Raw genomic sequence first — 144,179 nt, 5'->3', positions numbered from 1 at the left:
AAAGAGATTAATAACATTTGTAATGTTTTACTTTTACAAAGACAAGGCAAGAAATGGGCCTGAATGTCCACGGAGAAGAAAGTCTCAGTTCACTGCGGTGTGATGAGTTCAGGCATCACCTGAGGCATCTGTCAGTGTCCTCGGATAACGAGAGAGGACACGGGAGTCATCAGTGTTCTATTTCTGAGCATTTTTCTGAATGAAGCCAAAAACACGAGATGAGATGTGTTTGTTTAGCTACCTCAACAATCATTTAGCTACGTCTTTGTCCCCTACTACAGTGCTGTGAGGTTCAAAGGTGCCGATGCCACTGAGATGTGAAGTGTCCTGTTTTGGGGGACTTATGAAAACTTTCCCTTAACTCTTGCTCCAGTGCTGCGGAAATGCACCTGAAATGCACACACATGTGCACACAACACAAGTGCACATTCACACACCCACCCTCCTGGGCACATTCACACACACACACAAACACTTTGCCTACTGCAAAAAGTATACCCCCATAGAAATGAGCAGGAGTATATTAGAAACAGGGAATTTCATCTACCCTCTTGGTGCCTGTAGCCAAACCCTCCTGAACACAGGGAGACGTGAGTGTAAATAATGCCTTAGTGTTAGATTAAGTTTAAATCATGAGGAGAACCCACTGAAGGAAACCAAGCCTAAGAATGCCCAAGTCAGCTTCCAGAGAACTGATCAGACAGAGGAGGAGACGGCTCTAATTCCACCTTGCATAAGTTGTTACTTTTGTCATTGAAAATCATATCAAACCACAATTTCATGACAAAAAAATAAACGGCCACAACAGTAACTTCGTGAATGCCCAAGGCGCACTGCTTCTGACATCTTTCTGGAGAAATTGATGCCTGAGCCTTGCTCAGCACTTTCTTACCAAAATGACCAGTTGCTTTTTGAACCCAGACCCAAGCCTCCTGTTATGTAGAAGGACTTTCCTTCTTATCAGACTTTCGTATTAACCACCCACTCAGTAAATGACCTCCTTCTAGAACAGGCTGCCCAGGAGCCCACAGAGCTGAAGCTGAAGCACAGGGTGGTCAGGCACCCTAAAGGCAGGCAGGAGAGGAAGGGAGACGAAAGAGAGATGGGTGGGGACAGGCGGGGGAGGGAGTCAGGGACTAGCAGGCAAAGCTCCCTAGAACACCTTTGGCTGCTCCGCATTTTAGAAATCCAGAGAGGCGTGTTGACCTTCCTCTCAGGTCACCAGTTGCCTAACCTCTGGGCCCACTTTGCTTTCCATGTGGCTGCCCATTTCTCTTAAGCCAAAAAAGGGTACCGAGCATGCTCAGCACAGGAGTCACATGCCTTCACTCCAATTCACCTTAAAATGTGTTTGCAAGTTGCAAAAGAAAGTGCAATTAGCACGAGTATGATAGGAATTTCTAAACCCAGTGCCATTCAAATGTGGAAGAAATTACTAGTTCTATAAGAGGTGAGTCATTCTACTGGATTCCCTGGCCCAGCATCCCAAAGGAAGTAAAGCGACTAAAATGGGGACATGCACTCGAGATTTCAGACTTAAAATGTTCAATAATGCAGTGAAACTATGATACAAAGATTCAAACAGTTCAGAGTCCTTTATCAAAATATTTCTTTTCCAGAAAATAGCTTTTAGGTCACTTTTTTTCTGATGTGAAATGCCAAGAATAATCATTTCAGGATGAAGAATTTTAAATCTATTCTGCTACTTGCAAAAGTAAAATAAAGGGCCAAGTGGTCACTGTGTACCCACTGGCTTCCTGAAGATAAACCCCACCTCACAGCAAGTGTGTAGTGACTAGGCCATCAGGGTACATCCTTGGCCTCTTCCCACAGAGCCAGCTCTCCCTAACCAAGCCCAGTTATGGTACGTTGAAGAAACTTTTAAGTCTTCTTACAAAAATGTGTTCGAATACTTGATGGTTGTATTAACATGTTCTAGAAATGATGTTGGAAATTGCCATGTAAGTCATTTTATTATGAACTACTGCGGAAATAGCAGGACTTCTCAGGTAACTGAAACCTAAACAATCTTTGCCTAATAAGAGAAATTTTAAATGTTTTCCTATAACATTCATTATAAGGGAAAGCACAAAAATCCAATGAAAATCTCACCTTTATTTTTTTGACTGTCATTTCTCCACTTAATTCCGAACTATCGCCCTTGGCAATAGCACAAAGAGTTTGACTGCAATCATATATTATCAATTTTCCTTTGCTTTGAGACATTTAATGGTAGGTTTTCTACCCTTCAACTCTTCTAGCTCAATATTTAATTTACCATTGCTTGGGATTTCACTCACCCTCCAGACTAAATTTTTAATGTTAATTCTCTCTGTTCATCTCCACCCTTCTAGTAACTCATCAGTTTCACTGTATACAGTATGGTCCACATTTTTTTTTTTTAATTATCTCCAATATGAAGGAGAATTTTTTATTTAATTTTTATAATTTATTTTTTTAAATGGATTTTGAGAGAGAGAGGAAGGGAGAGGGAGAGAGAGAGAAACATAGATGTGAGAGCAAAACATCAATCGCTGCCTCCTGCTTGCCCCCCACCAGGGATTGACCCTGCAACCAGGACGTGTGCCCTGACCAGGAGGAATTGAACTGGAGACCTTTCTGTGGATGAGATGATGCCCAACCTCTGAGCCACAGCAGCCAGGGCACGGTCCATAGTTTTTATACCTTTCTGTATTCCATGAGTTCCTTGCACCTCTCCTAGAGATAAGACTAGGTGAGTGAGTCAAAAAATCTTCCATAAAACACATCCACCTCTGTACTTTGGGGGTACCTGACTAGGAGACAATTTATAATTTTCATGCCAGTTTTCTAATTCAACCCACTACTCAACCAGTTCAGTGAAAGAAATAGCTTATCCTTCAGCAGTAGGTAGGCAAACCACTGGGCAGGTCCCCTTACCTTGCAGGTGTGGATTTAAGGGTGAGCCCGCATATGTAACCTACCAAGGAAGGCTCTGTCACGTGTGACCATAACAGCCATTCTGACTTACAGGCATTGCCTTGTGATCAGGCCTCCACACCTAAAGAACAGTCATGCCTGCCCTTTCCCTGCCTTGCCCTCCCCCCTGCATTGGGATTGGGATGGAAGGCCTCCACGTGGCCCCTGGACCTCTCTGGGGCAGCCCCCCACCCATAGAACCACATTTGATGGCTCTGCGTCTCTTGATGGGAAGCATAGGCTCTGGAAGGCCAGGCCTTTGCACACTTTACACAACAGTTTAGCCTAATGGTTTCCTGAGGCCTGATTCTTGACAAACTCGAAGGACCCCTGAGGCATCTGAGTGAGAAATCTCAAAAGAGAAAAGGGCATGGCCCATCCTTCTGAACTGGCCTGACTCCACTACCCTGTTCTGGAGGGAAGCAGCAAGATGTGATGACTTCTTTGTAAAGTTTCCTTTACACTAAATCCAAGAATTCCACACTGACCTTCCCAGGTCTCCCTCAACACAAGGAAAATCCATATGACCAAACAGAACTACAGCATGGAACCTGATGCCTTTGGAAATTAGAACAAGCTATAAACATCGTCAGTGTTATGCAGTTTCCCCGTTAAAATCTAAGGTTGGTTGGTTAATGACTACTCACTGTCAATGACTAATGGGATAAATGGGGTAGATTTTGTTACTTGAGGTAACTTAGCTGTCTTAAAACTCTCTCAAGCAGCAAAATAGATCCAGAGACATGGAAGCAGGAATTCAGGAGAAGACAACTTGGTTCTCTTTGACAGAACCAATGGTCCTATTTCAGAACCTCCCAGGTCGGTATAATTGACTATAGACAGGCTTTCCATATTATGATGGAAAAGTCTGATGATCCCTTTGAAGCTATTCACAAAGTACATTCAGGTACAAATTTAAATTTAAGTCAGAAATAGATTGCTGTAGGTACACAATATACAGTCCAATTTGTGTCTAAGTTCCAATAGTTTTCTTAAATAAGACAATGCAATTTTATATTTGGAGCAATATTGCGATTCCCAGCACATTTTCTGGTGTATTATCTCATGTCATCCTCATAAGAACCTGAAGGGCTAGACAGGCAGACACTGCCAACCCTTTTCTTATTTAAGTGGAGATAGAGGTTCAAAGAGACACAGGGTCTTGCCAAGGTGCCCAGATCACCTGCCAGCTTTCGGATGACTGCTGCCACCTCTGGTACTGAGAAGAGTCTGTAACTGATCTAACATATTTAACTTCAGGTTCTTTCATTTGGGTATTGAATATGTTTAATTTTTCTGATGGCTGCTCCTTCAGAGACAACCAAATCTATTCATTGAAAGAACATGGGTAACTACTATATGGGGGATGTGAAATCACATGATCTCCAATCTCAAAGAGTTTCCAGTCAAGGCAAAGCACAGACGTGTTTAGGACCTACGGTAACCCAAGGCACCAGGTGCTGTGGGACAGAGCAGGAGGCAATCTGCCGAGAACACGGGGAGGAGGCTGCATCTGGAGGGATTTATTGCGGGAGAGGCGGGCATCCAGCTCACGGAGAAGGCCTGGGAGCCTCCCAGGGGGTGCAGAAGTGGAGAAAGGCACCTATGCCCTAACTGGTGGTGGGGCCGAGGTGTGGCTTTAATGCAGAGAGCACGTTAGGGAGCGGCCCACAGCAGCAAGAGAGGAGGGAAATACGGCTGCACCAGCACATGGGCCACATGGGGAGTAACTGCGCACAAGCGGGCCACCGGCAGGGCTCAGTGAGGACACCTCTTACTTGCAAGGCAGCAGCGGGTCATCCTGAAGGCGTGTCATACATTTTAGAGTGAAAGCAGCACGTGGAAATTATCTGGGTCATAGGAAGATAATATGAAAATAAGGGAGGAAGTCCTTAAAGACTCACAATCGCAGAGTTTTAAGAAGGACATTCTTGGAAGCCTACAAACCATTCTCTAACTCATAGCATGAAATAGTTTGTGAACCAGAAAAACCACCACAATTTGAAGAGATTTAAAGAAGTAATTTCTAAGCGATTACGTGAACATCTATTTGGTTATTCGAATCATCCCTCCAGGTTGGATTATTTCATTATTCATATTATAGCAGACTTCAGTAATTGGTGGGGAATATATATATATATTCACTTGGTTCAATAGGTCGTTTCCCATGACCTCTGGCCTGTTGACCTCTCTGTCAAACAGAGAAGTTAAAGATGGCCACCGAAAACCACGTCTTAGTAACCTCTCCTCATCTGACTGACTTCTGCAAGCAGCTTTCCCTGTACAATCAGGATGTCCCTGTAACAGCCTCCCCAGCCCCCTAGGGTCCATGGCCCACCAGCTCCTTTCTGGGATGCAGACCTGAAGGCCAAACCTGTGTGCTGGGGCCTTTTCAGCTGCCACCAGACAGCTGCCCCTGGCCTTGGGACCCGCTCCCGCAATCTCTGCTTGTGGCTGTGGGTAAGTTACTAACAGACTGAGGAGCAGTTTGTTCATCTGTAAAATGGGGACAAATGCACCCGCCACATAAAGAACTGTAACAATAACTGAGCTGTGAGCTGCACAGCACTAACCCCTGTGCCCGCAATGCCACAGATGCCCCCAAATGCTGGTTTTCTTGTACATAAAAAATCAAGAGGATACAGTCTTAAAGAAATGCAAAGCCCTGGCTGGTGTTACTCAGTGGTTAGAGCATAGGACTGCAGACTGAAGGGTCTCGGTTTGGTTCCGGGCAAGGCCACGTAGCTCAGTTGCAGGCTTGATTCCTGGTCCTGGTTGGGGCACATGTGGGAAGGCAACCAGTCGATGTGTGTCTCTCATATCGATGTTTCTCTCTCTGTGTCTCTCCCTTCCACTCTCTCTGAAAAGCAATGGGAAAAGTATCCTTGACTGAGGATTAAAAAGAGAAATGCACAGAAGCCAGGAACAGGATGCTCTGCAGACAAACTGGGAAGTGGGGGAGGTCTGTCCTTTGGTTGGTCCTACTTTCCCTTTTCCTGCGTGCAGCCTCAGGAACCCAGTGCTCTCGTGTTGGGGTGCCATCTGTCCCTGTGTTGAAAGGAGACCCTGATTCCTAAGAATAGAGGGTGGGAAACCAGGGAGACAGAAGAAAGGAGCAGAAACTGCTTTGTTGCATCATATAGGCCAACACCTGCCACGCTCAGGTGCATCGCTGAGGCTGACCAGGAGCCCAGGGGAGCAGGACACACCAGAGGAGCGAGTGGCCTGCAGCAGCATCAATGCGGGATGCGGTGACACAGAGGGGCCACGAGGAAGAGGCCTGGAGGGGGCATGAGGAAGTGAGGCAGAGAAAATCGGGGAATAGCAAAGAGCAGGCAACACAGCAGAAAGAAAACAGTTAAGAAATCATGTGCTTATATTTTGAAATGCTGCTCTCCTTTCCTTCAGGAATGCACAGGCCACTCACATTGGTCTGAGTGCCCCTTGCTTGACTTGGACAGCAGTCTGAATCTGCCCAGCTGCTCCACAGGCAAGAAGGGATTGAATGAAGGCAGTCACAGGAGATCCCTGCTGGGTGCTTTTGGGGGAACAGAGCAGACAGTGAGTTTTATAGCGCTCTCTGCTGGCACAGACGGCTTTGCACATGACGGTCTGTACTTTTATGAATGAAAAACATCACATCAGCAAGATAATTATTCAAAACAAACCAAGACAGGCTTCTTAAATTTAATTGTTCACAGAATAAACAGAAAAGGACATTTATAAATAGGTATGCATTCATGGGCCTGCCCCACCCCCCCAAGTACTCCTTGAAAAGGAAATGAACTTGAATAGACAGAATTTGCTTTTCCCAGGTCATTATTCCAACTAATATTATCGAGAAGTATATCAGTTATGGGGGGAAATCAAATAAAGTTTTTCATGATTTTTCAAGGCTGCATATGAGCCACTACAGGCACCACCTGTCGTTTCATCCCGGGCCAGCGGCTGTTTTCTGGAAAGACACAGGTAGCAGGTGTGTTCAGCCCGCAGGCCGTCCTCTGCTCTGCTGTGAGTGAGCAAGGCTGTGCTCCAATAAACGTTACTTATGGGCATGGAACTAGAATACAGTTTTATGTCACAAAATATCACTCTTCTTCAAAATTTGTTTAACCATTTAAAAATATTTTAAAAGCCATTCTTGACCCACAGGCCATCAGAACCAGGCTGGGGCCATATTTGGCCCTCAGGCTCTGGTTCACCCACCCCAGATGTAATCTGTTCTTTGTATTTCCTGCTAACTTCTATTTATAATGTTCGGAGAATTTTACTTTTGTCATTCACTTCTGGCTACTAATACATTAAGTCTATGAGAATGGATGCTTTAAAATTTATTTTATTTTAATTGCAATAGAAATTCACTTGTAGGGAGGGAAACACTGTTAAAGGTCTCTTGTACAAAATTCATAGTTAAAGCATTCCTCTCTTGGAGTGAATCTATTTTAATTTCTCTCTGCATATATTTCTGAAATTAAATGAGCTGAAAATCTAAAGATCTAGCCCTGGCCAGTGTTGCTCAATGGTTAGAGTGTGGGCCCTCTCACTAAAGGATCCCTCGGGTTTGATTCCCAGTCAAGGGCACGTACCTGGGTTGCAGCTTTGTCCCCAGCAACTCCAGGCCCCAGTTTGGTCCTTGTGGGAGGCAACTGATCTATGTGTCTCTTTCACATATCTGTCTCTCTGTCTCTCTCTCCCCTCCCTCGCTTCGCTCTAGAAAATCAATTGAAAAAATATCCTCAGGTGAGGGTTAGCAAGAGAGAGAGAGATCTGGAAGGTTTTAGGCCAGTGAATGACAGTACCTGAATTTCCTGTCATTTCAGCCTCTTAAAGGTGCAAACTTGAAAGTGAGGCCAAAGTGGGCAGTGACTTCCCCAAGACCACACGCTGGACCCAGGCCTGATTTGCAGGAGGTTCCCTGCCACGTCCCCCACATTCTTGTCCCTCTTCCACCTCTACACTGTGCAGCAGGTTCATGGGAGGCCAGGTGTTAGGGACATTGTGTCATCCACACCTGATGGTGTCCTTGGGAAATGGTGTTTAGCGTCATCCTCATTGCATGGGTTGGGAGACTGGGGAGGCCCTGAGAGGCACAGAGGCTTCCCCAGGACACGGAACTGGGGGGAAAGGAGCTGTGAGCTCAGCTTTCCCCTCCCAGCAGGGCCCTGGCCCATCCCCAGGGAGCTGTGGGAGGGCTGGGGTGCAGGTGTGGACAGGACCTGGCAAGGAGGGTGATCTGGCAGAAGCCCAGAGGGGCTCTGGGTGGCTCTGATTGGAGGAAGGGGCCCAGGTCACGGAACCTTGAGGGGTGACCTCACTTCCTTGGTGACAGATCCCCAATAGAAATTAGAACTCCGGTAACCGGGTACCCACATTCTAGAGAAAACTGCCTTTCCTGCTCACTTGACTGGAGTCGGTCAGGAGACTAGGATGTCTCTCTGTTGCTACGCTTGCTTCCGAGGCTCTGGGCACAAAAAAGCCCAGAGTGAGAGATGTTTCTCTTTCTGTAGAAATCGGCGCAAGGGCCACAGCAGACACTCCTCGCCCTCTGGCCCGAGGCACCCTCAGGTAGCCAGGGGCAGCCCAGGGCAGGCCCATCCAGGCCAGGCCCCAACTGGGATCCCACCTGGGGGGCCCCACACATCTTACCCCTCATCCTGGGTATGTGTGTGTGTGTGTCGGGGGTGGTAAGTGGTGCTCATCATGGGCAGGAGCAGGTTGTTAGGTGTCAGAAGCCTCGAAGGACTGTCATGTTCATGTCCCAGGTCATGGCTGACAGGAAGAGAAGCTGAGGGCTGGGGACCAAGCTCCTTTACCTACTTTTTACTCAGGAGTCCTCCAGGCGTCATCCTGTTCCCTCCCTGCCTGGAGGTCTCTGCAGATGCCCCTCTGTGCCTGATCTGGGGAGTAGCATTTGTGGTCCATCTCCCCCACTGACAGTGCCCAGGGAGGCCTCTGACGCTCCTGGCCCAGGACTGGGCCCTGTCTTTGCAGAGCTCCAAGGAGGGTGTCATAGAGGAGCTGGCTGACGGGTTCACTTATGCCATCAACCAGTACCAGGTGCAAGGGCACCAGGCCAGGAAAAGCGTCCAGTTCCAGTGCCAGTGCCGGTCTGAGGTGAGAGGTGGCCCACACCCAGGGCCCCCAGGTGACTGAGGTGGGACCAGAACCCAGGCTCAAATCAGGGGCCTCAGTATTTTCAAAGGCCCACTCCCAAAGACATCTGTACCTCCAGCCCTCCCGACCAGGTCCCTGGTAGGGTAGAAATCCAGTCTTGATGTATCTGCTGGAATAGTGTAGAAAATATTCTTGCTGTCCTTGCATTTTGCTCCTTTCATTGTTTAACTCTCTGCCCCAGGGATCCTGAGTAGCAGTCAGCTCGACTGTCCTTGGAGACCTTCTCCGAGACTCACACATCATCACACTTGACTGGATGGTTTTAAATAAATGGGAAGGGATGAAGGTACTGGATACATTTCTTTGCCGCTTGTCCTCTCAGAGAGCATGGCCAACCAGTGTAGGAGTCAGGTCAGGAGCTGTGGCCTCACTCACCGCCCTCTATTCCCATAAAGGAGCAAGTTTTATTCAGTGACCCAGCATTTCATTGTGGTTGGACTGTGACATGGTTCAGTTGTGCTGCTAGCTCAGCAGGGCTGCTGGGGACATCCTCACTGTGTGCTAATTGACAGCATGCTAGTTTGCTAGGCCCCTCATAAGATAGAACCGCAGGCGGGGTGGGGGGTTCCTGATGCCTCCTGGCTCAGTACCCTGCTTGGTCTTTGCAGAACTCCCAGGAGGACATCATTGAGGTGCTGGTCCAAGGGCCCACTACGCCACCTACTGGGTCAGGATGCAGGTGCACCTGTCCGAAAACCCCATCCAGCGCTGGTCTGAGGTGAGAGCTGGCCCAGGGTGGTCTCCTCACCCAGGACCCCAAAATGACTGGGGAGGGCCAAGAACCCAGACTCATATCTAGGGACTCCCCCAGGTCTCTCCCAGGGCTTTCCCACTCTAGTGTCCACAGTCCCATGACAAAGGAATCCCACCAGCTACCCAGGAGAGTAAAAAATCACTCCTCACATGCTTGTAGAAATGTTAGAGAGAGAAAATCTGTCGTTTCACTTGCCAGGAGGCCACGAGCACATTTACATTTGCTGTTTTCTTGTTTGAACTCTCTGCTTGGGTATCCTGGGGAGCAGTCAGCTCCACTGTCCTTGGAGACCTTCTCTGAGCCTCACACATCATCACACTTGACTGGGTGGTTTGTCAAAAAGATGGGAGGATCAAAGTATTGGATACCTTTCTCTGCAACTTGTCATCTCCCAGAGCTCAGCAAAGCTTTGTAGGCCAGCTGGTCTGGAGCGTGGCCTCACTCATCTCCCTATCACCCCATAAAGGACGTAGTTTTCCTCAGTGACCCAGCCTTTCGGGGCTGTTGACTGTGACATGGTTCAACGGTGCTACTAGTTCAGCAGGGCTGAGGGGAGCATCCTCACTGTGTCCTAATAGACTGTATCAGTTTTCCAGGGCTGCCCTGAGATAGACCCACAGAGGGGGTGGAGGGTTCCTGATGCCTCCTGGCCCGGTGCCGGGCTCTCTCTCTGTAGGGCTCCAACAAGGACATTGTCCAAGAGCTGGTCGGTGGGTTCAACTACTCCACCTCCCTAGACCAGGGGAAGGTGCATCAGGCCACAGACACCATCCAGTGCCGGACTGAGGTGAGAGCTGGCCTCCAGGGTCTCGGCACCCACAACCCCGAGATGACCTGGCAGTTCCCAGAACCCAGACTCAAATCTGGGGGCTCCCCAGGGCCTCCAAGGGCTCTCCCTAGAGTGTCCACAGCCCCATGCAAAGGAATCCGGACCTCCACTCCTCCCTCCAGCTACGCGGGAGGCTAGAAAGACACTCCTCATGCATTTGTAGGAATATTAGAGAAAAAAGTATATTGTTTCACTTCACAGTAGACCACGAGCGCATTTGCATTTTGCTGACTGTGTTGTATAAACTACCCGCCCCAATATTCCTTGGAGCAGTCAGCTCCACTGTCCTTGCTGACCTTGTCCAGTCACGGAGGTCATTTGTCACAGGGATGCAGCCTTTCAGTGCTGTGGACATCGCCCTAGTGCAGTTCAGCTGCCAGGTCGGCAGTGCTGCCGGGAACACTTCAGTGTGTCCCTGTGGACTGTGCTAGGTGCTCGGGCTGCCAGGACACAGGACACACTGGGTGGTGTGAACAGACATTCATTTTCTCACAATTGTAGAGGTTAGAAGTTAGGGCTGAGGACATCAGCAGGGCTGTTTCCCTGAGGGGTCTCTCCCCAGCTTGTAACTGGCCGTCTTCTCTCTCTGTCACTTGGACTCCCCTGTGTGCTTCTTTGTGTCTCCCCATCCTCTTCTAAGGACACTGGTCATATTGGATTAAGACCCACACCACTGAACCCACTTAACCTTAACTATGTGCTCACATACAGGCACATTCTGAAGTTCCAAGGGTTCCAAAGTCATGGAATTTGGGGGACACAATTCAGGCCACATTGTGTAGTATCTCCCGCTGGAGACAGACCCCCCTGCTGGTGGAAGGACATGGACATATAAATTTTTTTTGTTAATCGTCACCGAATATATTTATTTCATTGATTTTTAGAGTGGAAGGGAGGGAGTGAGAGAGAGAGGGACAAACATCAATGTGAGAGACACATCGATTGGTTGCCTCCCACACATGCCCCGACCAGGGCCAGGGATCGAACTTGTAACCTAGATACGTGCCCTTTATTGGGATTTGAACCCACAACCCTTTGGCTGGAGCTCCAACCACTGAGCACACCAGCCAGGGCTCACATGTAAAATGTTAAGATCTGCAGCCAGATTCCAAATGAAAAAGGCTGTAGCCGTGAGACTGACAACGGCAGTCTCTGATGGTGGCTGCCGCCTTGCTCCCGGCCTAGCCTGGGGGTTTCTCACTCACGGAAGGTTTTACCTATCCGATGTCAAGTTGTCCAAGCCCATCGCAGTGTTCCCCATTGGCAGTTGCCTCCCGGGGACTTTGGCTCACCTGGCAGCTTTGCGCAGGCCGCCTCGGTTTGCTCCGTCCTGAGTCACCCGCTCAGATTCCTGCCTGGTGATCCGCTTCCTCCAGTCAGGGGTCTCCAGGCATTTGCCCCTTTGCAGAATCTGAGGTCTCCATAGTGAGGGTCTCACAACGCCCTTTAGTGTAAAAGGAACAAACATAAGTGTCTTTTTTGAGGTCAGTGCTTTTCATAGGCTATGTCTACCCTGTACACTGTCCAAAACTGGGGAGGGACAAGGTTCCCAGACCCTTTCCATCCATGTCAGGAGCAGGTAAGTGTCAGGTAGCTGAGAGGGAAAGTCATGCAGCCCTAGCTCTGGACAGTTCTCAGTTCTCACCTGCATGACCTTGAGCAGACATTTGACATCCCTAAGCCTCTGTGTTCTCATCTCTATAATGGGGATGTTTCTTGAGGACTCATGGGGACAATGCTCTCTTCATATGGACTATTAATACAAGGAAGTCTGATGTTCCTCAGCTAAAAAAAGAAAACATGCCCAGAATGTTAACAATTGTATGAACATCCCCCCTCCACCCACCAAACTTAAATGATAATTTTATTTTTTTTCCAAAAATTTTTATTTTTTTATTTCAGAGAGAGAGAAAGACTGATTTGTTGTTCCACTTATTTATGCATTTGTTGGTTGATTCTTGTATGTGCCCTGACTGGAGATTGAACCTGCAACCTTGGCATATTGGGACAATGCTCTAACCAACTGAGCTGCCAGGCCAGGGCTTTAAATGGTACTTTGAAAACCTAGAACCTCATTCAGCCTGGGCACTGCTGTCCCTCCCCTTGCACACGCCCCTGAGGGGCAGGGACTTCCTGGGTGGGCTCCAGAATCCCCCTGGGATTCACGGTGGTGCCACTGACTGAATGTCCCTTCTTGTCCCACCCAGTATGCGGCTGAGTTAACTTTTAACCTACGTGAGGCCTGCAGGATGCGGGCCCTCCAGGAAGGCTGCCTGGAGAAGGTGGCGGCGTCCATGGTACCAGCTTTCCCCGCTGGAAACATCCCCCACATCTGCAGCTTCATGCCCATGCACCCGGCCTTCTCCAGAGCCCAGCAGGTCCTGGATGAGCTGTTTACTAGGTGAGCACACGCCCCCTCTTGTGCACACTGGTGACTCAAAGACCACTTGAGTGCTGTCCAACACAATCACAGCGTTACTTGATTGTCAATTGTTTCAGGAGGACTTTGAATCCCCTGGCAGCTTTTCACCGGCCACATGGGTTGGCTCCTTCCCGAGTCATCTTCTCAGATTCCTGCCTGGTGATAGCCTTTCTCCACTGTTAGCTGTGTATCCTGAAAATATCACCACATCTGTCTGAGCCTCAGTTTGTTCCTCTGACAAGTGGGGTGGTAGAGGAGAAATCTCATAGGGTTCTTGTAGGGACTACCGTGGGGACAAGCCATGGCTGGTCTTACCTGCTGCCTGGCTCTGCAGAAAGGGCTGCTGGACATGCTGTGATTGTTTGTGTCAATTATTTCTCTCTGTCCCATGAATAGTCCCCTGACTCACCCATCAGCAGCCTGTGGCATCTGAGTTTGGAAAAGCACAGGGAAAACAGCCTGTCAAGCAGTTTGAGATTTCACCTAGCTGGTCCCAGTCCTGGTCCTTGGTGTAACCAGATTAGGGACCTCTGGGGATAGATAGCAGGGGGGCCCAGGCCCAGTCAGGTATCTGGGATGGTTCTGGTTGGAGTTCATTTACAATCCCTGGGCCTCAGTTCTAGTCAGGGAGTCAGACAGTCACATTGCATATCATTCGCAGGTCCTGTCCACCATCCATCAGGTCTGATGCCATCCAGGTCTTCTCCACATCTGGAGGCATGCCTCCTTATAACGACCAGGAGAACACACCGCAGAACCAAATCAAAAAGTGAGTGGCCTTTGCATCCAGAGAGAGAGCCTCCTGTGTCAGCAGAGTGGGCACTGTGGGTTGGGAGAGCCTGGCAGAGCCTTGATCTTACACATGTGCTAATTCCCAAGAGAGGCCTGAGCTCTGGTGGCTTCTCTGCAGGAGGAGAGGAGTCAAAGAGGACTGTGGATGGGGTCCCTGCCCTCGCAGAACCAAAGGGGAGGCTGGGCTGACTTGTCCGCTAGAATCCCAACCCCACTGCAGTCCCACTGTGCTGTTCCTGCCCCGCTCCACAGTCATCTCTCCTGACCACCATCACCAGGGTCAAAACAAAAGCTGTGCTTGCTCCCAGCCTGGCCAAGGGATATCTCACTCATTTACATTTATACCAATCCGATGTCAAGCTATCCAAAGGCAATCACAGAGTTCCCTCATTGGCAATTGCCTCCTGGGGACTTTGACTCACCTGGCAGCTTTCCACAGGCCACATGGATTGGCTCTGTTCCAAGTCATCTGCTCAGTTTCCTGCCTGGTGATCGCCTTTCTCCAGTCCGGGGTCTCCAGGCATTTGCCTCTTTGTGGAATCTGGGGTCTCCATAGTGAGGGTTTCACAATACCCTTTAATGTAAAAGGAAGAAACATAAGTGTCGTTTTGGAAGTCAGTGGTTTACATAGACTGTGTCAATCCTGTACACTGTCCCCAAATTGGGGAGGGACAAGGTCCCAAACCCAACACAGTCCCGTCCCGCTCTGCTTGCCCGCTCCACATGCATCCCTCCTGACGGCCATCGCCAGGCTCAGAACAGGACTGTGGTGCGCAGGCTGCTCACATGCCGGTCTCAGTCCTCAGCCAGATGCCCAGGGGCACGGAGGGCTGGGCTGGGCAGTGTACAGGGTCTTCAGCAGAGATGTCAGTGGGAGGGAGGGACTCACACAAACTCCGTGTTAAACCTGCAGGATCATCACGCCTGCTACTCCCAGGATAGCCACACAGGGGTCAGGGGAGTCATGGGCTGGCCCCTGGTTGGGCAGGGACAGGCACAGAGACTCAGTCACAAAGAAGGGTGCCATGGGAAGGCAATGAGCAAGGAAAGACCAGGACTCTAACTCTACTGCCCACCTGACTCTCCCCAGGGCCATCACTTCTATGATGGGATCCTGCCCAGACCAGGTGCTGGGCTTCGGCCAGGCCCTCAGCTGTCCCTGGTTCGAGCTGAAGCAGGCCCTGGTGCAGGTCCGCCTCTCTGCCTCACAAGAGGTGGGCCCCACTCACCTCCTTTGGGTAGAGCTGGAGCGTCTAGAGCCCACTGAGGCAATGCCACAAGGTGAGGGGACCCCAGTCTGGGATGATAACCTGGGAGAGGAGGCTCATGGGCCGGAGTTCCCTTAAAGGCAGTGGCATCTCTCCTGTCTCTGGGAAGGCACAGCAAAGGGAGGCATGTGCTTGAATCTGTCTCTTTCTCCTGCTCCAGATCCACCTGCAGAGCTCCAGGGCACTCTGGAGCCAGAAGAAAGACCTGCTTGTGTGCCAGCGAGAGGCCTCGCCCTGGCCTGGCCTTGCCTGAAGCACTACCTGATGCCACTCTGGAGGTGGCTGCATTGTGCCCTCCAAGCCTCCTCTCTTGCTGTCCTAAGAGTTCTAGGCAATTACCCTAAATAAATAAGAGGAATACACCCCAGCAATATATTTATAATAGCAAAGTATGATAATCTCTGTTTATATAAACTATAATTCATTAAGTACTCTGGAACAAATAGAAATAAAGTTGTGCATTAAAAATATGTGTAGCCCTAGCCAGTTTGGCTCAGTGGTGAGAGTGTCAGCCTGAAGAGTGACGGGTCCCAGGCTCGATTCTGGCCAAGGGCATGTACCTCGGTTGCAGGCTTGGCCCCAGTTGGGGTGCTTGCTGGAGGCAACCAATAGGTTTGTCTCTCTCACATCGATGTTTCTCTCTCTCTCCCTCTCTCTCTCTCTCTCTCTCTCTCCACTCTCTCTGAAAAGCAATGGAAAAATATCCTCAGGTAAGGATTTAAAAAAATTATAATAAAAATATATGTAGACAATACTTACTCATGTACAAATACAAAATATAATTTAATACATATATACAGTAGATTTGGAAGGATGCTCACTATACAATACATTTTAAAATAACTTCTAAAACATTTAACATTTCTGGTAATTAAATATAAAGTGATAAAATTGAGAAATAAAATTTGGAAATGGGTACGCCAGCATGTTAGTGTTAGCAAACTCCAGCAGTGGGCCTCCTAGAAGGGTGGCTGCTTTTCTTTTTACTTAGTCTAGGTTCTGGGTTTTGTAGAACGATCATATATTCATCACAAGACATTCTAAAAACTAAATACTTTTATATATTACACTTTGAGTCTTTCAAGTTCAATATTCTCGCCATTATTAATGTCTTTCTAAACTTTCCCAAGCACCATTTTATGTCTTGAAATGGTCTCACTAAAAGCAAAAATTACTTGATGGGCTACATTCTGCTTCCCTCAATGTTTAGTTTGTTATTTGAGCAGCGATAACCACTGGAGTAGCTATTAACAATATTTAAAGTTACCAGAGATAGAAAGAGCATTGCTTTGGTTGCAACTAAAATAATTCCAAAGACTCCCTCCACTAAACAGTTATTCACCCTTTTCCTTCCTCAGTGAGCCCGATTTTAACAGATGGTTTAACTCAGTTCAGGAACATGATGGTTCCACTGGCCCAGGGCGGGATGGAAACGAGGTCACATTCCCAGTCTTACGGGAAGGGCCCTCATTCCCTGGCACAACTGGAACCATCTATAATTAAAATTAAAACCAGCATGTCAAAAAATTTGAAGCAGAAATATATATATTGGAATGCGACCTGCAGGTGAGTACTTCCAAAGAAGGCTGCTTGAGAGGGATCTTGCAAAGGTGTGGCCGAGTCGCCCAGAGGGGCCACTCTCCGTTACACTCTGGCTCTGGGGGGAGACACTTCCTTCCCTTCATGGCACATTTGTGTAGAATGAAAACCAGCTGGTCTATACCAAGCCAACACTCCCCAGGTATCCAGAGAAAGAAACCTAAAGCTCTAAGTGACCTTTAAATTTTAGTTAATGTAAATTTAATTTTGAAAGCTATATGTGGATAACGGTGACCATAGTGGACAGAGTGACTCAAGGCACTAGCAAAGAGATTTGGAACAGTCGTCCCTGAATTCCAGGAACCTTCCCTCCACAAGTCCATACGGGAGAAACGGCAGGGCCATCAGTGCTCACAGCAGGCACGGGAAGGTCACGGTCAGCGTCCCGACGGCCACTCCCCTCACCGCCCCTCGTGGGCCGAGCAGCCGCCTGCAGCGGCGATTTGATGCCAAACTGCCCATGTCCCTCGCAGTTGGGACAGTTCTGGCCACGGGCTCATGAAAGAGTCTCATAGATGATTTCTGAGGTAATATTTTCCTTCCTGATGAAAAGCACAATAGTGAAGACATTTTTCCTTTTAAAAAAAACCCACACGAGTTTTTGTTGATTTCAGAGAGAGGAAGGGAGAGAGAGAGAAACATCAGTGATGAGAGTCATTGACCGGCTGCCTCCTGCACGCCCCTGACCGGGGATCGAGCCTGCAGCCCGGGCATGTGCCCTGGCCGGGAATCGAACATCGACCACTTGGTTCATAGGTCAACGTTCAACTGCTGAGCCTCACTGGCCGGGTTCTTCTCTTTTTGATGCTGGGAGCTGTTGCCACCTCTTGTTGCTCGCAGCCACCTTGTGACCTTGAGGGAACAGTGAAAAGAGAGAAGCCGACCTGACATCACGGAGCAGCTGATCAATCCTGGATCCGCCTACCTGTGGATCTGTTCTTTTGGGAGAAAAACAAATCCCTATTGTTAAAGCCCCTTTAGTCAGTATTGTGTTGCTTGCAATCCTCAGCTTCACACTGAGTGAGATCCTTAGAACTCCTGAGGGTGTGATACCCTAGTAATAGCCCAGTTATGAATGAAGGAAAGGAGCCTAAGGAAGGCCCAATAACATAGGCATTCATTTGCGCAGCTTTGCCGGGAAGCTGCAACTTACCACGGCCCAGGGAGCCACTGGTCTGGGGAAGGGACTGGGCAGGGGAAGAAGAGGCGCGTGCCCGGTAAAGTCCGGATGACACAGAGAAGCACTTGCCCGTCAGTCACACCTGGGAACAGGTCCCTGGCTAAAGTGAGTGAGGCCCCTGCTAGCAGGGGAAGATTTGAGGTACTTAATCTCCTGAACAAAGGAGTCAGCTCTCTTGGTTCCTGTGGGACTCTTAAGACCCTTGTTGCAGGGGGTTCACTCCCCTGGCTCCCCTGGATTTGCCCACATGGGCCCCACACAATGCACTGATGGACTGCAACCGGCCTGGTGTTACACCGGACTCAATCCACCATGGATTGGAAACTCTGGCCTATGATTCTGCTTCTAGCTCTACCAAATGCCCAGCTACACATCTCCTAGGACTGGATTAAGGGAAATGGGACTTTGGAAAGCCAAGGATGTAATCCCACGGCAAATAAAGCTTTCTACCACCCTCATCCTCCAGCAGGGGCCTCCAGAAATGATTATTCCAATGGCACCCAAAGAACCCCACTCCCACTAGCAATGGAGAAAGGCCACCATGCATTTCTTCGATAACAGGTGGGCAAGGTTGCGTCATTTCATAGTATTTCAGGAAATGTTGAAGTGTGGGAGCCGAGAGCACAGAGGAAAATGGGAGATGCTTGAAAGAAGGTCGGCAGTCTTCCAGCTATTCCACAGGGCAGCTTTGGGTCACAAGACATGTCACAGTCCTAAGCTGAAGGGGAGGATGATGCCAATGAGAGTCCCCAAGTGTGACCAGAGGAAAGGGGTGAGGGAGAGACAAGGCTGGAAAAATAAGCTAAGGTCAGATCATGGAGGGCCAGGAGGGACATGCTAAGGATTTTGGTCTTATTTCTAAAGGCCATCGGATATCATTGTAAGTTTTCAATAAAAGGCATGATCATATTTACATTTTCAAAAGATCCTTCAGGCTGCAGGTCGAGAATGTTTGGAATGGGGCAATACTAGAGGATGACAGATCACAGAGAACACACCTATCAAGAGCCCATGATGTCAATATGACTTAGTGCTCTCAGTGCCAACCTTGGACCCTTCAAATGAGAATCATTTTGTCAGGACAGTCAATGTTGAAATCTCTGACACACTGGGTTCCCCATGGAGCTGCCAGGTTAAATCTAGCAGTTACAATAAAGTAGCAAAATATGCCACTTCTTTTCTCAGACCAAGAGACTCTAAGAACAAAGTGAGAGAGCTTGCCAAATACCAAGATGTACTAAAGTGATAAGGAGAAGGGTGTGGAGTCAGCTTAGAGATAGAAACATGGGTCAGTGGCACATAACAGGCTCCAGAAACAAACTCACCCACATCTAAAAACTTAGAAAACAACAGGTGGTATTGCTGACTACTGCTGCAGACTAGGGCAGTCACTACGGAAAACAGTGTGGAGGGTCCTCAAAAAATTAAAAATTAACTGCTGCTTTGGATTTAAAATTAAAAATGGATCTGCAATCCCACTCCTAGGAATATATCCAAAGAAACCCAAAACACCAATCAGAAAGAATCTATGCACCCCTATGTTCACTGCAGCATTATTTACAATAGCTAAGATCTGGGAGCAGCCCAAGCGCCCGTCAGTAGGTGAGTGGATAAGAAAACTGTGGGACATTCACACCATGGAATACTATGCAGCTGTAAAGAAGAAGGGGCTCGTACCCTTTGGGACAGCATGGAGGGAGCTGGAGAGTATTATGCTGAGTGAGATAAGCCCGGCAGACAAAGACAAAGACCATATGATTTCACTTATATGCGGATCTAGTGGACCAAATGAACTAACAAGGAAATAGAGACAGACTCAAAGATAGAGACAGGCCGACAGATGTTGAGGACGGGGTGTGGGGGTTGGAGGCTCAGGAGGTGGAAAGACTGAACAATAAAAGAGAAAAGAAGAGAAAAAATTCATGGACACGGTCAACAGTGTGGTGGTTGCGGGGGGTGGGGGGAGGGATAAATGGTGATGGACGGAGACTTGACTTGGGGTGGTGAGTGGACCATCATGTACACGAGCTGTGTTGTGGAATTGTGCGCCTGAAACCTGCACAGTTTTGTTAACCAGTGTCACCCCAATACATTCAATAAAAAGGGGAAACAAGAGTAATAGGTTCTGAGCAAGGAGAAAGGGCTCTCATCCCGTAATCAACTCATGTTTATTGAGAACTTGCAGCATGTTAACCATGTGGATTCTTTAGAAAAATACCAAGACGTATGTTATAATACCAAGCCAACATTATTTGTAGAAAAATTGAGAAGATTAAGTTGATTATTTCACCCTTCATTTATCCATCCATCTTGGTCCATTTGGGCTGCTATAACTTAATACCACAGACTCCGTGGCTTATAACCAACCAAGATTTATTTCTCCGAGTTCTGGAGGCTGGAAGGCCAGGTTCAGGCGCCAGCATGGTCAGGTGAGGGCCCTCTCCCTGGTCCACAGCCGGTATCTTCTCCCTGTGTCCTCACAGGGTGGAAGGGCTGAGGGGTCTCTCTGGGGTCTCTTTTATATGAGCGTTAATCCCATTCATGAGGCTCCACTGTCATGACCTGACCACCTCCCAAGGCCTCGCCTCCAAATACCATCACCTTGGGGGTTAGATTTCAGCAGATGAGTTTGGGGGCGCACATTCAATCTATAGTGCCTCCTCCACTCCACCCCCTCATCCTTTCCCCCTCCATCCCCCACTCCTCCCTTAGTCTAAAGTATATTTTTATATCATTATTTTCTGAATCGCATTTGTCTTACTGGGATGCTTGACTGTGGGACTACGCACTTCGTCAGGAAAACTCCACTGGAATATGGTTTTACCCTATGGCCCCAGCAAGACAAATAAATCACATTGGGACAATATAGTCCAACTTCAGCGTGGGCTTTTAACATTTTAACTCCAACACTCCCTCTCACGCTACTTGTTATTCTTGTCTAAGTTGTGTTCTTGATTTTACACTCCCAGTTTCTGTTTTGAAATTTTATATCTGATGCTTGCTTAGATTTTTCTGAGGTTTGACAGAATTAGGTGGGACCCAACAAACAGCATCTGCGTCCCCCAGAAAGTCAGCCAAGACTTTGTGGTGGTCATTAGAGTTCACTACAGACAAGCCGGTGTTGGAGACTGTGCTTGAACAAAGGGACCCCAAACACCCACCTGATCGCACCCCTGCAACCCGGCACCAGCCTCCCATGGGGGCCTTCTCTGAGTCACCTGCAGGAGGACCAGAGAGCCCGGGGCCAAAAGCCCAGGGAGGCAGGAGCCCGGAGGTTCGGCTGCACAGGACGTGTCTCTTTTCAAGCCCCCAGTCAGGCCCATCCCCAAGGGAGCGACTGGAGTGTGAAGGGAGGCCTGGTCTCTCTCCCATGTGGCTGGGCTTGGCAGTGCCCCAGTTCGTCTGGGAAGGGGGGGTTCCTCAGGCAACAGACTTTGAGTTCTAAAACCCAGACAGTCCAGGACAAATGGGGACAAGTCTGTCACCATGGGTGCAGAGCTCCCTCCCTGTGCAGGGGGCATCAGAGATGGGGGAGAGCGTGCCTGTCCTAGCTTCCCCTGCATTTCGTCTTCTAACTTTAGGCTTCTGGAGCCTTAGCTGCACCCTCATCCCCTGGGAGCTCCTGAAAACACCGCCGGGCTGGCCCACTCAGAGGATCTGAATAAATTGGCCTGGGCTGGGGTCTGGGGGTCCGCAAGTCTAACAGGTTTCTGGGGATGTGCTCCCTCTGGCCTGGGCTGCGCTCTGAGGACCACTGCTCCAACATAGCGAGAGGTGACACTAACGTCCCCACTGTCCCTGCTCAGGAGCTCTTCAGGGCAGCTCCCCATCCTCGTGAAGCTGATCCCCAACTCTTGCTCATTTTTTTTCCTCCTGGGCCTGCAATTTTACCCCTCAGAATGTTCTAGAAGTGTCGGCAGAGTTAAATAATTAAATTTATGGACTAGATATGAAATAATAAAATATAGTAGTAGAAACTGACTTTTGATTTTATTTCCTGCCCCAGATTATGACGTCAGGTCTCTGGAATGTGATTAAATAGCAACAGTGGTTTTCCGATAATGCATGCTCAAAGCTATTCCAATACTAACATTCCAAAGGCAGAGAAGCCTGCAATTCAAATATGTTCATTCCCAGAGACAAGGAATGAAATTGCTGCAGATCCACATTATAAAGTTCAAACTCAAACCCTCTTCCCTGTGAGCTGTCTGAAGGCATCGGGGTGAAAAGGCATCGTCTTCATTTCTCATTTGGCTCCATCTCAGCCATGGGTCTGTGACGCTGTGAAATTGGGTCCAAGGGGCTCCCAGCACCTGCTGCCTGGACTGCTTCTTGAACTGCCTTCAGGACCTTCTAGAGGGATTAGTTCAGCCCCCAGGCTCTGATGTCTTCACTTCTGAAGGGGTCAAGGAGCCCCTGGGACTCAGGAAGCACAGCACTGGCCTCGCTCAGCACCTACAAAAGAGGATCCAATTTCCATCCTGTCTCGGTTGGTTCGGGCCATTGTGACACATGCCACAGGTTGGGTGGCTTTTGAACAACAGAAATGTGTTTCTCATGGTTCTGGTGGCTAGAAGTCCAAGGCCAGGCAGAGGTGTGGTCGGGTGAGGCCCCGCTTCCAGGCCGCAGACCTTCCTGGGGTCATTTTTATAAGAGCACTAACCCCATTCATGAGGCTCCACTGTCTTGACCTGCTGGCCTTCCAAAGGCCCCACCTCCTAATGCCATTGCTTTGGTCATCAGCACTTCACCACAGGAATCTGGGGGCACCAATGTGCAGACCGCAGCACATTCCCCAAGCAGTTAATTCAGGAAAAATTATATACTTAGATTTGCAGACCCCTGCAGAGACCCAGTGATGTTTGGGTGAGAGTGACGTCTGGCTCCTAGCTCTTCTCGATCTCAGGCTCTCCACTGGTGCTTGCAGCCCGTGGTTTAGGAAGACACTGCGTGGTGCACACAGGAACTGGAGACACACACCATGGCTTAAAGTTCTGCTATCACTCTCTTAAAAATCCTGACTTTTAAACCAAGGGTCTGATCTTTACATGGACTGGGCCACATAGTGGTGTAGTCTGTCGACAGATCACTGAGTGAACAGGCCAAAAAGAGGGTGACCATGCTGGCCATGGTGGCTGATCTTGATTATCAAGGAGGATATTTTTTTGCCATGACACAGTGCAGGCAGAGTGTTTCTGGAACTCAAGGATCATCAGCATGGCTCTCAGTACAGCAAGTCCACTGACCAAAGCTAATAAAAAATTATAGCAACCCCAGTGAGTGCTCGCACCCTTGAGGATGAAGACCAGCCCTGGGACCACTGGGCTCTCACACCCTTGAGAATGAAGAGCAGCGCTTGGACCACAGGGTTGTAACACCCTTGAGAATGAAGTCCAGCCCTTGTGGGTGAAGATCAGCCCTGAGCCCACTGGGCTCTCACACCCTTGAAACTGAAGACCAGCCCTGGAACTAGTAGGCACTCACACACTTGAGAATGAAGACCAGCCCTGGGACCACTGGGTTCCCACAAACTGGAGAATGAAGACCAGCTGGGGGACCACTGGGCTCTCATGCCCTTGATAATGAAGATCAGTCCTGGGGCCATCGAGCTCTCACACCCTTGAGAATGAAGGTTTCAGTCATGCCACCTGATCGACAAGTCTTGGCAGCTGAGACGCTTTCAAGAAAATGGAACTGGAATGAGAAGGAAGATAATGGATAAACCAGGCCTTGCTGCTAGTAGGACGGTCATAGTCACTGTTGGTCTAAAAATAAAGGCCTTTCAAAGTAAGAAGAAAAAAAAAGAATAGCTCTTAGGCAATCACTGCGTCCCAGTTAGGAGACAGAGGCAGTGGGTATTTAGGAGAAAGGGAAGGGAGCAATGGCGTCAGTAGAAGGAAGACGCCTCTCCCGGTGCAGGTTAACATTCACAGTGATGCTAATTCTAAACGACGTCTTCAATCTTCAGTCCAGTGGTCTTCAGTCCAGTGGTCACAATGCCTGCTTTCTTATCTTTGCAAAGAGTTCTTTGGGACACAGTGTGGCCCTAGGCCCAGTCCAAAGGTGATTTTGCCCTGTTTCAACATCCAGGGTTTTAGGTGTAAGACAGGCAAGGGGATGGCAGCCTTGGCACCATTTGGAAGCATCGGAAATAAGTGACAGCACAGAGGGAAACCCCTGAGCCAGAGGAGAGGCGAGGACACTGGCCTTGAACAGTCAGAAATCTGAGGGACGGTTTCAGTTTCCACAGGCCTTGAAATGAGGTATTTAGCCAATTTAACATACATTTCAAGTAACAGAGCCTCCACCTAATACCAAAGGGTCAAGCAGCAGAATTTGCTCTGTAGCTCAGACCAGGGGAGCTTTGTGGGCTGTCCAGAAAGCGATTTCGTTCATGACACTCCCGTAGGGCAGGTAAGTGCTGAGTGTGCTCCATGGCGGGGATCCAAGTGAAGCCTCTGGCTTTGGCTTTGGAAGATATTTCAGTAGGCCTCGCCTTCTGGAGCTTTAGAAGCTGAACTGGGATGCGCCTCTATTTCTGTTGTAGTTATCTTTTCTCCTGTAACACACAGGTAGCTAACCAAAGCTTCTAAAGGGACCTGCCGTTCCCTGCTCTCAGGGTCCCAGCCATGAGATTGCTGTGTGGGGACCAGTGTGGTGGTGGAGGCAGGGCCTCTGGGCTGGTGCAGGCCCCTGAGGTCTGGGTGGGGCGTGGAGGGAGTCGTATGTCCCTCACTGTCAGAATCCTCCACCTCCTCACCCTCGGTGGTTACTGATGCCACCCCCAGTGCCTCGTCTCTTCCCTGCCACCTGAAACCCCCTCAGTTGCCTGCCCCGAACCCCCCACCGGCAAGTATACAGCCCAGTGAGAACAGCCAGTTCAGATCCTTGAAAATACTTGGCACTGACTGTCGAGGCTGACTGAAGGGGAATGGGAAAAACACTCACGGGAGTGTCCTGATGGAAACCCTAAAACAGGCTGAGAAAAGAGAGCACATGTCCTATTCCTTAGTGATGTGTGGGAGGAAAGTCAACTTTTGGGATCTGTTCTTTATGTACATGATAATTTGTGTTTCATTTATGCCTGAGTCAAAGCTGCCCTCTGCCCAAATGAATCAGACTTATTTTAAATTATTCCATGATTCCCTTTTCTTCCCAGTCCCATGACTAAGCAGTGCTCTAACCTCGGTCCCTGCCTCACAGTCACCCCAGTTGCTGAGCGTGGTTCTAGTGCTTTAGCTATGTGGACATTGTAACTCACTCACCCCAGAGCCCACTGGGTACAGCAGTGTCAGCTCCTTTGCAGCTTGAAAGTTTAAAGCACCACCTGCCTCAATGTGCTTGGGAATATAGGGTAGATCTTTCTTCCCAAAGTTTCAGCAGGTGCCTGGAGGGGAGATTAAAAATGAGCAGCCAGGCAACAGGCCATGATGGAGGGAAGAAAAGGAGAGATGTCTGGGCCACTGTCCAAGAAACTAGCTTTGATGGAAGCCAGGGTGGGGGACCTGGTTGTTCCTTAGAGAACTGTGTAGGTTTACACATATCTCTGTCTCCAGGAGCTTCTGGCCCCTAGACAAAGGGGACCTGGAGGTGCAGAGCCAGATAATGGCTGTGCATTAACTCCTGACAAGCTCACCTGGGCTCCAGAGCAAAGTGGTACCTCGATCTAGGGAAGGAAGGAGGGAATCATCCTTTACATCTGGCTTAGGCTCTGGGAAGGATCTAGAAGGACTAGTGACTCCAAACACAGTGGGGCATTTGCGAGTTTAGGCCCACCCAGGAGTCTGGTGGAGACCTCACCAGTCAAGCATGGAGTATACCCAAGGATTTGGCAGGCAGAAGGCTTAAGGTCACCACGTGGGAGTGTTTTCAGGGTCCCAGCTTTGTTAGTTCTTCCATCCATCTGGTCTTTCACCTGGTCTCCATGCATACCCTGCTTTCAGCATGAAGCAGACATCCCTGAGTGGACGGCTGGTAAAACTCGCTCTCCTCGCTGAGGCACAGCCTCTGGGCTGGGGTAGCTAGGACTCTGGTGGGAAGAGTTTGCTGCTAATGTGTTTATAGAGTGAATGTATTTCATTCAAATCTGTGTTCCTCTAGGAAGGATTAAAATAAAAACTTAAAAAAAAAAAGCCAGCCTGGAGGGGCTCCGTTGGTTGAGCATCACCCTGTAGTCCTGTGCACCCCAGGGCTGTGGGTTTGATGCCCAGTAAGGGCCCATATGAAGGCAACCGATCGATGTTTCTCTCTCACATCGATGTCTCCTTTCTCAAAATCATCAAAAAAATATGTCCTCAGGTGAGGATTATAAATGTGTGTGTGTGTGTGTGTGTGTGTGTGTGTGAACTTAAGTGTAATAGAACCATGAGTGAGCATGTGTGGAAGAGGGGTTTCCTCTTGCCCTGGAATTGCCCACTGTGTCCAGTTATGGACAAAGAGGCACTAAGCACCAGCCCCTCAGCAATGGGCCTGATCACTCCCTTAGGGCTTCTACATCCTAATCTCCACCCCCAACACTCACACTCAATAGTGGGGGGTGGCAGAGTGGGAACCGACAGAGGGGGAGTAGGGTGGGGTCAGCCCTGAAGGGGGCATGGAGGGAGCTGCCTGGAAGGTGGAACCCAGGAGTGAGCTCACGGGACTTTCAATGAATGTTTGTGGGAGGAAGGAGTGAATGGCTGAGCGACTGGCAAGTGTGAGCTCTGGAGAGCTGTTCCAGAGGGGTGAGAACCATGAGAGAGGCTGAGAGCTCCAAGGAGTGACTGGCCAGCGGTCAGGTCCTGCAAAAGCCTGCATGGGACACAGCTTGCAGGTGCCGCTGCTCAGTTTGGCTCAAAGCATTCTCGGTGGCAGCTCCTGCTGAGCGGTCGGCTAGGACAGACTGCAGATCCTCGGGAAAGGGGAAAGGAGGCAGGAGGGGACACTTGTACAGAAGAGGTTTGTTGAGGAAGGAAGGGACATGGAGGCAGCAGCTGGACAAAAAACCATTAGAAGATTGGGCCCGGTGAGGATATTTACATGCCTTCCTCCCACCCTCACCTTTGAGCATCTATTCTGAGAGGCCTCCAAGGCCTAAACTCCAGATCTACCTCTCCCTGGTGGAGGAGCCTTGGAAAAATCCAAAGGATGACTTTAAGCTGAGCTCCTGTTGTGATATAAATCCCGTATCAAAATGGTATTCGACTTACAGGAACTTAAAATAAACACAGGTCCAGAAAAAATCCGCTGCATGGTGAACAGGAAAACCTCACTTTCACATTCTCTGACCTTGTGGCAAAGGGAGCTGTGGATTCCAGGGGCCAGGAGACTGGGGGCTGACACAGGGAGTCCCAGGAGCCCAGATAACCCGACACCCGTCAACACTGCCATGGATGAGCAGTGAGGACAACTAGGACTCAGTTCCACTTTTTCTCATATTATTACAACCCCACCCTTGTGTCCACCATGAGTAGCTATTTAATACAAACCCCAAAGCGCCCCTAAAATCGACCCCATTTCCTTCCCAGCATATGAACTCAAAAGGAAAAAATCTTTATAAAACCAAAACCACCAGGTTTAGTACGTTCAAGAAGAGCACCTTTAGTAAACAGGAAACTGTGTGTCAGGAAGCTGGCCAAATACACACGGGAGCAGGTGAGGCTCCCCGTGGCAAAGTTCAGTGGAACATAACTATAGGGTGTCCCCCCAAAAAGTTCCACAGGTGAGACTCCTGATGGGAGTCCTTTCAGGACACCGCGGGCAAACGGAAAGAAGGCCGTCGTCAGAGGGCAGATGGGTGGTTTTAAGGCTCAGGAGCTGCTGGTCCAGGAGAGCGTGGTACACAGCCGTACTCCATACTGTTCCACACTGTATGTTGGCCCACCCGGCTCTGGGGACACTGGCCTAGTGCTCTTTGACTTGTTCCCATGACTGAAGTCCTCACGGACCCAGCTGGCATGGGGAGCCAAGCGGGGAGGCCTGCCCGGGCTCCTGGCAGGGAGCCCCTCCATGGCCCTGTCCTGGACCCATCATGCCGGCTGTAGTAGGTAAAGTCCTGGAGCTGGGAGTTGCTGCCACCACCGCCAGTGGCAATGGCTGGGGCTGTGGTGGATGCTGCGGGGGAGCCAGCCTCTCCTCCTTTGGGGGAGCCAACAAGAAGCACCTCGTGTTCAGTGGTCGGCTTCGGGGGCCCTGGGCCCTGACAGGAGCTAGCAGTCTCTCCCACAAGTGGGGTTCTCTCCTGGGCTAGGCTGTGGGAGCTGGGGGTGTGGGGCTTTGTGGGTGTGGCTGCTTGTTTCCTTGTGCCCTGAGGTCTCAGAATCCCTGGATTTTCAGGGGGCTGCAGTTTGCAAGCCTCTGGCCCACTGGCCAGAAGTAGGGTGGCTGAGGCCTGACAGAAGGCCCAGCTCAGCGACACACTCTGCATGGCAGGCATGTGGGAGGTTGGGGGCACTGTGGCCTGCTGGGGTCTGCCCAGAGACAGGCTCTGGCAGGCTGGGCCTGCCTCAGGGGGCACTGGGTGGGGCCTCAGACTCAGCAGGTCTCAAGTTGGGCTTCACATGCTGCTCCAGTTCCAGTAGCTTCCTCTTGGAGGTGCTGACAACCATCTTGATGGTGGGGCTACAGAGCTGGCGGGCATCCCAGCCCCTTCCCTCCTGGCAGGTGGCCCGGGCTGGCCTCGGATGGTTGGGACATCGGCCTTTCTGAAGAGGTAACATAGCAGGTCATCCCGCCAGCTGAGAGTGTCCTACAGAGAAGAGAGGAAGAACTGAGAGGCTGGAGAAAGGCCAGGGGAGTCCTGGTAGAGGCTCATTCACCCAGGACACCCCTGTGCAGGCCATGTGGCCAGGACTGAAGTTTCTGGCTCCTGCTTGGCCTTTCCACACACACTACCCATGGTCAGGATGGTGGGGCTGGGGCCATACACGGATCAGGAAGAAAAGCCAGGCAGCCCCCTAACTTCACCAGCAATAAAACAGACCCAGAGAGGGAGAGGACTTTCCACAGACGCTTCCACTGGATGGGACGGTCAGGGCTGGAGGCCTGAGCACAGCAATGGTTTTCATCTGTTCCTCATTCCCACCAAGCAGAGCCTGGAGGAGCCTGGTGGAGGTGTCTCCTGAGGCAGATGGACACCATGAGAAGAGGAAAGGCAGTGAGTGCATGCAGAAGAGGAGTTGGGGTTCACCAAGGATGGAGTCAGACCCCGGCCCGCTGGACCCATGTCAGGGAGCGTCTGTCTGTGGGACGGCTCAGCAGCACAGAACCACCTGCACCTACCAGCAACTCCTGGCCCAGGAAGACATCTGGACGCTCAACTTGACAGAGACACAGTCTGCTGTTTTGCGTGCAGGTTGGGAGTCACATATCCAGGGTTTTTGTACAGTGAGACCTGTGGTCATTAATATCAACAGGTAGCACGTATCAGCTGCTTCCCATGTGCCAGGCACTATGCTAGAAACCACAGGTGTAATCGTGAGAGAATGAAACCATCCCCCCTCCCTTCCCCAAAACCTCATTCAGTTCTCAAAGCACCCTTGCAAGGCTGTACTAGGACAACCTGTAATAGGTAAGGCAACGGAGGTCACAAAGGTCAAGCAGGTCCCACATTGAGAAAGGGACAGATTGAGGACTGGAACCCACAGCTGTCTGACTCTTCAGCCATCTTCCCACCACCCAGCCCCTCTCTGCACATTTCTAAACCTTTGACACCCAGCTTCATGAGTCTGCCCTCTCTGACCACCCAGAGGGCCCATCTTCTCACACCCCTCCCCGCATGAACACTCACGGAGTGGAGGCCTGGCACGGGCACCATTGTGACTTCCACATCTTCAGGCCTGTTCAGGGAGGGGAGGGCGACAGGTTAGTGGGGTGAGCACAGTGGGGAGATGGAGGGAGGTGGGGGCGGCTCTCAGGAGAGGAGCATACGTTTCCACAACCAGCTCCTGCAGGGAGGATGCTTTGTTCTCATTTAGGCTGAAAAGGACAAGCCATCATCTGGGCACTTGGCAGGAATGCAGATTCTCAGGGAGCCCCCCTCTGCGCTCCTGACTCAGAAACTGCAGGCTGGCCTGGGTCCAGGCAGCCCAGGGGAGTGTGGCTCAGGCCTGCATGTGGGAGCCACGGCTTCAGACCGTGACCTTCCTGAGGGCAGGGCTTTGGTTTTTCTGCAGCTCCAGGCGCAGAGTGCTTTGTAGACAGAAACAAATGGAGAGCAGAGACCAGGATACATATTTCCTTTCAGGCCGATACAGGACCAGGCACAGGGCGAGTCTATGATAAAACTTGCTGATGAGCCGGTTTACTCTGTTGTTTTGAGAACAGGCATCCCCCGGGCTGCCTACACATAGGACACGCTCCAGAAATACCGACTGAACAGATACTTTGAATTCGCTGTGTCACTGGGCTCTACTAACGCAGGCCACAGAACTTACAGTGTGGCCAGAGAAAGTCCCACTGTGTGTGTTTAAGGAAATGAGACTGTAAGGCACGCATTTCATCCATGGGGTGACCCAGAAGCGGTGACCCCACCGCTCCTGGCCAGAGCTGTGTGAGGTGCCCCTGCGGCTGCAGGAAGCTGCCCTGAGCCGGGAGGGTGTCCCCACAGCTGACGGCCGGGGGCAGAGCTGCAGCACAGACCTCAGGGCGCTCGAGCTGCGGCCACCTCCGGCTTGCGCCTTGTTTTTGTATGGCCTGTGAGCTAAGAACACTTTTACATTTTAAATGATTAAAATATTTACTATCTGGCCCTTTACAGAAAAAATCTGCCAAACTCTGCTGGTGAAGGTTCAGAATAGGTAGGTGTTCAGGGCTCTGCCGCACACCTAGTGGGAGATGCTAACTCTCAAGTGGGTGCTGACCACATCTTCAGGGGAGCTCCAGGGGTGGGCGCACACCCTCCCACCCCCATGTTGGCAACACACTTCTGTTGCTCACTTCACAGGGGAGGAAACAGTCTCCTGGTCTGGGCTGGCTGACAGCACGCTGTGATTTCCTGGCTAGTGGTTCTGTTCCCCATCTGAGCCAGGCTGCACCACCCCCAGTCCCATCCCTCTCTGTGACTTTGTTGTTGAGGTGCCTACCTCTGGTCCTGGTCCATCTGAGGGAGTGAGGGAGGAGAATGCTCCCAGGCCTCTCAAAGCGGTGGGGGAGCCCTGGTCACTCTCCTCCAGGAACTCCTCCAGGCTGAGCATCTCACTGCTCTGCTCAGGGAGGTACAGGGCTGCACCCAGGCCTGGGGCTGGGCCGCACCCCTCTTCTGGATGCCCTGCTGGAGGAGAGGTAAGTTCCGGGGTGGCGGTACTCATGGCAGCTGAGGGCAGTGCGTCCTGGGGTGCTGGCATCCCGGGGCAGGGTGGCTGTGTCCCTGCTGCGAGTCAGGTCTTCACTGCTGAAGCTCTTCGATCTGCAGCGGAGCTCATCGGAGGAAACTGGGTCAGGGGAGGGGATACAGAGGAACACACCTCAGTCTCCTAATCTCGCTTGCCGGCCTCCAGTGGGCTCTGTGCTGCCTCTGGCTCCCTGAGCACAGAGAGAGCCCTGCCTAGGAACCCAGAGCACACTTCTCCCACGCTGGCATTGTGGGCGTCCAGGGCATTCTGGAATTCTCTAGAATTTACACTGGCATTTAAAAACAAAATAACTTGGGGTAAAAGTGGAAAGTTCCTTCTAAAGCTTAATTTATCAACAGCTGTAAGTACCATGCTCATTAGCCTGGGACAGTGCAGACCACTTTCTGCACCAATAAACAAACTTTAAACATCAAAAAGAAATCAAAGTCACTCACTATGTCTTCTGCGCACCATGTACTGGAACTGCTGGCACTGTCCCCATCCCGAAGCTGAAGTGACTCAGACTCAGAGAATGGGTTGCTTTCCCAGGTGCACAGAGCTGGTCAGTGGAGAAGGGATTTGAACCCAAATCTGTTCAAACCCCCAGGCCTGAGCTTGAAGTTGCGTGATGTGGCCCTATGAATGCAAACGCAACGTGCTTTGAAAAACCTCACTAATTGTATTTTTTAAATCATACAAACAATATACACCCAGAACCAAAGATCCAGGTCCGCTGAAAAGCACACAGCAGGCAAGGTGGACTTACCCTCAGGCTAGGAGGGGAACTGTCACTGGTCCAATTCCAGCTGCTCTCTAGGCTACCTGGCCAGGGCACTGAAAGGAAATGACAACACTTAACCTACAGGGCTGATGCCAAGTACAGCCCAGACTAAACCATCCAATCTGGAAACAACTATATAACCAAATGACCCTGCCCAAGTTCTGGCAAATGGCCTCAGGAAGGACAGCCTTCGAGTTGCTCTCGACTCTCCCAGGAGGAGTCCAGCCTCACCTGAGTGCTGGGTACCACGCACAGTGGGCTCTCAGGAACAACAACTTCTATCTATGTGTGTGAGGTCTAGGGCTGTGGCCTCAAACAGTTTTGTTAATACAGAAAATCTCACATAGAACTCCAGTATAGACAAAAGGTCTGCTCTGGGTAAGCGACGGGTTGGGGGTTGGGGGGAGCCCACCATTATTACCGCATGGAGCTTTCTGGAACACAGGTGGAGACACCCTGCCTAGACCAGGGCAGTGCCGCCTGGTGAGGGCAGGAGCCAGGACATGGCAGGTCATGTGTCCACGTGTGGACAATGTAGCCTGTGCCGTGCACAGGCCACTTCCCCTCCGTGGTCCATGGGGGCGGGACAGGGCCCTCAGGAGGAAAGAAGTCTGCACTCTTCTTGGTTGTTCGCTGCTCTTCAGCTCCTCTCTGTCCCACGTTTACATCTGTCCCAGAGGGGAAAGAAATCAACCTTCACAGTGACGATTTGGGGGAACCATACTCACCCTCTGCTCCCTCGGGTCAGAGGGTGAGCACCAGCTGCAGGGAGGGGGCACCACCCCCACCAAAGGCAGGCTGTCCCTTCCAGGCCTGCAGACCTCCCCTCCCGGCCCACTTCTCCAGCACACGCAGAATCAGGGGCCTGCCCCAGGTATCATCAGTGTCTGTCCTGCTGCACACCCACAGCTGGGGGACAGGGACACGCTTCATCGTCCCTGCTCACAGCTGGTGCAGAGCTGAGCTGCACTGAGAACCGGGGACTCACCAGGAGATGCTCTGCTTCCCGGCCCACCAAGCCATCTGCTCTGGATTGACCGGGTCCACAGGACACCCAGGTCCCAAGTGCCGGCGGGCCCCGCAAACAGCAGGCCTCTGGAAAACACCTGTTAGCAACGGCGCGTGGGGCTGAGCCCCAAATGCTTGGTTTTCCTGAAGCGCATAGAAGCAGAGCAAGTCCCCTCTTTGAGAAGGGAAAGTTTCAACTAAAAAATCCACCTTTCTCTTTGAAAAGGACGTGTCACTGAAAGGCAACCGTGATACAAATCAACGGGATCCGAAAATGCCTGTTCGTCCGAGCCCTTGCTGCAAACCCCTCTGCTGCCTTCTCCTTTCCTCAGCTGATGAAGCATGAACCTGGCTGCTCGGGAAGCTCACGAGAGGGGACGCGACTCCTCCGTCCTGTTACCCTCCACCCAGGGCCAGGAGGGAGGGCTCCGTGGTGTCCAGCAGTTTCACCAGAGCCTGCCCTTGCCGGAAGCTGTAAGTGTCTATGTCTGAGTGATCAGTGCCAGCACCATTCATCGCTTCAGGCAATGGAGAGGGCAGGAGATGATGCTCGCTCCTACGCTTACTGTTGATCACTCCAGAAGCTGAGTCCAGTGTGAACTCTCTGAGGCTTTGTTTTAATTAAAAATTTAGCTTCCCACCCTTCTAGGAGTTTGTTTTTCAGAAATTACAAAAACCAAAGCAACTTAATTTTTGAGAAGGCTGGTCTAATTCACCATTTCCCTTCTGCAGAAATTGACAACATGCCTAAATCAGATGGCAAGTGTTTCTAACAATTTCTGAGATCGAATTTACAACTTGGAGCTACTCTGGGCACCTAAACTCCAGGTGAGGATAGCGTGACCTCCATGCAATCAGTGCGCTCTGCATGGGTCACATGACCTTTCTTCAAGCAAGGGCAGCCAGAGCCTTCAGAAGTAGGGCACTTGGTAGGTAGTGACTTCCCCATCACTGGAGGTATGTAAGCAGAAGCTGCATGCTTAGGCCCATAGGAGGGCAGGGAAGGAGTGTTGAGGAACTGTGGGTCCCCTATTCCCACTTCAACATAACAGCTCCACTTGCACCTATTTTGTGTATGGACTTCCACACAGAACAGCTTGAAGGACAAGTCCTGTTGATGAAAACAGGTCTGAGAACCCAGGCTGAAGGGCACATGCACCAACTACTCACTGTGCTGCCTGTGGCTGGTGAACTTGAGCTCCAGGGACTGCTCACAGAGCTGCCATCTGAATTCTAGCCTATGGTGAAAATAAGGCTGAGTCAGGGGACCTGGACCACCCATGGGGAAACTGGGGTCCTTTGTCAGAGGCCGCCTCTGATTCCTGCCCAGCACCTGAGTGGTGGCTGTGTCCAGCGCCTGGAAGAGGGAGACGTGTGGACCCTTAGGACCTGCCTGTACTCTCGTCTGTACTCTCCCTCCCCCATTGCTCCTGCTGGGACAGCCTGGCTCTCTGCCTGTGCAATGACTGGGACAGCAAATGGAAGCAGTGTCTGGCCTGAGGATAAAGCAGCAGAAGGAGCTGATACTTAGTACCCTGGGAGCCCCACCAACCGGGAGGGGGGCTGCACCTAAAGCAGAGGCTGTGAAAGCAAAGCTCTCCCGGGGCCTTGTTCTCTTCAGGTGGCTGGAGGAAGCAGAAGGAAAGAATCCACCACCTGAGGGAGGATGCTGGGTCCCTAGAGAGGGAGCCCTGCACCAGCAGCTGCTAACCAGAAACAGACGGAACCCATAGGCCACCAGGCACTGCTCTTTCCCTGGGAAGGACTACACTGCCCTGTGCTGACAGCAGCCCTGGATTCCCTCGTAAATGACACCGGGGTCTCCCCCATTTTGCAGACAGTTCTGCGTCCACCTGAGCATGAGAACCATGCTGCCAGGGAATCACAGTGGGCAGCGCTTTGTTTGCAGTGTGACAGGCCCTCGGACAGGCTCTGCAGGCATATGAACAAGCGTGGGCTCTGGCTCAGGGTGGGATCCAGGTGGAGACAGCCTTTGGGTGAGCCTGGAGGGCCAGGCCTGGAGTCCCACAAGCTGCTGCAAGTCTGAGGGGAGGTGGTGCTCCCAGCTCCTGCTCCAGCCAGGCAGGGTTTCTGAACCACAGAGCCTGGGAGACTGGGGCAGACTGCTGACTGCTGACAGTGGACACCTGAGCCTGGCTGCCCAGCCATACATGGCACAGTTTCCTTGACACCCACCAGTAAGGGACTGCCATTCTCAGTGTCTGGTCAGGAGCGCAGGAGGACTGTCTGGCTGCCTGTGCTCACCCAACTCTTCTCCCAGGGGTGCTTCTGATTTGTAAACAGCAGGGACCAGGTCCTGGAGCTAACCTAGGCTTGCCTTGGGGGCAGGGCCCTATCTTTTCTTGGCTTGTCAAACCAGGGTTCTGCAGGCCATACTTCCAAGAGTCCAGTGGGTGATAGCATTATGAAAACTAATATCCCTTCATGTTCTCATCAGTTTCTAACACCCCAGGGGCAATCATTTTCAGCTCTTCCTGCTGTCTTCAGATATTTTCATCTCTAAGTTATAAGCAGAGTGTCTCTTTCAGTTTTAACCTTTATTTTTCCCTTTCTGTTTGCATATTTTAAGTGCTTTTCCCCGACTGTTCCATTTAATAACATCCAGGTGGAGTTCCTGGGAGCATCAGGACAGCGCTGCTCTGCACAGTGTCCTGCTCCAGGCATCTTAAAGCTTTTGTCTCTGACCATGACTCTGTCACCTCTCACACTAGTTTCTCTCTGGTGTTGCAGGTCCTCCTCAGGTGTCTGGGGTCCCTGAACCTTCATGGGCTTCACCTGGCAAGATGGGACTAGACTGTTCTGCTGGGAATTTCTCCACCTACTCAGGTGACTTGAGGAGCATTTGACTATCACATCTAGAGGTGTGAACACGCATGGCTATGGCATCCTGGGAGACGTTCAAGTTGTAAACCCTTCCCTGAGTCCCCCCATTTTTCAGTTTAGGACACCTGCCCTCCACTCTATCACCCGACCTCCAGTTCAGAGATGCTGCTAGGTCTCTTCCCTGGAGAATAAACCTCCAGTGCTGCCTGAGTTTAGCCCAAACTCTGGCTCACCTCCTTTCTGGAGCTCCTTGGTGCCACCAATTCCTGCACGGCAGAGGTGGGTTCTGGGCTTTCCCACTAGGCGCTGAAGACTGGGCCTCCAGATGGTGATGTTATCTGTGCAAAGTCACACAGCTGCAGGCAGAGCTGAGGTCAGGACCTGTGTCTGTGTGACACCAAACCTGTCCACAGCTTAGCCCATCTGCTGACCACCCTTCAGTCTGAGAGACCCCTCCTGCCTCTGGGAGCTGGGGTCTCCAGGAATGACCTTGGGCCCCAGATGCTCATGCATCTTGGTTCTGGAGGGACCTGTGACTCACCTGGGGTGTCGCCTGGTCCCAGGAGATGGGGGTGGAGCTGGAAGGGGTAGTAGTCATGGCTGAGGATGAGCAGGCCTGGGAGCCCAGCTCTGATGGCCGGGGCTTCATAGTGGGGGAGCCAAGGCCTCCGTGCGGTGAAGGCTGCCTCTGTGCAGGGCCACTGGCTTTGGTATTAGGTCCCTTGGCCTGGGGCAGAGAAAGACAGTGAGAAATGGGGTCGCAAGATCCCATGCCAAGGCGGGGCTGTCACCCCGAGTCCTGACAGCAGAGGCAGCAGGGCACACGAACCGCAGGGAGAACAGCTGGGCTGCGCCTCGTGGGCTGTGGTCTGCACAGGAGGCTCAGGCTGCAGGCCTGTGCTGGGGTCCCTGGGAGGCCGGCCTCGGCTCCAAGGATAGATCCCACTGTGAGCCCCGAGCAGCTGGGAGAAAATAAAAGAACAAACTCAAGAGGCTCAACAAAACATTGAAAAATCCAACACATTAACTATTGGGCACACCTGCTGTGTACCTGTGTGTCACTCGAATCCCTGGATTAAAAGGACCTTGACAGGTAGGTGTCTGCTCAGGACCATGGTCAAGGCCCTCAAGGCCCAGAATGTGCACCCTGCCAATAGGCATCCGTTACGATCTGAGAGAGGAGTTTGTTGCCACCCAGTAACTTGTCTGAGGTGTCTCCATCTGTGCATGGTGACACCGATGTCTCCATCTCTGCATGGTGACACCGCCTGCAAAAATGACATTTACCTTGTAGTTGTGCTTTTCTGCCGTCTCTGAATTTCCTACTGTGAACACATACTCTCCTCAAAGTTAAATAAAACCCTATTTTAAAAAAAAACATTGAGGGATAAACAAAAAGATCTTCACTACCCAATATCAGGAAAGGGGACGGGCTCTCCAAGTACAAGTCATAAGTTTCTGCAGGTGGAGTTCCTGGGAGCATCAGGACAGTGCTTTCTGCACAGTGCCCTGTTCCACGCAGCCCATGGGCTGTGGACCCAGAGCCACGCCAAGGTCAGATTCCTGCCCCTCCCCACCCTCTCCCAGGGACCTGTCCCCGCCCCTCAGCCACTCAGTGTCTGGACTCACTGGGAAGTCTCAAGCACCCAAGTCTCACAACTTGAAATCAGGGGAAAGTTTGGATTTTGAAAGATAACCTTGGTGGGAAGCAAGGCAAGTCTGGTGGAGTGAGTCAGACAGGCGTCCACTGGGTGAAGGTGACACGAGGAGCAGAGGAGAGGCGGAGATGGGTAGAGGCAGCGATGGCAGAGAAACCGCGCACTTCCCACAGCTGCTGGGAGACAGGCGGACAGACAGGTGGACAGACAGGTGGATGGAGGACAGGACGCAGCAGCCCAGGAGTCAGAGCAGGTGCGTGAGGCCAAGTCAGCGCCACTCGACTGACTTCAACATGGTGTAAGTCATAAAATAAGTTTAAGTGGCAGCGAAGAATCGATTGGAGGGAAAATATGTGAGTAATCACAGAGGTGATACAGACATGCCAGAAATCGTGAGATGGCACAAGGATGGTGACAGGAAACACTGCAGGAGCTAGTGGCCCCTGTAGACCGTGTCCCGGCCCTGACGGTGACCACGTGCTGATGCTCTGTCTGTCCATTGCAGCTCTAACACCTGCACCCAAGATGTCAGGGGACCTCAACAGGGTCATACAGTCACACTCCGGGCTGATCAGTTCTGCATTGCACACGGCTGGGCAGGACATACAAGCCTGCCGGTGGGAGAGAGGGTCAGCGCCTGGCCAGGGTAGTGACTGAGCATGGACATCCCGGCCCGAGGACCTGTGGGTGATGTCCCGAGGCTCCCCTAGCATTGTGCTGCGCTGGAGCACGATCCAGAGGGTGACAGCTCATCTTCTTTGAAATCGGCGTCCACACTGGCTGCTCTCAGCTTGGCTGGGAATTGGGGCCAGGAGGAGGGGTCCACTCTGTGTCATCTGGCCTTTCGGTACTGATTTGTCGGTTTTTTTGAATTTCAGAAATGAAGGAGGGGACATGAGAAGACACTGGTAGAGTCAAATATTGGAAATCTCCAGTGTCTGAGGAAGGGAGAGGCTATTTAGAGGAGGCTGGTAGGACAGAAGCCGACCAGAACCGCAGGCGTCTAGAGAAAGCCGGGCGGGCCGCTGGAGGCTTGTCTTTGTCCTTGGGTTTGCCTCTCAGAAAGGGACTCTTTTTGCGCCACGTTCCTACATTGTCATCCCCTGGATAAGCCAAGAGAGGAAGGAAAAAACACACAAAACGGCAAATAAATGAAATGAATAACAGCAAATGCCACTACATTAGCTAAGTGTGCAGGGAAATCGGAATCCCGTCCAGCCCAAGGGAGAAGGAAACGCCACCCAGGGCAGAGCCAGGGCCAGGGCCCGGGGCCACTGCTGCCCGGGCTCCGTTTAGTTAGTTCACCGGCGTCCCGGAGCCTGTGCTTCACTGAGCAGCGAGGAGAACTCCATGTTCCCCACGGAGCCGACCCGTTAGGCTATTTCCAGTCCCAATGTGCTGAATTACTGAATGAGAACGCATATAAATTTAGGACCTCATTTTCCTTCTCATTTGTTTTAATGACAGGCTCCCTGACAATTCAGCTCACACACAACTGGCTCCTGCTCCTGGTACAGACCTTGGAACACTTTGTGATATGTTCCTGGCCTGCTGCAATGAAAGAGTCCACCTGAACCTTTCTCTAAGAATTCTTTTTTTTTTTTTTTTTTTTAATCCTTACCTGAGGAAATTTTGTTCTATTGATTTCTAGAGAGAGTGGAAGGGAAGGAGGAGAAGAGGGGAGGGGAGGGGAGGGGAGGGGAGGGGAGGGGAGGGGAGGGGAGGGGAGGGGAGGGGAGGGGAGGGGAGGGGAGGGGAGAGGAGGAACATCAATGTGAGAGAGACACATCAATTGGGTGCTTCTGGCAAGCACCTTGCCCAGGGACGGAAAACCTGCAATGGTGCATGTGAACTTGACTGGGAATTGAACCCACGATCCTTTGGTCCAAGGGCCCGCACTCTAACCACTGAGCCAAACCTGCCAGAGCCACTAATAATTCTTGTACATTTAAAATAACCTCTCATGGCAAGATGAATTTGAAAATGATGAAAATACCTCCTTCTTATACCAAAACACCCTCAACATTTAGACCCCTACGCATCCTCTAATCCAAACCTACACTTTATGACCTTTAAATCAGTCTTATCAGAGCAGACACTTGGTCTAACTTCCTGAACCTGGTCTCACTTTCTGAACATGCCCTATACATTCAGATAACTGATTTATCCCATTTCTGATTTAGGATTAAAGTCCATGGTGGAACCTCTTGTTTCTTTCTCCACAGCACCCGTGGTGGCCACAGCTCACACCACAGGATAAGGGACAGACTTCAATGCTGGTGCCCAGGTCTGTTCAGCATCTTCAGGGACCAAAGCAGCTTTAGCTGCAGGCACTGCCCACAGTGGTTAAGAGTTCAGGCTCCGTAATCTGTCAGACCCATGTTCGGACCCCGGCTCCAGCACATATTCTCTGGGCAAGTGCTTAACCTTGTCAAGAAGGGGACAGTAAGCGTGCCTGCCTCACAGGGCAGTTAGGACTGGAAAATAGATACAGCGCATAAACGAGCTAAAGGGGTGCTGAGCCCAGAGAAAACACCCATTCCATGGCTGCCGTTACTAATGTTTACCACTAACCTGCTCACTCATGGATCCAAACAACAGTTTGGCTCAGTCAAGCATTTTTTTCTCTGAAAGTTTTGCTAGCTCAACTAGGCTGCTTTAGTTCACTAGCTCACCTTAGACAATACACAAGTTGAGGCGATAAACATAAAAAAAATTAAGTAGCCAGCATGAAAACCTGAGGCCACAGAACCAGTCTAGATAAAACTAATGCTAGTAAGCTTCAACCTGCAGTGAGTGTTTTAACCAGTTCATCTCCTGTAAAGACCGGGAATGCAAGCATTAGTCCCCAAACTGTGTGTTTGTGTGCATGCTTCACTTTTGCATTTTGAGTGACACACCAGGACTTGAAGTGGTGAATGTCATCTAGCAAGGCGTGTGCACATGTCACACTCAAGAGGCGGCTTATCATCAGCCTTTGGGCTGCAACGTCGGCCCCTGAAAGTGCACTAGTCTGAGGCATGGGCCTGGTCTTCAGAAAGTCCTAGTGTCCTTCATAACATTTAAATTTCTCAGGGTGCACGTTTGGCAGGTTTATAGGTAAATTATCTATAAAATGATATTTAAAAGCAAATTTCAAAATTAAACCATGTTTAAGGCAATGGCTTTGTTTAATCAATGGTAAGATGCACATTGTTTCCCTAAGCCTTAGCCTCTCTGAAATCAGGACTTAGCTTCGAACATGTCCTGCAGTCACTGTCGGCAAGGTGGCAATTCTGACAAAACAGTCGCTGCCACGACCAACTTATTTTCTTCTCATGTGCGCACAATTGCACAGCTTATAACTGACAGCTTCTTAGATCTGGTGAAATACACCCAGCACATTTCAGAACCTCTGGCAGACTCCGGATGACACCCTCAATGACAAGGTGCCTGCACCCCATGGTGTCAGGACCAGAAGACAGATCAGGTGGGAGAAGAAAACCCGACCTGCTCTTCACTGTGACGACAAGGTCAGAGCCACACACGGCCTTGCTGAAAACCTTGCGTATGTCCATTACGTGTTAAATGCATCGGGATCTCCCTTCAGAAACGCTTATTCCAGGCCTGGCAGACACGAGGAAACCCAAAAACACACACTATGGAGCCTGTCTCTGCGGTAACTTGTGGGCACCAGCTCTGGGTACTCACGTCCCTACCACAGTGCACACCGTGCATGAGGCTTCTCATGCTAAAGTGACTACCTTGCTCTGGGACCAAACTGCCACAACACTGTGGTGGGTTTGTGTTTCCTACTTGGTTGTTAACATACCTAAGGAGCCAGATGTGCCTGCATGGAGCACACCCCCTTCAGGCTCCTATGCACACGTGTGCACCCCCAGCACGCTATCCCATTGGTTCTACCCTGCCCAGGAGGGAGGCCTGGCACCCCCCCTTCACTTCACCTGCAGCCAGGTCAGCCCCTCCTACCTTTTCTTGCGGGCACGCCGGGGGGGTCTTGCTCTTCTGCCCAGTGTGAGCACGATGGGGTGGCCTCGAGGGGCTCCTGCGGACACGCAGCACTGTCTGGGGGGGACTTTGGTCCTTCTCTGGAACGCTTTTTCTTTGGCTTGATGAACTTGACAAAAGCTTTGGCTTTTGTCCAGCGGGTTTTCCTAGTTAGATGTAGATTTTTAGGTCACAGCCAACCCTGGCCACCCCTCCAATGGTCACTGGGTGCCCTACAGTGAGCTGGGATTTCCATCACCCGCCTGGGAAGTTGGCTGTTAATTAGGGGTTCAGAATGAGGGCCCTCTTTGCCATCGCCACAATGATCGTATCTGGGGCTCAGAGGTGGAACCTAATTTGCCGTTAATGAGCACAGACCCAGGATGGGGAGAAGCGTTCATCGTGGCAGAAACCCACGCTAGCCTCTCGGGAGACAGAACCTCAAACACAGCCCCCAGCTCTTGGCTGCCTGTGCCGAGTACAGGACCTGGTTCTGCGCTAATCTAATCCATGTTTGCTCCAAGTCCCCAGCAAAATGCCACTTTCAGGAAGAGCCAGGGACCTTCTCGTTTGCTGCCATGGTTAATAATAAGTGAAATAGGCTGGGATACTCTGCCCATTCCCGGCACTGAGGAATCAGGGTGGGGGGAGAGGCAGGGCATATTGGGCCGTTTGAATTGAAAACAGTGCCCCTTGCCCATCCAGCGTGGCTCAGTGCTTAGAGAGTCAGCCTGTGCGCCAATGGGTAGTGGGTTCAATTCCCAGTCAAGGGCATGTACCTGGGTTGCAGGTTCAATACCGGGCCCAAGTCAGGGTGCATGGGAAGCAACCAATGGATGTGTCTTTCTCACATCGATGTTTCTCTCCCTCTCTCTCTCCTTCTCACTCTGCCTCCCTCCTTCCCTCCCTTCCACTCTCTCTAAATATCAATGAAAAAAAATCCTCGGGTGAGGATTAAAAATAAATAAAATAAATAAAAACAGTGAATTTAAGGGTAATACATTGCAGCTGACTGGAAATGGAGGTCCTCTGACCTAACAGAACAACCCCATCTGGGTTTGAATCCTGGCTCTGCATGAAACAGCACTGTGTTCACACAAATCACTCTATTTCCTCATCGGTGCCTCGATTCCTGTCAACAGAGGGGTCAGGCAGAGGCTCTGAAATTCTGTGGTTCTGTGACTTCCAGAGAGGCCTTGCAGGACTCACGGGGATCGGACTTCAAAGTTGGGCTGGGGCAGGACCATCTGAAGGACCAGCTCCTGGGGCTCAGGCCCGGGACCAGGGGAAGCCCTGCTGGACAGGGACCGAGCCAGCCCACAACCAGCCTACTGTTCTCTGGAGAAAGGAAGTGTTTGTGGATATCCCTGGGGTCCCATGAATCCAGAAGAATTTAGGTTCAAGGCCAGGAGGTTCCTGTGCCTGAAGATCATGTGTGCTGGTTCAGGTGTCTGACCCAAGCTTCCTTCCCAAAACAGAAACATGGTTTTCTATGTCCTGAAATCTTGAGACAAAACCTGACACTCCTGCTTTAATGGCTCTAAAACCAGAAACCCCTTTCCCCCTTACACAGGCTCATGGCCAGCTGGCATTTGCCATACCCTGTAGGATAGCCATGAGTATGGAGGGTGGAACTGAAAGAAACCCTAAATCCTGTCTGTGCTGGAAGGGACCTGCACACAGGTGACCTGTCATACAGTGGAAGACACGGGCCCACCCACTGGCCACCGCTCCAGGTGGCTACAGTGTCCCCTCCTCGTGAGAGAGCAAGCCCTCTCTTCTGTTTAAGTCACTGGAACTTAAGTCAACTCACTGCTTTGGAGCCGGATCAGAGAACTGATGCGGAGCCATGAATTTATCTTCTACATTTTCCTTTTGTCTCTCTAAGGCATCTATTTCATCTCTGTAAATAGAGGTCAAAGAAAAAACTATCTGGCTTTTAAAATAAAACACATGAATTGACCCATCAGTCCAGCCTGGGACCTGGCCCAGAAGAGCCCGTAGTTTTCTGGGGTTCAGGCATCATGGTGCGCATGACCATCACGGTCGCAGAGGTGGGGATGTGTGAATGGAAGCATCAGACATGGTCCAGGAACCCTAACACCTGGAGGAGACCTACTGGAGCACCTAGGACCAGGCTGTATGTCATCTTAGGAGAGCAAACCCCGGATCACCTGAAACTTCAAGCTTGGAAACCCCGAGGACTCTCAGGCCAAGTCAATTCAGGAAATTGTGCACTCAGGGGCAGATACAGGGCTAAGCTGGCATTTGCAGGTGCAGACTTGCAAGACCTTCCATGGTGGGGAGGGGTCTGCCCTCAGTCAGTTAGATGGGCATCAAGGTTACAAAAGTCAGCTTAGCAAAGTCAGACCTCTGACCTCGACCCATTCCAACGTTGGTTTCTGATAACACTCCCACGGAAGCAAACTCAGAGCCTCTCTGGGGCCAGACAGAGGAGGAGAGGAGCAAAGTGGGCCTGGAAGGACCAGGCAGAGTGGCTGGGCTGCCCTGGCTGAGCGCTCAGTGCTGCGTGGGACTGAACTCAGCCCCTGCAAAGGAGCGCTGCTCCCGAGGAGGCGGAACTTCTGGTCATTTTCCCAAAGGATCCAGAAACCCAGGGTGTGAAGCAAAATCTCTTAATATCTAAATGCTGGAAATCAGTTCACATTTTCAAAAACACAGAAAGGACAAAAGAGGGCACCCTGCTCATGAGGAGAGGGCACCTGGCCTTCCTGAGGCAGATGGCCTGCTTTTGTTCTACCCTGTCCCCAAGTGGAGCACGTGGTGATATCCATACAATGCATCCCAGGGGGCTGCTGGCTCCTGTCCTACTCCTGCCTCTTGCAGCTGGTGTGGCCTTGGCAGCTCAGACCCCTGGTTTCCTCGCCTGAAAATGAGTCCTCTGGACCAAGGCAGCTGCTCAGGCTGCTCCGGTCATGAAGCTGCCACAGTCCTGCCTAAACCAAAGGCGTTCCCAGGAGTTCACTGTGGGTGAGCACCCTTGAAAGGTGGTAGCTCGCAAACCACAGGGCCCCTGACCATCGACCCTGCTCTGCTCCCAGCGCCCTTGGCTCCACATCTGCTATTCTCGTCTGTGTTATTCTGCTCCCACAGCCATGCTGCTTGGCCTTATGCTAGAGCGTTTTCCTGTCTGGGTTTGACGGCCTGCCCCCTGCCCCCCTGCCAGCTGCACAAAATCATGGAGGGCAGACACCGCAGCCCTCCCAGGGCTGGGAAACAGTCTGCTCAGAGAGGGCTCAGGAAGCCCTGGCCTCCTGCAGATACCCTCTAATGCAAAACTGTCGCCAGATCATCCCCTTGGGTACCAGGTTCCCTCATGAGTGCCCCCCCACTGGCTAGCCTTCCCCCATCCATGTCAGCAGCAGCACCCAACTCCCACCACCACACTTCCTTCTACACCCCCATGGAGCCCCTCAACACATGTCAGGTGTGTATGTAGCTCTGCTCACATCCCATCTCCCATTCTGGTTCCTGGCGACCAGGTAATTGGTCCTGTGCACCTTGTAGGGCCTCCGGCAAACCCAGGACCCTGTAGATATTGGCAGAGGGAGGACAGTCACAGCGCACCACAACCCATTCCCCAGCCCATGAAGAAAAAGCGGACATAGGAAGGGCTCAGCCTTCGACCTGAATTCCTTCCCTGGGGGCCTCTCTTTGCTGCTGTCCTATTTTTTAAAGTGAACTTCATTCCAAAAGCAGATCACAAAGCGTCTGGCAGAGGGCAGTGTCTTTGAAAAGCAAAGGCCAATCACCCCACTTGCAGAAACCTAGGGCCATCCCAGGGTAAACGAGAGGAGGATGCCGTGGTAGGATGGTCTGTCCCCTCACCCTTGGGATGTGATGCGCCCCACGGGTTCTCTGCCCTGAATGTCAGGGTCTAGGCTGGAGCTGGAAACCAGGACCCCTCTGTGGACAGGTCCCAGCCCGCCCACACCCCTTACATGTACTGCTGCTCCTCATGGTACTGAAGTTGATTATCCAACTTCTGCTCCAGAAGCCTCAGGTTCTGGTCCATCATCTGGATCTTTTCCGAGAGGTAGTGATTTTCTTCCTCCAAGTCCCCCTTGAGATCAAACAGCATCTAAAACACAGATCGACAATGTCTCAAACGCCATGCTCCCCATGACTTATGCTGGGAATCTACTTCCAAAGAGGAAGAGAGCCACGTGTACAAAGATGGCCATTTCGGTATTTTCTACGCCAGTCAGAATGACTAATGCGGTCAATGATCTGGGGACGGCCAAGCCTTCTGTCACTGCACCATCCAATCAGGCAGCCGCTGGCCACGCGTGGAGGCCGAGCTCTGAAAATGCAGCCAGTCTGAGCTGAGATGTGCCATTAGGCAAAATATACAACAGATTCTGAGGACTTAACAATTTTAAAAAATAATGTTACATATCTCATCAATATGCTGGTGGCTGGTGTGGTCCACTTGGACGAGGACTGTCCCACGCGCCAAGAGGTCTCAGTTTGATTCCCAAGTCAGGGCACATGCCTGCATTGCAGGCTGGATCCCCAGTAGGGGGACGTGCAGAACTGAGTGAGAGGACCCGGGTGAGCACTGAGCAAAGTGCTCAGCTGGAAGACAGACATGAAGCAGTACTGGGCTGTCTCCATGCACTGCCCGACCCTGCAAAGAGCCACGGCCTGATGAAAGGTGTTCCCTGCCAGTCATGGAGTTCGTCCCTTCAAATACTCCTGGCTTCCCCTCGGCCTCTGTGTGACATTCACACAGTCTCTGAGCACAGACCCCAATGAGGGCCCATTCCCACCTGGCCGAGACCAAGGCTGTCAGCCCAGGGAACTCAGCCCGGCGTCCCGAGGCCCACCAGCCCTGGGCCTCACCTCGCATTGTTTGCGGGCCTTGGTGAGCGATGTTTCCGTGTCCTGGTGCTGCTCCTTCAGCTCGTGGTACCGGGCCTGCAAGCGGTCCACCTCCAGCTCTGAGCTGTCCAGGGAGGCTTGCAGCTCTGTGCTGTGGGCACGCAGTTCCTCCTGCTCCCTCCTCTGCTCTTCATACTGGGCCTGCCAGCGGTCCACCTCCAGCTCTGAGCTGTCCAGGGAGGCTTGCAGGTCCTTGTTGAGGGCGCTCAGCTCCTCCTGCTCCCTCCTCTGCTCTTCATACTGAGCCTGCCAGCGGTCCACCTCCAGCTCTGAGCTGTCCAGGGAGGCTTGCAGCTCTGTGCTGTGGGCACGCAGTTCCTCCTGCTCCCTCTTCTGCTTTTCATACTGAGCATGCCAGTGGTCCACCTCCAGCTTGGAGCTGTCCAGGGAGGCTTGCAGCTCTGTGATGTGGATGCTCAGCTCCTCCTGCTCCCTCCTCTGCTCTTCATACTGAGCCTGCCAGCGGTCCACCTCCAGCTTGGAGCTGTCCAGGGAGGCTTGCAGCTCTGTGCTGTGGGCATGCAGTTTCTCCTGCTCCCTCCTCTGCTCTTCATACTGGGCCTGCCAGCAGTCCACCACCAGCTTGGAGCTGTCCAGGGAGGCTTGCAGGTCCTTGTTGTGGGCGCTCAGCTCCTCATGCTCCCTCCTCTGCTCTTCATACTGAGCCTGCCAGCGGTCCACCTCCAGCTTGGAGCTGTCCAGGGAGGCTTGCAGCTCCATGTTATGGGCGCGCAGCTCCTCCTGTTCCTCCTTCAGCTCCTGGTAGTGGGCCTTCCAGTGCTTCGACTTCAGCTGGGAGCTCTCCAGTGAGGTTTGCAGCTCCTTGTTGTGGCTCTGCAGCTCCTCAAGCTCCTTCTTCAGCTGCTGGTGCTGGATATCAACCCTGGGGATGGAGAGACACAGGGCCAAGGGCTGAGGAGCACTCCCAGGCTCTGTCCCAGCTGTACAACCTTACTCAAAACCACAACCTCTCTGGGCCTCAGTTTTTCTCATGTGTAAATGAAGGTTGAACAAAATCAGCAATTTTCAAACTGTCTGTTGGGGTTCTATAAGGCTGTCCCTGGTGTCCCACTGTTGGCTTGGGGGACAGGACAGGCAGGCTCGGACACCACTTCAACACAGCATCATTATTAGCACTCTTTATACTTAAGGTGTTGGCATCCCTGCCTACCCGGATAAAGGGTTCTTCTATTAAAACACTTTTAAAAAACACTGAGCCAGAACAATTTTGCTCTAAAACTCTATTCCTATGCCCAGCTCTTCTCCCCAATTCCAAGTCCCTTTCTAATTTCAAATCCTGAGATAAATGAAAGATGAGATTCTGGGTACTATGTAAACCCAGTGAAATTATGGTCATCATCATAATTACCCCACTGGGTTTCCTGGGGGAAGATTTATACCAGAAACTCCAATTACCAGAGGCTCATGGACTCAGTTTGAACACAGATGTGTCCAGTTTGGCCTACACAGTTGTTGTTTTTAATTAATTGGTTTATTAAGATTTAAAAATTTTTAAGTTTCACATCAACATTCAGATGTCTAGCTTCTTGGGGAAAAAAAAGCATAAACAAAAGCCCTTGGCCAGCCTCCCATTTGATGCCTTCATATGGTGTGTGCTCTCCACGAGGGTCTGGTCTGTCGCTGACACTTCTCCCCCACATCCTGGACCTGCCTGGCCACCAGAGGCACCTGAGTTTGCAGCCCTTCAGGACATTCTAAAACAAGGCTGTGGGGAGGACGGCTTCCTACAGTCATGACTCTGGATTGAGACAAGACCTGGACTCGAAACCTGACTGTGTCAACTAGGAGCACTGACCTTGAACAAGTGACTTAATCTCACTGAGCTGTTTCTTCACCTGTTCAAGAGCTCAGTCAATTCCCATGATTCCCAGTATAATGTTCTATCATCACCGTGAACACAGAATCAGTGTCCACTGAACTTGTTCCCCATGTCCCTGTAAGTCTCAGGGCACACTTGTGTCAACTGAACAAGACATAAAGATGCCTGTGTAACATACTCACAGCAACAGCACTGTGACTCCTGCCTGCAGGAGCCTTATCTACCACTCGTGTCCTCCCTGTGAGGCCCGGTGCAGCACTGCACGTGGGAGCGCTAGGCAGCACTCAGCACTCCATTTGGGGGCATTTCAAACAGCAAAATTGCCACCCAAAAGCACAAAACGGGAAAATCATGGCACTAACTGGGCCATGAGCAGGACGCTCATTTGCAGTGTGAGCACTGGCACAAGGCAGGAGTCAAAGGCCTTGTCGGCCTCAGCTGCAAATGTGCGCATCAGTCAACACCAGTGTCCTGCACTCTGGGCACATCCATGAAAGGCCACAGGTGCCATTCTGGGGGTTACAAGGACATTTCAGCCAGTAGGTGATTCATACACAGGGATTTCGTGAATGAGGACTGGCTCTCCCTCTCTCCCTCATGGGCCCGATCGCTGGAGTTAGAGGCTGAGGGTGCCCGGGCCCGATGCCATCATCATCATCACCAGTGTGGGAGGTGAGGCTGTCCAAGCCCAGACAGGGCACCATCCCAGGTGTCCCTAGTCCTTCCATCCCAGCCACCAGCTGGCGTCCCCTTTTACCTTCTTACCATCCAGCAGTTGACAGGGTTGGTAAAAATATACCATCACCAGAGGACTTTCTGGAGCTTTGCTCAGCGGGTGCTGAGTGAGTTGGTCTGAATGAAACCCTGGCAGACGCCGCTGCGTGGGGCGGGGCAGTTACCTGTCCAGCTCTTCCCGCAGCCTCCGGTTCTCATCTGTGACATTGTCGTTGACCCTCTGCTCCAGCTGCAGAGCCTCCCGCTCAGCGCTCAGCAGCTTCTCCAGCTGCCCCAGCGCCGCCCCATGTCTCACCATGTCTTGATGCCTGTGGAGGGAACACACCCACTAGGAACAGACACCCCAGAAGACTGCAGAGCCTCCCAAAAGCAGCTTCTCTCTGCAGCGCTGAGGGGGATGCAGATGGGCTGGGAGTGGGCCTGGGCAGCTGAGAAATGGGAGAATGGCAGTTGGGACAGCCTGGGGCCAGCTCTGGGGGATCTCCTCCAGCTGCGGAGCTGAGCTCTCCTCCTCCCACCTGAGGTGTCTCAGTGGTCCCTTCTAGTCCCTGTCACAGCAGCCTCCCTCTGCTAGTCTGCTGAGAACACCACGACTGACCGGAGGCTTGCCTGGTGGGGCCCAAGCAGCTGCCAGGGGCGAGTTGCACATACACATGCACACAGACACATCCTGCTCCTCAAGGCACTGCCAATCCAGCCCTTAACCTCCCCCATAACTTCCCCCTCAGTTTGGGGCTTTTATTTTCTTCCTGCCTCAATCTTCATTACAGAACAGTGCCTCTGGAGGGCAGTAGAGCACAAGAGGGAGGCCCTGACCAGCCCTTGGCCAATCCTCTAGTGTCCAGGGACAGCCTGACCCTCCTGCCCGCTGGAACCTCTCATGTCCAGGGAACCTCTTGTGTCCAGGGATGGCTCAGGAAGCTCTCCCCCAGGCTGACCTTCCTGCCTGCTGGAACCTTCCAAGTCCAGGGATGGCTTGGGAGCTCCCCACTTCCAAGGTGCTGACTGAGTCGTCTGCAGCCCTCCACCCACTCCCTATCAGCTGTCCTTGTACCATCTGCCTGGAGCCAACACTTGTGGAGACTCAAACTGGGAAACCAGCTGAGGCGGCTGTTTCAAGACAAATGTGCGTATGGCCTTTAGCCACGGGCAGAGGCTGCCCCGAGTGGGAGGTGAAAAGTGGGGGTGGGCTCTGCCTGGCTTGCAGGGTGGTGATCTTTCTCATCCAGGCTAACGATTCTGGAAAAACTCATCCCCATTTGACAAAGAGGGCCATGGACCATTAGGGTCCCGACTCCTGCCTCCCAGTTGTGTCTTGGACAAGCACACTGGTCAAGCATATTCCAACCATTAGTAATTGCCCTGCTGCAGGGAAGACACTGAGTCTTGCTCCCATTGAATCCCTAGTACGGGGTCTGACATCAGCCAGCGTGTGCTGGGGAACGAGTGAGTGTCCGTGTTGTGTCAAATGGAATGAATGCAGAGCCATCATCCTTGTCTTCCAGGCACCTGCACCACAAACCTGTAGCCCGGCTGCAGACATACCAAGGGGTCTCTAGCTATCTTTCCAACCAGCGAAACCTACAGAGTAGCACAGTAGGTCCGCATGTTTTATGGAGCAAGAAGCTACAGGAAAAACAGCAATGAACTCCTCCTTCAGAGCCAGTCAGATTCCACCTGCACAAACCGTCCCGGTCTGAACAGACATTAGGAACACATCATGACACTTACAAATATAACATTAGGTACATCATGACACTGTTATAAATATAACAGGACATTAGGTATATCATGACACTGTTATAAATATGACAGGACCTTAAGGATGAGGCCTGTAAGCACCTGGTGAGGGGTGGGCACCACACCAGTTTCCCATCATTAGTCAGCTGGGTGCATTCCCGCCACATCTAGACACAGGACCCACATCCAGTAGATGCTCACTAAGCATCACGTGAACACAGTATGGGTGCGGGAGGAGGAGGAGATGGAGATGCCAAGAGGCTCATGACGCTCATTTTGGCTGGAAGGAGCAGGCCTAATAGGAGCAGACATGCCAGCACCCCCGAAGGATGGAGACCTGGGTGGAAAAGGGGGTGGAAGGTCCCAAAGAGAGTCAACAGGAAGTGCTAGGTAAGTGAATACATGAGTGTCATCACCCCCAGGCTCACGACATCATCAGATGCCCTCACCAGGCTTGGCTGGCTTAGCGGCCTCCCTGGATCCCTTCGAGGGAAACTCCTGCCCTTCAGCTGCTCCCACTAAAGACCCAGCATCTGCTTCGCGTCTTGTGAGGCAGAGTCACAGGAAACACCGTCAGCAGGGACGTCTCACAAGCACAATGTGTGGACGACAGCTCCTTCCTGCACTGCTCCAGGTGTCTGAGGGGATCCCCCCTCTCCCGCCTTTGAGTCCCATGCACATCCACCTCTCCCAGGCTCTGGGTCCTGCTGCACCTTCCCGGGGCCTGGCGCAATCAGGATCTGCCCGGCAGGAGCTCGGGTCATGTTGGCGGACTGCATGCACACAAAGCCCCCATTTGTCAGGAGCACAAAGTTAAGATTTATGCATTTCAACATACATCAGTTTTACCCCAAAGAAAAGGTGCATGGAGGTAGAGAGGAGATCACAATGAACCGAGAAAGGCAGTGTTGACAAGGACTGAAGCTGGTGATGGCACACAGCGCTTTCACTGCACTATTCTGTGTATTCCTATCTATTCAAAAGTTTTCAAAATTAAAAGTTAAAAAAAAAAAAGAAAACCCAGACTTTGAGACTTTGACAGGGAAGAACAGGCCCGGGAATCTAGGGAAGCACATCACTGCAGACAGGCAGCTCGGTGAACATCCCCCGACATTCCTGGTTTGGAGACAAAAGGAAGAGGGAGTAGGAATCCTCAGGGGAGCAGGGCCCCCAAAGCTGACACGTGGTTTCCCTGAGCTGGGAGTAGTGTGCACACCCTTCCCCCTGGGGACCCTCCTGCCCCTGTCTCCAGCTGCACAAAAGCCACACCGCTGAAGGTGAAGCTCGATGTACTTCTATTCACTGTGAAGCAGCAGGTCCAGAGGAAACTCGAGGGGCCAGAGCGAAGGGGGGACAGGAGCCCAGGGGAGCCCGCCAGTCTGCCCGCCAGCAGCCGGCACGCACCTATCCTTTTGAGACTTGTGCACCAGCTCCAGGGTGCGATGCAGCAGCGTCTTCTGGCGGCTATGCTCATCCTTGAGGGCCTCGTACTCCCCTGACAGGTGCTCGTGGAGCGAGCCCAGGCACGTGTGCTCCTGCAGCAGGGCCTCATAAGCTGCTGCCAGCTGCGCCTCCTCCTCGGGCCTCCCCAGCTGCTTGGTGGAGAGCTGCTGGGCCTCCGGGCCCTGCTGCAGGACCTGGCTTTCTGCCTCCAGCTCCCCGAGCTCCTGCTCCTGGGCCTGTGACTTCTGGCTGCTGCTCTCCAGGGTCTGCTGCAGCCTCTGGTTCTCCAGTATCAGGCCCTGGTTCTCACACTCCAGGGCGTCGGTGGCTGTCTTCAGAGAGGAGACCTCCCTGGCCAGCTTCTCCTTCTCCTTCTCCAGCTCCGCCACCTGCTCCACCTGCTCGGTCATCTGCTCCAGGTCCCGGTACAGCTGCTGCTTCACCAACTGCAGCTTGTTGAGGCTGGTGCTGGTCTCTGCCACCGTCTGGTGGAGGTCTCTGCTCCCCTTCTTGATGTCCTTCATGCAGGCCTCACTGGTGACCTGGGACCTCTGCTGCAGAGACCGGACCAGTTCGTTGAGACAAACCCTTATTTGAGCAAGATCATCAATCTGCACGAAAACACAATGAAAAAGACACAGGCAGCTGTGTGAACATATTTCAGGGGTTTGGGTCCAAACTAGGGGACTAAAGTGTAGGCCTGGAAAGACCACGCCACCGTGGACCCGACAGAAGTTCTAACATTTCCCAGAGGCCTGATATGGACACAAGGTGAAGGGCACGGAGATCCCCACTGAGACAGTTCAAAGTCAAGCACATGCATAACAGCCAGGCTGGTTTAGAAACATAAACTACATCTCCTCCTACTTAACACAGTGAAAGTGATGTCCCTGGGTTCTTTCTATCCTGGTCGGCAGGGGTCCGAGGAGCTGGCCCACCCCTGTGGCGTCTCCTTAAGACACTCTCCCCACAGACATTGCATGTGACCTTCTCTCTGCCTTGAACACACACCGCCCTCCAAGCTCTGGCCTTCAGCAGCACGGGCTCCTCTTCACCCTCCAGGGCTCAGTGTGTGTCAGCTCGTAAGAAAAGCCCTGCACCACTATTCTAAACGTCCTGCACCTCGCAAGGCGCTCCCAGGACTCTCGCACATTCCCTCAATAGCACACATCTGAAGTTACCTGGCTTGTCACCTGTCATTCTGACTTCTAAACTGTAAGCCAGATCAGGGTGGGGATTGCGCCTGCCCTGGGATGATACACAGCACCTTGTCAGCACCCTCTTCAGCACCATGAGAGAGGCTGAAACTCAAGTGCTTGATCCTGAGCCTCCCTTGCAGCTAGGGCTAGTCATGTGTCGGGTCTGGCCAATGAGATGTTGATAGAGAGTCCTGGGGAGACCTTCCCTCTGTACCTTCTTCCTGCCCCCTACCTTCTTCCTGCCCATTTTTGGGGGAGGTACAATAGTCTCTGCCAAGACCAGCAGAGCACAGAGAGACAAGCCTGGCTCCTGGTGGCCTCACTGAGATGCTGTCCCACCACTGGACTGCCTACCCTGGGACTTCTTGTGGTGGGAGGCAAATTAGCCCTGGAGGTTTGCCAGGGTGATCAGTGTGACACTGGACATTTGGAGAAAGTTCATTCTTTGTCCTGTGGGGCTGACCCATAAGCTGCAGGACACTTAGCAGCATCCCTGGCCTCTACCCAGCATACCCAGGAGCACCTCCTCCCTCCTCCAAGTCATGACTATCAAAAGAAAGATGGCCAGTGTCCCTGGGAAGCAACATCTGCCCCCATCCCCCTGCTGTGGCTGAGAATTGCTGTCTGAGCTGCAGCTGAGTGAGGAAACCAGAGACCCATGGGCCACTGATAAATTACCAGGCCATGACAATGGTCCTGGACTCTTCCTCTGGCAGGCAGGGCCTCCTGGGGAGTTGTTCGCTCTGGAGGACCTACCTGTCTGGCCTTGTCAGACTTTAGGATCTCCATGTCGCTGTGCAATCGTTCTCTATCTTCCATCAGCTCCTCGCTGAGGGTCTCCAAATCCTGGCTGCTCTGCTTTTCTCTCTGCAGCTCCATCTGCAGCTCTTCAATCTGCAGGGCCAAAGACCAAGCCCATTGAAGAGTTAGTTTTATGAAGTGAACTGTAATTTAAAGAAATCCCAATGCTGTCAGCCCCACAGATACTTTAACAGGCCTTTTCTCAAGGAAAGACCTTCTTCCTGACATTGGGGAGGTCCAACAGCCACTGCCAAGGCCCGAAGAGCAGGGAGAAACAAGCTGGCTCCTGATGGCATCACTGGGCCACCTCCCCACATCAGGCCTTGTTCTGCAGTGACCTCCCCATACCCTTGACCACTTCTTCTCAGCCCACAGATTGCACCTTCAGCTCATGGTAGAGGAAAAGTTCTTGGCCCCCATTGGTCAGCTTCCCTCCCAGCTCACCACTCCTCACACTTTCTGCTTCCATCTTAGGTCCTGTCTACTACTATCCTTGGAGCCAGGTCACATGTCCTGGGGCCAGCAGCCACACCCACTGGATATCCTGGAGGTACTCCACCTGGTTGGGGATATTCCTATTCACCCAGCTTCTCGGAGTGGTCCTCTGCCATGTCTCTCCTTCCTCTCACCCTCCAAGTAAATGTGTCCCCAAGGCCTGTCCTCTTTCTACATGTGGCTCCCCCCTCCACAGCCCACTGCCTGCCACAGGCCACACCACCACCTTCCATCTTGCCTGGACAATGGCCCAGTCACCAGCCCCACAAAAAGTTCTTCTGCTGGGACCCACCAGTGCCCAACCTCCCTAAACAGGAACGGCCAAGATCAGCACTTCTCTCACTCTGTGCCTGACACCTCAACAACGTGATGGACACAGACTCAGACTCCGGAGGCCAGGGCGGAACCTGAGGTTCCGCTCCCAGGTGAGGCCCATGCTGCTGTCCTTCCCATTGACACCAAACTCATCACCAGCTGGGAGGTGGGAGAAAGGCTTGCTTCCTGCTACCAATGTGACCACTAGTGGGTTTCCATAACTGACACAGGGCCAGCAAGCAACAGGCATCATCAGGAGCCTCTGTCAGTGTGAAGTGCTCAGCACACAGCTCACAGGCCGCAAGTAGGAGGCAACAGCTGATCCCTTGTGAGAGCCCTGTCCCCTCACCCGTCACCAGAGCTTCTGACATAGTCGATTGGGGCTGGGGCCCAAGAATCTGCATGTTGACTTGTGACCCTGATGCTGCGGGTTTAGGGTGACTGCTCTAAATACTGGATCTCCAAAGTCAAAGATGGTTCTCAAAGCCTTTAAGGACTCCAGACCTCAGGACACCAATTAAAACCTCTTGGGGTCAGTCTCTCAGACCCCGAGTGGCCCAGTGGGCAGCCAGGACCAGGATCCTACTCTCTTCGCCTGTCTGGAGTGTGGATGGCACAGGTACCTTTACAAAGCTCCCAGAAAGATGGCTGTTCTAATGTCAGCTCTGCCCTCTTGTCTGGGGGAGGGCCACCCTGCCTTTCTCTCACAGGTAAAGGTTTCTGTCTCCAGACTCCTCTGGAAACAGCAGCCAGGCTCGCTTCTTCCCCGTGAGTGGGGAGGGCCGGGCACACTGGGGCTCCCATTCATGTCCTCACATCTCCCTGTCAGCATACCAAGCCCCCTGCCTCAACTTGGGGACTCTCTGACGGGGGAGCCTCACCCAGCCAGAGCCAATGGCAACATGCGCTACAACATGCCACGTGTCTGAGTCTTTCTCAGAAGTAAAAACATCTTTCTGGTCGTTCTTCATCATTGCCCCATTTCCTAGCACAAGGCCTGGACTCAGCAGAGAACCAAGCATCTCCTCAGTGGCAGGGCCCATACCTGAGAGTGGCTCTGAGGAGGAAGGCCCTGGACAATTGTCACCAACCATCATTCAGGGAAGGGTATGGGGTCAGAGAAATCGAGTAATTTGTCCAAGCCCCACAGTGAGGATGTGGCCGAGCTCCATTTACAGTGGTGGGCCAACCCCAGCCCTGCTGTCATTCAGCTGGGGCCTGTGGAGTATGCCCCCAACCCCACCTCGCTCACCCTCCACCCCTTCCCTCCCAGAGAAAGAACGTTGCTCCAGCCTTTGTGTATCTGACTGTTGTTGCTTCTGGTCTGAGATGTGACTGCCCCACGTCACACCCACACTGCTGGCCAAGCCCCCCTTTCTCTCTGTCTGATCCTTTCTGCCCTGCACTGGAGCCTTTGTTGCTGTCTGTCCCCAAAGGACTCCATTCCCCTGGAGAGCTCACTGGCTGAGATGCGAGTGGCCCCACAGGGTTTCTCGTCCCTCCCAAAGCACCGGACTTGGGCTCATGGGGTGAGGCTGTGGTTCCCAGAACCAGCCTCTCAGCCCCTGTGCTGCCCTACTGTTCCCACGACAGGCCCCCAAGGGGCTGCCTCTCTTCCTCTGACAACCAGGGATCCTCGTTGAAGAAATGAACTCTTGGGACATCAATGTGGTTAGATGAGGGAATGGCACCTTCTCTAAGGTCCACAGAAGTGTCCTGAGTTACAGGGAAGGATGTTAACTTCGGGAACTAAGGTTTAGAGACATTCAGACCAAAGTGAGCCTACAACCTGGGTACCACGCTGAGTGGTGGGAGACCAGAGCTGGCAGCAGAGGACCAGGGACTCCAGGCTACAGTGTCCTGGCTGACCCTTTTCCCTCCTTCTTGGACAACTCCCAGAGTGGCCATGCTGTCTAGATTTGTCAGAGGCTGTGCCTTCCCTCTCCCAGGAAGGTCAGTGTTGGGCCATGTCACCTGCGGTACTTAGCTGATGGCCGAGAGGCACCATCCACTCCATGTTAAGGGGGACTAGTCACCTGCCAGGCTCGGGGGAGAAAGCACAGCCAGCCCTGCTGGGTCAGGACAGATGAAGCCAAGTCCCAAGCGGGCCAAGCAGGAAGGGAAGCCCGCAGGATGGAAGGAGGAGCCGTCCACAGAGCAACGGCCACCTTCCCAGGGCTCCTGGCACCTGGCACAGGGCAGCTCTGGTCTGGGAACTGTGGCCTTGCCTCTCTACCAGGGACTCTGAGCCAAGACATGGCTCCTGAGGGCTGTGGCAGGACCATATGGTGTCCTACCAGGGAACTGATGCAGAGAGGAAGCATGGATGGGACCCAAGACATGGGGGGCTAAGGAGTCGTGCCAGGGTGATGGCACCCACCACCAGCCCTGCTTGTGCAGAGGAGGGACTGAGGGAGGAGAATCACCAGCGGCATCTCTCGGGCCTGCGGGCGCTGGGCCACAGGTCACATCACAGGCCTTCTGCAGCAGACCCGGGAGGACCCGCCGAGTCGGAGGTCTCATCTTTCTAATGGAAAATTCTTATTATTTCAGCCGAGGTTGGTCTGCCATTTAGAGACATTTCCTGTGCCAGGCCCACGTGAGCCTAAGAACCCCACACTGTCCAGTGGCTTTCCCTGTGCGGGCTGCACCGAGGGACATGGCATGAGTCAGGCTTCCTACTGTCCCACAGAGAAAGGACAAACTATTTGCCAGCTACTGTGCTGCTAGGCACACAATGCCTCAAGGGGACAAGCAGACTGAGTCATGGAACCCTGGATGTCCCACGGGAGGCCTGGGCAAACCACTCCACAGGAGGGGCTGCCCTGAGCCTCACCCAGAGATAAAGTGCCAGCAGAGCTGGACCCAGGTCTCCTGCCTGTAGCCCGTGTCCTTCCTGCTGCCGATGCAGCTTCAGCAAATGACACTGGCGGGACTCATGGGTAGGTTGGGGCAGACATCCAGACACCTGAAAGCACCAGTCCCACAAGGTGGTCAGCAAGAATTCCCTTGCCCTTCCCTCATCCAGAATGTGGTCAAGCTGTGTGCAGAGCCCACAGTGCCGCCCTGCCATCCCCGGTGTGGCTGTAGGAACTGATCCCCTGACCCAGAGTGGCCAGCACAGGAGGCCATCCTAGCCTCTCCCAGCCCTCCTTGCTGTGGGAATGGGGTCCTCCTGACTGTAGGACCAAGCCTGTTCCCCAGATGTCCGTGTTGCACTGTACTGCTGGGGAGACCCGGGGGCTGTCCAGAAAAGAAATGCAGTTAAGCCACCTCCCCCCTCATCCCACCGATGGGAAGGAGAGTGAGCACGGACCTTGTTCACCCGCAGCAGTGCCCCGAAATGGCCCATCAATGATCCCACACTCAGGTGCGCGTCTCCCATCACTACTCCTATCCAACGCCCACCCGGGGCTCTCCAACAGGGCGCTGCTCTCTTTCCATTAACCGCTTACCATGTGCTGGACCCTTCATCTACACTAACTCACACGACCCTCACACCACCTATTAGGTGGGTCCATAGTCAACCCCATTTCACAGATGAAGGCAACAAGGCACACAGAGGTCCATCTTGTCTGGTCACTTGCTGCAGGGACACATCATGATGCCTCCTGACTCTTCTCAGTGATTAATTGCCCTTGTCCCTCTGCTACCCCTGTGGCTGCCCTGGATTCTGCATTTCTCACAGCTGCGCAGCCTCACCAGCACCTGGGGGCTCCACCTGGCCACCTGCTTGCCCGTGGGTTCCAGACACCACCTATGGTTACCTTCTGGCTGAGCTGCTGGTTCTCCCTTTCCAGCTCCTTGCACTTGAGGCTGCTCTTCTGCAGTGCCAGGGACGTGTCTTGCAGCCCCTGGATGGTGCTCTGGAGGCTCTGGCCCTCCTCCAGCTTCAGGATGTGGATGGAGCTGCATTCCTTCAGCTCAAATTCAGACTTCCTGGAAGCTGAAGTTCAAAGTCGTGTCAGAACCCAGATTCCAGGGGCCTCCATTTCCCCTCTCTGCCCCCGGGCTCAAGATAGCCATCAGCCCAAGCCCGAGGCTTGAGGGGTTGGGATGGTCTCCCACAGGTCATCTGGGTACCCCCTCTTTTTCACAGTGTGCTGTTGCGATCAGCACTTGAGGGTTCCTCAGACCAATATGGCCCCCTGCTGGCTCAGCTGATATCTCCCAGGAGGGCGACCCAGAGCTGAGGCGGAAAGCAGGTGACAGTGAAGAAGCCAATGCAAAAGTTCAAGGCCATGGAACTGCTGGAACCACTTTTACCAAGTTCTAACCTGACTGTCAAGTCAAGGATTTCAGGGACTAACAGAGATGGCAAACAGATGTCATTTTCTGTGCCAGCTCTGAGTGGTGGGAGTCTGGGTAACTCAGCTGGGGCGGGGAGGGGCACAATAATTGACCATTATGTCCGCCAGGGGTGGTAGAGGCCATGGGGAACATATGCCCAGTACTTGCCATCCCCATATAAGGTCCTTTGGACAGAGATTTCATTTTGTAATTTCACAATTACATTGGAAAAGGAATGACATAGTATATCTAAATTGCTTTAAGAGTCCGAAGCAAGATAAAAACATAAGTTAAAGATAGAAAACTTTACTTTGCTTTTAAACAGCTTAAATGCAGAATAGAAAAGGGAGCACAGATCCAAGGAGTATGGGGGTTCTGGGCCCTTCCTGCCACACCAGGTGCGTAAATTTAGGTAAGTCCCAGGACTTTTTCAGGAAGAAAAAATGAATGTATATGAAAGCCCTCGAAGGAGGGCTCAGGGTTATTCCCTTGCCTGTCCCTCCATGCCACGTGCTCAGCCCTGGGAGCCTATCACACTGTATTGCTAATAGTGCGGCACCTCCACCTGCTGCTGCTTCACCACCCTAGGGGTTGGGAGAACACAGGGGCGGCTTTCACAGCAGGCACATCAAGCTGGAAACAAAATGCGTGTGCCCAGCAACTCTGGACCATCACAAGGACAAAAGTGTCTGCATCCTGCCCTGTTTTCTCATCTCCCACCCAGGAGAGCAGTGCAGACCCAAAAAGCCAAAACATGCTAAAAACCCCAGCAGCAGGCAGCTCAGCAGTGCAGCAAATGAACCGTCATGGTCCTGACTGTATCCCAGCGCTGACCACACACAGACACGCACCATCAACACAAGGAGACACGTGAAGGGCTTCGTCCTGACAAGGCTACAAATGATGTTAACCGACTAAAACACCTGTAATCCACATACTGCCGTCATTCGGACAGTACCTCTGCAGCATTCACTTTTAAAATAGCATTTTTTAAAATTGTGCTGAAATATATTCATTCAACACAGAGCTCACTGTTTTAACCACTTTTAAACAAGCAGTTCTGGGGCATTAGATACATTCCCACTGTCCTGCAACCATCACCAATGCCCACCCCAAGCTTTTCCATTGTCTCACCCGAAGCTCTGCACTCACGGAAATCATTGTGAAGGTTCTTCAGGTACAACAATGGAATTCACTGCAAGCCTCATTTCCTCTCCCATAAAAGCCAGTGCCTCAGGCTATTATGATGACAGCAGTTTATTGGGAAGACAACCAATGGTTCTTTACTGGGTGCTATGCTCATGAGCACCCCAAGAACCAGGGCAATGGGATATCTTCTACTAAGGCAAGGCGATAAGAGCAGCCTTCTTTTGTTGGTGCCCGTGGGCCAGGCACAGCGTGTGCTTTGCTGTCTCCTCTCAGAGGATATTCACAGCAACCCTGTAAGGCAGCTTCATTGCCCCTATTTTGCAGATAAGAAAACAGCTTTAAAAGGGGTCGCCTAGCTAACAAGTGGAGGAGCCAGGACTCTAGGCCAGGCCTTTCTGCCTCAAAAAGTCACCATACCACCCACGCACAAGTACATTCCATTTTGTTCATGAGCTTCCAGTGAAGCAGTAGAAGTGGGAAACACGGAGAATAAATCACTGCCACTGACCTGAGGGGCTCACAAACTACCTTGACCAGTCTGAGTCAGTGAGGCTTTCCAGCCCCACCAGCCACCCTGGTCTCTTACAGAAACACATTGGGTCTGAGATGGTCCCTGCCAGCTGGCACCACCTCTGTGTTCCTCCAAGGGGCAGGGGTCCTCCCGGATGAACCTGAACTCCCAGACCCCGAGGGACTCCCTGTTTTCCTGAGGGACTCCTCGGCCCCAAGACTGCAGCCACATAAACCACAGAAAGAACTAACATCTCACACAGATCAATAGATAGTTCGATGAACTGATTTTAGGTTTGGAACTGATGGGACCCCTGCAAGAGAAGAAACATCCAGCTGCTTTCACCAGCTTTTCCATTATGCTTAGGACTGTTAATCAGAATTGAAAAAGCAGCCCCCTCCCCAAACCAGCCAAGAGCCTTCCTGCTCTGTAAAGTTCTCAAAAAACATTCCTTGCACCCTCAGGTGCATGTTGCTATCTTTGAAACCAGGAACTGGCTATTGTTTGCCAGGCGCTGAGGCTTCCTGATGCACTGGCACCCCCCAGCCACCTACCCGTGGCCAACTCAACACCTCCTCTGTCGGGGGTGTTGGGCAGGGCACAGACACAAGAGGGAGAGAAAGAGGCCTGGGTCCCTTGAGAAGCAGCCACTTAGCAGCCCCTACCCAGGGAGACAGAGAACAGACAGCATCCATCTTGCCCAATTATGCAAATGAACAGAGGAAATAATGCCCAGGGGACATTTACAGTGAAGATTAGTCACCCCTGGGATGTCTCCTGCCCTCCAGAGCTTTCAGTCACCCATGGGTAGATCTGAGACATTTTCTGCAGTCAGCTTGCTGTAGTCTGTGAGCTCCTGGCACTGTCCATATGGGAACTGAGAAATCTGGCAACACTTTGTATTGCATGCCAGACCCTTCATGTTCTCCTGGGGAGAGCTGTGAGGAAACAGTTCTAAACGACCCTTGAATAGAATCCTATGTCCTTGACGTGAGGATGGGCTGACACATAAGACTCAGAGCCAAGGGCTCAGCTCCCTGAATGAGGGAGGCACCACAGCTGGGCTGGCTCCTGGGCACACGAGGCTGCTGCCTACCCTCTGACAGGGGTGGGTCCTGGGGCAGCTGCTCCAGCGCCCGGCCCAGGTGGGCGGACTCACTCGAGCTCCCCCGCTGAGCAGTCATGAGGACTGTGCTCTCCTCCAGCAGCTCCTCGGTGCGCTTGTTGTGTGCATCTTGGTCCTAATGCAGGAAGAGAGGTGGCGTGAGGATGCAGCCTGGGGCACTCCCTGGACAAGCCCCAGCCCCTGTGCAGCCACCCTCATTCCCCCAGATGAAGGGCCTCCGTGCACCTGCTCACTTCCCAAAACACAGCTGCACAGAAATGACTCCTGCAAGGCCCAGCTGTGAGAGTTACAACCACTAAGAGATGTTGAGCCAGGGACCTGGGTGATGAAGACACCCGAGGTCTCTAACTAAGTGGTGTCTGAACAAAGTAGCTACAGCACAGGCCTTAAAGCAAGTAATGTGATGAAGGCAGCTGTGAAGCCCCTGAGCAGGCCTTGGGCCTAACACACTCGGAAAGGCCATGGGACTCACAAACCACAGCTCAGCCCGCATCGCACACACCAGCAGAAACCCTTTAGTGACACCCATGTACATCCATCCTTACAGAGAAGCAGCACAGCGGTCAAGCCCTATCTGGTTGGGGGACCCTAAGTGGTGCCCACTCAAGCCGCTGAGCTTAGGAAGCGTCTCCCACAGTCAGTGGGTCAGCATGTCAGCAGCAGCACCAACCCAGTAGCTGAAAATCAGAGCAGGGCACCGCATAACCTGACACTGCCCCAGTCTGTGTTACATGGGTCACAACAGCTTGTAATACCAATTCCAGGTCCCGCAGCTTCTGTGTCAGCTTCAAGTTCTTCTCCCCCAGCTGGTAAAGTTCGTCAAGCTGGGCCTCAGCCACAGCCAGCTGCTCCTTCATGATGGACTTGGTGTCCATCAACGTGAAGTTATCTTGTACCAGCCCCTGGTCAGCAAAAACATACACGAAACTGTCAGATTCAAGCCCCTGCTTCGTGATGACAGCGTACTTCCAGGCATGTGGACCCAAACCAACAACCTAGGGATACAACTGCCACCACAGGAAAAGTCTGTCTCCACTTTTGAGCCCTTGAACCTTTTCCACGAGGCCAAGCCAATGGACTTTCTCTATGAAAAAATCCATGAATCAAGAAGCTATTTAAATCCAGGAAGGAAACACTTCCTCAGTGTCCCCTTTTTGCCAGCCGAGGTGTGAGAGTGCCTGGCATGTGTAACCTCTGTGGTTGGACAAGTGCACCTGCTGACAAGAAGAGGACTTCATTGAACCTGGTTCCTTAACGACAAAGTGGTGGGGCTGAGTTGTTCCCGGGTTTCAGGGCTGAGTGTAGGTCTCTATTCAACATTCACTCCACTGATCTGGGTCCTGGGAAAAAAAGGCTATTCAGACAAGCTTTCGTTCAATACACGGTTCCTATTTGAATATTTTACACACGCCCTTGGGAAACCAACAGCTCTCCCCAGTTTCCTGGAAATGAGGAGTCTGTAAGACACAACAAATAAGTACTACGGGCCTACTACATGTCAGGCACATGCTGGGTGTGGAACACAAAGACTTGTCCCTTGCAGGCCCCTCACAGGAAGTGTCTGCTGGACTCACTCCTGTCCCAGGTGCCCAGCACATGGGGGAGCCATTCAGCTCATTCCTGCATCTCTGCTCCCTAACCCCAGAGCCCTGCCTTCATCACTCAGGAAATTAGGGGGACTGAGTCTCCCCTGAACACCTTCACTGTCTGCAAACATGCATACACGGGATCCTGTCCCTTTCTCTCAGTGGGCAGTTTTCCGAGGCTTGCCCCACTCACAGGTTCTAAACTGGGAGTGGTCGGTAGCTCCTGCTTACCCACTACCTGTTCATTTTCCCTGCGTGGGCCAGAATCCAGGGTTCCTGGTAGAGGGGAAACCATGCACCTCACCGTCAGTGGACATGGTTCTGATCAGACCCTGGCAGCAGGAAGGGTTTGGTCATTAGGACTCTGGATTCACCAGAGTACCCTCTCTCTGCCTGTCTCTGGCCCTGCACTAGGCGCTCTCTGCCCCTGCCTCATTCACTCTTCACAACAGCCCTGAGAGGGAGGCAGGGACAGTCACTTCCTCCACATGAAGAGGCTGACTTGGGTAAATTAAGGAATAAGCCCCAAGTTACAAAGCCAGCAAGGGATAATGCTGGGGCTTGAACTCAGGCTGCGGAGCTGAAGACCTGTGTACTCTCCACTGCCCTCAGCTGCCTGCAACCCATCTTTAAGAAGCCCACATGGGTAAGAAGCCCCAACTACTCAGCGATGTGAGCTGGAGCACATAGAGGGGCTCCAAGCAGGGAGAAGGCCCAGCTTTCCCTCTTTGACCACTGCTCCCAGCATTCTCACCTTGTGCTCCAGCCAGTCTACTCACCAGTACTCACACCAACCACCATACTCTCAGGCCCTGACCTCCCATAGCACAGCTTGCCCCTTTATCCTTACAACTAACTCCTACTCAGCCTTCAAAACCCAGCCAGAGTTGCTCCCTCTGAGAAGTGCTTGCAACTCCTCTCTGTCCCACCCACTGTGTCAGATGCTTGGGCTCCCAGAGTGCCCACTATGAGGCAACACTGAGCGGGCCTGTCCGCCACCCCTCCACCCCCCGCCAGCTAGTCCCACAGGGCAGGACTATTCTGTTCTCGTGGGCCTCCCAGAAGCATTCAATGACACTGTCAGCTGAATCACGCCATGAGGGAGAATCAGAAGTGGCAAGTGAGTTGGGCCCTGGAGGATCTGGAGACAGGCAGGGATGGACAAGTGTCCTGAAGCAGAATGCAACATGGAACAAAATGATTTATAGTTACTATTCAAATATGTCTCAGTTTTCTGGCAGCATCAATCTTCACCATGTATTGGGGAACAGAAACATCTAAACTTGCTTCGCAAACCCCACCACCTCAGAAGTGAGAGACTAGACCCCAAGAAGCGGCCTGAGTCCTAAAGACCTGCAGGAGGGAGGAGCCACACCTCTGGCAACTGCCCACGGCCACTGCCTCCAAGGGCCTGACCCCAACTGAACCGGATGCTAGGCTTGACCTAGCCCAGCGAACAGCTGAGGGACATTTAGGAAGTCACAGGTCAGTCCTGACAGTTGGATCCTGAGTGGCCCAGAGCTCTGATGGTGACTGGGAGTGATGACTGGGAACGTGGGTTGATGGGCTCTGACTCCTGGGTCTGCCACATGCATGGTTAGCTGTGGGACCTGAAGCAAGTACAGGTCCCTGGACTGTGGATCCCTCCTTCCCACTATGGACATGAAAAAGGGGCTGATGTGTGTAGATATGACACGACAATGCACGTGAAATGCCCCGCGCTCGGTGCCTGAGGCCCAGCAAACAGGCGGGTTGCCCATTACAATCACTTCCTGTCCCTATAAAACACTCACCGAGCAACCATCTACCAAGCAACAGACAGACCCTCGTTTTCCAGGGGGAGATCAAAGAAACAACTCTCTCCTCACCACGCCCTAGGCCGCAGCACCCAGGGATATCCAAGGTGTCCACGACAACCGAAAGCCAACCAAGAGGTGTCCTCAGGGGACGGAGATCGCCCCTCACTAAGCTCCACCTGCTCACCGGGTTTGCTGCCATCCATTAAACTTCATAGAAGACTGGCCTGTTTATAGCTTCACCTGTGAGCAGCATGGTGGACTGAACCATAAACCAAAGAGCAGTCCCATCCTGCTCTCACTTCTTAGTGTACCTAATTTTACCTAAATGCCTTAGAAGTGATCAAGAGACAGAGAAACTCAAAGTCCCAAGCGGAACACAAGATCAAGGTGTGTGAACGAGGCTGTGGCCGCCCCTACCCTCGACGAGTACCCTCATTTCTCCTCTCGCTGCACCACCTTTGCCTCCACGACCCCACCCATGTTTGCCTTACTCAGCAAGGCCACGGTCCTGGAGGCAGTCAGATGGGCTTCACTGCCAGGGCCACATCCTTACCAACTGATGTTGAGTAAATTCTTAATCCTCAGCTTTCTCATCTGAAAAGGAGAGGTACAGTGGCTGCTGAACCTCATAGAGCCACCAGGAGGCTTCAATGTGATGATGCAGTTAGAGCTTCACACGGTCCCCGCATGTGGAAGCAGCTCCATAAGCTGCTATCACTGCTCATTTTCAAGGCCTCACTGAGTGCCCGCTGTGGGCCAGACCATGCGTCTGTGAAGGACCGGGGCGTAAATCCTTCTGGCTTTTCAGGTTGTGAGTCTTTTACAACTATTCAACCCTACAGGTGTAGCAAAAGCGGCCAGGCAATATGTGAACAAATGGGCATGGCTGGGTTCCAATAGGCCTTTACTCATAAGATCTGGCGCTGCCGGGTTTCACCCCTGGACTGAGTGTGCAGCTCAGCCATCCCTGAGCTAGACACATGCTGGCACTGAGAATTCAGACTCAAGGCCAGGAATACACTCTCTTCAAGGAGCTCATGGTGTGCGTAGGGACAGGCAGGGAGATGCATCATGACAATGCCACGTGGTGACCATGCTTAGAGGTAAGGGGTGAACAGGAAGCGTGAAGCAGGAGGCTGGGGGATGCAGCCTGCAGAGTTTGGCCCACACGCCCGAGCTGGCCTTGCACTGGGGGAGGTGGGGTGGGTGGAGGAGGCTTCAGTGGGCACCAGGACACCTGACGGGAACTCACTGTAGCTGGAGCAGAGTACCACTGGGGACCGGAGGAGGGTGAGTGCCAGACAAGGGCAGAGTGTGGAGTTTACCTAAGAGCACTGGAGAGATGCCTGAGGAGCTTAGCAAGGCTGCTCCGGCGTGAACAAGAGGAGATGGAGGCAGAGTGGCCAGTCCGGGTATTTGTGGAGCCTCTGCACTAGCGAAACTAAGGCTCCCGGGCAGGCACTGGGCCAATCTGAGCAGAGGACCCGAGTCCAGCGCCACAGCCACACTCACTCTCCCAACACCTGCCTCGGGCCAGGGGCATGCTGGGAGATGGGGAGGTGGGCTCTGCAGGTGGGGAGCACCTGGACCCATGGGGTGGCACAGGGAGAAAGAACAACCAAGGTTCACAGGCTCCGGATTAAGTTCCTGGGTGGGTGGGTGGTGACTGCAGCTTAGCAACAGCTCGGCAGGTTTGGGGGAGGGTGACCGTGCATTTCGACAGCTGAGCTTGGGCGGAGGGGTCCAGGCCACACAGAGGTGGGGAAGGGAGGCTGGAAGTGCTCACTGGACGTGAGCCCTGATCCTCAAGCCTGGCTGTGGTTGAATGGGGGGGTGGTGCGGAAAGCCAGAGAGGGCGGGGAAATGCAGGAAGCAGTGGTATCCCTTCCCCCAACAGGGACAGAGGGGGGGTGATTTAGCTGGGGAGGGACTGGGCAGAATGGGGATGGTTTTGTTTTGTTTCAATTAAGGGTGGGTATGCCTTGGAAATCTTAAGGATGGGACTGAAATCAATAAATATATCTTGAGCACCTTCTATTGAAGATGACAGAGAAGGGTTTAGCTGTTGGAAGCCCAGGGTGCAGTGCGTGACTATGCCTTGGCCGGAGGGTGAGTGGAGCTGGGACCCCATCTCCTAGGGCTAGATGGGCAGGAAGACCAAGCCTACAGAACATCTTCCCTCCCAAACCTGGGCTGTGGGGAGCCGCTGTGGCCCCAGGCACGGAGGTGCTGCCTGGGTGAGCCGCAGATGTGCTCTCCTGCTCCCTGACCCAGACCTTGAGGCACCAAGGTGATACTAATTTAGCTTGCGGCCATAAATTCTAGAAAGGCTTATGAGGAAGCTGGCCTCGGCCTGAAGGGTTAAGGGACAGTCAAGCCACATACCAAGCCAAGGACTCGATCCTCCCCAAAAAGTTTCCATTAGAAGCCCAGACAAAGGTAGTTACCAAGGTCTGAGCTCCTGCAGGAGGCAGGATGTTTACCCTGAAAGAACATTCATATGTCCTTAAAGGAATTACTCTGTATCGGGCAAGGGGAAGGAATGTGGGGGGAGGGGGTGCTATTCAGCAAAAACAACAGCGCGGGTGTAAACTGAGCTTGGAAAATAAACTCGGGGCTGCAGCAGTCACGAGCTGCAGTCCTCCCGATCCCATCGTTTTTGTGTCTGTCTTTTCTCCATCCTCACCCCTTCCTCAGGACCGTTCGACTCTGCCGGTGGGCACTGGGGGGATTTCTTAAGAGTGTGTGAACATGCCCAGGCCGGTGTGGTTCAGTGTTCCAGCTTCGGTCTGTGCACCAGAGGGTCTTGGGTTCAATTCCCAGTCAAAAATACATACCTGGGTTGCAGGTTCAATCCCCAGTTGGGGCACATGTGGGAGGCAGCCAATTGATGTGTCTCTCTCACATTGCTGTTTCTCTCTCCTTCCCACCCCACACCCTTCCACTCTCTCTAAAAATCAATGGAAAAAATATTCTCACTGCTCAGGTGTTGATTGACAACAACAAAAACGAGTGTGTGACCACTGTACCCCGGGCCCCATCATTAACCCAGCTCCTAGTTGCCTTGCCAACAACCCGCCCAGCCCCTCCCTGCACGGATCAAATCCAGGGGCCCGCCTCTGTGGACAGGGATTTGCCAGGATAAACTCACTAGAAATGACACCTAAGCTCCCACCTAAGCCACACGATACCAGGTGCGAGGTGCTCAGAGACACCTAGACCACCACTCCTTTCATAGATGGGGACAAGGCTTGCCCAACACCCAGCAAGTGGGGTGACAGCTGGGACTGTGCCCGGCTAAGTCACCGCCTCTGGAAGCAAGCACTCCCCAGGAAACTGTAACTGTTCCGGGGGGCTGAGACAGGGCCCCCTGGCCCTCACCCTACTCAGGATGCACCTGGCACATGCATGTCTGCTCTTTGCTCTCAGGAATTTCAGCCAATGACAAAACATGGGATGAGAGGACCCTCCCAGGCGATCTCTCTCTGCCTGTGTCCTCCAGCTTGTGCCCTCCAGCTTGTGCCCTGGCAGCAGAGGTGGGACAGCTGTTTGCAGAGGGAAGTCAAGGGACCGTGCTGTGCACCCCACTTCCCACTGCGCCTAGAGTTCCCCAGGCTGGATTGCTCGCTGCTCTAGTTGTTTTAAACTTATGTAAACCAGACTAGGAGCCACACAGAAGCTGCCTGAAGGTTAAAAACAAAACAAGGAAATCTGAGCTCCTTATTTTTCTCACCAAAATTAACCTTGACTTGGCCCAGAACCCCGAGTCCTTTTCCTCCCACGTCGTATGGACACCTTCTCCCTTTCATGTGTTTCTCAGTGGCAACCCTGGCCAGGCTCTTGAGCAGGTCCCCGGGCCATCTGTGGCTCTCCCGGAACCTGGAGGAGGGCCCCTGCATGGTGGGTGTCCACAGACATGAGCCAGCGTGACTGACAATCATGCTCGCTCTCTGCTCTGCTGCCCGTCACAGGGACACTGTCACCATTCCCAAGGAGACAAAGCCTCATAGCTTTTCCCTTTCCTGCTCTCTAGACTGCAAGGCTTTTCATTGCTGAGAGAGGGGTTTTTACTTGACTTGTGTGGTGACCACCAGGCGCCTTGTGTGCGCCAGGCCCCAGCCACGCACTTGGAGACCCTGTCCCTGCCCTCAGGGCCTCGAGGTTCACACAGGACATCTGGCCAAGCAGGGCTGCAGGGAGGGCTGCTGACATCTGCAGGGCTGTGGGGAGCTTGTGCATGGCTCACTACGACTCTCCCACCTGTGGCATTTCCAGGACATGATGTGGGCCATGTCCCAGAACTTGTCTGTGCTGAGATCTGTGCTTTTGCCACCAGCAGGGCCAGGGGACCATTTCCAGGACAAAGCCGAGAGCTGGCCTCCCACTCCCGCTCTGCTCGGGCAAGGCGGATTTGGCACAGCACCCAGGGTGCCTTCTTCACAGGGGAAGGGCAAGTGTGTCACTAACATTCCTGGGAGACCAGACACACTCTGAGTAGGCGGGAGAAACAAGCCCGGACCACAGCCATCCCCAACCCACTGTCACCTGGCCCAGGGACCCCAAGGCCTATGCACAGCAGGGGAGTATGTTGAGGTCTCGGCCTGCAGCCGCCGGGCAGGGAGGACAGCCTGTGCTCCCCGGATCTGTGTTCAGGCCCCTCCAAAGCTTCCTGGCTGTCAAAGGTGATGATTTCTTCCGATCCAACAGGCCCACTCAGTGAGCTGGCACCCTGACTTCACCCAGCTCACTCACACTGCCTGTACACCCTGGGATCTGAAAAGGGAACAAAACTCCCAAATCTTTGGAAACCAGGGTCTGGAACCAGCTGCTGACATGATGCAGTTGGGGTGAGTGGTCAAAGTGTCAAGTAACCTAGCCTGGGTCTCAGTCTCTGTCCCCCCTCAGCCGTGAAACCCTCCTCTGAAGGGACCCAGATCTTGCTGTCAGAGTAGGCTAACCACTGAGAGCTTCAAATGGGACTTGACGAACACTACGTATTTCACTGTAAGAGCCTCATGAAGTAGTACAATTATCTGTCTTTTATAGATGAGGAAACAGTCCTGCCAAGGTTTAGTCACAGAAATTGCAAGAAGTCTTGGAAAAATAATTTGTGAATAGACAGGTCGTCCCTGGGCCATGAAGCAGGAGAAGGAAAATTCTAAAAGAACCAGGGCCCTTTGACCATGCTCCCGACCCCGTTACTCCCACTAATAGGGGGAGGCCCTCGGGGGTCCCACAGACAGGCTGAGTGCAGGGAAGGGTCAGCTGGAGAGGCGCTGGCTCCCCTTCCCTGGTCCATGACAGGGATCCCAGGTGGCTGGGGCTCACCTCCATGCGGGCCTTGTACAAGTCCTTATCTTTCAGCTTCCCCTTGAGGTGTGCAAGCTGTCTCTCTCGCCTCCCCACGAGGCGCCTCCTCTTCCTCAGGGAATGCAGCTCACCCAGGTGGGCACCAGCAGACTGGGTGCTGGCGGCAAGCTGGAAGTTCTGGGAGGTGGGCAAAGGTAAGGGTCCTCACTCAGGTAACGTTGGGGAGGGAAAGGGCCAAGTCCCTGCAATCCCAAGAGAAGCCAGTTCCTGGTGGCCAAGGAGCTCCAGCTGCAGGCCGCTGCATGGGGGCCCCCATGCTGTCACTAAAACACATCACCCCCACAGCAGCTCTCAGGACACCTGGCTCTCAGGCAGGGTTGCATTGAGCAGGAAGGAAACAGGTCCCGAGGTTACACTCCTGGACCTTGGGCCACAGTCACTGGGGTGTCCTAGCCCCCACCCTCTCTACACACGACAGGCTCCCACTCACCTCCTGCCTGACGTGCTGCAGCTCCAGCACCAGCTGACCCACCTCATGCCTGGTGGCCACCAGCTGCTCTGTTTTCTGCTCCCTGAGGGCAATTCAGAGGACGCTTGGTGAGGGCTTCCTCAGAAGCACCCAGAAAGCCCACCATCTTGAGAGACCAGAGGGGGAAGGAAAGGGGACCTTGCTAGTGGGGGTGAGGAGAGAGTTTGCATGTGAGGCTCAAAAAAGCTCCCGACTCAAATGTCACTTTTAGGTTTTCAATGCCTGCTCTCGGGCTACACACATCAGACACTGAGTTTTCCTCTGAGGGTGCAGGACAGGTCAGGAGCCCCCAGGAGCCACTGTGCCCCTCCACCACCAGGCAGGCAGTGAGGCCTACTGACAGGGAGGTAATGGCTGGCAGCCCCCAAGACGACGGGCCAGGTGACATCACTAGCTGCAGGAAAAGGGAACAGACTCACCAGAAGGGGCGAGACACTTCCCCCTCCAGGCAAGGACACACATACCAGTGTGTGGCCACTGGAGCCCCACACAGGGCCTGAAGGCAAACAGCAGGCTGCCTCTCTAAGCCTGTAATATCTGGACTGGCAGGAGCCCAAAGCCCCCGAAGAACCCCTCCTGTGCTGCACCAGGTGGGAGCGAAATTTCCCCTGGTCAAACGGACTGAGCTCGGAGCAGGACCCAGCGACTCTGGGCTCAGAACAGAGCTCTCCTGTCCACTGCACTGCATGGCAGTGACCCACATGTGCTAGAAACGTGCTGGTGACACACACAGAAGAGCAGACAGGCCAGGGCATTGGAGGACTCACAGTTTCTGGCTGACGTGGCAAACCCTGGCCTTGGTGTCAGCCAGTTCCAGGGCCAGGTGATGCCCGTGCTCGCTGGACAGGACACTGGTTGGGCCGGGTGCGGACTCAGCACTGGAGGCCTGGAGGGGGCAGGGCAGCTGCTGTGCCCGGAGGCGGTCCCGCTCCTGAGTCAGGTCCATGATTATCTGCAGCAGGGCAGAGAGGGGGTCTCAGTGCGTGCTCCTGTGCCCGGCACAGTGCCTGCTCTAGAACTTGGTGAAAAATTACCAAAATGTGTAAAACAGAAGATGGCAGACGACACCGACACTGCAAAACTAAGAGGGAGACATGAGAACAATGATGTAATTTTTTAAAAAGCGATGACATATGGAGTGAGACAGAAAGAGGCGTGAATGGAGCACGACTCCAAGTTCAACTTCTACCCTGATGCAGGTGATTCGGAGGTAACTGTTCATTTCAGGGAGAGTGCCCACGTCCTGTTCCTGTGGAACCTCGGTCAGGGGTCGGGGTGGTGTGCGGGATTGAGAGGGAGAGTGAGGGTGAGGACAATGGACCATAACTAGGACCCCAGGCCCCTCCCCACCTGTCCCACCAGGCTGCTGGGCCCCCTGCAAACACACCTCCCTGTATTCGTCTCGCTCATCTACGAGCCTCTTCACGTGAGACAGCATGTTCTTCGAGGAGGCCTCCAGCTCCTCCCGGGACACGTCTGGAACCTCCAACATGTTCAGGTCCAGCACGTTCTTCTGGTGTTGGGTCACCTGAGGGCACACATGGGACGGTGCTTCAGCGGCTGGGCAGGGAGCAGCTGCGAGGGCCCAAGAGGACCTACCTCCCGAGGGCAGCCCTGAATTTCACCATCCCTCAGGACTCTTTGGGCAGCATTGCAACCCCCTTTTATTACAAATATCCTGCTGGCTGAGCAGAAAAGACAATGAGTGGCAGACCTAGTCCCCAGGTACATACATTTTCAAAACATGTGGACACACCAGGGAAATCAAAAGGCAGAATGGTTCTTAGGCTGACAGGTGGCCACTTGCCCACATGAATGGCTAAGTGTATTTACCACAATGCTGACTTTCCCCTAGACTACAGCAAGCTGCATCCATCTCCTGCTCCAGTGCTGACTCAGATCCCAGAACCCAGCACCCATGGTGCCTGGCGGCTGTGGATCCATCAGCCCAGCCTGTCCCCGGCACCGGCATAGGGAGCTGTGTTCAGCTGCCCCTGCCGGTCACACACCTGCTCCTATGTGCTCCTGCTCCTGTCTTTTTCATGCCTTCATCTCACCTGTCCAATCAGACTGAAGGCTGAACCTCATCTCCTAAGATGCTTAAAACATACAAGGCTGCTTCGGGAAGGGAGGGTGTGGGAGTGTCAGGGAAACCCATTTTCAGGTACGGGCTTGCCCCACAGGCCCAGTTTCCAGGGAAACCACTTCTCTGATGTTACCACCTCTGCCAAGGTCAATGCAGAGGGGCCGTCCTCAGTGCAGAGCCCTTCTCACCCCAGCCCAGGAGAAGAGTCTATGCTGACAGCCCTTCTGGGACCTGGTGGTTCCTAACCTCCCAGGTGGTGGCAGCCTGTTTCTCTGCCGCGTTACTGACACAGAGCATCTTTCTCCATGAAGATCAACCATCTGAAGCAGGGTGACATTTGCCAGAATATATTTTGAGGGACTGTACATCAAATTCGAACCCCAAATGACCTGACAGTACTTAAAAGTAGTCTGATTCCATATTAGGCAAGAAGAGGAGGCAGAAGACTTGAGTGAGGAGGTTTTCAAGAATATTTTAATCTTTGCCCCCATTTTATTTTAGCGTGCTGATGACTAACCTTCCCAACAGGATGGACATTTCTGTGGTGTCTTTCCCCTAGTAAAATCACGAATGAGTAACATAGTCTTTAAACTTTTCCCTGGTGGAGAGAGCCTACCTCCTGTCTTCATGGGAGTGGGGTCCACAGCTGAGCCCCATGAAGCCAGCGACACACCTACCTCCTGAATATGGGCCATGATCCCAGCCTGGGTCTCACTGTCCAGCTCCTGGATCCGGTTTATATACTCCTCTCTCCTCTCACACTGTGGAGGGTAACCCGTGTCAATGGGAGCATTTTGCCAGTGAGGCAACCTGGACCCAGCCCAGCACACAGTTTCCAAACCAACTGCCTGCCCAGCCCCTGGCTTCCTCCTTTATATTCCTCCAAGAATGTGTCCTCCCTACTGCCCGAGACTGGGGTTTCTCTAGAAGTTGCTCTGAACGCCTACATCCGAATCACTTGGGTTGCTTGTTTATTAAAAAAAAAAAAAATCAGGTTGAAGACATAGGGTGAAACACTAAAATATGCACGTGAAACGAGCTCTCCAAGAGATTCTTAAACTGGTAAAGATCAAGAACACTGGGTTTAAGCCTGGGAGCGGCAACCTTCTATTTCAAAGTGCTGGGTGGTAAAAGTATCTTGGAGTCTGGGGGTCGTTTGGTGTCAGCTCTACCACTGTGGTGCGAGAGCAGCCAGAGGTAACACATGAAGAAACCAGTGGGACTCTGTTCCCGTGAAAGTTTATTTTCAAAAACAGGGTGGGTCACATTTGGGCCCCCCCGCTGTGTGTAGATTCTGACCTTTGCTCTAGGTGTCTCTATACTGGGGAGAATTTGCTAATGGCACCCTGGGCTGAGGAACCCCCACCTGCTTGTTGCCAAAGGTGCCCTGGTACTAGCATTGACTGCCACCTATTGAGTGGTCCCTTCTCTGAGGAAGCCAGGAATGTGTCGTGTTGGGCTGAAGGGAGCTTCATTCCTACCTCACTAAGGGGAGCTTTGTCCCCACAAACCCAAATACGAGGTGTCTGAAGGCAGGCCCCCTCCACCCCTGCCCAAGCCCTACCTGGACAGCAGAGCCCAGCACCAACACCAACAAGTTCTTGACTTCCTCCATGCTTCTGCCTAAACCCAAAGAGCAACATATTTTATTAGGCTTGTCTGTTCATAAAATCTCACTGGTGAGACACCAGTCTGCTGGGGAGCGGGGGGCGGGGGACCAGATAAACTTAAAAAAATCATTTCTCTACCCATGATTTCGACTTGGGTGTACACATTCCGTCTGTTTTCCGTGTATTGGTTTGTATATTATTTAAGCCAGATGAGAACTCTGTACATAGCTATCTGTGGTCCTTTTCTACTCAAATCCGTCATCAATATTGTCCCAGGATAACCCAGGAACTTCAGCATCAGCATCTCTTTTTAATGAGTGTGGGAAGCAGCGCCCAGTGGCAGAGGCCTCTCCGCAGGGAACACTAAGCTGACTCTAGAACTGGGAAGCACACAACTCTGCCTTTCACCTTGCCCACTTCAAACAGACCATCCCCAGGCCTGGCATCCTGCTCCGGCCTCCCCACTCTCACATCTACCCTGCCACGGCCTCCTCCCGCTTCTGCGTTTCCATGTTTGGCTGGAATGCTCCAAAGAAAACCCCAGACAACATACAGACATCACCTTTGATGGCCTCACACTTATTTTGTACAAAGGCCACACTTACTCAACCAATCCCCTTCCAGAGGCTCAATTTTTCAATGTTTTCATCTAAATGATGCTAAACACCTTAGCGGCTAGCTAATTTTTAAGAAGAGGGAAGAAAATTAGTTTTAAAAATATATTTTAAAGCGAGAAGGAGGGACAGAAAGAAAAGATGAGCATGGATGTGAGAGCAGAACATCAATCGTCTACCTCCTGTATGCCCCCTGCTGGAGATAGAGCTGGAAAGCCGGGCATGTGCCCTGACCAGGAATCGACACAGCAACTTTTGAGGGCATGAGATGACACCCATCCAACTGAGCCACACTGACCAGAGCTTAAAGGCAAGTTTTTAATGCAGATTCTTATTTACTTCTTTAGGAGAAACTCACCCTTTAAGCTTCTCCTACTGCCAAATTGCCCCACAGAAACGCCTTACCATTTTACTGTCTCACAAGCAACAAGCTTATGATAAGTCCCATTTGCCCGGACCCAGACCAACCCTGTCTTGCCGCCCCTTCTCAGCTCTGCCAAGCAGATAGCTCAAACATGTCCTCTGTCATCATTTTACACTGTCTATCTGATTATGCATCTTCGTGTGCTTATGAGAACCAAACACTTGATAAACAGAGTCAGATGCTGGGGCTCTAGACCTGGCTTGGTTAGCAGGAGCAGTGTGACCCCAGGAAGCTGTACTCTGGCCCCCATCCTCAGTTTCCACATCTCTGAAATGGAGACAGCTGGCCTGGGTGATGTGCAGAGGGGCTTGGGGGTTAAAAAAAAAAAAGAAAAAAAAAAGTATAGTTTTCTAACTTTCTAATCATATCCTGCTCTATTTGGGGGAGAAGGAAAGTGCCAGAAATGGCATTGTCTTCTTGAAAGACTTACCCACACCCACTCACACTGTGCTAAAATGGCCCAAAGTATTACCACGGACCCTGGGATGAAAAACACAAACTCGTGCCCCGAGGATTAGTGCTGTGGGTCATTTCGGGTCCCTGGGTGTAAAGTGTGGATGGAGTGACAGGCGGCCTCATCCCAATACCTCCCAAATGAGACATCGCTAAGAACAACCTTCCTGAGATGGAGACACTATGGCTGAGTCTCAGAACTGAGGACTGGGTATTCACTGACCTAAACTGCACCCTCCTTGCTGTCTCCCAGCCTGGGGAGGGCGGGAGGAGCGGGAACCAGACCACAGGGTCTCTATGGACCATCCAGGTTCCACTCTAGCATATTAGGGATATGCTGGATACGGGTGGGTGCTGCAGATCCATCCCCTCCAGTCAAACCCTCGCCTTGCTAAGTGTAGAACCTCCTCAGTGTTAGGAATGGAAAAGCCTCAAAGACTCCTATGAATTCTTTTCCCGTGAGGCTTTCATTGGGCCTAGGAGGCTCCAATCCATAGTCGTTAATAAATATAATCACCACACTGACTCACTTCTCTATTGGTGCTGAGCTGATGATCAGTCACAATTTCAGTTTTGATAAAAAGGAAATGCACACATGAGTGTTAAAAGCCTCCAGTCAGCCTCACCAACATCTTTCCCAGCTACAGTGCTAGTGCCCAGCCCATATGCCCATGTGATGGTCCCTCCTGCACTATCAGTCCCCTCCCCTAAGCCCTTGGTGGATATTAGAGGTACAGTCCCCTCCAGCCATCACCAGCTCCTCTCCCACAGTGATTCACCTTTCCCAGGCCAGGAACTTGGCGCTGTAACCAGCAGAGCTGATATAAGGGAGAAAGTGTTTGGAGAGCTTGGATCAGCCAAAAAAGAAGGCAGAGTTCACACAGAAAATCTTTATGTATTCTGTCCAGAGCAGAGGCCGCAAAGGACCTATTATACCATACTTTAGAATAACTTAAACAGCCCTGATGACCCATTTTCCCAGCCACAACTGATGAAAACAGTATTAAAAGTGGAAACAAGTGTTCGGTAGGCCCACTGCTCGTAGCAAGAGTGTAAGCAAGGAGACTAGAAAAGCTGTACATACAGACACACACACAGATACACAGGCACACAGACACACACACAGGTACACAGATGCACACACACAGGCATACACACAGTTACACACACACACAGACACAGGAACACAGACACACACACAGACACACACACATAGACACAAGCTCAAAGTTACAGTCTGAGGCTGCTCAATCAAAGAGCAAAGGGTTCTGCTCCCTTAGCACCTGAGTCACATGCAGTGACAACCCTGAGCCACGCATTCATTCATTCATTCATTCATTCAGTTCATTCGTTCACTCACACCCATTAGGCATCAAGAGAAGCTAAATCCCACCCAGAGCACTGTTAGAAAAGCACGGAATTCCTATGTGCTGAGTTTTGTTAGCAGAGGGGGAAACGGCTTAAAGGTAGAGAATTAATTTTAGGAAAATCTTCATGGACAAAAATTATTCAAAATAAACTTTTGGGCCATAAGCAAGGCACTAGGAGATTCCGCTTTGCCTCCTCCGGGTGGGGCAGCCCTGTGCTTGTTCTCACCAGGCTGTGTGAGTAAAAACATGCGCTTATCACAAACGCATCCTGTGATTTTTATCCCTACAGGTTCCTATGAAACTTATAAAAAGAGGGAGAAAAGCTGAAGTTCCCTCATTTCTCATGGGAGGCCGATGCCCAATTTCTCTCCAGGATTTTAGGAGAAAGAAAAACTGCTATTTTCATAAATCTACCAGACTGTGGGTTTTGAATAGTTTCAAAACATACAAGAGACTGTCTACTGGGTTCCTGCCAGCGATATTGGCTCAGTGACACAGTTAAGCAGGCAAAGAAAAGAAACAAATCTACTGATAACTCCCTTTCCAAGCACCCATGTCGTCTGGGTGCTGGGAGCTTTGTCATAATCAACACAGTCCTCTCAGCTCAGACCAAAGAAATCAACAATTAAAAAAAGCCAAAACCCAGCCGGCATGGCTCAGTGGTGGAGCATCGACCTATGATCCAGATTGCAGTTCGATTCCCGGTCAGGACCCATGCCCAGGGGCGTGCAGGAGGCAGCTGATTAATGATTCTCTCATCCTGATGTTTTTCTCTCTCTCCTTCTCCCTTCCTCTCTCTGAAATCAATGAAGATATATTTAAAAAAAAAAAAAAGGGGGAAAAATGCTAAGGGAACCTGGAAGGAGGACATCTAGTCTGCAGTAAGAATCAGGCAGGGTTTCTTAAAGGATTGACCTCTGAGCTGAGACCCAAAGGATGAGGAGAGATCTAGGATGCAGGCGAGCGAGAGCATCCCAGGCACAGGAAACAGTATGTGCAAAGGCCCAGAGGTAAGAGAACGTGGTGTTTGTCCAGGAGCCGTGGTGCAGGCAGATGCTCACAATGCGGCAGGGAGGAGATCTGCCGCTCTGTTTAAACTCACCAGGGAGCTACCTGACAAGTACAAATTAAGCTCCGACTTTCTAGAAGATGTCCAGGAGCACATTTCATTCAGTCTTTCAAGGTCACAGTGAGTGTGCGAAGCTAGAACTTGGAACCCTTGCCCTCTCAGGCCTCAGGGCGCAGTGGGAGACATGACAGGATTCCTAGTGAGACCTACCACAGACTGAAAGAGCATCACAAGGACCGTGGAAGGGAGATGTGAGCTCCTTCAACAGATTCATGTTTTTTTGGTAATCCTCACCTGAGGATATTTCTCCCATTGCTTTTTCAGAGAGAGTGGAAGGAAGGGAGGGGGGACAGAGAGAGAAACATCAATGTGAGAGTCACATTGGCTGGTTGCCTCCCACATACACCTCAACTGGGGGTAGGAGACAAACCCACAACCGAGGTAGGTGCCCTTACTTGGGAATTGAACTTGTGACCCTTCGGTGTGAGGACTGACACTCCAACCACTGAGCCACACTGGCAGGGCCCTCAACAGAGTCTTACTTTCTTACCAAAGGGCACCCATCCCGTGACGGTGACAGGTGACATTGATTCCACATATACTAAGGAGGAGAGGCCCTGGAGAGCCCACCGCAGCAATGGCCTTGCATGCCTCTGCACTTGGACTTGGTCTTAAGGAAGAAGTGTGCTCTTGGCTTCATGCCTCAGAGTAACAAACCCACCCTTTAAAATCGCATCGAAATGATGCCGTATTTTCACTGTGCTGGCTCCAAGCTGGCAGCTGGAGCTCCGTGTCCAACAGCTGCCCAGAGCCAATGGCACTGCCAAGCACCCCGGAGGCAGCGTTCACTCACCAGACAGCGGGTCCTTGCCGATCACCACGACATCGGGCAATCTCATGAGGATCACCTGCCTGAGAACATCCTACAGAAACAAAGAGGAAAAGGTACCAATGAGAACAGGAAACAAAAATAAAGGACTAAGATGACCGGATGAGCGTGCAGCCACTACACGGCGACTTTAACACACTATAGAGAGGAAGGTCTACTTAGGATACAAACAAATGTGAAACGTCAAAGCTAATTCACGTCTGCCTCGATCGTAACCAGGCAAGCCTCATGTCTGCTTCTGCACAGAGACCTTGGGGAGAGAAGACACTTTACACGTCAGGGTGGCAGGGGCAGGGTGAGCATCTGTTTAAAAAATGTCTTTATTTTTATGGTTTGGTTTGCTTGTGCAACTGAAAATACAGAGTGAAAATGAGAGAGATGCTGCTGGGTCTCCATAGCCTGATGACCCAGGATGCTGGCGCCCAGCAGGTCTCTGGTACACGCTATAGATGCGGATACTTCCATCCTGTACAGCAGCAACTTCCCTGGGACAGAGATAGGTCACAGCTAATCTGCACCCATCAGAAGGGTGGTGTGGGAAACAAGCTGCCTTCTGGCCCTCACACCAAGGGCCTTTGACAGTGGGGCCAGGCACTGGCCGTCAGCCATGCCCATGCCTGGGCGTCTCTGACAAGCCCTCCTTGGAGTGTGTGGGCTCACACCCAGACCCACCACTGCGTTCCCAGAGCGCCTCCAGGGCAGGTTGTCTTTGCTGTCCAGATGGGCCTTGGTTTTTACAAAGCAGAAGATAAAAATCTAATTTTATAGGAGACGAGTAAGGGGGGAGGTTCCAGAGTATTCTTGGCCTTACGAAAGTGGTCACTATAGAAATTCTTCACCAAAAAAGCTCTTCTTAAGCCATTTTAAAAGGTTTCCCACTTTCCTCAGTAGTCCCCCTATTGAGTAGGTCACTGCATCTCTGCATTCAGCATCCTGCCAGCGAGCACTGGTGAAGAAAGGGCCGATTACATAGCCGGCCCCGTGGAGCAGCCCAGAACTCTCTCTGGATCATCTGATGAGAATGGCGGCATGGGACACGCAGGCCGGGGGATGCCAGAGCCTCCAAACAGCATGTGCATGGACTCTATCCCCCCTCTTACTGTCTTTCTGTGGCTCCTGTCTGCAACAGAACTTGGGGGGAGGGATGCTACCACGAGGTGCACCTCACCCCAACACAACGGCCCCTCTGAATTTGGTGTTGGAGGCAGTTTAACTTTATTGTCTGGGGTCGCATGTCGCCGCATCAGAGAGGCTTGTGTTTTTCTAAAAATGTCTCACTGGTGAATACCTGGCTTGGACAGAAGTCTGAGCTGTTTAACAGCCTCAGCCCTCCTTCAGGCCTTGGGAAAATTCAACATGAGAAAACTCTTAAGTGAATGGCTCATGAAAGTATTCCACAGTCCCACCCAGGGCAAAACACGCACCACGAGCAAAATCAGCAAAATCCACTTTCCAGCTGCTCAGTCAGCACAAGGAAGGACTCCTGCCACATGAGCCCTGAGTCCTGGAGGCTCTGCCCCCCTCTTGCCTTCATACACAACTCAAGCGCTCAGCGCAGCTTCCAGAAGGACCACGTGTTACCGATGCTTGACCACCCAGAGCCCCGTCTGGTCTCGGCTGCTTTCCCCGACTGTCCCCGTGCAGCTGGAGTTAGGAGTCTTGTCTCTGGCCCTGTCAGCACAGTTCGCGTCTCCTGGCCCTTAGCACAGAGCATCAAAAGCACTCACTCACCATGAATGGTGCCTGCAGCCAGGAATCAGGCGCCTTCCATGCCCAGGCCCAAGTTCAGTGGCAACACCACCCCCTTCACCCAGCTGCCCCTGCCCGTGGCCAGCACAAGGGCAGCACTAGCTGAAACCCAGCAGCCTATAACATGCCCGGCCCTGAGTGTGGCTCCCCTTGGCCAAAGAAATGAAGCCACTTCAGCCCCACAGTCCCAGCTCTCCCAGGACCCACCTCGACCCCCAGGGCCTCCTCAGTGCAGCTGGCATTTCTAACTAAAAGGATGGGGCCGGTTGTACGCCTCCGAGAGGTTGCCCAGGGAATCACGGTGCTGTGCTGCCAACAGGCCATGGAATGAACACAGCTGAGCGCTAAGAACAGGTCCCAGGCACAGTCTGGCCCAAGATCTCAGTGGAACCCCAGGGTGAACCTGGGACATGTTATTGAGCACTCAGTGGTTCTTGAACCATGTTTCCTGGGGTCCCAGGAACCCACAGGGATGCCCTGGAGGGAGAGGACAGGGCTGAGCAGAAGGCACTAGGGTCCCACCACCCCCACATCAATCAAAATCATTGAACTTCACCTCAGATCTTAAAATACTTCATATGGGTGAAAAAGTTTCGGTGCCAAGAAAACCAGGGTCCTGGGGGACACTTTAGGTCCATATTGCTTCAGTGCTGGCCATATAAACACCATAAACATCAAAGATTTCACCCAGCCTTCCAAAGGCCCTTCCTCATCAGGCCCTCCTACCCACTGACTATCTGCTAATGAGGTATGGTGAGCACTGGACAAGTGGACACTCCACACGGTGAACTCTAGATCTCCTGTGTGCAAGCTCAGGGCTCATCAATTACAGTCCCAAACCCAACATAACCCTTCTGTGCTCCCATATCTCCTTCAACCCCTTGAATTGCTGCTGTACAAAGACTCACTGAGCTGTGGACAAGAACCACATCAGGGTGCCCATCCCAGAGCCCATCGCAACCACTCCCAGTGCAATTGGTGCTTGGGGTCACAGTGGTACCTGAGGCTCATCTTTGGGGCTCTGTCAGCACCAGACACTAATGCTCTGCACATCGCTTGAAGAGAATTCCCTGGACAAAGTAAAGCAACCTAACACCCGACCCTTCTCACAATGCAAAAAAACAACATGCAAGTGAAAAAAACAAAACAAGTGTCAGCACGTAGGTGTCTGCCCTTGAACACAATGTCCTCCCGGCTTCCTGTGGGGAAATCATGTGAGTGACAGCACTGCCAGGGGCACAGAACTCCTGGGGAACTGAGAGCTGCCCTCACCTTGTAGAAGGTCTTGATATTTCTGACCAGGATGCTCAAGTTCTCAATCCGAAGGTTCGCATTGTTGTTGACGTTCTGGTGGATGGGCTTCTTTCCAGGCCTGGGATCACTGGGGGAAGAAACAGGAGAATGGAAATGGCATCTCCCAGCTTTGCTGCACCTCCCTGCCCGGTGGCGGATAGTCCTCTCCAAGTCTAGGTGGGTGTGAGGCTGTAACGAGTGTGGCTCCAGTAAACCTAATTCTGCCACTGCTGCGCCGTGGACTTGGATGAGCCCCATCACTCCCGCCCCACAACAAGGCCCTCAACCTCCTCAGGCCTTTAATCACAGTCACTGCCATTCCCACTGTTAACAGCAGCCACAAACCACCACCAGTGCAGACCCCAAAAGTTACACCGTGTCAAAATCAATAACCTACCCCAAGATATATTTCAAGATTAAAAGGATTAAAAACTGAACATACCAAAATGTATGAACTATCAAAAGAGAAAAGGGGGAAAAAAGGAACATTTTCTGATTTACATCAGTAAAAATCATTCATGTTCCACTTCACATGAGTCCTCTCCTCTGTCACCAGCATGGGTCTCAGGCAGGTCATGCCTGTGATTTTACATCCCAGGGACACAAGTCACCTGGAAGAACTGGCATCATCAGAACTGGGCACTCTATGGTGCCCAGAGCAGCCTACGAGAAATGCTAACAGTAGTTGATGTGGGGAGCCCCAAAAGTGTCTTTTACTTTCCGCTCCCAGGCAAAAGTCTAGTCTGGTCATGATGAGACTAGAAATCTGAATCAATTGACTTATAATTCCACTCATCTGTATACATGCAGGATATTTCTCAAAATTCTGTGTCAAAAGAAGGTTTCCTATCTGAAGAGAATGGGCTCAATAGGACCATTTAGCTGCCACATCTCCTGCTTTTCATGACAAAGCCATCCCCCCACGTGACTGTCCCAAGACACAGGCAAGGATATCTAATTCAAATGAGGGCTGTGTTCACGGTTCCATCCGTCCCCAGCCCTGTGATAACGGTGCTGAGAAATTTCATAAAGTGACACATGTGCTTCTTAACATAGCAGAACTTAGAGAACATGCAGGGCTTTTCTGTTTCGTTATTACTGTCACCTCAGCTTTCCTTTAGGTCAGATGGGACCACCCCAACTGTGCCAGGAGCCAAAGGGCCTCAGCACACACCGGGATGCTGGCTGCACCTAAAAGACACTACACGCACCCAGGGTAGGGCCTGGCTCTGACCACCTCTGCTTCCCCCATCAGTTCTGAAGGCAGCAGCTAACTGCAACAACACTGCAAAAGAACCCCAACCTTTACTGTGGGAGAGGCCCTTCACTGAATTTAGCCTCAGGCCAAATGTGAACTGGCAATGAACTGGCATTTCTCAAAGGAACGGCCAGCAGGCTTTCCTGATTTACAGGCAAGTGGTAAAAGCTTCAGAAATTCCAAAGTTCAGGGAAGAGCCCGGCCGGGCATGGCTAAGTGGTTGAGCTTTGACCTGGCATCCTGGCATTCGGGTTTCGATTCCCAGTCAGGGCACATGCCCGGGTTGTGGGCTCGATCAATGACTCTCTCATCATTGATGTTTCTATCTATCTATCTCCTTCTCCTTTCCTCTCTCTGAAATCAATAAAAGATATATTTTAAAAAAAAAAGTCAGGGAAGAAAGAAACAGTGCCCGGCCTTTGTTCTGCCTCTGCCTGGGTGTAAAAGCTGAATGGAAAGGCTGGGGACACTGCTAATGTTCTTAATTAAACAGTCCTGGGCTTGGGTAAGGGCAGGTTGAAGTTTCACTCATCACTGCACCAATGGAATCCAGTAATTTTCAGGGTCTAACAGAATGGGGGGGGGGGGCCAGAACTGGACTATCCAGGGGACAACCTCAGGAAAACTCATTTTCGCCAATGGTTTTGGAGCAGTGCTGCCAAAGCTAATAGATATGTCATTTAGAATCTAATCACAGGCTTCTGAGAGCGAGACCTTAGTCACTCACAGATGCTCCTGACCCACCGACTCCTCTGTAAACAGACACTGTCTGTTACTCTTCCTGGATCCCCAAAAGGTTTTTGTTTTAATTTCATTGCTTAAACCACATTCAGTACCCGAGTTGGAAGTTAACTGCACCACCTACACCAAGTGTTTGACAGTCCTTCAATTCCAAATTCCCGTCACCAAACAAGCTGCCAGCCCGCTGCCCTGGAGCTCTTCTCGCCCCAAGGGGTGGCAGCAAAGGCACTCGGACTGAGATGCCCCTGGGCCAGTGGAAAGACCCTCCCATAGCAACCGCAGGTCCCATTTCTACACCCTTAAGGCAACACTTTCGTAGACAACTTACATTTGTAGCATGACCTGGTTCAGAAAGATGCCATCCACCAGTTTCATGTAGAAATTCAAGTTGTCGCAGTTGCCGCTTGGGAATGGGTCCAAAGTCTGAACCTGCGAGGAGGGGTTGGGGAGAAAGGCAGCACAAGTCACCCCGAGCACATCCTAAAGCTCTGCAGACAACCACAGGCCTGTGGGCTGAAGGGGTCCCCCAGCGCCCACCCATGCTTCAGTAGGCGCAAGGCCCCCTTTCCCCAGGGCCCCCTCACTTCCTTCTCCAGGCGACAGACAGGAGGCAGCAGGAGAAACACCTTCCTCCCACTTTTCTCCAGCACCCAGAAGGGGAAAAAACAAAAGTAAAGGGAACTTTTCAACAAATGTCTCATGTCTCTGATCTATTGGAAGTCACTGTGCCCACCCCAGACTGTACACATTCCCACTCTCAGACCCCCAATCCCACCCATCACTGCCATTCAAGGGCTGGTCTTGGGTTCAAAAACTAACTACACCAGGATATTTGGGGAGAGTGAGTCCTATTCCTGAGTGGTCAATCCACAGGGGCCACGGCGACCACATCGACCCTGTCCACTCCTGGACTGGCAGCCCAGCACCCCGGTAGGGACAGGTGTACCCACAGGCCAGGGCTGGGGCACTGAGGGGTCCTGCACAGGGAGCACTGGCTCCAGAGTTGGAAACACCTCCGGACCCCAGGCCACTCTCCGGACCCCAGCTGGGAACACCTGCTAAGACCCCTGAGTCCCCGGACTGCCTGCCACCCGCAGCCCCCACCCCAGTGGGTCAGGTCTGCAGTGACCCGAGGGGGGTGGGAGAGGAGCCCGGGCACCAACACGGGCTGGGAGCCAGGGGCACTCACCCAGGTCACCAGCGGGCTCTGCAGAAAGAGCTCCATGAGCTCTGAGATGGTCACATCCATCCCGAGGCTGCGTCCAGTCGCTGCGCCCACCGGCTCTGTGCGCACCTCTGTGCCCACCGACTCTGCGCCTCGAACTCTAAACAGCTCTATGCCCCAAATTCTAAACGGCTTTTCACCCCACATTCTAAACCGCTCTTCGCCCCGCATTCTAAACTGCCCTTCACCCCACATTCCATATGTACAGCGGTTTGGGCCCAATGCCAAGTGTTTTGAAACATGCAAAAATCATGACACTCTCCCTATGAAACTTAAGGCCTATCTGCACACATAAAATATAAATGTTACATATCTAATTTCTACATGATTATTAATGGAAATTAACCACAGAAACCTAATTTTGTCTATCCCCATTTTTTAAAATTATTTTTTTCCATCAGCCGAATTACAGAAATATGATCAGTTCCTTTGAGGCAACAACACACTCACTTTATTTTGCTAAGTCTTGCCCAGTGTCTCAGCTTGGGAATTCTCCCCATCGGCAGGGAAAGGGGATGCTCCGGTTAGCAGTTCATCCGTCAGGACAGCTAAACTCCACCAGTCAACTGCCTGCAGAACAATGTGATAGAATAGTAACTAATATGTAATTTATAGGAAAGAAAAATGAAAAAAATAAACTTGTATATTTGGAATATGTATTTTTTCCATTGCTTTTCAGAGAGTGGAAGGGAGACACAGAGACAGAGACAGAGGGAGAGACAGAGAGAGAGACAGAGAGACAGAGAGAGAGAGAGAGAGAGAGAGAGACAGAGAGAGAGAGAGAGAGAGAGAGAGAGAAACATTGATGTGAGAGAGACACATCAATTGCTCGCCTCCCACAAGGCACCCAGACCGGGGCAGGGGATTGAGCCTGCAACCAGGGCACGTGCCCCTGGCCACAATTGAACCTGGGACCCTCCAGCCTGAGAGCTGGCACTCTAACCACTCAAACTGGCTAGGGCTGGAAAATGTTTTAACAAAAAGATTTTGTACATAACTTTCCATTTAAGGAGTATTAAATTAGCACATGCAAGAAAGACATTTAGAGAACAAATATGCTGGTACCTCAGAACAGAATTTAAACATTTAGGCCATCAATCAGTGAGATAAAAGTGTTTTAATCGTTTTCTAAACTAGTAATGGTTTTACTTTGGTTAAATTTTAATTTAAAATAAATTTGAATTATTAAGTAAATGAAATCTTTGGACTTATGAGAGAGGTGAAAAAGTACTGATTAACATTTTTATTAACTATCCAGCTCCAATAAATACTATAAAGTTACTTAAAGTCAAGGAACAAAAATGAAAAAAATCCCACCCTAAGATGTTCTTTTTTCATAACCACCTAAATCAATTCCTTTTGTAAAACCTATCCCATAAATCTAACAGTCTTCATTTGCAGGAAGCATGATGAGATTTAAAATAATGTACATCAAAATATGATCCAAATGGGAAACAAATTTATAAATGTAGTTAAATCATTAGCTGTGAACTGAGGACACAGCTAATAATGCCGCCTAGGGAAATGGCCTGAGGTTCCCTATGTTCAGCCCTTTTCTGGAGCTCCACCACTATTCTGAACTCCGCTCCTCCTGCCACATCCTTTGTGCCTCCACCTCCAGGCCCCTAGAACCTCCAGAAATCCCTGATCTGCCTTCTTCTGACCTCACCACCCCCCTCCACAGACCAGCCACCTGGGTTTAACCCTTTCTTTACTTCAAAACCACAGGCACCTGGAGTGAGACACTTACTTAGCAGTCCTGCTACTATCAGAAGCTGACTCATTACCACCCGAACCTTAGCATGTTCTCCCTAAGGGTGTAGTAAGTAGAAAGCCTGTTAGAGGAGTCCTTTGCGTCTGTTATGAGAGCTGAGCACTTTGGGGATGCATTTTATCCAGCAGACAGCCCCAGATATCAAAAGAAAATTATATAAACTAGCCTTAGGACCCCAGGCTCCCGCTGACCAACTGGTAGAAATAACTTCCAGTTTTTAACAACTGAAACAGGGCAGAGAAAGAGCAAGAAAGCCATCCTATAGCAACAGGCAGCTCAGCTTTAAGCCATATGTCATCTCAAGGGCCATGCCCCCTCTGTCACAAGTTCAGCCACTGGAAGGTGGACTGTCTTGGGGTCTGGGGGTCCCCGGGACGAGAACCTAGCCACACATGGCCTTGAACTGACGGGACCCAACGATCCAGTTGGCCCCCCACTAAGAACATTATCTATGAAGGGACAGAGCCATAGGTGACCCTTGATGTGACAGGTAAACCCATTACACTTTTATTTTATTAGACTGCTTGCCCTGCTCTCACCCACTCGCCAGGACCCCTTTCTTCCAAAACCCTTTTGGTCCCTGGGGGATGGGGATCCTCAAACCCCCAACTGCAGCCTCAAGAATCTCATTTTTAGTCATGTCTTCCTAAGCCTCCAGATAATATAATTAAAGAAAAACTTATAAAAATAAGTCTCTGAAATGCTCCCAACTCTCCCAGAAGACCGGAGTTGCACAAGCTGCAGAAGCTGCAAAGAGGGAGGAGTGCCGCCCTCCCCTGGTAAAGGAGAGAAGTGTCAGCTTTAAATCCAAAGTGCAGGAGGCCTGGGAGCTGCAGCTCTGGGGACAAGCTGCCTGCCAGGCCTGTCTGCTCCTCCTCCTGCCTTTTCTTAATTTTCCAAAGTCTTTGGTAACTTAAAAGCTTTGGAGCATTGCTGGGTTAAATAATAAAAGTTATGAAACATCTAGATATTTTAAAATAACATGAAATACTGAAACATTGATTGCTAGACAAGTTAAATTCACCTGCTTTTAGCTTTTATCACACAAAATCTCAATGGATTTGGAACTGTTGATGTAATGTCTTGTGCTTTTTTAAAGGTGTGCTTGAAAATAAGAGTATGTTTACGTGTATTCATACATGTCAATCTGAGAAATGCTGGTTGTTTACTTTTTGGTTATCATTGGGAATTTAAGGTTTCTAAAAATTAAGAATTCAAATTAAATGGGAAACATTATATGAATTTAATAATAGAAGGCACAAAATATAAAAACACATATTTTCAGGACAATGATTGAAATGAAGTTATTCTAATGATGGTTATTTTTGAATGGGTAAAATGTTTGTAAAAGGTTGTGAAGATTGTAAAAGTTTATGAAAGTTTGAAGTCTGACGGAAGACCCCAGTCAGGCCCCAGTCCCCTCCTCCACCTAATTTCTCTCTGGTGGACCTAGAGTTGCTTTCATTGCACTTTCTCTCCCACTTGTCAGTGTGGGGAAAACTTACCTGTCCAGCTACGGAGTAAGTCCTTTATGGAGACACATGTCATCAATGTGGAAGTGAAAGAAATCTGTCCTCTGGACACACAGTCACCAGCCCACATGACTGACACCTGGGTGACGGGGCCCAGTGAGCCAGGACCTGATCACCCCTGATATCGAAGGGACCCCTTCTCTCCTCGTATTTCTAACAGCCCCACTCTTGTAATGTCACATCTTAGGTCACTAGGGCTCTGACTTGTAAGTTTCCAAAGCAGCCCTGCCCGGGCCCTCTCCTGTTGCTTAAGGCCTTCAATTGAAGCCTAGACTTTCTTTATTTCCACTGCTCATTCACAGTCCTTGACTCTTACATTGAAAGTCTCAACAGGTCTTCCCGCTTGGTATTTAGGAACTTCTCTCCCCTTTTCTAGACTTCTTAAATGTTATCAAAGGCAAGGGGAAGATCTTATGTCTTCTCTACAAAAATTAATAATTTAAATCATGCATATGGTCTTCGTGTATTTGTCTGTATGTGATATGTAGTGTGTTTTCTGCCTCTGGATGGCACCGCTAGGATATTATGTTTTAACGGCCTACAGAGGTTAAATACTTATATAAATTAAATAGGATCCTATGGTCTATACAAAATGTTTAATATCAAAACCGATTTAAGTTTAATCATATCTTTTAAAGTTATTACCATAATGTATATACCTGTGTTTTACCTACATTTCCAAAAGATTTATAATATAAACTTTTGGTTAAGTATATTTAACAGCCTTCCCAAAGTTTAAATTTCAAAAGACTTTTTTAAACAGACAAATGACTTTGAGTTATTACAATGGGCCCTGAAATACCTCAAGGATTCATCCTCTCTCCTATGTTTTTAAACCAATTAGGCCTATTTAATATGCTTGAAAATTACCTGGGAAGCTTTGCCAAATAAGAATTAATGATGATAATAATAATTATTATATACATTTGACAAATATTCTAAAACTTCCAGTCTGCTCTAGAAGGAACTTCCAAAGATTCAGAGCTGAGCTCAAACAGGAAATTCTCAGGAGTAACAGGTATCCTGTCAGTGACACTGGACAGGCTTGTAGCAACAGTTCCCTCTGGAAGTCAACTGGCAGTAGTTATCGAGATGTTTGTAAACCACATATTGGGGTGTTCATGAATTGTTTCCCCTGCCCGCACCACTGAATTCACCTTTCACATGTCATTTAAAGAATCTTGATATATTGAAAATTATTTCTTTTATACTTACACAAATCAAAATTTCAGTAACAGTTGAATATATGAACTCATTCCAGTGAGATATTAACTGGATGCTAAAATTTTAAACTCCCTGCTTCCAAATTTTAGGGCCAACATTTCAGAAAAATGATGCAAAACTGATGAGCCTAGAGCTATGTTAGACAAAATACAGAACAATGCTGTGGAAAAGAGGGCCAGGCAGACAGAAACCACAGAGGAGTGAGTGCAAGTCAGGCACAGTGGTGAGCATGCTGCATACATTATATCTCATCCAGTCACCTCAAAGTTGTTAAGCTGTTCCATGAACTCCCAATGACTCAGCTGTCTTTTGGACCCAGGTATGCAGAAATTCTAGAGTAATATAAGGTTTTATTTCATAAGAATTGGTTCTGTGCCCTGGTTGGTGTGGCTCAGTTGACTGGAGCATCATTCCATAGACTGAAAGGTTGTGGGTTTGATTCCTGGTCAGGGTACATACCTAGGTTTCGTGTTCAATCCCCAGTCGGGGTGTGTATGGGAGGCAACCAATCAATGTTTCTCTCTCACATCGATGATTCTCTCTCTCTCTCTCTCCCTCTCCCTCTCCCTCTCCTTTCCACTCTCTCTAAAATATGTAATAACATACACTTGGGTGAGGATTTTAAGAAGTCTACTCTGAATTTGATATTTTTAAACACACATTTTTATCAATCATAACCTTACATATATTTGAAATCTAGTAGCAAATTCACAAGCGGCAGACATCACTGGCAGAGAATTCTTTGTGAGCATATAGGCTTGAGTTTTAGTTCCCTAGCGTTCAGGTGAAACAACCCTGACCCTGGGAGGCAAAGGCAAAGTGGTTTTTGGAAAGTACAGCTCTGCCATCATATAACCATATGACTTAGGGATAGGCAGTTCCCTTCCCATGCGGACCTTACTGTCCACAAAGAAATGATATGCCAACTGTCCCCTCTGTTTCTCAGGGGATCAAATTATAATGTGATAATAAGTTAGGATTTTGGAAATAGTAAAAGAGCTATTTCAAAGTGCATAATACCATTTACAATCCCAAGTTTGTGTCCTCAAATGACATTTAATCTTTTCCTTAAACAAATGCATAAAGAAAATGGTGTCATGGCAATGCTACTATAGACTGACTGTCTGAAAATTAGATGCAAGTTCATTTGTCTTTTCAAATATTGCCTCATGCATTCAAAATCACTATCTAAACTCTGAAATACAAATGACTAAAGGAAGGCTCAACATTAATTCAGGAAATGAAGGAAGAGAACTAGATAAGAATGAAAGGAAAATAACCAAGATGTAAGCATAGCAAATTCAAATGCAGGGCCCATGAGTAGGTTTACAGTTCTGAGTACCCCAAACACAGTGTATTCTTGTTTATTTATCCTTGTACTGTTTAGTTCAGCTGTAAACCTACTTTTGCCCACCCCTGTATATGAATATATATCTAAATCAAACTATTACTCTGAAAAGAAGAGGTGAATTTGACAATGATAATTGATTAAATCTTAAAGGGTATAAGTATTTTATTTCCACATGAATGGAAATTATCAATCAGAAATGTAAATACATGAACACAAAGGAAGACATCAGGCTGCAGGACGAAATGATCTGGGGAGAGCTAAGTTTCCCTGGAGCACAGATTGAAGTTCTGAGTCCTTTAATGTTCGGCCCCTTGAGAGTTTGGCCAGGGTCCCGTTGGGGACTGGGTGAGGAGCTCAGAGCTCCTTGGTGCAGTCCTGGGAGAGCAGGAAGAGTGCACACTCCTGCCCTTCCCTGGGACCCCTGTGCTCCCAAACCTCTTCTGCCACAAAACTTGTCTGCCTGTGTTCCAGATGTTTAGGCAATTGCTGACCACTCTGTGATAAACTCATTCACTTTTCACTGAGCCCACACCTGGACATGCATAGAGGCAGCACGTGAGAACTGGAGAGGAAACAGGAAGGAAAGAGGCACCAGGGATGCAAAAGGAGAAATAACCTTTGGTCACCTTGGTCACTGCTCTTGTTTCTCAGGCTAGATATTCAGGGCTCCTGAGTCCAGTTCAGAAGACAAAGTAGGGCAGGGTCTAAGAAAGAATGTTAGGAAGGAGGGCACTTAGAGCCAGAGACCCTTTTACCCCAAATTTTATTTTGTTCATTAGATTCCATATATAAGTGACACCACATGGCGTTTGTCTCTTTCTGGCTTACTTCACTTAGCACAATACCCTCTAGGTCCATTCATGCTGCCACCAATGGTAAGGTTTCATTACCCTTTATGGCCAAGTCATGTTCCATTGTACACATGGACCGAGAGAGTCTGCTATCCACTTGTCTACTGATGGGCACTGGGACTGCTTCCAAATCTCAGCCATTGTAAATAACGCTGCAATGACCATAGGGGTCACATATTACTTCAAGTTAGTGTTTTGGATTCCTTCGATGTATTCCCAGAAGTGGAATGGCTGCATCATAAGGCAGTCCACAGTGTTTCCACAGTGGCTGCAGAGACTTTTGTTTGAGTTGGAGAAAGCAGTGCCCAGCTTTGGGCGGGGTGCTCCCCCCCCACTCAGGACAACCACAGTCCAGAGCCCTGCCTTGGTCCTCCAGCATCAGAAAGCTCTATGAGGGGTGAAGGGAAGGCCAGGGTCACCCAGCTGCCACTTGATGGGGGAGAAAGGCAGGGTTCATCACACAGCAGAAAAAGATTCACCTGCTCCAAAGGAAGATGGGGAAGCAGGGGCCTTGTGCAGGGAACCATGGAGAGCTGGCGTTTGACAGTGTCCCTGGCTGATGGCACAATCTAAACAGCTTGATTTTATCCCGGTAGCTAGTGACACCATGAGAAACCAAACTGGCAATGCTCTAAGCAGTTCTGTAAGATCCCCTAAGACAGGAGTGGGGTAGGGCTGATGTTCCTTATTATGAATATTACCTCCTGTGACAGAGCACTGCTACCTGGGACCTTTCACTCTCTTGTACCCGAGGCAGGTGCCAGTACTGCGTGTGTCTTCTCGAGACATTGCAGTCAACTCCTAGGCTGTCACTTGTAAAGGACTCTCAGACAGACCCCTGTGCACTTCTGGAAGAGTCTGGATTATGTTATAGGTCCATGTACGTGTTAAATGAATTTGCCCCATTACTTATCTGACCTATAAGACAGAGCTTTGCTCAGTAGGAACAGTAACAGCAAAGTACAAATGATGATTTACTCTGTAAGTCTGATGCCCACAAAAAGCTGTGATCAATTTGAAAGTTACTGCTGAACACTGGGCACAGATTAGAGAAGCAGTGTTATTGGTGTTTTTTTAATTTTATAGATCAATTACAGTTTACATTTGTTATTTTGTATTAGTTTCAGGTGTAAAGCACAGTGGTTACATAATCGTATACTTTACAAAGTCCCCCCGATACTTCCAGCACCCACCTGACACCGTACATAATAATGACAGTAGAATTGACTGTACTCCTGTGCTGTAGGTTACAGCAACTGGCTATTCTGTAATTACTAATCTGTACGCTCAATCCCTTCCTCTTTCACTCAGCCGCCAACCCTCCTCTCCTTTGGCAACCATGAGCCTAAGAGCATGATTATGAATTTGGTAAATTGTTTAAGATGCCAATACTCATTAACTACTACTCTCATGATTTTCAGCTTCATGTTCATGTATTTAAAAAACAGTTTCCTGATTGAAAGCTTAACTATGGGAAAATGCAAAAATGATATTTTTTCCTGCTATGACTGAGAGAAGGAGCTCAAGGCTGCCCCCTTTCTGTGCACCTCTGCTTCCTGCCCAGCACCGTCCAAGGGGGTGATGAAATGTGACTTCTCAGAGATGGAGGCTGTTCTTACCCAGGCTGGATCTGTAACTGCCAAGCAGATACTGAAGGGAGGTAAGAGAATCACTTCCCGCTACTCCCTCTTGAACAGCTTGTCCCTCTGTTCTGTACATGGCACGCCTGTGTCCCCAACATTCACTTGCTGAATCCTTAATCCCCATGTGGTGGTGCTTGGAGGTGGGTATATGGAAGGTGCTGAGGTATATATGAGGTCATGAAGGTGACCCCTGGATTGAATTAGGGCCCTTTACGAAGAGGAAAAACTAGAGCCCTCCCTCTGGTCTTAGCCACAGCGGAACACCAGGAGATGGCCATCTGCAAGCAAGGAAGCAGGTTCTCACCAGACACGCCATCTGCCACCACCTTGGTCTTGGACCCCCAGCATCCAACACTGTGAGGAAGGAAGGCCTACTGTTTAAGCCACATACTTTGTGGAATTTCTTAGAGCAGCCTGAGTTGACCAAGACACTGTCAGGAATCTTCCTCTACCTCCAAGTCTGGAGGTAGTTTGACAGGACCAAGTCTGCACCACTTCTGAGCACATCCCTTTCCAGAAGCTCAGAGATTGTCCCTTATTTTGAGGGTCTGGCCGTGTGGGTGACATGAGGCCTTCCTGTTCCCTGAAGCTTTCTCCTTTCCTTCCTGTATGTCTTTAGCAGAAGCAGCCATGTGTGTGTGTGGGGGGGACTGACCTTTCTGTCCAATTCACCAACCAAGAGGAGGGGAATCCCAGTGTCTTGGGAGGAGTAGGAGGCCTGTGTGTCCCAGTCGCAGGTGTGGTGTGTGCTCTGCCAGCTCTGATTTGACATCTTTCCTGGTGTCGTCACTAATCACAATATGATTACACCAGTTGCAGGCTTGTAGCTGTTTGTGACTCAGTGAAGGTTTTTAATGCACTTATGCCTCAAGGAACTTACTGTGGATAATGCTGTTAGATAAACTAAAAAGATAAAAGCACGAACGGTGTTTTCCAGATGGCCTGTGGATGGCATGCTGTTTCCAACACTGTTGTTTTCGTGCCTCTGGCACATATTAGTGCAGTTCAGAACTCTGTTAGGAGGCTGACTAGGCCTTTGGGCACTTATTGTTTGGAGTATTTGTATCCCACAACCATGAACCCAAACGCATCATATGGATGGGCATTGAAAATAATAGAAAATCTTAAAAACTGGTTATCTTGAACCTTAAAATTTAAATTCAGAAAGATGCTTCTTTGCCAGGCCTTTTCAAATTCATTACTCAGAGTCCTGGCTTTCATCATTCTTTTCTCAGCTCATCACTCTCTCTTTTCTAAAATTCTTTAAATCCTCACCTAAGGATATGTTTTTATTGATTTTTAGAGCAAGAGGAAGAGAGATAGGGAAACATCTATGTGAGAGAGAAACATAGACATTTGCCCATGCATGTGCCCCAAACTAGGATCAAACTCTCAAGCCAGACATGTGCCCTGACCAGAAAGTGAACCTGCAACGTTTTGGGGATATGGAATGATGCTCCAATCAACTGAGCACTCACCAGGGCTTGTCTCATCTCTTGTTCCCTGACTCACAACTTGCTCCAGTCATTCTGGGCCACTGCTGTTACTAACAAATATTCTCATTTTCCCACATCCCATCTCTCTGCTCCTGATTACTCCAGCTCAGAAACCTTCAACACACTACGTGTGGATTCCTTCCAAATTAAGGTCTGTAAAAAAATAATAATAAATGTAGCCTCTTTAAAATGGAGTAGAGCTGCCATGCCAGAGAAACTGCATTGAGTGTCTTAAGTCTCAAACCTTTAATGTTATATCATATCGGGAGTGGATTAAACTCCTGGCTGTGTGGATGAGATGTTCTTCATCCTGCATTCTCACCCAGCCTTACCCACATAAACACTTGAGCATTCTGAGAGTACATGCACTCCTGGGCTTGGTTTTCTTAGAAAGTGATAATAAAATAGTTGATGCTCTCAGAGGATATGAAAGATGCTTCATTATGGCAGCTTCAACTGCGGACGTTAGGTAGGAGTAACAAAACAATCAGACACTTGAGAATCCCCTATAGGTAGAACACAAGGTGTGTAGAAATAGACAAACTTATCAAAAGAGGGGGAACAATAACCACACTAGTGCTCATTTAAGAGCAAAGGTTCTCATTACATGATAGAGGAGGACTTGGCACCATATACATGTCCATCTGCCCAAAGCCATCTATAGGGTCCATGGAATTCCTACCAAGACAACAATGGTGCACTTCACAGAACTAGAGCACATATTCCAAAATGTATATGGAATCACAAAAGACTCAGAAGAGCCAACAGCAATCTTGAGAAAAAAAGAACAAAGTTGCAGTAATTATGCTACCTAATATCAAGCTACACTGCAAGCCATAGCAGTAAAAACAGCCTGGTACTGGCATAAAAACAGACATATAGATCAATGAAACAGAATAGAGAGCCCAGAAATAAACCCACATCTTTATAGTCAATTAATATTAGACAAAGGAGACAAAAACATACAATGGGTTAAAGATAGTCTATTCAATAAATGATGTTGGTAAAATTGGACATATATATGCAAAAAAGGGAACTAGACCACCTTCTTATACCATAAACAAAAATAAATTCCAAATGAAGCACGGCTGGTGTGGTTCAGCTGTTGAATATTGACTTACGATCCAGATTGCAGTTTTATTCCTGGTCACTGCTCATGCCTGGGTTGCACACTCAATCCCCAGTTGGGGGCATGCAGGAGGATGCCAATCAATGACTCTCTCATCACTGATGTTTCTATCTCTCTCTCTCCCTCCCCCTCCTCTCTCTGAAATCATTAAAATATATATTTTTTAAAAAGAATATATCCTACAAGGCTATATTAATAAAAACAGCATGGTATTGGCATTAAAACAGACACATAGTTCATTGGAACAGAGTAGAAAGCCCAGAAACATACCTATGACTACATGGTCAATTAAGATATGACAAAGGAGGTAAGAACATACAAGAAGGTAAAGATAGTCTATTCAATAAATGGTGATGGGAATACTGGACAGATACATGAAACACAAGGAAACTACAACACCTTCTTACACAATACACAAGAATAAACTCAAAATACATTAAAGAGTTATATGTTAGAGCTGAAACCATAAAAATCCTAGAAGAAAACATAGGTAGTAAAATCTCGGACATTTCTCATAGCGATAACTTTTCTGATATATCTCTGTGGGCAAGGGAAACATAAGAATTAAATAAATGGGACTACATCAAACTAAAAAGTTTTTGCACAGAAAAGGAAACAATTAACAAAATAAAAAGACAACCCACTAATGGAAGAATATATTCACAATACATCGGATTGGTTAATACCCAAAATTTATAAAGATCGTATGACACAACACCAAAACACCATCCACTTAAGAAATGAGCAAAGGACCTGAATAGACACTTCTTCTAAAAGAACATACAGATGGACAATGGACATATGAAAGGGTGCTCAAAGTCACTAATCATCAGAGAAATGCAAATTAAAATCACAATGAGATATCAGCTCACCCCTGTCTGAATGTCTACCCTCAAGAAATCAAGAAACAACAGGTGTTGGTGAACATGTGGAGAAAAGGGAACCCTAGGGCACTGGTGGTCTGAATGCAGATTGGTGCAACCACTGTGGAAAACAGTATGGAGGGTCCTCAAAAAATTAAAAATAGAACTGCCTTATAATCCAGCAATTCCATTTCTGGGTATATATCCGAAGAAACCCAAAACACTAACTTAAAAGAATATATGCACCTTATGTTTACTACAATAGCCAAGGTATGGCAGCAACCCAAGTGCCCATCAACAGATGAGTGGATAAAAAGCTGTAGTACATATATATATACAACAGAATATTTCTTTGCCATAAAAAAGAAAATCTTACCAATTGGGACAGCATAGATAGACCTAGAAAGTATTGTGCTAATCAAAATAAGTCAGAGAAAGACAAATACCCTATGATTTCACTTACATGTGGAATATAAAGAATAAAATAAATAAACAAACAAAATTGAAACAGACTCATAGACACAGAGATCAGACTGATTCTTGCCACAGGGAGGAGTTTTGGGGGATGGGTGAAATATGTGAAATAGGATTAAGAAGTCAAAGTGATAGTTACAAACAGTTACAGGGATGTAAGGTACAGCACAGGGAATATAGTCAATAATACGATAATAATGTACAGTGCCAGGTGGGTACCTGAAATATTGCGGTGGCCACTTTGAAATTACATGATTGTCTAACCACTATGTGGTACATCTGAAACTAATACCAAGTAATATTGAATGTAAACTGTAATTGAAAAATACAGTTCAAAACATAAAGTCTTAAAGAATAACAAATATATAAAATAAAAAGTAGAAGAGTATTACTCTTTTACCATTTTACTACCATGTGACCTTGATAAGAATTTCACATGACTACTGCCTCTTAAATCATTAATATGACTAATGTACTTAAACAGGTTGGCATCAGGAATATGTAACGCAGGTAACTGGGTAGTCTCCACATCCTGTTAGGTGTGCAAGTTGATCCCAAGGTTAGGCTCCAGCACTGTTCTTACGTGCCTTAAACATAATGTCCCCAGCCTGCTGCAGTCAAGTCTCCAACAGCAGTGCACTCGTTACTTACTTCCTGTTGCTGAGAGTCATGTTCCTCTTTCCCTTCATCTTCCTCTTCTGTTTCCTCATCCTCTTACCCACTTTCTTCACTTTCTTTGTCATCGTCCTCTTCATCTTCTTCAGAAAAATCACCTTCCTCTCTTTCATTAAGTGCCTCAATTCTGCAAAAAAACAACTATGATGATGATCACATGCAACAGTATTTTAGAGCAGATCAAGCATCTCCTATACATAGGAGTGTCCCCTATTTTGAGCTGAAAATTCAAGAGGAGGGAAAATTCCCAAACTCTTTTTATGAGGCAAGCATCATCCTAATCCCAAAATCAGATAAGACACTACAAAGAAAGAAAATTACAGGCCCATATCCTTGGTGAACATAGATGTTACAATCCTGACTAAAATACTAGCACACTGGATCCAGCAATACATTAAAAAGAGCATACACCACAACGAAGTGGGATTTATTTCAGGGACGCATGGTTGGTACAACATCCACAAATCAAAAAATGTGATACATCACATAAGCAAAATGAAGGACAAAAATCATATGATTATATCAATAGATGGAGACAAAGCATTTGACAAAATCCAGCACTCACATTTGATAAACACTCTCAGCAAAGTGGGAATAGAGGGATCACACCTCAACATCATACTCAATGGGCAAAAACTAAAACCATTTCTATTAAAAACAGGAACAACACAGGGAAGTCCACTTTCACCACGCTTATTCAATATAGTACTAGAAGTCCTAGCCACAGCCATCAGACAGGAAGAAAACATAAAAGGTATCCAAATTGGAAAGGAGGAAGTAAAACTGCCATTATTTGCTGATGACATCATACTATACATAGAAAACCCTAAAGACTCCATGAAAATCCTATTAGATTTGATAAATGAATTTGGCAAGGTAGCTGGATATAAAATAAACATCCAGAAATCAATGGCATTCTTATACACCAACAATGAACTTTCAGAGAGAAAAACAATACCATTTACCATTGCAACTAAAAAAATAAGATACCTAGGAATAAACTTAACCAAGGATGTAAAAGACCTGTACTCAGAAAACTATGTGAAACTGAAAAAAGAAATAGAGGAAGATTTAAACAAGTGGAAGAAGAAACCATGCTCATGGATTGGAAGAATTAATATCATTAAAATGCCCATACTACCCAAAGCAATTCATAAATTCAATGCAACTTGTATTAAAATACCAACAGCATAATTCACAGATCTAGAACAAACATTTTGAAAATTTATATGGAAACAAAAAAGGTCCCAGATAGCTGCAGCCATCTTGAGGAAAAAGAACATAGTGGGAGGAATCACATTACTGAACTTCAAACTGTATTGCAAAGCCATTGTAATCAAAACGGCCTGTTATTGGTACAACAGGCATATAGGTCAATGGAACAGAACAGAGACCCCAGAAATAGACCCAAGCCACTACGGTCAGTAAATATTTGACAAAGGAGGCAAGAGCATCCAGTGGAGTAAAGGCAGTCTCTTCAATAAGTGACGCTGGGAAAATTGGATAGATACATGCAAAAAAAATGAAACTAGACCACCAACTTTCACCATACACAAAAATAAACTCAAAATGTACAAAAACTTAAATGTATGTCATGAAACCATAAAAGTCCTGGAAGAAAACATAGGCAGTAAGCCACAGACATCCCACACAGTGGAATTTTCACTGATACATCTCCTAGGGCAAGAGAAACAGAAGAAAAAATAAACATACAGCACTACATCAAACTAAAAAGCTTCTGCACAGCAAAAGAAAACAGCCTCAAAATACAAAGGAACCCAATGGTCTGAAAACATTTGCCAAGGATGTATCTGAAGGGGCTAATTTCCAAAGTGTACAAAGATCTCATACTACGCAGCAAGAGGAAGACAGACAACGCAATTAAGAAATGGGCAAAAGACCTGAACAGACATTTCTCCAGAGAGGACACACAGATGGCCAAGAGACACATGAGAAAATGCTCAATATTGCTAATCATCACAGAGATTCAAATTAAAACCACAATGAGGTATCACTTAGCACCTGTCAGGATGGCTCCATCAACAAATCAACAAGTGACTCATGCTGCTGAGGATGTGGAGAAAGGGGAACCCTGGTGGGAGTGCAGGCTGGTGCAACCACTATGGAAAACAGTATGGAGCTTCCTCACAAAATTAAAAATGGAGCTGCATTTTGACCCAGTGATTACACTCCTAGGAATGTTTCCTAAGAATCCTGAAACACTAATCAGAGAGAATATATGCATCCCTATGTTAACAGCAGCACAGTTTACAATAGCTAAGATCTGGAAACAGCCCAAGTGCCCATCAGTAGATGAGTGGATAAAAAAGATGTAGGATGTATACACCATGGAATACTATGCAGCAGTAAAGAAGAGGGATCTCGTACCCTTTGGGACAGTGTGGATTGAGCTGGAGAAAATTATGCTAAGAGAAATAAGCCAGGTAGAGAAAGACAAACATCACATGATCTCACTTATATGTGGAATCTAAACAACTTAATAAACTGATGAACAGAATAGACTCAATGACATGGAGGCATACATCAGACTAATGAATGTCAGAGGGATGGAGGAGGGTGGGTGGGTGGAGTGGAAGAAAGTAACCAAAGAATTTATACACATATATGCACAACCCAAGGACATGGACAATGGTGGGGAGAGGGACTGGGGAGGGGGAAGGGATGGAGTGAAATGGGTCATTAGGGAGAGAACGGCACATCTGTAATATTTTAAACAAAAATAAAATTAAAACAAAAGGCTTTAGAGTGCAGAGCACACTACTTGGTACATACAGAATACAAAATAAATTAAGTTGCCTCTTTTTTACATTTGTAATCCTTAATCTAATCTTATCATTCCAAAATTTAGACCACAAAGATATAGATAACTACAAGAAATCTTTTTAAATATATTTTGAAAATTTCACTGTTACCTCAATATTTTTCTCATTATTAGTGTTTTTAACTGTACTAATAAAAAAGAAAAAAAGGAAAGAAATAATGCCTCAAACAGTTTCAATGCTGTAAACACAGCTCATTGCAACGCGTATGCTTTACCTTTGGTAAATATCTCGCCTTTTACTGGCTTCTAGAGTTCCTTTCAATTGATTCCCTGAAAGCAAACTATCAACCTACAATAAACAGAGGCTGTTTTAAATATCATATTCTTAAATACCATGTAACCTTAGAAAATAAAATTGTAATAGTTTCCCCAATATTTCTGGATGAACACATAGAATAACGTGGGAAGAATTTTACAGTGAACACCCATATACCCACCAGCTAGGTTCTACATTAACATTTTAATATACTATACTCATTTGATCCATCTGTTCATCAGCCCTATTTTGTTACGTATTTCAAAGTAAACTGCAATTGTCAATACATTTCCCTGTAAATAATGCACCATGGTATCACTAACTAGAGTTTAACATTTAGTGTAAAATTTACATACAATGAAAGGGACAAATCTTACATATACATTTGTATGCACCTGTGTAACCAAACCCCATCAACCTATAGAAAAGTCCCTTTACCCCAGAACACTCCCAGGAAGTATGGACTCTTTTGTGGGATCCTTTCACAGAGTGTTTCTGAGATACTTCCATATTGTTTGTTGTGTGTATCATTAATTTATTCCTTCTTATTACTGAGTAGTATGCACTGTATGAACTCACCACACCTTTGCTTGTCCTCACTCTTTCTTTGTAATTCACACCCGAGGATATTTTTCCCATTGCTTTGCAGAGAGACTGGAAAGGAGAGAGAGAAACATCGATGTGAGAGAGAAACATCGATTGGTAGCTTCCTGCATGTGTCCCAACCAGGACTCGGAATAAAGCCTGAAACCAAGGTACGTGCCCTTGGCCAGAATCAAACCCAGGACCCTACAGTCCAAAGGCCAATGCCCTAACCACTGAACCAAACCAGCCAGGGCCATCCTCATTCTTACATCTTACACCTTGACTTAGTATTTTCCAAACACTACATGGAACACTGCCAATGTCCTCACAAAGCAGCCAAATACCTGTTGTGTTCTTTTCTATAAATGATGTGAAGTCAAAGTGTATAAGAAAGAGGAAAGTTCTCTAGCTTCTCTGCTCTTGCCATTCTGCATCTTGTCAGGGTCATGAATGAGCTGGGCTCTTGTCCCCTGGACACCAAGTTGGAAATCTGTTCCGTGTTTTCCTTTAGGCATCCTCTGTAGGGACAGAGAGGAATGAGCTCACACTATCCAAGGCCCTTCCCAGAATCAGGGCATTAAGGGCTCCTGAGCCAATTCTTCTCCAGGCTGACAATCGTAGTTAGCAGCTTGTTGTTTTAATAACAATTTCTGTTATTCTCCCAACATCACACTAAACTACAATCAGATACAGAACCATATTCAATATACAGCCAAAGTTCCCCATAAGCCCGTGACTCGTCACGTTTTATTTTTATTTCCACCAGAAGAGTATTTTCTTTTTGTTGCACCACTATAATTCCAATAGAGTCACTTAAGAAATATTTATCCATCAAATCGTTGGTATTTTTTAAATGAGAGTCCAAACTGGATAAAATAGGAGCATTCAGTAAATCGCTTCTCTGCCAGCGATAATAAAATTATTTTATTTAGTGGAAACAACACTTGGCAAATTTTTTAAATGTAAAATTAGCAAAGTTAAATAGGAATTTCAGAAAATAACCCACTCTTTTACTTTTTAAGTAATATATATTTGGTACTGAAAATCATGAAAATATCAAAATGGAGAGAAACGTAATAATTATCACCATGCTACCAGCTACCATCCTAGCAGGCTTCCTTCTATCTTTTTCCTACATATATGGGGTGTTCCAACAAAGTTTACATACTTTTACAGCTGGTAGCTCAATTTTGAAAATGAAATGTGTTTTCATAAACACAGCCTTTATAATTATTCAAAGTGTGTGTATATTTATTTTGGACACCCTATATATAAAAAAATTATTAAAATATTGTATATTCAATTTATATTTCTCAATCCCTCTTTCTCTCTAATACCAATAGAAACATTTAAAAAGTAAAACAGATGAACAGAATAGGTTCAATGATGTGGAAGCATAGATGAGAGTGACGAATGTCAGAGGGATGCAGGAGGGAAGAGGGTGGAGGGGGAGAGAGTAACCAAAGAATTTATATGCATATATGCCAATCCAAGGACATGGACAATGGTGGGGATTGGGACTGAGGAGGGGGATGGGACGGGGTGAATTGGGTCATTGGGGAGAAAAAGGGACATCTGTAATATTTTAAATAAAAATAAAATTAAAAACACACACACACACACACACACACACACACAAAGAAAACCTAAGGATAATACGGGGGTTTCTACTGCCTGCTCTAAAAGTATCTAAATAGAGATAATTATTTAAAATTAAAATTAAATACTTTTGTGGCATAAATGAAAAAAATAAAAATAAAATAAGTAAATAAAATAAAAATGCCCCAGACCTTTCCTCTGCAGTGGGTTGGGTATCTCTGAAGGTAACTTACCTCAAGCCCCGCACTTACCCGTGCGCCTGCTGGGGTCCGAGTCCCTCGCTCTCACGTGCACACACGGGCACTGCCCTCTGAGTGGCCCTTTAGCCAGAGGTCCCGTGAACAGCAGCAGCCCTGGGGCAGACGGCAAAGGCGATGGGGCCGGGAGCGGAGCGGTGCCCACGCGGGTGAGGTGGGCAGTGGTTATGGTTAAAAGGCAGGACTGGGAGGGGCGGCGGGTTGAGGGGCTCAGGCCACAGTCACCATTTCGGGAGGCGGGGTCCCCGGTGTGTAGTGGGCGGCACGAGGGGCAGCCCCGGGTGGCTGAGGGACGCTGGGATGGGCGCGATAGGGTGGGGAAGGTCGTGGGTCATGGCTCCCAGGACTCGGACACCCGGCTCTCGCCCTGCCAGAGCCCAGCCTCCCCGCCACACTCCTGGAGGAACAGCCAGAGGGACCTGCTGCCTCAGCTCCAGGCCTGAGCCGCAGGGACTGCAGGGGGTCGCGAGGACACTGTGCCAGCAGCTCCTTGACTCTGTGCTGTGCGTCACCGGTGACCAGGGAAACGACCCCAGTGGCGCTGGCAGGTGAGGCCACGCTGGGACGCCATCATCGTGTGTCTGCTTCACAACCCTAGGCTGCACCTGTGGTGGGGGACCATGTGGGCCTTGGTCACCTGTCGCATCCCTGTGCCGCTGCCGCAGGCCCTGAGCTTGCAGCCCCCTGCGCGTTGTCCCCTCTAACTGGCCCACCCAGAGCCTGGGGTGGACTGGAGGGAGTCCCACGCGCCCGAAACCCCACCTCCCGTGATACCACCATGTGGACACAGGACTGTGGGGCCACGGGGTTACGCCCCTAGTTTTCTGATGCCAGTTTTGCTAAAGCAACCTTGATAGCATTTTAAGCATCTTAAACTCTTAAATTAACTGCAAGGAGAGCTTTCCTCCCTGCCCTGTGGGATACCCAGTTCTGTTGCACACACTCCTTTCAAAAGGCAGGTTTTAGTCTTTGCCATTTGGGGTGTTGCTGAAGTTTCATTTCATTCTATTAGCAGTTTGTGGAGGATTGTGCTTCTTTCTGTTCTACAGCAAGCCTGTGAGGAAACAAGATCCCCATTTTGTAACCATGAACATATACCTCATTTTTAAAATATACTTGAACTTATACAGGACTAATAATACTAAACTTGGTGAGAATTTAGAGGTAAAAAGAATCTTAACATAAATTAGTTACAACAAATAAAATATTTTAACCCATATAAGACTATACTAACTAAAGGGAAAACTAGAATATTAACTTGATATAATATAGGTTCCTACAATAAAAATATGAAAACTTTATATTATTCCAACTGACAATAAAAGAAGAACTAGAATGAAATACACTAACACAACAAAACTCATAAAAAAAAGTTATATACTTAAAGTTTCCTTATGAGCACCCTGCAGGACTCAGCAGTTCCAGTTCCCAGGTGAATAAGAAATGCCTGATCCCAAAGCTCCCAACCTTGGGAATTTGGCTGAGGCTGACCAGTTCAGAACACTGACAGTGAAGACCTATATCGGGAACAAGAAGAAGGCAGCGTGGCCATCCACAGTTTCTGTTCATGTCCACAATGTCCCCTCCCCCCCTTCCTTCACGACACATCCATTGTGGCCTGAGGGGTCCTTTCCATGGTCCAGGGCATCCCAGGGTTGATAGGACACTGGCCATAAGGGATCCCCCTTGTCTGTGCTGCTTTCCCAGAATCCCTCTGGCTGCGAAGACAGGCAGTTCACCTTTTCTCTGGGGACTTACATACCTTCCTGAGTCTGTCACTCCTTTTGACATAGGGAAGAAAGCTTAACAGAAGTATAGAGAGGAGTTGAGATCAAGTTGCCTTTTCCCCTATTCTTTTTAGAGGTGACAGTGTTGAAGAAATCCCACCTCTCTTTTATTTTTTATCATCTAAAGCAATGCTGCTTTGAAGGAAAAACTGGAAATCTTTTAATATTCCTACAGGAAGGGTTTGCATTTCTGAAGGGCTGCTTTACTTCTCAGAGCCTATTTGGTTTCTGTTTAATTTGTGCAGGGATACAGCAAGTCTGAAGAGTGTTGCTGCAGCAATTATAGGAACACTAAGGAAAGAAAGCTACATTCTCAGACACTTCAGAGGGCAACGAGGATTGTGCATTTTACCTGCACAGAACAATCCCCCTTCTTAACTGGGATGGTCCCATGATTGTCACACTGAGAAACAAAAGGAAAGGGCATTAAAATGGAAATGGGGGGGGGGCGTTTGTTTTCAAGGTCTGATTTGGAAAGTGTGTGACTGGTGCCTTCCCATCCTTCTGAAGTCCCTTAAGAATGCCCTGGATTTGAGTTTGGGAAGAGGAGGCTTGGTAGCTGACAACCCTGCACAGGGGATCAAAGATAAATATGGAATCCCTTCCTCCAAAGGGCTTCAAACAGCTCAGGTCATGGGGGCTGTGCTCCTATGAAGAGCAGGTGCCTATTTGGAAATTCTCCTGAGCCCTCCCCTGGTGTATATCTGTGATTCCTCTAAAGCTCTGGGAACTCCCAGGGGTGAAGGGAGAGTCACAGCAACTTCTAACTCTATGAAGACATGTGGAAGATGTTTCTTTTACTGTAAATACATACAAGTATAAAAGAAATTATTCATGGTAATACTTTTAATATAACGATGCTGTGTTTTATATAAACTTTGTATACAGATTTATCTAGCTTTGTTGCTCACAACTGCCCAGTGATGGATATTTACCTTTCCCCTATCACCAAGGAGGAACTGGCTCCAGAGCACAGGCTGGGAGAGGGGAGAGGGTGACATGCTGAAACCAGGTTTCCAGTTCTCACAATTACCTGTATTTGTATGTGTTTTAATTAATTTTTTGTTAACCCTAAGACTATTTTGTCCATTGATTTTTAGAGCATGGAAGGGGGAGGAAGAGGGAGAGAGAAAGAGAGAGATGCACTGAAGCCCTAACTCCAAAATCTAGTACATCGGAAGGTGACCTTATTTGGAAATAGGGCCTTTGCAGATTAATTATTAAAGATGAGATCCAACAAGACAGGTGTCCTTAGAAGCAGACATACACAAGAGAACACACATGACAACTAATGCAGAGATGTGAGTTAGGCAGCTGCTGGCCAAGAAAGAGTAAGGGCTGTCCTGAAACCATGAGAAGCTAAAAGAGGTAGGGAGGGATTTCCTGATAGATTTTATGGGGAGCACGGCCCTGCCAACCCCAAGCTCAGAAGCTGGCCTCCAGGACTCTGAGACAGCAAATTTCCATTGTTTCAAGCCACCCGGAATGTGGTATTTTTATGGCAGCTCTAGGAACCTGACATGGATTTGTAACCCCAGTGAGTCATTAGATCTAAATCTAGTCACCTCATAAATGTGCCTCTTATGTCACTCAGTTGAATTCTCCAATTCTCCTCTGGTAAACAGGATCTGGATGAAGCTATACATCCAAGCAACTTCACTAATTAAACTCTACATTATAAAAATATAACCCTTATCCATTAGCCCTATTATCTGCTCCTTCATTTTAATCTGTTGAGCACCACCTCTGTGCCAAGTACCAAGGCCTGCAGTCATGAACAAGATTCCTACCACAACCTTCCTGGTGCCGAGACCCCTGAGACACTCAGTGACCAGAGCCACTCCCACCCAAGCATGTCCCCTCCATGCTTGCTGTCTCAGGGACCCACCTGAGCGCTGCAATGACTTGGTGGAGGATCCTCTGACTGCTGCAAACTGCGAAAGCCCACTTTTAAAGCTGGCATCATTGCATTGTTGTTAGTTTTCAATACATTAGTATGTCTAAAATACCCAGGGAAGTGACTCAACAGAAAATATTCAACATTCCCTGTTATTAATATACACAAGGGCTTTTCCAGAAATATGAGATACGATTTAATTACAGGCAAGCAAATCATTTCACTCTGCATGTGTTGTCGCCATCTGCACTTTCTGAACCTGGATATGGAACGTGCTTTAAAGGTATCCAAAATTAATTTGAAGACCCCACAGGCTATCTCCAGTTTAACAACAGGGTAGAACATATCTGAGCTCAGGGACTAGGAGGCATTCTCCAGGCTGTGACATGGGGACATTGCTCATTTCTCTTCATGGTGCACAATATGCCATGATTTCAACCAACAAAGTATCCCTGGTGCCTAGGCAAGCAGTAACCAGGAGACACACCCCAGAGCGAGGCCCTGCTCCTTCCTGCCACAATTGATACACTGTTGCTACAGAGGCATCTGCAGTGGTCTGAACAAGGATCAGTGGTGTTAAGTGTCTCACTCTTACATTATTTCTCTCCAGTGATGCTGCTTTATATTGGGGGTTGGATTAGATTCTCCTTCGCAGGGATTATTCACACAGGTTACTGTAGATAAGATGCCAGCCTTTCCGGGCTGCCGGCTAGTGCACTTGGCTCCAGGTGGGGCAGGAGATGCACTGAGGGATTCTCTTCCCTCCCCAGTTACTATCACGCATGCCTCCTCTGTGACTTCTATAAACATTGTCAATGAGTGATGGAGGGGGAACGAAGGCAGGAGATAGGCAATGTGAGGAAGACAAGGGCATCCCAGGGTTGTATTCCAGTCCCTTAAATACAGGGAAAGGAACATGCCCCAGGGCTCAGAATGCTTCGTGTTGAATCTGAAGCAAAGGTCCTCAACAGAGGCTGTAGAAAAGTCATATAAGAAAAGGGGTATTGTCAAAAAAAATTTTAAATGTGAAGCTATCTGGGTCAAGGTCACTGAAGACCCTGTATTGAAGTTGGCACTTGAAGGACCGTTGCAGGTGGCTGCAACTATTTGGTTAAATCATCACGTTTTGTACACTGGGCACCAATGATATTCCCAAGGAGGCTGTAGATACAGGCAGAAATCACCTCCTCAGGGTGAGAGACTGAAAGAAAAAGCACCTCAGACTGAATGTGGCCTTTTGAAAGTACAAAAGGGGAAAAAAAAAACAACAAAACTTTTGAAAGTGAACATTTTCTTCTTACTCCATCAAAAAATTACTTGAAAATATAACCATCTGGAGTCCTGCAGAGTGAAAAACCTGAATTTGTATTGTCTACTCCAAGGCAACTTCAATGAAGACAGAATTTGTATTGTCTACTCCAAGGCAACTTCAATGGGTAACTGGGAGCAAACGATCAAAGGAAGGAAGGAATGTCAACAAACAAAGGGCCTGCTCCTGACTTGATTTATAAGATAGTCAAAACTTGGACAAGTATTTTTCAAGATAAAAAGAAACAAGGTACAAAACATTACAATGAATGCAAAAATTGGCACACATAATTAGAGGAGGCATCCAAAAACATATTATAAAGAATATTATCTGAGCCCAGCAGTTGAGCATTGACCTAGGATCTAGGAGATCGCGGTTTGATTCCTGGACAGAGCACATGCCCGGGTTGTGGGCTCGATCCCCAGCAGGGGGCATGCAGGAAGCAGCCAATCAATGACTCTCATCATTGATGTTTCTCTCATTCCCTCTCCCTTTCTCTGTCTGAAATCAATAAAAACATTTTTGAAAAGGAATATGATCTGTGACAAAGACAGGACAATCTATCATTTATAACAAATTTCTTAACTTAGATGACATACCTGATTATGTTATAAAAATGTCTCAGAAACATAAACATTACATAAATTGATCAATAGTGAATAAAAAAAATGAAAGTATATATTTTCACGAAAGGTACCTGTGAAAATAGTGTCAGATTTATGATTTATCTAAAATACTTTAAAAACCAAGTTTAAATCCCCAAATTATATAAACAGCTCACATCAAAGATGCAGATACAATTCAAAGTTTATTTTACAGAAACAATTAAGAAAAATCTACCAGTAGTCAAAAATGAGAAACGACAGAACAAATAAATGTTTAGGCCAATCCCACTAATGAACAGCATATAAACATCCTAATTAAAATATTAGCTAATACAGCAGAGTCTGAAAACTGCAATGTGGCATCGCCGAGTGCGTCCTGTCCAATGAATGTTCAGCAGCAGAAAACACACCAAGCTTATGCGCTACATTAAACGATTACAGATGATAAAACATAAGATTTTATGTCCAAAAGCTGTTTTCTAAAATATTCCACCAAACTTTGATTAAAACTTTAATATGTAAAATTTAAGTGAGCTAGAAGTAAAAAAGGAACTTCCTAGACTCAATGTATTTTATCCACCAGAAAACTATAGAAAAGCATCACATTTGTGGTGAAATATTGGAAGCATTTCTTCAAAATCAGTAAAGAGAGAAGAGAGTTCACTATCAGATTGTTAATCAGCATTGTACTGGGGCCCTTGGTCAATCCACCAAGCCAAGGAATAAAAAGATAAAATATATAGATATTGGGAATAAGTAATAAGTCATATACATATTCTAAAGGAGTGAAAAAATTCTGTTATATTCAGAAAATAGCCACAAGGCAATTTTGCATAGCTTTATTGTATGCTGGCAACAATAGAACTTATAGCAGATGATAAGATCTGCTTACCAATACCCACAGAACTATAAAATGCATAAAGTTAACCCTAATAAAAATAAGTATAAGGTCTATATGAAGAAAATAATAACGTTTTACTGAAGGACATAAAAGAAGATTTGGATGAAAGGTGATCCATGCCCTATGCTGAATAGGATGATTCCATATTGTAAAGATAAGAAAACTCCAAATTACTCTGTAAATACACTGCACTGTAATAAAGCTCCTATTAATGGTATTCATGAATCTCAAGATTATCCTAAAGCTTCATTTAAAAGGAGGGAAAGGCCACAAGCACCACAAGAACATTCAAATAACATAAACAGGATAAGACAGATTTGCCTACCATGTTTCAAAACTCATTAGAAAATGTGATTAAGAAGATATAATACTGCCATAGAAATGAAGAGATGATGGTCCCAAAACAACCCCAGGAGAATGGAGGGTGAGAAAGGTCATAATCTGGACTGGGAACACAATGTGCTGGCCATAACAAGGTGGGTAAATCATCTCTCAAGAGAGAAAATAAATTAGATCCTTCCCGCCCAGAACTGATGGAAATACATGCAGGCATAAACATTTAGAAATGTAAATGGGAACATTGTGAATAAATGAGAAGAAAACATGTCATTATTTAATGTCAGAACAGGAATAAGTATTTCAAAATGCACACACACTCAAATAATGTAACACAAACACCATGGAAATTAATATATTTAATTAGATATTGAAATAATTGTATACTAAAACTCATTAAAGAGTATTAAAGGCCACAATGGAGATAATATTGGTGCTATATATATATATACGTATTTTTGCATATGTATCCTTGTGTGATTACATATTCTATATCAATGTTAACATCAATGTATGTACTAACACTATATATGTGTGTGTATTTAGGGTGTGTTTATTATTTGTATTTAAATAGTATGTATTTGTACTATATGTATATACACACAAGCACATACACATCAATAAAAATCTAAGAGTAATGGGCAAAAGATCCAGACAGACAACTCAAAGGGTCACAAAAGAGGAAATAAAAATGGTCATTAAAGCAACAAAAAGATGCTTAACTTCACTAACAATCAGAAAAATTAAATTCAAATAGCAAAGAAATGCTACATCCATTGTTTTGCCTACAAATGGGCAAACATTAAAAGTTGGTGTCAGTTTGTGAAGGACAAAGGACAGTTCTGCTGAGGGGCCTCCTTTGGCACCACCCATTAAAGTTGTAGTTGTGTGTGCTTTCACCCTGCAATACCACCTCCTTCCTTCATACAGAACATTTCATAAAAGTGCATATTGTATTTATATGTATTTATACTTATCTAAATATACATCCATCTACAGTAGCACCCCTCCTACATCCTTCTTATCAATTTAGCCTGGAATATATTCTTCACATTTTCCTTTGAGATGCTAACTTTTTATTTAGTTATTTTATTTCCTGACTTGCTAGACCAGACTGTGGTTATATGGGAGGAGAGCAGGAATCAGTCAGTTTCCTCACAGCATGACCTCAGTACCTGGAGCAACAGCTGACACATAGTAGGCTCAGTAAGAGTTTCTCCAAACAGAAATGTCATCTGATATTTATTGGTTAACTGATCACAGGGGTGGTAGGTCAGCAGGATTAGCAACACTGTAATGGAATGTCTGTGGTTAATGCTCAGTATCACCGAGCTATCTATTAGCAAGTACTTATACCCTTTAGCATGTCTGCAAATCAGAACATATAAATATGTCGTATATTCGCTGGGTATTAGAAACTGTATTAAAGAATTATGTAACTAGTCTATGCTTGATAAGTGCCTCTTCTACCCCAATAAAGCCTTTTGGGGAAGAACAGAAATGAAACAAATGCTTAGAATTAAAAACAATAAAGTAGAAAGGTCAATTTTTCTTCCTAATAAAAATTCTGGAACCACCAAAGTGAAAAATCATGTCCCTTCACAGCACCTGCTCTCAAAGTGGCTTATAATCCAGTGGGGGAGACAGCGTGGTGCCCAGATCACTGAGGGGAACAAGGGAGGTCAGAGGGAATCGCAGTCCAGTGGGGTCTGTGTGCGTGTGACAAGGACAGTTAACAGCTGAGCAGCAAGGAATTCATAGAGATTCATCATCATCCAGCTTTCAAATCAGAACAGTACTCATTTGTGTGGAAGAAAAGGGGTCGTTTTAACCCACCATCCAAAGTCCTTGACTAGGGTCTGGGCTGAGGATGGCTCTGGGGGGTACTTAGTCTTCAGCCTATGAATTGGTTTCCTGGCTCAGAAAGTCCTCTACCTGCAGGAATACCTGAGAAGAGCTGCACAAAGGGGCTGTATATAAATCACATTCTAGCATCAGAATCATTTCATAAAGCCATATTCCCAGGTGATATTTCTTGGTGGATGGGAAGCCTGAGAGGTGCGATCAGCACCCGAGGCAGGACAGCAGGAATTCCAGGCAAAAAATATTTAGAGATGAATGTCCTACTTATTGGCTTTGATGTTTTAAATCCATTTACCACTGTGCATCTGAAATGTAATAAACCCTCTCTCTGAACCATGTCTCTCCAGAATGTGATAGAAGCTTTCAAACGGGAAAACCTATTCTTCAGAAGAGGCCATAAAAACCAGTAATGCATTTCTAAATGTTGAGAAAGCTTTTTGTTAAAAAAAAAAAAAAAAAGAAGAAATCATAGGGTGAAAACAGTGAAACTGGGAGCCCGGCTCTGAAATTTTGACTGAATGGGCTGTTCATCTCCATCCTTGCTATTTGCTTGCTTTATGTTTTACTCCTCGAAATAACAGGCGTGCTAAACTGCTCATATTGGTTGGTGATTTGGGCATTCCTTGTATGTATCTTCTCACAAGCACCTTTTACCATTAGAGGTGAAGCCATCTCAAAGAAACGGCCATGGAATGAACATTAAATTTGGGGTAGTAGATATCCCTGATATGTGTACAGAAATATGGCATTTAAAATGCTGTGAGGGGATACATCATTAGTTTTGTAAAAATCAATAATGGTGGATAGGAAAAACGCAGCGGGATTGGCAGACAGACAGGGAGTGAACAGTGAGGTCCCATCCATCTCCAGCTCTCGTGATTACGAGATTAAATATTAGTGTCTAAAACAAGGGAAGAAAATGCCAGCTCTTGAAATACCAACTGTAGACCAGAGAACACTGAGTAAATACCTCATTAGGCAAATCCAGGTTCATAAGGTAGCCAAAACAGTGGGGTCCATGGGCTCTTTCCTAGGAAGCTAGTTAGAAATTATCAGGAACTGGACTTGAAGGAATGGAAAAAATGTTAATGCAACAGCTAAAATTAATTTTTGTGGAAGAATATTTTATTCTGTCACTGATATCTTATTTAATGCTATGCTGAGACAATGGAGACCAAAGAATAATGAAAAACCCTTCTAAGGGAATTAATAAAGAGTATTAGATACCCACTGCCCCATCCCACCCTTTTATGAAGAGTGATTCCTGCCAGGAATTCTCAGGTGCGAGGACAGAAAGGGCAGATGAGGACCATCTACAAGTTTGAAGCTTCCACTAGTCTCGGTGGCCAGGCATGTCCCTCCTCTGCTCCTGAGACCTGTATCTGTAACAGAGACTCCCTGACCATTTAGGGTACAAGAGGGACTCGACCTCCAGCGCAGGGACCCTCACACCCACCCCCACACTCACCAGATGGGGCCAGTGCAGACACACCCCCGTCACCCCTGAACCTAGCATGCACATGCCTGGGACATGGGAGGACTCTGGGGTGCCTGGAGAAAACCCAAGCACATATGGACAGAACACGCAAACCCCCACTCAGTGAATAAATCTTGAACCATGCTCAGTGATAGGGTCCCAAACCAAAAGGCTACATGTTGTATGATGTCACTCATACAAAATATACAGAATCAGCAGATCAACAGAGAAGCAAGCAGATCAAGGGCAACCAGGGGCTGGACAGTGAGGGGACTGGGGAGTGAGGGTGGGGCTTCTTCCCAGAGTGATAAAAGTCCCTTAAAATTGATTGTGGTGACAGTGAATTGTTCAACTTTTTGAATTTATTAAAGAAAACTGAATTGTACGCTTTAAAAGTGCACATACTGTTATGTGGAGTCTATCTCAATAAAATTTTTATTTAAAAAAATAAGACAGATGAACATATGGGCATTAGAAAACATTTTCATAAGCATGTGATTGTAAATCTCTTTATTCTCTACACTATTTACATATACTACAAACATCTGTAATGTGTCTCATGTTCTTCTGGCTGAAAAACACTGATTTATTCTGTTTTATGCCATAGACCAAGCTGGGAAATTATCCATCATCTTAATAATACGATGCTGAATTAGCTTGTATTACAAATGGCCAGATAATTGAAGCACATTTTTGTCTATAAACATAATTTTATTTCTCTAGCTGATCTATCATCTGTGTTTAATAATTTTTTTATACAATTTTATAAATTGATGAATTAGATGAGATGACAAAACCTGATTTTGTCGAAAGGAAGACACTATTTTCCTGGACTTTCAATATTTGGTACAACCAGAGATATAAATGAAGCAAATACATCCAGAAATTCCCGTGAACATGCAGGTTCCCAAAGCGTGTGGGTGTTCCTAAGCTACCCCTATGCCCACTAAAGTAGTACAAGAGTTACAGAAATATGCACAGCTATTCAAAGTTAAATTTTGTAAAATTGTATGGATCTTGACAGCATTACGCTTGGCCCTGTTTTCTTCTTTTCTCTATAATTGTATATAATTGTAAGCCCTGGCTTATCAGCAGCTTCAACACTTACTGCTTTTTCACTTGTAGGTAGGAATGTGGTAAATGTGCTGAGGACTGATAAAGGGGAGGCGAGATGAGAATGACCACATACAGCAGCCACAGACACCATCTGGGTGGCAGGAAGCGGTGGCTTGCCTCAGCTCAGGCAGTTGATGTTTTTAAATCTATAACAACTCAATCTACAAGAAATTCTTCAGGGACCATTTCATGCCCAGGTTCTATGTTGTGCTGATAATGTGGAAGTGGGGGAAGACACCAACAAACTCTAACTGAATCGCATTCCGAATTTTTCGTTGTCAATTCACGTTTGTATTACAGATTATAGATTGAGGAAGGATGAAAGAAATCAGGTTTGCTCAGGTGGCTTTTCCTTGTGTCTGGGGTTCCTGGCCACGGGTTAGTGTGTCATGTAAAGATTTGGCTGCCACTGTACCAGTCTTCCTTCCACCTTGTTAACAGGTGGCCATTACTAAGCATCAGAAGATTTAGTCATCCTGACCAGCTTAAGAAGTGTCTGATCCAGAGTCTAAATGCATTCTGCACCAAGGCCCTCCCTTGGTGTTATGAATTGAATTAATTGCTGTCATGGAAACCAGCTGTTAGCTCGGTTATAGAAGCATTTTTATTTTTTTTTCTAGCTGGGGTCCAGAAATCTGACACATTTTGTATCAATATTAAAGACCTATTTGGGGTATGCTGGCCCACAGAATGTCACTGGGGAAGGAGAGGATCTGGCCTGGTGAACTCCCCAACTCCACTCCCCTGACCACGTATGGCCAATGAGCTGTGGCATTCCTGAACCCACAGTAAGTCCCATTCATCCGAGATCCTGGAGGACAATGGCTAGCTGAAATGGCCACACTGCCTGTGAGGGGCCTTGAGATGTCATTACAGGGAAAGCCATCATAGGCCATTTCCAAAGATGTGAGTGCTGTAAGAAGCAGTTTTCCTAGAGCTGAAATTTAAAGAGATGACGGGGCACAAGAGGCAGGCATGGAGGTCTGCCAGGGTTTTGAGCTGTGCAGTCCTGGTGGCCTTCTCCAGTGAAGTCACCTAGGTTTACTGTGCCCCATGCACTTCTAGAAGATTCCTACATACCCTTTATTTAAGACACCTTCAGGTGGGTTTCTACTCCTCATGACTCAAAGCTATTTGTACAGAATGGTCAGCAAAATAGCACATAAATAATAGTTCCAGAAAGCTCTGCTGTTTTAAAAATTTATACACATTTCTATTTCCTTCCCTCCTTTCCCTCCCACCTTTATTGCCCTGAAAATGGCAACACAATCTTCTCATCTCAGTGGGGAAACACCCTCTCTTTAGAATTCAGTGGTAATAATCCTGTGGGGAATAATAATTCTAGATCCACTGTACCATGTGAATTAATCTATTGCTCTGGTATGTCTGCTCCACAACACAGGCTGGCGCTGAAAGCTCAGAATGAACTAATTAATTAGCGAGACTGCAAAATCTAACATCTCTCAGTGGTGACCTCTGCAGAAGAAAGGGAGGCATTAGGCTCCTGTAGTAACTGCGGTTGAAGTAGAACCAAGTTTAATAGGGCTAAGTGTTCTCACTACTCATCCGGACAGTCTAGTACAGGCCCACAAGACACTTGTGGCCCCCAGAGGCTGATTTGAGGGTCTGTTCAACAGAAAACTGGTCTCTGACCAAAAGGCTGTCTGTCTCATTCACAATCCAGCTAAAACATACACATTCCTTTTTTTTTTTTCTCCTATATAAAGTATCTCCTGGTACTAGGTTAAGCCTCAGAAAAAGAGGCAGTCATCTTAATCACTTTTGGTCACAATGAAATCCAGTTAAATAAATGTAACTTAAAAACAAACAAACAAACAAACAAACAAACAAAAACTATCGTAAAGACACATGTGGCCTTCATGGTCCCAAGGACAGGAACAGAGCAAAACTCCTGAGGGAAAAGAGTCCTTCCTGGGCTTTCTTGGCTCAGCCAGAAAATGAAACCTTTCCTCAACGTCATCTCTATTGCACTAAATAGGCCCCCACACCCCCATGTAATTCCAAGACTCTGGGGAGCTCCATTTCTAACATGTTCCATTTTTCGTGGTCTCGTAACAGTGACCTTGAAGGTGGAGGTTCATGTGCAGGGACCCACTGAGTACATTCGGTAATGACACCTGTCCATCACTTAGCTCAATTTCTTTAGAAGAAAGCATTTCTTTCTCAGAGCAAATCTAAAAAAAACAATTTCACAGAAAGATTAACCCTAAATATCTTGTTCCAACATATTTATAATTTACAATACCTCTATACTTTACGTCTGTAGTTTACAAGTGGGGAAAAAAAATGGGGAGAAAACCCTGACTCTTCTTTAATCTGAATGCTTTCTTAACCTATTTTTACTATACTTTCCATATATGTATGAATGTTCATAGACACACACACACACACACACACACACATACGTTCTCCTCTGTCTCTTTCAGTTGAAACTGAAATTCTGTGAAAGAAAACACCAGCTATTGTGCACAGGATACAAGAGAGGAGCTCCCTTTCCCAGAACCGTGACTTATAGGAATATGGGGAAGCATCTAAATTGCTTCCCCTCCACAACAGGCCCCTATAACTTCTCCCACCATTGATTTCTCCTCTGGAGCTGCAGCTCCGAGTGGCGGGCGTTGGGAACCAAGGCCAGGCAGCAGCTGCGGCACAGGGCAAACCAGGTACCGAGCACCAGGTGCCTGGATTTTAAGCGCAAGGCCTGGAGGTCTACACAGCAGGTACACAGTTGAAGCAGTGTCTTCCTGGGACAACACCTGAAATCTGAAAGGGCCTGTTAGGGGAGTGTGACACTCAGATAAGGCAGTCATCGCTGCAACAGGCTGACTCTAAGGGACAGATGTGCTTTTAAAAATCCAATCACATGTTTTTATTTGCCAGTATTACAAACAGAAAAACAAGCCAACTTGCTTTCTCCCCACTGTGACCTCCTTGGGGCTAAAGTGCACTCTGCCAAAGCATAAACTGTTCAGCTACAGGCAACCCAAAGTTTTAAAGGGATACACACTGGTCAATGCCCGGCTGTCAGTAACCAGCTGTGTATCTGGAAACGGGCACAATACAGCCCCTCATTAACCTGGATGCTAGGAAAGTCCCGTGAAGAGATCAGACTCACAATTTACTGCCATGGATTTGTATACTGGGCTTCATCACCCTGCACAAGGAATCGATAAGCTATGTGATCAATGAATCTCTACAGTGTATGGCATAAATTGATAGGAATCTGGAGAAGAGAGAGAAAGGTAATAATAATTTACCTTTTATGTACGGATCTGTTTCTTAATATTAAGGGCTCTATAAATCAGCGAGAGCCAAGTTAGAGCTAGAATACCAAAAAGAAAACGAATTACTAAATGTAGTATTTAAATTTTAAAAATTTGGGGAAAAGTTAACATTGTTTTAGGTAATTCTAAAAAGACTAAAATAGCTGGAAGGTGTTCCTTTCACAGTCTTGTCTTGCTGGATGTTGTTGGCTGCTCTGTTCTCTATCATTTTGCTTGTCACCTAGTTAATAATTCTAAATAATTACACAGATGTGGGGAGCTGTTGTAGCCCCAGGCATGGAGGAGCTGCCTGGGTGAGCTGCGGATGTGCTCCCCTGCTCCCTGGGAGATGTGGGTGAGCTGCTGTGCCCCCAGGCATGGTGCCTGAGTGAGCTGCAGATGTGCTCCCCTGCTCCCAGGGAGATGTGGGTGAGCTGCTGTGGCCCCAGGCATAGAGGAGCTGCCTGGGTGAGCTGCAGAAGTGCTCTCCTGCTCCCTGACCCAGACCTTGAGGCACCAAGGTGATACTAATTTAGTTTGGGGCCTTAAATTCTAGAAAGGCTTCTTAGGAAGCTGGCCCTGGCCTGAAGGGTTAAGGGACAGTCAAGACACAAGCCAAGGACTCAATCCTTCCCAAAAAGTTCCCATTAAAAGCCGAGTCAAAGATAGTTACCAAGGTCTGAGCTCCTGCAGGAGGCAGGATGTTTACGCTGAAAGTGTATTTGTGCAGCCTGGAAAGAACTACTTTGTATCAGGCAAGGGGAAGGAATGCCGGGCGGGGTGCTATTCAGCAAAAACAACAGTGCTGGTATAAATTGAGCTTGGAAAATAAACTCGGGGCTGCAGCCGTCACGAGCTGCAGTCCTCCCGATGCCATCTTTTTTGTGTCTGTGTTTTCTCCATCCTCACCCCTTCCTCAGGACCGTTCGACTCTGCCGGCATGCTCCGGCACACAGGAACTTATTTCTTTGTCCAAGTTTCCCACAATGATTTTCAGTAAAGAAACTTTAGCCACACCCTATGCTGTTAAGACAGTATTTCGTTTCTTTTAATGGTTTTTATTTTAGAGAGAGGGGAAAGGAGACGGGGAGAGAGAGAGGGAGAGAAACATCAGTGAGAGAGAGACATCAACATTGATCAGCTGCGTCCTTCCTGCACATTCCCTGCTGGGGATCAAACCCATAACCCAGGCATGTGCCCTGACTGGGAATCAAACCTGCAACTTCCTGGTGCCCGATAGAACACCCAACCACTGAGGTACACTGCCGAACAGTACACTATTTCTATTTGGAGTACCTCCACTCATAGCTCTCCATTTTCATTATTGAGGATCCAAAGCTGCTTATCAACATAAAGTACATGTGCTCCTGGTGTTTACCAAAATGCAGTCTCAAACTCACCACCCTCTCCACTGTGAGACATGGGAAATGTGTCTCATGGGGTCTGCTGCCAGCAGTTACTCTGTATTTTATATGTCATCCCTACGTTAGACTGTCTCCAATGTGCAAACTCAAACTGCATTGTCTTCATTGCCTGTAGATCCCCTTGGTCTGAATCGGGTAGGATGCTATGACCTCTGCTCGTGGGGAGGGATAACAAACTCCATGTTCACTAAGAGTAGTCCTAGTGTTTGTAGAGACAAATGGAAAACTGGATGAGCATGAAGACTCCAGAAACATTCTCACTCAAATGCAGTCAATGGACTTTCAACAAAGATGACACATCAATAAAATGGGAAAGGAAAGCCTGTATTAACAAATGATTCTGGAACAAGAAGATATTATTGGAATAAAAAAAAAGCCTCCACTCCTAACTCTACGTGCAAGATGAGTTTTGACATTGACCACAAAACAGCTCAGACAGATCATCCGACATAGTAGACACCAAAAACGTGACCATCCACCCCTGCAGCTCCCCAAGACCTGGAGGCTGTGGAGAAAGAAGGTGAGGAGACAGGTGGCACAGCCAGACCCCCGAGACAGACCACTGAACCTGGAAGAGCAGATTGACAACTGGAAATCTGAAACTAGCAAAAATGTGTGAGGGAGAAAATGATGGAGGAAAATTGCAAATACTATCATCAAAATACTTATACAGATAGAATAAGCAGATGCATCCATGAACAGAGACGATGACGTTTAAACGTTTCACATTTAAGAAGACTGGGAACATTACTGAGCAAGTGTATGATACAAAATTCTAAACAGCTATGAGTTCAAGGAAATCCCACAAGTAAGGCTTCTAAGAATGTACCCTTGTGAGTAAACAACAGAGTTGTGGAAGTAAACAGTTATTTATAAAACCTGACATTGTCAGGGGGCCACCAAGAGGAGTCCAAAACTAGGGGTGTTCATACACTCTCTGACCTACCCTGACACTGTAGTTGTGATATTTATAAATTATGTTTAATGACCAGCAATAATTTGAGAATCTGAAAATGTGTGCACATAAACACACTTTGGAGAACCTTTAGTGTGAACTGGGGTTTCCTGCTCATTACCAAACAGCACCCTGACTCCAGTTATTCCTAGTGCCCCACGTCCTGTTCCACCATGAACCCTGGCATCGGGCTTGCCTCTATCCTGCCTTATCCATAGTAGACTCACTCAGTTTCTGCTCCTTTCTTCCCTTTAGGATCAACCCCATATTACCAAGGAAAGTGTTTTCATGTAGCATTTATTGTGAATGCATGAATAAATGAAGGGCTTATGTCAGTTTAGACCAATGTGAGTCCTTAACATTCTGTGGTCTGCCGAGTCAAGAGCAGACTAAAGACGGTCCCTAAATAACAGCAAACTGACCTTTAAATTTCTAGTCAGTACAGGGCATTATCTGTGCTGCCCATGTCACCACAGTCCAGCTGGGGGCTGGTCACAGCAGTGCTCACCCCTGCAGTATTGAAGGGAAAAGAGCCATAGAGAATTTATTGCCCAGAATCGAGGTATGAATATGTATTTACTGCCTGGCCAACGTGGCTCAGCAGTTGAGCATTGACCCATGAACCAGGAGGTCAGGGTTTGATTCCCGGTCAGGGCATATGCCCTTGTTTCATCCTTGATTGCCAGTAGGGAGCATGCAGGAGACAGCCAATCAATGACGCTCATCATTAATGTTTCTCTCCCTCTTCCTTCCTTTCTGAAATCAATATTTTAATTTTTAAAAAAAAATATTTCTAAGGAGGTGTATCACCAGAAAAACACCAAGCTCAGTGTTTAAAACTCTTCCCCAATTCTGGAAAGAAAGACCACTTTAAGCTTAAAATACTGACTCCTGCATCACAGAAACTGAACAGTAGACTACAACAGGAACTCTGAGTATGTTCATACTCTTGTGTAAATAAATATAAATAGAAGTAAATATGTTTTCCTCTAAAACAATTGAAAACCTCAACTGTGTCACTGAATAATCAATTTAGAAACTGTGGATGATGGATGTCATTTAAACACAGTTCTGTTAAGATAGATTGAACTCATAGTCAGGGCTGGGGGGCAGAACAACTCCTCTCCACACTTAACCCACTGAGACTCGACATATCCAGCTGTCGGTGGAGGGCAGCTATGCATGAAAAATAAAATTCTGAGTATCTTACACCCTGAGGAATGTTGATGCCATCAAGTTTTGTTGAAATAATGAGATTTATTCCAAGTGTTTAAATATATTCATTAAAGTGCTCCATAGCATAGAAAGGATACTGGGTCTCTCCTGTGTTTTCTGTTTTCTCTAATTGTTAATGCTTGTGACAGTTTATATCCTGCTACCATAAACAATAAGGTTTTCAATCTCTCCCTGGATGTCGCATACCAGTAGATCCAAGAATTCTTATTGTTTTTGGCAGAATGCAGTTCAGTCCTCTTTTTTTTATTGGTTTTGTTACTACTTGCCCAAGCATATTTTTGCCATTGATTTTTAGAGAGAGTGGAAGGGAGCGTGCGGGACACAGAAAAACCAATGTGAAAGAAACACACTGATGCGTTGCCTCTCACACAAAGCTGACGGTCTAACCACTAGGCCACACTGGCCAGGGCTGTCTTTATTTTTGACTTTTATTGGTGTTATGATGTACGCACGCTACAACATAATTAGATTAGTAGCAGTCCCATTTGTTGCTTTCTTACTCCATGCAACGCATTGGGCTCAGCACTTCACACACAGCATCTGATTGAATCCTCACAGCAGCCTGACTCTGAACATGAGCTGCTGCCCTGGCTCCCTATTCCCGCTGTCACAAGTTACCAAAGACTTGGTGGATGAACACAAGTTTGTCTTACAGAGTCGGAGGCCCAAAGTCTGAAACGAGTCTCACTGAGCTAAAATTTTCATTTCCAAATGGCATGTACCTAACAACTCCTTTATAATTGTAGTTTATCAAGTATAAAACAAAATACATATCAGTGGGTGACTGCTTAAATAAATCATGATTAAATTACATATTATAATGAATACCACTATATTAAAAGCATATCATGTGTAGCATATATTTTTATCATATATGTTGATATAATCAATCATGTACATCTGCAATGGGATATAAAGCAGCTAATCAAAAATTTGACACTGATCTTTTATTGATATGAAAAATATATAAGGGTAAAAAACAGGGCTCTAACGCCACAGCTACTGCATAATCCCATGTAAGAAAGTGTATGTCGCATGCATGTATGTGTTAAATAGTTATGCATAGGAGTGAGTGTGGAAGGATATGCCTCAGAGTGTGAAGTGGTGATCACTAAATTTGGAATATAACTGATTTTCCCTTTTTCCTCTATACTTCCCCGAGTTGGCTGATTTTTATAAGCATACTGTAACTAATAACCAAACAAAAAATAGAACTACTTTTCCTTTTGGAATTAAATCACAAGTCAAAGTGGATGTCATGAATCATGGTCCAAAAAAATAACTTCTTAAGTAATACAGTCTATATCTAAAGTTCCATAAGTAAAACTAAACAAACAAGTCACATCCATGTGCTCCTGAAGGTTGGCCGATAGCCATACCCAAAGGTGACTACATGTAAGACTGGAAAGCACACAGCTAGTTCTGCAGTGTTTATGGGAAAGTTCTGTGTTATTTAAATAACATAATATGCACTCTCTCAAGCTGTAGCTTTGTTTATATTTTCTCTAATATGTTCTCAAGTGGTAAAATATATTTATAGCTATACTTGCCAACTTGATCTTTACAAATAAGAATTTCTTTTTTCTTTCCAAAACTGCATCAGAGACTATAAGCATGTGAAGGTAACTTACTCAGCTTATGTGGGAGTTACATGATGCAATAAATTCCTACCCTGTTCACAGAGTTTTAATTCTGTGAAATGTTTACTTTGGGGTAAAGATTTATTAAGTTGTGCAAGCGTATATAAGCTTTACTCCAGCAGTGTTGATGAGAAAACATATGATAAGTTGTGTTATTTGTATCATTTTTATTTTCATACAATGAAGAATTTCATTGGAAATCTGTTCATGCAGTTTCATTTCATTACTGAGGCTGTATTACCTACTGGGATGGTGACAAGATACATGATTTTAATTTAGTTTTCTAAGCTTTTGATGGAGAATGCTATGTAACTTCTACATAACATATCAGATCAAAATTTACTGTTCCCTTTCCATCCAGTGAAAGGGCCCCAGCCACACGGTTTCTATGTGCTGGTTTGACTGCCACAATACTCTTTTCTTTAGCTCTCAAAACAAAGACACAGGATTGTAGGCTCTGCCCAGCTCTAATCTGTATGATAAAGGTCCTACTCCTTTTCTTTTAAAATTAAATCAGACTTTGAAAATACGTTTCCAAGCAACAGATTAAACTAAAAATAATCACTTCAGATATAAAATGTCAAAATTTCAAGAAAAGACTATAAAACTATTGAAGGAAATTTAATTGCCTTACAAATGACTTGTACTGACTCATGTATAAACCGTAAGAGACAAGATTTTATCATGAAAATTGTGCCAAGGCCCCAAGTCCAATTTCTATCATTAAGGGGTTAAGGCCTTAAGCACTGCACTGTCCTCATTATGAAGGGAGCTTTCTGGTCTCCACTTCCAGCCGGTCCTGAGCAGGCTTCCACTGGATAGGGGGTGATTATATACCTTGTTGCTATCCATTGACGAGAGGATTAACTCCATTTAAATGAATTCTTTCTCAGTATTTCAAATTATCCTTAGACGGTCTTGGCTTATGTTTAAATAACTCAGGAACTTATTTCATGAGGAAAATCGAGAAACAAACTTCAAATTTCAGTGTTAAGCTTTTCTTCCTGAGCAATAATGATAGGGTGATGGGGATAAGATAGTAACCACAGGCACAGCGCACCTAATGGATGTATGATTATGCGAGATAGCAGAGAGTCCATCAGAAACCATGGGTCTCTCCCTGCTCCATTTTAATTCCATTCCACAATGATTTCCCTAATGAGAGTTTATAAAATAACCTTCTCAGAGATAAGTTCAAGATATCTCTGTAAATTGGATAGACTTTATTAATAAATTGGTCATTTCATCAATCATTATGTTACTAATACACACAGAATCCAGCCCATTTAGATAGCAGGGATGGATACCTGCAGGGATCTTCCTGCAAATAGCTGGAGTCCACACAGAGATCTGAAGTTTTGGTGACACTGCATTACCATTTTCCTCTTTGTAATATGTGTGTTTTCTCACAATTGAAAAATTAAAAATATATGTAAGTTTTACCAGTTAATCAGCTGTAGACTCCAGGGGCAATGAGTAGATTCACACTGTTATGCAACCATCAGCACATCCATCTGCAGAATCTTTCATCTTCCCCAACTTAAACTCTGTCCTTATTAAACTATACCCATTTCCCTTTCCCTCACCTGTGGCAACGACTATTCTAATTTGTTTCTGTGAATCTGACCACTCTAAGTACTTCACGTGAGTAAAATCACATGAAGTATGTGTTCTGTGTCACTGGCTGGTTTCATTAGCATAATGTTTTCCATCTTCCTCCCTATGGTAGCATGTGATCGAAGTCCCTTCCTTTCCCAGGCTGAATAAGATTCCACTGTGTGCAGAGACCACATTTTGTGTGTCCATTCACCTGTCAGTGGACAACTAGGTTGCTTCTACCTTTTGGCTTTTGTGAATGACGCTATGAACATGCCTATACAAATACCTGTTCTAGTCCCTGCTTCAATTATTTTGGATGTATACCTAGGAGTGGTGACTTAATTTTTAATTTTTGAGGAGCTGCCATACCATTTTCCACAGAAGCCGCACCATTTTATATTTCCACCAGCAATGTACAAGTTTCTCAGTTTCCTCATATCCTTGCCCACACTTATTTTCCATTTTTGCGGGGGGGAGGGTATTGTTTTTAATAACCAACCTAGTGGGTGTGGTGTTTTTATCCTTTTAAGGACAGACATCTGGAGAAGCTACTGTTGAAAATGTCAGCATCCACATTATAAATAGGAAACATTTGTATTATGTGTAGCATGGAAAATGGCACGTGGACCTACTTAAGGAAGGCCGAAGGCATCCCTCCTTCATGCTGCCCCTCAGACCAGTTCACTCCTCCGTTCAGGGAGGTGCACACATGGCTCACACTTTTCTCACCATTATTCCAGCAACAGGAAGAGTACACACAGTCTGACAGAAGAGACAGATATTAAATAAGCATTTAAAATAGCTGTTATGGGACAAGCCCAAAGAAGCTCAGGCTCAGGATGCCAGGGACACTTTCTCCAGGACATGGCAACTGCCCACACCGGAGTGAATACAAGTGAGCCAACAGCTAGGGGAACTAGGAAATACCCAGATGGAAGAAACCAGCTCCAGAATTGACTGTGGTCCTTCCCAGCAGATTCCAGCAGCTCAGTGTTTGTTTACTCACCACCGTGAACAGTAAACCAGGCAGGAAGCAGGACAAACTGGCTGCCTCAGAAACACACCTCTACTAACGAAGGACGTTCACAGAAAGGTCCAGGTTCCAGTGAATTCAGAACCCAACCATTACTCTTAAATTTTATACAACACATGTCATATATCCATGGATAGAACTACCCGCTTTTTCACCCCAACACATGCCCGGCTGGAGTTTTCAATGAAAGAGGCGAGTGTGATAAGAAAGAACTTACTTGCATCTCCTGTCCTTCAGCTTAGAAACATGGGTCATGGATGCTCCAGGGCAGAGACAAGGAGGTGGCATAGGAGGTAGAGCTAAGCCATCTGCAGAGCAGGAGAGATACTCTTTACTAAATGTCCCTGAGACCAATGCCAGCTGTCACAGGACACAAACTCAGAGCAGGTATAACAAACATGGGTAGTGTGTTGGTTCCCCCCTGGCGGTTTCCAGTACTCCAGGCTGACACTTGGTCTCCCCCTGCAACTCCAAACTCTGCCTCCAGGGTCAAAAGACCTTTTTCCCCAAGTCTAAGTCTCGACAGGAGGCCTTCTTCTAAGGACAGCAGTGACAGTGGACCCTCCTTAATGCAGTACCGATTAGCGTTAACTAATTCCACCCGTAAACACTACTTTCAACTAGGATCCCCCTCTGAGCTCCAGGGCAACCTTGAGCTTGGGGAGGATGCTACTTGGGTCTGCACAAATGTGACTATGGAACTCAAAGCGGGGAGAAGACATGGGTGGGAACTGCCTGGAAATACAAAGGTCCACAGAACAGTCTCGGACTAGGATTCCTTAACTCGTGGGCAAGAAGCCAGGTTGTGCCTTAGTGTGAACTAAGCCTTGAACCCAGGTATCTGAAGTAGTTTCAAAAGCCTCCCCACGTGGACCTGCTGTAGCACCGAGTGTTAGGTGCACTAAGAAGTTAAGGTGTCAACCCCGATTCCGTCACGGATGTTGTCCCCCGAAGTCACATTGCAAATAATAAGGGGCTCCCCCTCCGGCTGAGCTCACCTGCTCCCAGGCTGACCTGCATGCACTGCTGCAAAGGGAACAAGGTCCCCTGAGAAGGCCCATCAGTGACACATGCGCTCCTGCCCCTGTGCGCAGGGAGGACACCGCATGGGAGCCTGCAGGGCAGGGGCAAGATCTCCCCAGAACCCACCCAAGCCCCAAGCTGCTGAGCTGCTGCCTGGAGAGCAAAGCATTGAACAGCAAACCTGTGAGACCTTCACCTGAGACAGGAACTCACCAAACACCTGGCTTGGAAAGCCTGCGGCTGTGCCCGCCAGAAACCAGAAAAGTCCGAGCTGGGCTGCAGGGAGCTGGGAGGCTGTGCTTCCAGAGCCCTGCATTTAAGGGACCCATGTGGTTAAGGGGCCCACGTACTTAAAGAGACAAATAGAGCCAAATGGGTTAAGGGCTCACGTGCGTAAAGGGCTCAGGTGTTTAATGGGCCAGGTGTTTAAAGGGCCCGTTTAAAAAACCCACCGGTTATAAGGGCCTGAGGACTGAGGAGCGGCGCTCGGATGCCCTCCTGGCCCAGAGCGGAGGCTGCAGCTTGGAAGCGCCTCCATGCTCACAGCGGCCTGACTGCAGCCAGGGGGCCACAGGCTCACTTCCGGAGGCCCCCTTCCTGCGACCCATGACCAACTTCCGGGACGCCATTTTCTCCCTGGCCTGGCCCCAGCACCGCTTCTGTCGCCAAGCCGGACCCACAGGACTCCACCCAGGTACAGTTCCCAAGTTACCCTGAGTGCTTACCTTCTGGTTCAGTGGCTCCTCTCAGAGTGTGTGGGGAACGCAGGTCAGGGGAGCACGGGGCCTGGGCCTGAGGGAGCACAGGTCTTAGGGGCAGCGACACTTCCCACCCAGTAAATAATTACAGCCTGGTAGCACCTCAGGGGCCAGCGCGGAGGCTGCAGTTTGAAAGCGCCTAAGGCTTCCTGGGAGGAGGTGCAGTGCTACATGTAGAGCCAGGCCTGCGGGCCGGGCTTGCAGGCGCCTAGTTGGTGGGGGGGGGGGGCTCTCCACGCCCTCCACGCCCTCCGTAGCCTAACCTGAGCCAATGCCCCACAGGCTCACTTCTGGAGGCCCACTTCCAGCGGCGCCATTTTCGCCCTGGCCTGGCCACGGTGGCCTGGCCCCAGTGCCGCTTGTCTTGAAGTCGGACCCACAGGACTCCACCCAGGTACAGTCCCCGAGGTGCCCTGTGTGTACTTACCCTTTGGATGAGTGGTTCCTTTCAGAGTGCCTGGGGAGGCGGGTCAGGGGAGTCCAGGGGCTGGGCCTGAGGGAGCTCGGGTCTTCCTGGTAGGGACACTCCCCACCCAGTAAACCATTACAGGGGGCAGCACCTCAGGGGCCAGAGCGGAGGCTGCAGTTTGGAAGGGCCTGCGGCTTCCTGTGAGGAGGCGCAGTGCTAACTGCAGAGTGAGGCCTGCGGGACGGGCTGGCAGGGCCTGGCGGGGGCTGGTTGTTAGCGGGGACTCTCAGCTCCCTTCCTCGCCTGACTGGAGTCAGTGCGCCACAGGCTCACTTCGCGAGGCCCACTTCCTGCGACCCCTGGCCCACTTCCGGCAGCGCCATTTTCTCCCTGGCCCGGCCCTGGCGGCTTGGCCTCAGCACCGCTTCTGTCTTGAAGCCGGACTCACAGGACTCCACCCAGGTACAGTCCCCGAGGTGTCCTGCCTGTACTTACCTTCGGATTCAGTGGCTTCTTTCAGAGAGTGAGGGGAACACGGGTTAGGGGATCCTGGGGACGGGGCCTGAGGGATCCCTGGTCTTCCCCGCGGGCGGGAAACAGAGACGCAGATGCTTCCCAGCGAGTGAATAATTAGAGCGAGGCAGCGCAGTGAGCAAAGGGGGGGACAGGGCATGGCCGAAACCATGGCTGCTGAGGGCCAGCGGCATGCCCCGCCCTGAGCCGAGGTGGGGAGCCCTTGAGGGGGTGCTGCATAGACACCTGCTGAGGAAGCGTTTTGAATGTATAAAGTCCCAAATGCATGGAGCTTAAGGTACAGAGGTTCCCTGGGTGGTCCTGAGCTAGGCTGGGGCGGCCTTCAGAAACACGGTTTCCCTGGCAGCCTCTAGGGGAGGTCGAGCTCTCACCTACCGGGAGGTGCCACGTGGGCGGAGATGCCACGCCATGAAGATCAGTGACACCCAAGGAGGTCCTGACGCTGGCTTTTAGATGGAGGAGCCATGATGGCGAGAAAGGTAGGCAACCCTCGGGTCCAGGCCCCAGGCCCAGCTGTGGTGACCTCAGTTCCGACTGGGAGCTGAACCCTACCCACAGCCCAGGATCTTGGAGGTGGCTTCTGACATAGACCCTCCAGTAGGATCCTGGCCAGACACCCCTTTATTTCAGCTGTATTAGACCCCCAGCAGAGAACCAGGTAAAACCAAGTTGTACCTGTGACCCAGGGCGACTATGAGATAGTAAGTAATGTTGTAAGCCACTAGTTGTTATGAAATAATTGGAAAGGGCACAGTCCGGACAGTAGGGGATTGGTTGGGGAAGGAAAGGAACCCCAAGTATGTCACCCAAAGAATGAATATGTTGGGATGTCTTAGAAAGTGATTGACAGCAACAGTCCTCAGTAAGAGCCTTCAGAAGGTATTGAGGTTTTGTCTTCGTTTTTGGAAACTTGGGATCAACCAGAGCCCATGGACTTGAAGTTGGCCCAGTTACAGACCCCTTCCTCAGAGTGAGCTGACAACTGGTTCCCTGTGGTTTTCAGCTCAGGGTCCTTGATCTAAGCTGGTGGATGCTGAAGGATGGATTCTCAAAGAAGCTACAGGGCCAACGTGTCCTTCTTCTAGCAATAGCTTGTTTAGTTCTGTCTGTAAACCATAGCACAGGTGATTATGAATCTTTCTGAACTACTTTCGGCAAATCCCTTTCCATGATATAAGCCATCTGGTCCTCAGGAGGTAAAGTTGTTCCTTATATTATGGCTGGGAACCAGATGTAACCCTGGGAAGAGTTAGGTAAAGTACCCAGTGTCAGACTGCTGTTACTTGGTAGAAACCAAGTGTGATGTTCATTTGCATTGCCATTTACTGTACTTGTCCTTCTAGAGGTTAGTGTTTCCTGGTGGAGGAGTCTCCAGGGAATGAGATAAAGTGGTCCATTAAATCATTGATCAGAACTCTTCTAGAGAGGAATCAATGTTTAAAAGACTTTTATTATTAGTATTTTCAGCCAGTCAAAACTTAAATTGTAATCTTAGGAGGTTATGTATATTTCAGCAAAGGTTAAGTCACTCCCCTAAGATCTGCTGGACAGAAGAATAGTTCCCAGTCCTAGGAGGTCAGCAAGTCCAAAAATAGACATCTGCGAGTCCTTTAGCAAATTGATCTTGTTAAATGGAGGAAATAACACATTCAGTTCTATACGCAGGGCTAATCCCCTAATCACTCTGACTTGCTCTTGCATCTGGAGTGTTGAACTGACTACTGACTACTGACTCCTGATATGTAGGGGCCAGGGTTCTGCCTGACTGATTCTGCTTCATAATCAGTATCGTTTCTGCTTTGACATTGTGTAAGTTGTGTACCACACTCATATCATGTAGCACACAGCTTGATATTTTATCAGATCCATCTGGCCTAAGTACTGTTGGCTTTTTATGTTTTCTATTTTTTAATTCCATAAATATAAAAGTTTTGCCACTTTTCAACCACCCTTAATAGTTGGCTGGTGGTTGCCAAGGGGTGAAGGAGAAGGGTTGGGGATGGGTGAAATAAATGTCAAAGCACATGAACATTCAAATGTGCAGAAAGCAACGTAGTGAGTTTCAGTTTCAGTTAAAAAAATTCTCAGAAATATGTTCTAGGACTTGGAATTCGAATTTGAGAAACCAACTTTTTTGGTTTGAGGTAAAAGTCCTTTGGACTCTAATATCCCCTTTGAAGTAGATGGAGTCATCCCCACTGTTGTGTGAGTGAGCACACACATCCTTCCCAGGACCCAAAGAGGCCTTTTAGGAAAAATGCCAGAATAGGTGGTCTGGGAGAGCTGGAGAGGTGGAGGGGAGAAAGCACTGATGGCATGCAGTTCTCAGGGTTCCAGAAAAAGGGACTGGTTAGTTATCTTGGCATTGGGCATTGGAAAACTGAAATTAACTTCTTAGATGAAGTGATTTTAGTTAGCTTCTTACTGTATTTAAGCAGATGCAAAATGTGTAGTAATTTGCTTTGAAATTTTCTCATAAGATATATGTGACATGTTAATTTATTTGGTCACAGTGGAGTACAGGGAAAGGAAGCATCAATTGTGTTGAGCTTACAGGCCCCTTTTCCCCTTGAAAAGTCAGGCTTGTGTTTGTTGAGAGCCTCCAGTGATGATTAAGTCTATAGTAAAGAGCAGAGTCAGCCATCTAATACTTAGTGTACCTTTGGAATGAAATGTATGACATGTTCAAGGATGTATTCCTATGTGAGTGTTTCTGTTCTCCATTCCTCTTGTCAAGCCAAGAGATGAAAAAGAGATTTTATTTTGCATGGTACCTCCAATCCACTGATTGGCATTGGCTCCCTGAATGCAAATCTGAGACTAATTCTGAGATCAAGCCCTGTTCAGAGGTAAAGAACGTCAGGGTTGATTACCAGGAGCACCGTGGACATGGAGAAAAGTGTTTGTGTGCCCCCTGTGTACCCAGGACAAACCCTAGCTCATCTCATGGTTTCTAAGTGTCCTAGGCTGAGATGAAGAGGTTCCCACCACATTAAAATCTTCCCATTAACAGCTGATGCATTGGGAGCTTTACACATACTACCTCTAGTGAGCCCTGCACACTCGCACATCCACGGAACTGAAAGCACTCAGTGTTCCAATAAAATATGCAAAATCATATTAACTGACATAAAAATAGGCCACGTTTGACATGCTCTTTTGTTGAGAGCGTCATTTAAGTGTGTGCTGTTATCCCATTTCAGAGCAATAGCAGACATTTCTGCTTTCTTTTGAGTGTGTTGTATACTAAGGTTAGACTTGAAGAATTAACTTCCTACTGTGCCTCTCTGTTGTTAACCCTCCACCTCCCACCCAGTACTTTACTCACAATGAGAGCTACTACTTTGCTTTGGTGCATATTCTATGTTCTTGCAGTCGTTATATCATCATCGCCTGTCAAAGGCCTCTCGTTCTTGATATCTTCCTGAAATAAGCAGGGAAACAGGCACAGCACTTACTGTTCTGAACCATGGATACTTTATTTAATTTTCCCTTGAAATTCCTTAGACCATTCAAAAGCATTAAAATAAAATGGAGTTTTCTTCTTGTAATTTGAGAACTCTGTACAGAAATAGTGGCAGTTATGTATTCCATTGGGTGGGTTTACAGTTCACTGTACTTAACACTGTGGGGCACTTTAACTATTCCCTCAGATCTTTACCCAGAGATGCTAGTAACACCATAGTCCAGGTAACAGTCATAGAGCTGGGTCCTCCAGCCTTTTAATCCCAGTACTCCTGGCACTGGATTTACTCCTACGCTGCATTTTCTGTTAGCTGAAGGACCAGGAGTGGGGTGTGCCTAGTAGCTCATCTCCAACTGTATTGACTATAGGACTTGTGTAGAGAGGCCTCCCAAAGAGAAGTCTATCAGATTCCAATTCTGTGAACACAGTCTCATTCCTGTTTCCTTCTCTTTCCATCCTATCAGAAGACAGAAGATTCTAGGCTTTGGACCACTTGTGGAGCTAAGTGTGTTAGACACTTTGGGTGGTAGGTTTAGATGCCTGCTCCTGAACAATAAGTGTAAGCAATCACTTCCAGGACAGGAAGCCCATGTTGCACAAGTTGGACATGGAGAGAGAAAAGTTTTGGCAAGTCAGACCTTGCTCCAGAATGCTTAGGAAATGGAATATGTTACTCTTCAGGAAAAGAGTTTCTTTGGGTAAGTTTCAGTTTTATTTAACATGTGATAGTCATTCCCAACATTTTGAATCTTCTATTTCAAATGAAAGTATATATTTCAAAGTTTATAAATACTAATAAGGATCACCAGGAGAACCCATGCCTGTCATCTTCTCAATCAAAGAGAGTTTAGTAGATGTGCTTGGACATTGTTGGGAGTATATGCTCCTTGGAGGAACTGAGACGTTCATCTTGGAAAGTACTTAATGTAGCTACTGTTGTCACCACTATTGGTAGTAATAGCATCAGCACAAATTTATTGAGTCGCTCAGTGTGCCGAGTATCTTACAGTAATCATCTCATCCAGTCATCAAAGAAACATGAGGGAGATACTGTTATTTTCTCCATTTGACTCTCACTAAAGTTATTGAGTTTTATAGTCATCAAATAGCCTTCCCAGAATCAAGGAGCCAGTGGTGTGAGTTAAAACCTCAGAAGGGAGAGTATTGCCCAAGGACTAGTAAGAAAACTGGCAGAGTAAGGGAAGCCCACAGTGGAGAAGGGAGGTTGGGTATATGGGAGAGGGCAAGGCTGTTGGCAAGGAGATGAGGCGGGGTGCAATGGGAAGAGCTGTAGGGCTCTGATGTGGGTGTGTGTGCAGGTGGGACTACAGGTGTGGGAGTTTACAGCATATGTGTAACAGGAAAGGAAATTTGCTATCACTGCAGTATGAGTCTCTGTCTTGGGTACTGTTTTTTTTGTTTGTGTTTTTGTTTTGTTTTGTTTTGGCCACTGTTGTTTTTAAAGAGATTACTTAAAAAGTAATGCTAGAGGGGGAAAAATCTGGATAGGCAAGAAGTCATGTGTGGAACACCAAGAACTATGAAAACTTCAGGTGAGACTGAGATTTCCTTCTAGAGGGTTGGTGAAAATGAGGAATTGCCCACAGAATGAGGAAGCTGTGGGAAAGGACATCAGTTGCTGTTTCATCTCTGAGTAGAGCTTCCCCACAGCTGAGTGGTGAGGAACTGCTTAGAGTGGCCCACGGTGGAGGCCATGGTTTCAGGGTGAGGACAGACTTCATTTTGCCCACAAAGCTTTTCTCCCAGGTTTTCTGTCTAAACAAGGTGGTAGTGCCCTCTCAAGAACAGCTTTGTTATCAAACTTCCTAATTATCTGTTGTTCTGCTGGATTCTTGGTTGGCTTCAGTTTCCTCTACTAAGTTCTTAGTCCGCTTTCAGTTTTCATAGTACCTTGTAGAGAAGCAAACTTAAAACTAGAAAAAGATACATACAGTGGTATTAAACCCCTTAAATATCTGCTGCTGCAGTTCTGCCCCTCTCTTCCCTGGTAAAATTCTAAAAATATATCTGTTATATAAGAGCTTTGATTACAAACGGTAACATTTTACATGTAACACTTATTTTACATACAATTTTTCCTGTATAACATCCGCTGTTTGAACATTATATCAAATATATGTGATTCATTGTGTTAGAAATTAGGACAAGTTTTCAGTAGAACTCTTGACATAATTTTAACGGTTTCTAAGGAAAGTGAAAACATTCTGAGATCTGTTTTCTTCACTCTCCAAAATACCTATCTATGTACTGTTTTAAATTGAAGCTTTATGTGGATTTATAAAGTGCTCAGTTTGATTTGTTTTAGAATACATCCAAGATAAACATATCTTTAAACATATCTTTGAGGGAAGATTCTATTGATGTTACTGTCCATAGCCTAGCATAGTTGCAAATTACAAGCATTTCTCTACTTGACTTAAGCAAAAATCATGTTTATTGGAAGACAGTTGTCAGCTCAGAGCACAGCTAGGAAGAGTAAATGAGGCAGGGAAAACAGCAGGAGAGAGTGGTGCCAGGAAGCCAGAGGCAGGCTGAAATAGTGCCCAGAGGAGCCCAGTGCGGACACTGTCACAATCACCTTTGACTATGCTGCCACAGCTAGTACCACTTCTGTCACCAGATTCAGTGCCGCCACTGAGCACTCTCCTCTGCTATCCCCAGAGACAATTACCAGGATCTCTGCTCTTTGTTTTCATTCTGTCGAGATATAAGTTGTCAGTTGGAATAGTTGATACTGAGCCTGATCACAGGCCCACAGCCTAGCTGGGCTTGCTTTCTTCCATTGGGAAGGGCTGCCTTACACTAGAACTCATCCAGGAATTTCTGAAGCATTGGAAGGTACAGAGTGTTTCAGAGGCTGGCCATTGACAAGAATAATCAATGTGTAATGCAGAATGTTTTTGTTTAAATGTAGTTGGATTGGTCAGGTTTTGTTTCTCATTTTGTTTTTTCCTCAGTAATACTAAATAACAGAAAAACTCCAGCATGTAGGGGCTCACTCACAGTTCTTTGGGTCAGCTGGGGCCCTTCTGGACTTATGGGGGGTGGGCTGGGTATTGGGTTCAAGTTTGCTCCAAGCATCTCTCTCTGGTGCCAGTGACCACCCAGGGCAAACTCTCAGAAGTGATGGCGGAAGAGCAAGTGCCAGCCTAAGCCCTCAAGTGCACTTGGAGCCCTCGCAGCATCAGCCCATTCACCGAGGTTCTTTGGCCAGACAGTCACATCCTGAGCCAAGTTTAGGAGTCAGGATGCATCTTCAACCACTGTGGGGAGGCCCTGGAAATGCATGTGGCGGACGGCTTGATGTTTAATTTTGTCCCAGGGATGAAATGAACTGGGGAGATGTAGCTAGTCTGTTGTAGTTGGAGAAGTAATTACCAGTGGCTAGTCTATTGTAGTTGAAGTAATTACCATTTAGTCCGACAGAATTGGAAGGATGTGTTATTGTGAATAGCATTGACGTTATTGTGGTTCATAACATTGGCATACGAACGTTCATTTTCCATTCTATCCTACTTGTAACATGTTTTTGATGACATTGCGCCCCCCCCCAAAAAAAAAATAGTTGCACCTTTCTAGTTTCTCCTGTTTATTAAAATTCAAAGGGTAAGAGAGCTATGAAAGGAATTTAGCCATACAGGCTCTGAGTGGGGGTTGCCCAACATTGTGAGTGTACTCAATGCCACTGAATTGTTCACTTTAAAATTGTTAGTTTTGTGTTATGTGAATTTCACCTCAGTAAAAGAAAAAGCCATTCACACTTCAGGAGGAAAAAGTTAGCCCATGGTCAGTACATAAGTGAGTCAGCATGGCTATATTCCAGTATATGGTATTGTAAACTTTATACTACAATAGGAGAAGGTTGGTCAGATTGGCCACCACTTGGGATAATCTGAAAAATAGTTTTGATAGTGATGTGAAAGCTGGATCAGCTAGGAGTTGGGTAAGTGTAAGGGTTAGATAGATGTAAAGATGGAGGCAGGGAAGTGAGGAGACTATCGCAATAGTCCAACAGTTTTTTCACTTTGGGGAGATCACAGAGCACTCTGAAAAGCTGTTGCAACTGTGGACCCTTCATCCCCCTCAATGTTTTTTATGAACATGGCCATACATTTTGCCTATAAATGCCGGTTCACAATCCTATGCTGAGAGACCCTGTTGTGGTTGGAGAAGATGGGAGTTCAGATCCCTGAAGAAGGGCAGTGAGGAAGTAAGGGGTCCAGGCACCTGAGAAGTGTCATGTTCCATACAAAAGTCAATACGATGGAAATTAAAAAGAAGCCATTGGGATTCTCAGGGAGCTCATTGACTTACCTCAGCGGGAGCAGTGTCCCCAGAACAGTGGTAGCACACGGCCAGCTATAATAGGACAAGAGTGAGTGAGGGTCAAGTCGCACAGGCAGAAGTGTACACTAGCTTCTTGAGAGGGTTGGCGTTAAAGGGAAGAAGGCAGCTCTAAAAGCGTGAGCTTCAGGGCTGGTTTTTAATAGGAAGGGAAAGATGTGAGCCTGTGTGCAGGCTGAGGAGGCAGCCATCTTCATCTCCTTGGAGATAAAAGAGCTGTAGGTGGAGCGGGGGTGCATATTGGGATCCAGCAGGCAGGTGGCAGATCCTTTTTGGAGGAAGAGAAAGGCCACAGAGATGGAGCCGATAGGCGCCTGCAGGTGAGTTTAGAAGTGGAGCAGCTAGATGAGTTCCTCCTGCCTCTATCCCCCCTCCGTTTTGTTTTAGCAAAATCAGGTTTTACAAGAGCAAGAGAGAGGGGAGAGAACTTGGCAGTGTCTTTTCCTAAACGGCCCCGTTTTCTCTGTGAGATAATTGACAGGAGCACCTGCTGAGAATGAGAGAGGAGGTGGATGTGGGGTCAAGGGCTTAGAGAATTGCAGAGGTTTAGGGCAGGGGCTGAGGCAGGGATTTCTAAGGGTCCCTAGCGGTAGATGTTTAGTAAAACTGATGAGTTCCTAGGACTCACTCAATCAATGAATGCTTATTGAGTGTGTTTCATGTGCCATGAGGTGACTCATCTAAGAATATTTGATGCTTTTCTAATTTTTCAGAATGAGTGTACAGCCCAACACTTATTCAGAAGGGTGACAGCAGCAGTGGGTTCAGCAAGTCAATTCCTTGTAGTTTAATTCCATGGCACCGGATAATCTGAAGTAGGTTAGTCAGTGCACAACAGGGCGACCTTCACACAATCATTGAAAAGTCAACCTAAGTATCCTAAAGTAGAAGATAATTCCTAATTCATCCAAGGGTTCCTGTGAATCCTCTGAGGCTTAGTAGCTAGACGGGACATGTGTTCCGCCTGCCTCTCTCCCTCCTCCATTTTGTTCGTTTTAGCAAAATCAGGTTCTGTAAGAGCAAGAGAGAGGACTGCAAGCTCAGAAAACACAGTCCTTGCAGTGGAGGTGTGAGTGGCCCCTGAAGTTTCGGGTGATCCTCAAGTCATTGCTTGTTTATGGCCCAGTGACCAGCTCTTATAACAAAGGTGTTCAGCACCCACTGTGAACAGCCCTGGGCATTCTTGGGTAGAGCGTTCTTTTTCTTGAAGTATATTCAGGTGTTCATCATAGTGACTCAATATTTATAGACATTATGAAATGATCACCAGATGCTGAGTATCTACCCTGTGTGTTGACCTCCTTTCTGCTGAAGTCCCGCTTCCTCCTTCCACCTTCTGTGCTTGATCTCGGCTGATGCCACATGGTTTTGGAATCCATAGTGCACCGACCTTGTTGAAAAAGGTCACTGATTATTAACAGGCTTTTGGAAAGGAAGTTAGAGATTACTGGTTTTCAATTGAGACAATTCTCAAGACATTTATCCATTTTCCAGAAAACTGGAAAGAGCATGACAAAGGGCAAACTCTGAGGAGAACCTAGTCCATTGTATTTTATTTCTCAGATTTCTTGGTCTTTTCTGGTTTAGCTCTTGAACCATCTCCTAAAGGGGATTTATTCTATACTTTGAGTGCCTCATTTTACTTTAGAATAATGTTTGTAGGATTGACTCGATTCTTAGAACTCTGTGGAAAAGTTTTTGCTACTTAGTGGAGGGAATCGTCAGTTTAATCAGTTATGATGTGAAAACTACCCCCCACCCCAAATAAACACTTTTAAAATGTAAAATTTCTCTCTGGGGAAAAAAAAGAATACATTAAGATTGCTCTTTCAGATTCTGTGGCCATAAACTAATAAATCTTGAGAGTTAGTATAAAAAATGGAAAGAATCGTGATAGCTGTCACAGGAGATTACAATGAAGTGTATGAGTCCCTGATTTCCTTCAAGAAGCCTTAATGTGGTGAGGAATTTGAGGTTAGATTCAGCGTTGCTGCCTGAAGAGTAATTTTTAGCCAGCAGTGTGCTGAGTACCTGCTGTAGGCCTGGCAGGTACTGTGGTTGAAACTGTGCGTGTGGGGAGGGAACTAGAAAACGGCGTCTGAATCTTCAGAACTGCATTGACTCCAGGGAAGGAAAGCCACATGCATGTAAAACAGCAGTCAATAGTACGGGACTGTTTGATGAAGCACTGAGTCACACTGGTACAATGATTTAAGAAACAGGTGCACTGTGGCTTGGGAGCTAAGGTGTATTGGGGATAAGAAGGAAGATCTTACTTGGGGTGTAAGGCAAGTTCACATGTACACACAATATCCTGGAAGTGGTTCTCGGCATTTCCTGCATATTAGAATCACCTGGGGAGTTTTTAAAATGGCAGCATCCAGCCTACACCCAGTACCAATGAGATGCAGATGCTTTCACCAGTCCAGAAGCTCTCACAATCCTGTTGTTTAGGGATTTTATGGAGGGCCTGTTACTCAAGCAAAATTAATTAAATCATTGACCCTTGGTGACTTAACTCAACCTTCATCCCAGTTCCTCTTCTCAGAGTCCCAGGGCTGGGACTAAACTTTTCAGTCCTCTCTAGTCATGTGTTTCCTTCTTGTCACCAGCCCCCTTCCTGAAGCTATGGGGTGGTGTCACCAAGAGTCACCCCCTTAGCATAAACTCAGGTATGGTGAAGGGACTTGTTTTGAATAACAAAAGATACTCCTGACACTAAGGAAGTCCCAGGGGCCTAGACCAAGGGTATTCTTCATCACACTACAACTAATTCAATCATAACTTATGGGAGTAGGAACCAGGCATCTGCCTTTTTAAAGCCCCCAGACACTTCCAGTGTGTGCAGCGATCCTTTAAACACTCCATGTTAAAAAGAAAAAAACCTTAGCCCTACTTCTGGTCCAATTAGGTCAGAATTTCTGGGTGTGGAGCCCAAGGCACTCTAATGTGCCCTCAGGCCTGGGAAGCTTATGTAAAGTAACGATGGGACCTTTACATTGATGTGGCTCCAAAGATACTTGGACATAGGGAGCTAGAGTGCAAGGAAAACAACTACTTGCAGTTGTTCACTTGGGGGTCCTGGTCAAGTTGTAATAAATCTAGGAGTCACTACCATTACAAGCAAGAGGGGCCCAGGACAAAAACTTGGGAACACCCCAGAGGAAGAAAAGGCCAGTGTAGAAGAGAGGGGTGTGAGCCAGCAGACACAGGGGAGTGCTATTGTGGGATTCACAGAGGACGTTTTAAAAGGTGAGGGGGCAGTCTGTTTGGAAAACCATGGGGAGCTGGTGTAAGGTGACCAATAAGAAAAGCCATTGCTTTTGTAATAGTTGTATCTTGAGGTGATTGATGGGGGACCAGTTTCACTAGAGTGTATTGGGGGTGGAAGCCAGGTTCTAGGACCTTACCCAAAGAGGCTACAGACCCACAGGAGTAGACCCCGGGTGCCAGGAACCTTTAAGTGCTAGGAATGTGCAAACCAGGACAGGAGAGAACTTGTGAGGGCATCAAGGTCAAGTGAAGTATCTTGAGGGGTTTTTGTTGTTTTTTAAAAATATATCTTTATTGATTTCAGAGAGAGTTAGAAACATCTAACTCTTTGTTCACCTGGAAGTAATGTGTCTTCACCAGGAAGTAGTGTGTCAAATTTTTCTTTGGTTGTTTTTAAGATTTTTTTTCTTTGTTCAACAGTTTGGATATGAGGCATCTGGGCATGGATTTCTTTGTGTTTGTATTGCTTGTGGTTTGCTGAGCTCCTTGAATATGTATGTAAGTTTATGTTTTCTGCCCAATTTAAGAAAATTTCAGTCATTGTTTCTTCGAATATTTTTGCTGCCCGCACTCTTTTGCTCTCTTTCGGGGACTCTGATGACATGTTTGACCTTTTGTGATTGTCCCCCAGTCCCTGAGGCTGTGGTAATTTCCCTCACTGCACTGTCTTCTCCTTATTTTTCGGATTGACCAATTTCTATTTTCCTATCTTCCAGTTTTGTTTTCAACTGGTTTTAGATTTGTAGGGAAGGTGCAGACGTAATACAGAGGGTCTCCTTATGTCCCTCATCCCACTTTCCCAAATGTGAACGGTTGCCTGTTGCTTTCTTTTGGACAATGTATTTGTGTGGTTTTTACCCCTCTCGCAACTCAGTTGACCAAATGCTCAATTATCTATGAGGGCGTATTTAATGTTTTCTTGAATAATGACAAACATATTTGACTTTTAGACTCTTGGGTCACATTGTCTTGTATTTTTCTCCATATACACTACACCACTGTTAACACGATGGCCTCCAACATTTTTAGATCGTGCATTGCATTAGTGAAAATAATGAGCAACTCTCTAGAATATTCTCTTGTAAATACACTTATAAGTTTATATGTGCTACTGTTATCTATTTTGGTTGGCTCCTAAAATTATAACAGGCCGAGATTTTTGAAAATACAATGCATGAATAGAAGTTTCCATTTTTTATTTCCACCTTCCAATGAATCATCTTGCATACTGAAGTTTGTAGATTATTGGCTTAAATTACCATCTTGGTTTAAATGTATCCCTCTTTTTCTGACAGAAATGGTGCCTAGTAAGGAAATGATGCTGTTTTGTATATTGTTTTAACATTGATTATCCTGAACTATGTAATGTAGGAATTTTCCAGTGTGTGATTTAGAAAGAGCTGAGCTGCTTCTGAGAATCTCACAAAGTAAGTTTACTTGAAAACTGTTTCTCTTAAAGCAAAGCTATGGATTAAACTTCTCTTAGAGCTAAAAGAACATTAATCTTGTAGCCAGTAACCAGGGATTTTAGTGTTTTTATACTGGAACAAATGCTTGTTTCAGATCTGGAAACAGTATGAAGTTGAAGCCAGTTAGCAAGGTACTTGGGAAAGCTCTCATTAGGTCCCAAGGGGGGAAGCCTTTGTTCTTGGGGAAGAGGCTTAATTTCAGGGGTTAATTACAGGGACAGTTGGAACATCACTCATGGCTGGTGCAGGTCAGAGAGAAAGGTTCACATCTCGGTGTTACTGACCATGAAACACTTTCTCGTGGTCCCTGCAGAAGTGATATATTGCTAAGCATCCCAAGAGCACAAGCCTCTAGTGTAAGTTTATTGGAGGAAAATGCCCCCTGTCCATATGATAGAGTTAGGTAGTTATTTTATTTGAATCTGAGGTAGATGACAATTAAGGACTTGTGGTAGTTATTTGAGCAAATATGCTAGGAAGTAAAATTTGGGAAAGTGTTTAAGTTTGCACATAACAGTATGGCATGCAGTTTGTGGATTTCATGGTTGCGTGAATGAGTTTAGGTTTTCACAAGCTAGATTGGTATAGTGTTGCAATACCAGCTGGGTGAACATGTGATGGTTATACAATTTTTGCTTTGCTGCTGTCTGTTAAACTGTACATGTAAGTCTCTTTTCTCTTTGCATGTTACATTCCCTGATAGAAATATTTTTAAACATTTTAGGGAAAAAATGTAATGAAATAAATACCATACGTGGACTTTGTTTTCTTTAGAGATTTCTGGGTAATATGCTTAAACGTCCTTTGTCAAGTTGAAGCATAAACATGAGAGTGTTTGCTTCTCAAACACATGGAATTTGATAATTAAGTTTTATTTAGAAAACCCTTTCCACCTTTGAACACTTTAGGGAACAAGATTTCCAAGTGTATCTTGCTAACAGCCAGGAACGGCTGCATTTATGCACATTGTTTCAGATGTCTTCCCTGTGACATCTGTGGAAGCAGACAGCTTCTGTCACTCAGCAAGCCATTACTATGTGGCACGTTACAGTGTGTGATGTGTGGGGGCCAGTCCCACTGGAACGGAACCCCTGGCAGATTTGTACAGAAACACTTGACTTATACCTGAATTTTAAATGGAAATTTGTTAGAGAAATGGTAAAGTTGGAAACTTCAATTTAGCAAAAAGTATAAAATCCGTTACTTAATTTTTGTCTACACATGCTTACGTTAGAGAATAAAAAATGATTCCTTATTGGCAGATTTAATTTGGGATGCGAGGTAACAAATCAGTCATGGACAGGATGGCTTCCGTGGCAGGGCTGTCCTCAGCATCACAAGTAGGAACTGAGAGGAGTGCAGAACCGTGCCATTCATGTGAGCATGGAACAGAGCCCAGGGTATTTGGGTAGGATGGGGTCAGGGGACAGAGGGAGGCAGCAACACCTGCACACCACCCACCTTGGTCTGTTCTCTTGCCAGAGTGTTTTTTGAATTTATTTCACTCAAGTTTCATTTCTCCCTCCTCCAACCCCAGTCCTTTTGTATGTGCAATTCATAGGAAATATCAATCTTTTGAAAATCAGCCAGTTAATTACAGGTGACCATGGACTAGTTTTTAACCTTATAGATGTTCAGATGATTAAGAGTGGAGAAGGAGAGTTCTTTTACTCTAGACCAGATGCTCTTAATTTGTACTAATAAAAAGCACTGACAGGGAGAAAGTGCAGACCTGATCTTCCCTCACCCAG

At 48.2% G+C, this 144,179-nt stretch overlaps 1 protein-coding gene across 1 annotated transcript; it reads right to left on the bottom strand.

Annotated features, from left to right (window-relative positions):
- Positions 1 to 27,764: 27,764 nt before the first annotated feature.
- Positions 27,765 to 86,142, bottom strand: LOC148091722 (protein Daple-like). The gene is given in 32 exon segments (XM_087823782.1): positions 27,765 to 27,964; positions 27,967 to 28,074; positions 28,077 to 28,146; positions 28,148 to 28,469; positions 28,471 to 28,576; positions 28,579 to 28,702; positions 31,098 to 31,163; positions 31,166 to 31,251; positions 31,254 to 31,385; positions 32,049 to 32,120; positions 34,246 to 34,313; positions 43,378 to 43,467; positions 45,527 to 45,666; positions 46,431 to 46,598; positions 47,178 to 47,352; positions 49,209 to 49,352; positions 50,996 to 51,121; positions 52,189 to 52,838; positions 54,183 to 54,320; positions 58,805 to 58,983; positions 62,084 to 62,228; positions 62,869 to 63,015; positions 70,827 to 70,985; positions 71,299 to 71,380; positions 72,105 to 72,289; positions 72,725 to 72,865; positions 74,101 to 74,184; positions 74,988 to 75,046; positions 79,817 to 79,886; positions 82,874 to 82,982; positions 85,222 to 85,322; positions 86,083 to 86,142. Coding segments are annotated over 32 exon segments (4,506 nt in total).
- Between the last annotated feature and the right edge of the window lie 58,037 nt (positions 86,143 to 144,179).

The sequence above is a fragment of the Miniopterus natalensis genome, chromosome 13, assembly GCF_054644295.1.
Source record: "Miniopterus natalensis isolate mMinNat1 chromosome 13, mMinNat1.hap1, whole genome shotgun sequence".
NCBI classification, from domain to species: Eukaryota; Metazoa; Chordata; class Mammalia; order Chiroptera; family Miniopteridae; genus Miniopterus; species Miniopterus natalensis.
The sequence above is the reverse complement of the archived record's forward strand: the minus strand, read 5'-3'. Positions and strand labels throughout refer to the sequence as shown.